The sequence below is a fragment of the Agelaius phoeniceus genome, chromosome 26 (genome assembly GCF_051311805.1).
Source record: "Agelaius phoeniceus isolate bAgePho1 chromosome 26, bAgePho1.hap1, whole genome shotgun sequence".
NCBI lineage: Eukaryota > Metazoa > Chordata > Aves > Passeriformes > Icteridae > Agelaius > Agelaius phoeniceus.
The window spans coordinates 1927734-2068744 of NC_135290.1; the positions used below are offsets into that span (position 1 = coordinate 1927734).

General features: G+C 44.2%; 6 protein-coding genes and 1 long non-coding RNA gene across 17 annotated transcripts; 3 read left to right on the forward strand and 4 right to left on the reverse strand.

Moving 5' to 3' along the window:
• The first annotated feature begins 5076 nt into the window (after positions 1-5076).
• MEOX1 (mesenchyme homeobox 1) lies at positions 5077-9747 on the forward strand. Its single transcript, XM_054649637.2, has 3 exons — positions 5077-5503; positions 8233-8411; positions 9625-9747. The coding sequence occupies exons 1-3, from the start codon at positions 5077-5079 to the stop codon at positions 9745-9747; spliced, it is 729 nt and encodes a 242-aa protein (XP_054505612.1).
• A 20739-nt stretch (positions 9748-30486) lies between these two features.
• On the forward strand, positions 30487-43820 carry ETV4 (ETS variant transcription factor 4). 4 transcript variants are annotated; one of them, XM_077190771.1, is made up of 12 exons: positions 30487-30957; positions 31038-31137; positions 31246-31293; positions 33030-33083; positions 33557-33671; positions 34489-34635; positions 36030-36244; positions 38551-38625; positions 38708-38776; positions 39149-39321; positions 40267-40368; positions 42136-43820. In XM_077190771.1, the coding sequence occupies exons 1-12, from the start codon at positions 30913-30915 to the stop codon at positions 42343-42345; spliced, it is 1353 nt and encodes a 450-aa protein (XP_077046886.1). In that variant the 5' UTR covers positions 30487-30912; the 3' UTR covers positions 42346-43820. The 4 variants fall into 4 exon arrangements, with proteins under 4 accessions (XP_077046886.1, XP_077046887.1, XP_054505632.2 ...); XM_077190772.1 differs by having other exon boundaries at positions 39152-39321; XM_054649657.2 differs by having other exon boundaries at positions 30541-30957; positions 31041-31137.
• A 1606-nt stretch (positions 43821-45426) lies between these two features.
• Positions 45427-64635, reverse strand: DHX8 (DEAH-box helicase 8). The gene is made up of 23 exons (XM_054649531.2): positions 64476-64635; positions 64043-64128; positions 63383-63455; positions 62939-63024; positions 62225-62334; positions 61721-62032; positions 60839-60983; positions 59007-59210; positions 58629-58716; positions 58240-58337; positions 57591-57738; positions 57096-57277; positions 56488-56682; positions 56103-56288; positions 54293-54503; positions 53812-53993; positions 53001-53141; positions 51076-51231; positions 50137-50274; positions 49528-49656; positions 48036-48232; positions 47060-47239; positions 45427-46510 (listed from the first exon to the last, which is right to left on the reverse strand). The coding sequence occupies exons 1-23, from the start codon at positions 64585-64587 to the stop codon at positions 46291-46293; spliced, it is 3579 nt and encodes a 1192-aa protein (XP_054505506.1). The 5' UTR covers positions 64588-64635; the 3' UTR covers positions 45427-46290.
• A 1017-nt stretch (positions 64636-65652) lies between these two features.
• On the reverse strand, positions 65653-88192 carry NBR1 (NBR1 autophagy cargo receptor). 4 transcript variants are annotated; one of them, XM_054649545.2, is made up of 21 exons: positions 88002-88191; positions 84521-84583; positions 82779-82797; positions 82356-82378; positions 81327-81524; positions 80763-80837; positions 79663-79883; positions 77669-77833; positions 77030-77236; positions 76221-76380; positions 74533-74820; positions 73967-74113; positions 73458-73533; positions 73052-73162; positions 72074-72265; positions 71819-71953; positions 70800-71160; positions 70049-70146; positions 69458-69527; positions 68292-68397; positions 65653-67901 (listed from the first exon to the last, which is right to left on the reverse strand). In XM_054649545.2, exons 1-21 carry the CDS (start codon positions 88158-88160, stop codon positions 67731-67733), a joined length of 3045 nt encoding a protein of 1014 aa, XP_054505520.2. In that variant the 5' UTR covers positions 88161-88191; the 3' UTR covers positions 65653-67730. The 4 variants fall into 4 exon arrangements, with proteins under 4 accessions (XP_054505520.2, XP_054505518.2, XP_054505521.2 ...); XM_054649543.2 differs by having other exon boundaries at positions 65653-67904; XM_054649546.2 differs by lacking the exon at positions 73052-73162 and having other exon boundaries at positions 65653-67904; positions 88002-88192.
• A 262-nt stretch (positions 88193-88454) lies between these two features.
• BRCA1 (BRCA1 DNA repair associated) lies at positions 88455-109167 on the forward strand. 3 transcript variants are annotated; one of them, XM_054649522.2, is made up of 22 exons: positions 88455-89030; positions 89490-89589; positions 90047-90100; positions 90457-90537; positions 91070-91158; positions 91519-91664; positions 92611-92713; positions 93586-93631; positions 94081-94208; positions 94665-97937; positions 98685-98770; positions 100481-100659; positions 100838-100992; positions 101417-101742; positions 101993-102080; positions 103067-103144; positions 103594-103634; positions 104585-104668; positions 105070-105124; positions 107455-107528; positions 107912-107972; positions 109029-109167. In XM_054649522.2, the coding sequence occupies exons 2-22, from the start codon at positions 89510-89512 to the stop codon at positions 109130-109132; spliced, it is 5331 nt and encodes a 1776-aa protein (XP_054505497.2). In that variant the 5' UTR covers positions 88455-89030; positions 89490-89509; the 3' UTR covers positions 109133-109167. The 3 variants fall into 3 exon arrangements, with proteins under 3 accessions (XP_054505497.2, XP_077046869.1, XP_077046870.1); XM_077190754.1 differs by lacking the exon at positions 88455-89030 and having other exon boundaries at positions 89501-89589; positions 92614-92713; XM_077190755.1 differs by lacking the exons at positions 88455-89030; positions 103594-103634; positions 104585-104668; ... (2 more) ...; positions 107912-107972; positions 109029-109167 and having other exon boundaries at positions 89501-89589; positions 92614-92713; positions 103067-103428.
• Positions 90621-113916, reverse strand: LOC143695735 (uncharacterized). 3 transcript variants are annotated; one of them, XR_013185265.1, is made up of 6 exons: positions 113403-113916; positions 108965-109128; positions 107551-108620; positions 100584-100625; positions 92238-92340; positions 90621-90859 (listed from the first exon to the last, which is right to left on the reverse strand). It is a non-coding gene; the product is annotated as an uncharacterized LOC143695735 (long non-coding RNA). The 3 variants fall into 3 exon arrangements; XR_013185264.1 differs by having other exon boundaries at positions 113397-113916; XR_013185266.1 differs by lacking the exon at positions 108965-109128.
• Positions 113917-120275: 6359 nt separating this feature from the next.
• RND2 (Rho family GTPase 2) lies at positions 120276-138155 on the reverse strand. The gene is made up of 5 exons (XM_054649638.2): positions 137910-138155; positions 137742-137829; positions 127004-127113; positions 122552-122686; positions 120276-121687 (listed from the first exon to the last, which is right to left on the reverse strand). Exons 1-5 carry the CDS (start codon positions 138009-138011, stop codon positions 121439-121441), a joined length of 684 nt encoding a protein of 227 aa, XP_054505613.1. The 5' UTR covers positions 138012-138155; the 3' UTR covers positions 120276-121438.
• Positions 138156-141011: the final 2856 nt, after the last annotated feature.

Below are 141011 nucleotides of genomic sequence, written 5' to 3' on the forward strand. Positions count from 1 at the left end.
ATTTATTTGGTAAAATTTTCCCATTTCAATGACAGCAACACCCTTTTTTTTTCTTTTTAATGGCTTCATGTAAATTTTTTAGGAACAAAACATGGTTTAACATTACAGCAGCTTCTAGCTGGTGATTTTTCCTTTTAGTATTTCTGCAAACTTAAAGCTGGCCCCCTCTTTTTTGCTTCTGCTGCTCTCTGTCCTAAGATAAATTATCATGTAAAGTGTATCTTACACTTCTTGATGTTTCCTCTACCTGAAGCAGGATTTCTTTTTTTTCTTTTTTTTCCCCTGCACTACTGTGCAGCCATCAAATTTAATGAATCCCGGAAATATTGACTTAGTGCTAAAGGAAACATTATCACTAAATTAGAAATGCTTGTGGTGGTGATGCCAGCTGCAGAGCAAGGCAGACACTCCTCTCAGCAAGTGCAGCATGTTTTAGGTAAAAGTCTTTGCAGCCATAAACTTTATTTACTCATTTAATTTCATATATTCATTTCACTACTGCAGATCCAGGATCTGGTTGTTTGGCATCTTCTCTTCAACACTATTTCCCTGACATCACATATCATTTTTGCTTCAAAATTCCCTACAAATTGACTGAAAACTTGTTCTTAGAAGTTTAGGGAGAAGAGAGATAAAGACATCAAACAACTGTGATGTCACTGTTACAAAATAGCTGCTTTTTCATTTATTTTTTTAAGAAGGAATGCAGACTTCCTCTCTAAATCTCCTCCTTCAAATTATCAAAAATCTAATACTGATTTTCTGCAAATACAGGCCTTTTAAACATGGCTAATATATCATATGGTATTACATCAAAATGCAAGTTAACACTTCATGAGATTTTGTCCAATATCTGATGTCTTTTAATAGCACTCCTTAACCACATGGCTCTTTAACTTTTGTTAGTAGCAGATAATTTTTCCTTTCTAGGCACTCTGCCTCTATTAAAGTCTGAGCTTTACACTGTTGAGTTTTAACTTCTTTTTGCAAGGGTTTTATTAAATGTGTGAGAAGGTATTTTTTGTTTGACTCAGATGTTTATTACTTCTTATCTATGTTACAGCCTAACATAGTACATACTACAGCCTGAGTTCTACAGCACTTCAACAAATTAAAAATGGAGCCCCATCTCTCTCTCTCTACAAGGCCTTTTAAGGATAAAATGTCCAATTAAGAAATGACACCTAAATTACTTTTAACCCAATAACCAACCACCCATGGCCCACAATGTGAATTTTTCTGTCGAATTACACAAAACCACCCAAACCCATGGAGAAGAAGGAGAAGAAGATGGTGAAGAAGGACCAGCCTCCACCCTAAAGCCTCCATCTTGCTCTATATTTATTAGTATATTCTAAAACCTTCAACTCTAAGTTTTCCACCCTTTGATGTTACACACTCCTATTCAAACTCCACACCCACAATCCCAGTTCCATCATTCCATTTTGGAAGCTCCTCCACAGCCTCAGGTCAATGCAGTGTTCTCCTGGGGGTCAGTGCCTGTCAGCACATTTTATTCAAATAAAGTTAAAGGACTCCTCTGCCTTCATTTTGGACATAAACCTCTGATGTTTCTGGATTAATTTTCCTGAGAAAAAAATCAAGGCTAAATCTCTGCCTCCTTACAGGAGCGCTCCTCACAAGAGCCCACCTCCACCATGCCACTCTCCCCATCCATTTCCCAGTGCTTGACCACAGAAATGTTGACTTTAAGAAGGTTAAAGGTGGCAGCCTCAGGCACCAAACGGGGCTGGGCAGGAGGGGCTGGTTGTTGTTTTTTCAGCAGAAAAGTGTCAGGAAGATGCAGCGGCCCCGGCCCCCGCTGAGGCGCCAAGTGACAGCGGCAGCTGCTGGGGTGAGGGAGCCCCGCGGGGCCCGGGCTTCCCGGGCCAGGAAAGGCCATGACAGCTCCTGTTCCCACATCTGGTGTTAAAAACGGGAGCAGAGTCCTGGTATTGGAGGGATTTCAGTAGCTCAGGGAACAGCTTCTCCTCCAGGCACCAGGGACACAGTCACTGGTGTTAAAAACAGGCCCAGACTCCTGGTACTGAAGGGATTTCAGTATTTCAGGGAACAGCCTCTCCTCCAGGCACCAGGAGAGCAGAACACAGACATTGGTGTTAAAAACGGGCCCAGACTCCTGGTACTGAAGGGATTTCAGTAGTGCAGGGAACAACTTCTCCTCCAGGCACCAGGAGAGCAGGACACAGACACTGGTGTTAAAAACGGGCCCAGAGTCCTGGTACTGAAGGGATTTCAGTAATTCAGGGAACAACCTCTCCTCCCAGGCACCAGGGACAGGAGAGCAGGACACAGTCACTGGTGTTAAAAACAGGCCCAGACTCCTGGTACTGAGGGGATTTCAGTAATTCAGGGAACAGCCTCTCCTCCCAGGCACCAGGGACACAGACATTGGTGTTAAAAACGGGCCCAGACTCCTGGTACTGAAGGGATTTCAGTAATTCAGGGAACAGCCTCTCCTCCCAGGCACCAGGAGAGCAGGACACAGCCTTAAGCTGCACCCAAGGAGGTCTAGGCTGGGCAGGAGGGAGGATTTCTTCCCAGAAAGAAGACATCTCCTGTTCCCACATCTGGTGTTAAAACTGGGACCAGACTCCTGCTACTAAAAGTGATTTCAGTATTTATTATAATAAAAAGAAAGGCCTAAAGCAAGGGGGCCCACGGGCCGAGCAGGAGTGATCCCATTGAGGATGCTGCAGGTCTTCCTCAGCAGTGATGTCCCCGATGTTCCAGGTGGAGCAGCTCAGTTTCCCTGGGTCAGATGTCCCTTTTTATCCTGTTTTTTGTCTCTTTGGATTGGTTTCTTTTTGGATCCTTTATGCAAGTCCAGTTTTAGGTCCTTGACTGGCCCATTACAGTTCTGTCCAGGCTGGCTCATTTCGCTCTGGGAGTGGTGCACTTTACCTAGGTGTAATTTCTTATAACAACCCTTTTAATCCCTTTTACGATATAACAACCAAACTAACAGTACATGTTTAACAATTATCAATTGTTTTACAACAGTTTCTAACCTATTTTTAACATCTGGGGCTACAGGAATAACAGCAAGAGCTCCGTGAGGAGATCAGGGCCTGAGGAGTTTAATGGGAAGGGAGATGATGTGGGGATCCTGTCAGACCTAAAGCTGATCCTGACCCCAGTGGCTTGAGACTAAGGGATAATTCTCCTTTCTTCTGTCCCTGCAAGGATGAATGTTTGCTAATTAGAGAGATCTTTTTGTAGACTGAAGGCAGGACTGAAAAACTGACTTAGTCTGAATTCATGCAAACCACGAGTAACCCATGTAAGTGAAGTGTAAGTAACCAATGTAAGTGAGGTGTAAGTAACCCATGTAAGTGCTAATTAGAGAGATATTTTTGTACACTGAAGGCAGGACTGAAAAAGAGTCTGAATTCATGCATGACCCATGTAAGTGAAGTGTAATTACTCTATCTAAGTGGTAATTAGATCTCTTTGTAGACTGGAGACAGAGCTGAAAAACTGACTTAGTCTGAATTCATGCAAACCCCCAGTAACACATGTAAGTGAACACATACACACACACACACACAGAATATTTAAATATTCTGCATTGGCACAACCTTCTGGACTCTGACTCAGATTCTGCCAATGCCTGAAACATTTGCAGCATTCACAAATTCATCCTAACTTGATCTTTCAAAAAAGAGCAGTCTGAGGGTCTTCCTCCTGCCTGTGAGAATGAAATGCTTTTAAATGTTTACTATTTAATGCAACAGAGCAACAGATTTAAGTATTTAGGTGAGTTCTTCCTAGAGAATTATTTAGCTATCAGATATTTAGTATTTTGCATGAAAATTTGGATTCCTGTGATAGAAAGGAATTTGATGTTCTTCTTCAGAAGGATTTAAACTAAAATAATTTTATTTCCTGGAAAAGACCAAAAGATATAAGAGGATAAACACATTGCCCACCTCACCCAGATTCCATGAAATGTCACAATTCTGAACTATACAAAAACCAAAATAACTTCAGTATCACTTCAGCTCTTGTGGAAAATGAAGACCTCATGTCTGTTAAATCTCTGTGCTCCTGAGACAACACAAAACCCAGCAGCAGTGTTGGGAGAAGAGAAAGGGTCTAAAAAAAATCTGCTTTCTGTTAGGAAAAACTATAAAATATTAAAACTTTTCAACAAAAGATGAACAACATGCCTTTCATTGGCATAAAATCAGGAGATTTCCTTGCAGGAGGGTGTATTGAAAATTCCCTAGAAAGTAGAATACAGAAAGAATAACTGCCACTGGCAGCAAACTCCAACCCTCAGCAAATACACGTGTTACAAATCTAACAAAACAAACACCACTCAAAGCCTTGCAAGCCAGGTTTAATAATTTTTTTAACCTTAGGATTGGGCCTTAAATTATATATAATTAGTGAAGTCCTTTCTTACTTCTATTTCCCACTTTAGTTCTTGAAATTTGGTGTCTATTGAATCCTGGTTTAGGGCTTTTTCTAAACCCAAGACGGAGAATTTTGTTAACAGTGCAATAAAAATAACTTCATAGTGTTACAAGGAAACATTAAAGACTTTTTCTTTTTTGTGTGTGCTGCTCTTTCCCTTAAAAAAAAAAATACAGACATTGTTTCTTTAAAAGGCTCCATCTGCAAATCCCATTAGATGTGCATATAAGGTTTCAGATGATTAATAGCTGCCTGCTTTGCTTTGGTTGGAGGGGCTGAGGGTATGTGTGTTAACCCCTCCCTCCCCTCACTCACATTTCACTTCACAAACTTGTCCCTGTCTCCCCAGCACAGTATTTAAAAAGTGTTTCACTCATGCCCAGCACTTCACAAGGAAGCAGCTCATGGCCATCCCTGCCTAAATCTGGTTGGCAATGAAGACCTTCAGAACCAGAGTTCCCAAAGCAGCAAACCCGCAGCAGCAGCAGCAGCATCATCACGAGCAAACTGCTGTTTAGGGAGGAGATCTGCTCTGTAACACCTGGAAGAGTTTCCCCTCTGCTTCTCTCGTGCTTTTGGAGGCTGAGCTGCCAGCAGGCAGGAGCCCTGAGGTGTGGGCAGGACTGGAGGCAGATGGATCCCAGCAGCAGCAGCTGCATGCGCAGCCCCCAGCCTCCCCCCCTGCTCTGGGGCTGTGTGAGGAGCTCCCACCCCGAGCTGAGCTCAGCTCCAGGGCTCAGCCACTACCCAGCAGCGCCGTTCTCCTTCCAGCAAAAAGCAGATTTTGCTGCTTACTCTGATTTCTCGCCCTCCTGCCTGGTGCCAGCTGCCCACAGCTTCCCTCAGGAGCAGCACCCCTCGTTCCAGCACCCTGAGTGGCACCTGGCAGCACCTGAGGCCACCAGAGGAGCAAACCCAGGGCTGGCCTTGGCTTCTGGAGAGTCAGAGGGCAGCAGCACCAGCCTAGTGAGCGTGGCTGTGGATGAAGATGATGAGGCACCAGCAAATCCTACAAGTGACTCTGAGAAAAAACCATCCAGGAGGAAAAAGGAAAGCTCAGGTAGGTGATGTGAAACCAGGGTTGTGGGAGAGTGCAGGAGATGGAGCGAGAACACCTGGTGAGACTGGGACTTAAGAAGGAAAGCTGCTGAGCAAAATATTCCATAATATGGACTGGGGAAACTTTAGACAGTAACAGGACTGTCTAAACCAGTCTAACAGGACTAAGTCACTATCTTATTCTTTTTCTGGTCCTTGTATTTCACTCCTGCACATCTTGGGTACTGAGTTGGGCATTTTGCTCACCGGCACAATTTGCTGGAGCTGAGCAGGAGTCACGTGGCATGCACACACAGAACTCCACCAGGACGTGGAGTTACAGGGTTTTGAGTTCACACCTGCCATTTGTCTGAGCAAAAGAGAATGGCAGGGAGCAAAGATCCCCCACCTGAGCTGCCTGTGGCCATAGGGAATGTCATACTAGGGATCTGGCATCTCAGCTGTGGTAAGGAGTACAGGAGGCAAAGCCTTCCTTTAAATATAAATTCTATTTGGGCTCACTCAGTGTTAAATATTTTTGCCCATCAGAACAGGAGGTTCTAAAAGTTTGCCCATCGGGACAATGTCCAACAGGGCAGAAAATGTTCATGGTTTTCATGGTGTCATCCTAGCTAGCAAAGCACATTCTTTCTACACTGTAAAAATCAATAATTTCATAGCATAATTTCATTTTTGAAATCAATAATTTCAAACTCTAAGTTGCTGATATCTCAGATCCAAATCAGTGAAATATGCATTAAATTGTTTTTTTTCTTGGGAAGTTGTTAAAATTTAAGATGCTTCTATGCATTAAAGTACCATAATATTCACTTACAAGCTGCAGTGTGCTTTTTCCCACAGCTCTGCTACCTAGTGGAGAACATTTTCCAGTAGCCTCATTTCACAGGCAGAGAATGCAGGGATAAAAATATTAATTGATTGATTTCTAGGTTTTGCAGACATTTGTAGAATTTGAGTTCATTCATATTGAAAAAGCATGTTTAGGCAAAATTTTCCCAAATACAAGGAAGTTTAAATAAAATAATAATTTAAAAGATGAACAACACTTTCATTTAAACGTCAGCTAGTCATAGGTAAACAGCAGATTTCAGCTTCCTCACATTACAGGGATATCCTTATCCTTAAAGAGACTGATTCCAAACCACATCTCCCTGTTTTAAACAGAAGAAAAAAGTTCCTTTATTCTCTCTTACTAGCACTCTTCTTTTCCTACTTGCTGCTGTCCCCTTCTCCCTTCCCTTCAGGGAGCTGTAAGCAATGACATCCCTGAGAGGTCTGGACTTCCACCTTCTGCTGACCACTGCAGCAAGGGGAAAGCTGCTAAATTCAACCCAGAATTGAAACTGCTTGGGATCCTGGAAGGAGACACACTCCTTACCAGAGGCACATATTTCCCTTTCCCCTTTCCTTTCCTGAATTTCCTTTCCCCTTTCCTGAATTTCCTTTCCCCCTTTTCCTTTCTTGAACTTCCTGAATGTCCTGAATTTCCTTTCCTTTCCTGAATGTCCTGAATTTCCTTTCCTGAATGTCCTGAATTTCCTTTCCTGAATTTCCTTGAACTTCCCTTCCTCTCCTTTCTTCTTTTCCAGCTGGCAGTACAGTAGGAAAAACCTGCCCAAGATGATTTGTCCTTTCACACATTTGTCATTTCACACATTCTGTTGTCAAAACTGAAGCAGCTGTGCCACATTTCCACCTCTGGAATCCCACAGAACCTCAAACCATGAATAAGGATTTTGTCTCTTGACAATACCCTGTGGCACACAGTGCGGATGAGAGATTCCAAGCTACACACCCTGCTGTCCAAATATCCATTTTAAATTATTCCCACTGTCAAAACTGCCCCTTGGAAAGGGAGTTCTTCCCCCAGGGCTGTGAGGAGCTCCCAGGCTGTAGTTTATTGTCTCTCTCTGCTCAGAGATGTGATCACCATAAGCTGTCCCACCTCTGTCCTCTCAAAATCAACCAGCACCACTCAGTCGTGCTGAGCTCAAGGGGAGGGGCATAAAGAAACTTCTTAAATCTTCCACTGAGCACTTCAAGGAGTCTTTTAGATGTCTGCCACTGCACATGTTCACCCAGACCAGCATAACCCCAAATCACAGCAGTGTGCTTCCCTCTTAGAGACCCAGAGCTGTGAAAACTGCCCCTTGCAAAGGGAGTTCTTCCCACAGGGCTGTGAGGAGCTCCCAGGTACTTTGCTTTTGCTGTAGTTTATTTTCTCTCTGCTCAGAGATGTGATCACCATAAGCTGTCCCACCTCTGTCCTCTCAAAATCAACCAGCACCACTCAGTCATGCTGAGCTCAAGGGGGGCATAAAGAAACTTCTTAAATCTTCCACTGAGCACTTCAAGGAGTCTTTTAGATCTCTGCCACTGCACCCAGATCAGCATAACCCCAAATCACAGCAGTGTGCTTGCCTCTTAGAGACCCAGGGCTGTGAAAACTGCCCCTTGCAAAGGGAGTTCTTCCCCCAGGGCTGTGAGGAGCTCCCAGGTACTTTGCTTTTGCTGTAGTTTATTTTTTCTCTCTGCTCAGAGATGTGATCACCATAAGCTGTCCCACCTCTGTCCTCTCAAAATCAACCAGCATCACTCAGTTATGCTGAGCTTGAGGGGGGCATAAAGAAACTTCTTAAATCTTCCACTGAGCACTTCAAGGAGTCTTTTAGATCTCTGCAACTGCACATCAGCATAACCTCAAATCACAGCAGTGTGCTTGCCTCTTAGAGACCCAGAACTCCAGCAATAAGGCAGAAAGCAGCAGCAGCAGCAGATCAAGGAAGGAAAGGACAGCTTTCACCAAGGAGCAGCTGAGGGAGCTGGAAGCTGAATTTGCCCACCACAACTACTTGACAAGGCTCAGGAGATACGAGATAGCTGTGAACCTGGATCTCACCGAAAGACAAGTACTTCCCAAACCCTCCCCAGCTCCTCCTTCCTCCCCCACAACTTCTCCTTAATGCTAAAAATCAGATTATGTTACTCAGGGGTCTGCTTTTGCAAAGGCACAGGGGTATTTTAAAACCAAGCCTCCACGTTCTTTCCAACGCCTTCTTGTGGTGGGGTTTGCAGGGGTCCCAGGACGAGGGAGGAGATGAGAATCTTGACTCCATGTTTCAGAAGGCTGATTTATTACCTTATGATATATATTATATTAAAATAAAATGATATATTAGAAGTATACTAAAGAATAGAAGAAAGGATTTCATCAGAAGGCTTGAAAATAATGGAATGATGATAAAATCTTGTGACTGCTCACAGCCTCAACACTGTCGAGGTGGCTGTCATTGGTCACCAAGTAAAAACAATTTCACATGCTGGGTAAATAATTCTCCAAATCACATTCCAAAGCAGCAAAACATGGAGAAGCTGAAGCTTCTCAGCTTCTCAGGAGAAAAGATCCTAATGAAAGGATTTTTCATAAAATATGTCCGTGACACCTTCATTACATATTTCTGTAAGTAGTTAATAATTTAATTATTTTTCTCTCAACTCAAGATAGACCTGGTAATAACTGGTCTCTGTTGAGCTCTTGTTTACCACCATTCATTGGTGCATATTGATATATCAAGGTTTACATATGGAAATCACCTTAGACTTTGACTAACAGGAAATTATTGGAATGAATGTTTGATAAGTGCATTCTTCCTGGGTCAGGTGGTAATTTTGAGGTGGAAATTTTTTTTCCTTTTTATAAGGAAAAACAATTTTACAGAGCTTTGTGGAGAGGGGTATTTCTGTTCTCTCATTGTCATCTCAGTCAAGGTTTTCTTATCAAGGCTCAGTGGACAGCAGAAGAATTGTGTAATTATGTGAGGAAAATTAAAATTCCTGAAGCATTTGATTGGATGGCCGAGGTGTTAAAAATACATGAGAGGCACTGTGCCCCTTATTTGTGCCAGATTTTAGGCAAAGCACTTGCACTCCCTTTGAGGGTTTCAGAGGAACATCTGTGTGGAGCATTTTAGAAATAATTGCTCCAGCCTGTGTTAGAGAGATGGGTTGGTCAAACTCTGTTCACCTTTTCTTCTGGAATTCCACAAATCACCTCTCTACACACATGTGCTTCATACAGCTCAGGCTGAGGCAACAAGTAATTATTTTCTCTTTATCACCCAGGTCAAAGTATGGTTTCAAAACAGAAGAATGAAGTGGAAACGTGTGAAAGGTGGGCAAGCAGTGCCCCCGCACGATCATGACACAGAGGATGTGGACTCTGCTGCCTCCCCCAGCTCTGAGTAGTCCCTGCAGCCATGGGAGAGGAGTTTGGAGAAAGTCATTGGTTGGAATGTGGGTGCAACTGCTTAAAATCAGCTACACAATGAGGTTACAGAGGCAATTAAAGAGCACAGGGGGGGAAAAAAAGCCAAAGGACAACATGGTTCTGATTTTTGTCTCTCAAACTGTCTTACTGCCACTGGTGTGTCTACAGAGAAAAAAACTACAGCAAACACTGAATATAAAACAGGAGTAATGTTGCAGAGACTCTCAAACATCCAGAAAATCCAGATTTTCAGTCAGCTCTGTCCTCACCCAGGCTTCCCCTGGTCACACCAATTCAGTCTGCATTTGGACTTGACCATGCACATTTTCCTTGTGACCTACTTGGAGAGAAATAAATACTTTGACAGTCACTGATTTTTCTTGCAAAATGAGTTGGACACCTGTATGAATAGACAATAAGATTACAAAATAAAATGTGAGACTAAAAATAGATTTACACAGAAATCTGCTCACCAGTTGCAGAAGAGAGCCCAGGAAGGTCAGAGCCTTGTTGATGGCAGCAATTTGCAGAGGGACATTTCTTCCAAGCTTTCTGTAAATCCTGAAATTAAATTGTTCGATCTCAGTTTCAAATATTCCTTCAATGCAGTCATTACCAAATGTCCCAGCAAGCACAGCAGAGACTGAACTCTCTATTAAATATCACTATTGTGGTTTCAAGTTTTCCAATAAACTGCTACAGCACCACCAGAAGTTTTAAGAACACTTCAGAACATTCCCACTTTAAATTATCCCCACTTTCAACCAAAACTTGTAGTGTTTCAAATTGTGATGATTTAGAAAAGCGTAGTGGCTGCTCCCATTTCTTATATTTTTTTGTTTCATCTACTAATGCCATATTTTAAGCACAATTTCACACTAGTGTGCCACACTATGACCACTGAGAATACTGCAAACTTGGTTTAAATATTTCAGAGGTAACCATTATGTGCAGCTCCAGCCTTTCCCCTTACTCTGATGCTGTTGTGGTTGCATGTGAACTGTAGATATGCTGGGTACAAATTTGTATATCTGGATTATATGTTTATAAAGCTGTTAGTGGTAATTCCACTTGTAAAACACCTCAGAATTGATAAATATCTTTTTTTTTTGAAAAAAAACAGGGATGCTGTATTCTTTTCAAAGAGCTGCCTACTGTATCTGCTAAGAAAAAACAAACATTACATTCCTTCTGAACATTTCCAAACTCTGACTGATGGATGAAAAAAATCAACAGTTTAGAGTTAATATTTGTGCAAAACCGATTTAAAATAATAATTATTTTTAAAAATAAATTATTTAAAGTGAAAGAAACTTGAGCAGTTTGAGCAGCACTGAGGAAGTGAATTAAGTTGGTGTCTGGTTTCCCATACTGCAGTTACTCTTATTATTCCCCATACTTGCTCTTATTCACTTTATCCAAAAACAACAGTTACATAAAACAAAATGCCAACACTCCTCTGCCCCTGAAAAAAAACCAACAAACTAAGAAAAGAGCATCAGGGATGTCTCACATAGGGCCTCATGTAAATTCTGTGAATATAACACCTACTATATAATCAGTCATAATATTTAGGGGTATGTATGTTCTCTCCCTGGGCTAGACCTGCCCCTGTCTCTTCAGATCTTTTTGATAAGGAAAATTACCCTCAAATTTCTACTTTGTGGTAGATATTTAAATGGGAGGCGGTTCAGACAGGGAGTTATGGTCAGATCCCAGTTTCTGCAGCACTGAGAAGGGTGGACAATGGCAGAACAGCATTCTTTTGATAACCAGACCCAATGTCAGAAACAGGTTAATAATCTCACTATTCAGCTGACATAAAACTAGTTAGCTAAAAAAATTGCCCATGCACAGATGGGAAGAGGCTACAGCTCACTGTATCTTTAAGAACAGAAAATGTCTTTGGCTTTCCTCCTTGAACCTTGCTGCTTTCTGATCACATTTCTGACCAAACTCTTGGCAGAGACTAAAGCAAGCTGTGCTTTGTGAAGAGCTCTGGTGCTCAGATCTCCTCCCCTCTCCTCCTGGGCCACAAACCACCACAGAGCAGGAGTTCTTCTTTACTTCTCTCCTTGTAACCTCTTCAGCCATTTATCACTGTGCATCACCTCCTCCCCACTGGGGTTGGAAAGTTTGCAACCTGCAGGAGCAGCAGCTTCTTTTGAGATGAAAACTTTTGGGCTCTTGGCTACTGACATAAACCAAAACCAGCTCCTCACCCAGAGGAGAAGCTAATAAATCTTCTCTTTCAAAGAAGCTGTCAATGGTAGCATAATGAATCCTAATTTACTTAAAAGCTAATCAATGGGATCTCAGTTTGTAGCCATAATCACAGTTCCTACATTGTTCTTGCTCTGAATTTTGAGAAATAAGCTATGAGTCACCTGTGAGATCTTCTTGTGCTTAGACAGTTTCTTCATGAAACCATCTGCTCACTCAAAGATTTTAGTGTTTTGAGAAGGAACATTTCACTGCTGACATCAAAGCATTTGACCTCTGAACCTCTGGTGCCAAGAATCTCCCAGGGAAGTCCTGTTGTCTGGGAGCAAAGTCTTTGACCTGCAATTATTTTTATTGTCAGAAGTACACATCAGGCTGTACTCTCCTCACAGAAGAGAGGGAAGCTACCTGGGGATGTTTGGCAATGTTTTCTGTGCCTTATTGTCAATAAATAATTTGAGCATACAGTCACCCCATGGCATCAGAGGAGTCTGGCAGGAATTCCCCAGGAAGCACAGGCAAGCAGGGCGCTGAGACTTTGCCAGTGCAAACAGCCCACAGGGAACAGGGATATCTGTAAAACCACAAAAATATGTGCTGGGTCCTTTATATCTGTGTGCCTCTTCTAAATGGAGCAAGAGAAGTGCTTTCCTTAGAGTCAGAGACTTCATGGACTCTTTATCTCTCCAGCCAGATGCCAATGGAGCAGAGGCCCTGATTTGTTTTACAGGTTCTGTATCCTCTGTTGTTAGTCCTCAGTTCCTCCAGGCCATTCCACAGCTTTAATCCAGGGATTTTTCCAGTCAGTGGAGCTCCTTAAGCTCCAAAGATAACCCAAAGCCAGGCCAGTGTTGCCTTGAATGTCTCCAGGAATGGGGCATCCACAGCTTCTTCTCTGGGAACCTGTGCCAGGGCCTCAGCACCCTCCCAGTAAAAAAACAAGGAACCAAACCCTCCAGTTCACAGTGTCTGGGAAACAGGAGAGCCCTTCAGCAAACATTTCACAGCCAGAGACTGTGACTGGGACATCTTCTACATTATTACAAATCCTGCTTCCTGCAGGGTTTCCTATGCATGGCAACAAGCACACACAACAAATCAGGGCATTTTCCAGAGCACACCATTTTTCAATTACCCCATTTTCTCCCCCCACCTCTAGCAGTGCTCATATGAGGTTTCATCAGCCACTATCTCATATTTTGGATAATTCCCTTCCCTTGAGGAAAATGCAGAGCCCCTCCAAGAAGTTTCTGTTGTGGTGTTGTGAGGGTCCCCAGGATGAGGTGAGAGATGAGAATTGACTCCAGGTTCTCAGAAGGCTGATTTATTATATTATATTATGATATTATATTAATTATAAGAAAATTATATACTAAAACTATACTAAAGAAGGAGAAAGGAGACATCAGAAAGCCAGAAAAAAATTATAATAGAAAGTGACAGACTCAGAGAGTCCAACACAGCTGGCTGTGATTGGCCATTAATTAAAAACAATTCACATGCTGGGTAAACAACTCTCCAAATCACATTCCAGAGGAGCAAAGCATGGGGAAGCTGAGGTTTCTCATCTTGCCAGGACAAGAAATCCTGGCAAAGGGATTTTTTCAGAAAACATCACAGTGACACATGTCTGCATTAGTTACTGGGCTCAGCCTGCTGGATCCACACAGCTCCTCCAGGCAGATGGACAGGAAATCCTCTTTCTTTCAGTGCTTAGAGCAGAAAGGCTTTGTCTGGATAAAACAACCTCAGGCTGTTGCCTTTCAGGCTGTATTTGTGAGTTATGGTGGGGCAGCTCCCCTCAGCCCTGGCTCCAGGTGTTGGCTCCCATCCCCACACACAATGGCGCATTGTTCTGGCTCCTGCGCGCACGGAGCGTTTCCATCCAGCACCAGACTCTTACACCACTGTTCCCTCCCTCTGGACCATAATTGTTATTTTATTCTCTTCAATAACTCTTAGACAGGGATCAGCTCCCAGGGCTGTCTGGGAGCTCCTCTGGGAGCAGATTGCAGCAGAGATAATGGCAGTGAGGAACAGAGAGCAGGGTGACTTCATCCCACGGAGCTCCCACTTCTGTTTCTCTTTCCTTATTAAAGAAGAAAACATTTTTTCGAGCCTCCCTCAGTCACACTTTGGAGCAGGCAATAGAGCTGTGAATTTACATGCTTTCTTGCACCCTTAGATTTTCAGTTCAGAGAAAGTTCATTACGGCCCACACTCATCCCCAAGGTTAATTTGTCACCCAAATGCCACGTGGGAAGTAATCCCCACAGCCAGGAATTTATCACCAGGTGAGTGTTAGCCCAGCAATGCTACAGTTAAGTTGATAATTGTAAAGACACACCAAAAAAAGGGTTTTTTGGGTTTTTACTGAAAGGTTGTCTCTTCCTTTCAGTACTCACCACAAACATCCTAACAGTTTTATACTTCCCTCTACTTTTATATTCTTTATTTCTATATTTCATATAAATATATTTTCTATATTTATATATAAAATATATTTTAATATATATTTATTATTATTTTAATATATCTTTTAATATATATTATATTTCTATTGATATACAAATCTATTATACATTATATGTATTATTTATATTATTTCTATATTTTTATATATTTTATATATATTTTTATATATTTATAAATTTTTATATATAAATATAAATATTATTTTGAATATTATAGACCATATAGTAGAAAATATTTTATCTAATATATATATAATATTTCATATTTTCTCATCTATATTTCTATGATTTCTGTATACCTACATTTCAACACTTTCCATTCTCTATTTCTTTCATGAGAGATGATCAAGGAAACTGATATAACTGTAGAGAACCTGTGCAGTTTCCAATTCAGCCAAAAAAAAAAAAATCAATCAGATCTAATTTAATTGTTCCATCCACTTTTGTTAGCTGAGGAGGACAGACCCCTAGTCCTAGTGTAAGAGTATCTTACAAATCAGGACTGGAAGTTATTTTCCAGTGAATAGAAGTATAACTCTCCATAATAATTATCCACAATTTCTATGTAATGTTAATTGAAAAGGACATTCTAGGGAAAAGTGTTGCTCAAGAAGCCAATCTTCATTCAGGTATACAAAAATCCAATATTCTCTGATTATACCTAGAAATACAAAGTATAAAATTCCTGGCAGCATGGACTTGTGTCAGGCTACTTGCTGTCTTCAAGTCACCTGTATTTAGCTGGATTGAGTTATAAACGTCTTTAAAATATCCCAATAAAACTAAATCCATTAAAAAGAGGATAAAATAATGAGGTGAGAAACTGTCTGTGTCAGGAAAACCTCTCAGGCACACCCCTCACTGGTTTATTTGCAGGAGAAAACACAGACACAACTGGAATATGTTTCACATTACAAGAATTAAGGGTTCTTGTCTGCACTGAGGACTTGTTTACACTGCTGGGTTCCAGTGAGAATCTGGTTTATATCCTCTGCATGCTCAGGATCCTTCACACAGCCCAGCCAGGAAGTCTTCAATGCACACACTCAGAAGATATTTTCAACTATTGGAACATTAAATAAATAAGCATGGAAAAAAAATTCTCCTGCAATAATGAAATTCTTCCTGTGTCTTTACAAGATTTCTGAAAAAAACCAAGCCTCCCAATCCTGACAGAGCTGTTTAAAAAGTCCAAGAAAGTCATAAGGGAAACAAACTCAGTGGAAACCCATCCATTTACCCCTTGGATTCTGTAGCACCATGAGAAATTATCTAAGGCCAGACTCTCACAGTGCTTGGCTCAGAGACATTTTGTCATTTGAAACAGCCAGGTATCAAGGAAATCATCAAAATGGTCAATGTGGATTTACCCTCCTTCCCAAAATGGTCAATGTGGATTTACCCTCCTTCCCAAAATGGTCAATGGGGATTTACCCTCCTTCCCAAACTGGAAAATGAGGGAAGAGGGAACTGAGGCACCTGGAGTCTGCTCAATATTGATCTTCTTCAAGAGATTAAATACCACTTTATCTCACTAATTAACACACCACAGCTCCTTTTCTTTGTGCACTGGGAGAATTTCTCAGGCAGTACCAAGGTGAGAGGGGAAGCTGTGCCTGGAACTTTCTAGAGCTTTCAGTGCACTTGATAACATTCTCAGTAATGTGCTCCAATTTTTGCTCAGCCCTGGAGTCAGGTGCTGGGACCCAGTGATTGTTCCAGGTGGCTTCCAAATGAAAAAAAATCTCTTCCAGTTGCAGTTACTTTGACAACTTTTACACACATGGATATGTAGGAAAAATATATCTCACCATGTGGAAAACAATGCAAGGGTGACGATGTTGGATTTGTCATCTGTGTATAACTTTAAATACAAAACTGGGCTCGAATTTTCACTTTCCTTCAGAGTTGCCAGGGCCAGCTTGACTATTTTTAAGAGAAAAATGATCTCTCTTTTTTTTTTACAGTCTTCTCTCTGCTGTAATTTCTTTGTGTGTCTGCCAGAATCAGGATGAGGTGATGCCAAGAAAAAGGGTGAGCTCATTGCATTTAATAGTATGAGGTTTCACAAATAAAAACTACATTACTCAATGGAGAAGTAGTCAGTGGTATAAAGCAGGGTTAAAGGCAGGTAGTTTTAATTGGAAACAAAAAGAGTTCATTAATTACTCATGCTGGTTGTCATTAGTGAACTGATCTGATAAGCCTTCCTTAGGGGTGGAATTTTAGATTGTTCACCATTATTGTATTGTTACTGCCCTTTTATGATAACATTAAAGAACAGGACACACATTATTGGTAAAACAACACAGCGAAAGCAGTGAATTATAGAAAAGAGTCATTTGGATTTTCCTGTTCCCATCCAAGGCACAAATCTCAGCTCAGCAACAGCAGGTTCAGCACTCTTTCCACAACTTTTTGATTTCTAGCATCACACTGAGCTCAAAAAGGGCTTATTCCAAAGGACACTGGATCCTTCCTAGTGGTGCTGAACCAGTTCAGAAGAATCCTCAAACCTGAGGAATCTGTTGACCATCAGCCCTAGGACAGAGCATTTTCCAAACAAAAAACCAGAGGCACAGTCTCTTTTGCAGGTGCCATGCAGTCTTTGCATGAAAATGGAAGAGCTTTCAAGAGGGAAGGGCAGTTCAGGTGCCTGAAATGCACATCTGAGCTCAAGATGTGCTTGGCTGGGTGCTGGATTTTTGCACAAGGTCCAACTGAATCATTTTGTGCAAGGCAGGCAGCCACAGGTGTCAGAGCTCGCCTCTTATGGGAGCAAAATTTCAATAAAACTCCCAGATCTGTGGTTTTCCTGTATCCTCATGAAAATCCTTTACCTATGCTGCCAGGAATGCCATGACTGCTATCTGGAAAGGAACAAAAAGATATGATCCTTTCTGTCTCCTGCAGCACAACTGGACCAGAATCCCTGTGGTGTTCCCAGAGGTGTCTGCTCCAGTGTCTCACTGACACAAAATGACCTCATTTGTTATGGCTGCTGGGAACTGAGAGGAATTAAATCCAGGCTCTGTAGTTAATTGGGGTCAGGTTGAGATGATTTATGACCTGAGGAATGCACTCACTCTTTATACTATCATCCAAACAGTATCAATTGGACTCAGCAAGCTTTGGAATCAAATTGGAATCGGGATTTTCCAGAAAATGAGCAGTAGCAGAGGCAGGAGGAGGGAAGCTGGCGGGCAGATGAGGCTGCACCTGAAAACAAAGCCAGGTTCTCTTCCCACACTCTTGATCACTTACCCTCCAAGCTGTGATTTATTGTGATTCAGAGGAGAGATGGAACAGGTCCATCTATGCCGAGGAAATTTCATCTGTCTGGAATCTGACAGGAAGAAGAAAAAAGAAAAAACCTTTGAACCTTTCAGAGGAAGCTGGGATTTGTCCCCGTTACGGGGTCCCTGTGCTCACTCAGCCAGCTCGTGTTAGCAAGGTAGGCTCACTGAAAAATACTGGATTTTAGATGCTTTCCATCAATCAAGAGCCTGAGTTTGGTCTCCAGATGCAGCATTCACATTTTCTGAAATAAATCCCTTCACCCAGGATTTTTCTCCTGGGAAGCTGAGAAGCCTCAGAGAAAAAGGAAAACAATTCTTATCTCATTTGCTTCTCCTGTGTTTGGCTCCTTTGGAGTGTGTTTGGAGATTGTTTACCCACAGGTGGTTGTTTCATTGGATTCTGCTGGGACTCATTTGTTATTTTGTTATTTATTATTTGTCACTCTCTTTTGCCTCTTTGGCCAACTGGGGCCAAGCTGTGTCGAGACTCTGGAAAGAGTCAGGAGTTTTCATTATTATCTTTTTTTAGCATTCAGTAAGTTTCCTTTCTGTATTCTTTAGTGTAGTATAGTATTTTTTTCTTTAATATAATATAGTATAATATAGTATAATATAGTATAATATAGTATAATATAGTATAATATAGAATAATATATAATAATAATAATAATAATAATAATGTATTATAATAATAATAATGTATTAAAATTAATACTACTACTAATAATAAAATAATAAAATAATAAAATAAAATAAAAATAAAATAAAAATTAATAATAATAATAATAATAATAATAATAATAATAATAATAATAATAATAATAATAATAATAATATAGTATCATAAAACAATAAATTAGCCTTCTGAGAACATGGAGTCAGATTCATCCTTCCTTCCTTCATCTGGGGTAACACAAACACAAAACCCAGGCAGTGGCTGTGCAGTGCAGCCCATGACCCCACACAGCAGGAGCCTTCAGCAGCTTCCCCGTGCCTTTGGCAGGATATCTTAAATAAATATCTTTCTTTTCTTTGTGGGCTTTAGCAAAGGATTACAGCAGAGTTACCCTGTTTTCAAGTTCAAAGTGTTTTAACACACTTCAGCAGTTAAGTTAAAGGTGAAAATAGAACTATTCAGTGCTGGTTTTCTTTGGAGAAAAAAAAGAAATCACAGTTTCTTGTTCTTCCCTAATTAGGGTTCTGCTTCTTCATTTTTCCTAACTTCATGTGCTGGTTTTGATTACACAAGATGCAGCCATTCTTGTGCCCAGTAAAACCAGTGACTGACTGGGGTTTTGTTTTGGTTTGTGTTTTTTGGTTTTGTTTGCTTGTTTGGGAGGTTTTTTGGGGTTCTTTTTTGTTTGTTTTAGTTTTGTTGTTTTTTTTTTTTATTTTTGGGGTTTTGGGGTTTTGGGAGGTTTTTTGTTTGGGTTTTTTTTTTGGTTTTTCCTTTTTAAGTAGAAAGATCATCTCAATTCTGCTAATGTCTATCAAAACAGGCAGAGAAAGTGAAGGAGAGACGGAAAAATTGCTGCAATGCCAGGAGTGGAGGTTATAAAAACCCTTCCCATGGATTTCTGTGCATTTATTGAAGCTCACACACACCTTAACCTGCCAGCTCAGTGAAAGTGCATCCACCCTTTACCCTCCTGTAATGTGAAAGTGTCTTTGCAGTCCACAGAAATATAATCTCAAAACAGGAGGAGATTTCCTTTTTCTTAGGAAAAAGAGTGGCCATTACAGAAGTGTTAGAGATATATATTATAATATTGGCTTTTCACAAATAATTAAAGGAATACTGTATGTATCATGTTAAAGTAACTTTGCTATAAAGATATAATTTTTATTTCTGTTGTTAACTAAACTTAAACATAGTAATAAAGTAGCTAATATAAGTATGCTTGTGTTAAAATACCTACCTAGTTAAGATAATGGATGTATTGTATTATATCATACATTTTACATACATATTATTGTTATTATAATATTATATGTTATTATATGTATAATTACAACATATTATATTTGTATTATAATATTGGATTATAATCCAATTGTATTATAATTATAATTATAATTATAATATTGGATATTATACTTTTATAATATTTTGTTTGATAGTATAATATTAGTTATTATATATTATATTGATTTTATAATATGATCATATAATTTTAATTATTATGATAATGTTAGATTTTTATATCCTATATATATATATTGGATTATCCTATACACACACACACACACACACACACACACACACACATATATATATATATATATATATATATATATATATATATATATATAAAATAATATTGGATTTTTGCAAATATTAAAATGGATTTTATGTGTGTGGTGTTAAAGTAATTTTGTTATAAAGATATAGTTTTTATTCCTGCTGTTAATTAAACTCAGACATAGTATTGAAAAGGCTGATATAAGTTAAAATGTGTTAAAATGCCTGCTGGGATGGGATAACACCCAATGCACACAGGATGAGGACACCTGCACACATCTGCCAACCATCAGCACTCACTGGCTGAAAACAGAGTGCACCAAGGCCAAAAACTGAAGGTGAATGTAAAATAATACTAAAACCACAACCCAGAAATCCACATGCTCCAAAAAGGTGGAACCAAGGAGCAGCCATGCCAAACAATTCTTGGGATATGTAAACCAGTGTGGGGAAAAGTTGAATATAGATAAATATTTATGAATATGGCACAGGCTGATGCCATGGAAATGGGACATGAAGGGTGTTCCCAAAAGAACAAGTGAGCTCCTGGCTGAGTGCAAAGCCACACCCAGCTGCAATCTTGGCTTTATTGTCTTTGTCCCTCTTGTCCTTTAATAAACTTTTTACATTTTCACAGGAGAGCGAAGGTGTTTTTCACACAGGAATGCGCCTTTGCCCTCATCAATCTTTCTGTGGGACTGGCAGTGGCTGCAGAGTGTGGCAATCTCTACATTTGGCAGGGATTTTGCTACCTGCAGTTCAGCTCCCAGGCGAGCAGACTGCAAAAACACCGAGTATTTATTCAGCTGTGCCTCTCTGCTGCATCCTGGGGAGAAAAGGGATGTTCTGCCTCTTCAATCACTTCATTCTTTGCTGGAGTAAACAAGAGGAGCCACGGGGGGTTCTCTTTGCTTGTGAGATTCTGCACGAGGCTCCTTCACTGCTAGAGCATGAAGTTCTTGCTCTGGAAGGAGGGAAAGATGAGCTGGGGTCACCACATTTGTTAAAGGGAATGCAAAAAAAGGACTGAATAATGGTCCAAACAACGGCTTTCCATCCCCACCCACAGCCCAAGCACCATCTGAGCACAGATGTGCTCAGAGACCCCTGGTCTGGGAAAAGATCCATGAGAGAGCAAAGAATGAGAACCAAAGTAACATTGAAGGTGAAGGGATCAGTAAAAAACCAAATACTACAAACTGTGGAACTTGGGAGCAATGAGCATCAAACCAATGAATTTCCCTGGGTTGGGACTGTAGAAATACAAGAAAACTCCAGTGAAAACCTCATGGGATGGAAGGATTTTCTCTGCACACCCAGAGGTTCATTCTCCTGTAAAAATATAAAGTTTAATAAAAGACAATAGGAGACAAGGCAATTTTGGAAACACCCTTTATATCCCATTTCTATGGCATCAGCCTGTTACATATTCATAAGGAAGCAATGCAAAAAAGATCTGAATAAATGATCCAAACAGCTCCTTTCCATCCCTACCCACAGCCCACCACAGTGGATGTGAAAAGTCTGAGGGAGGGTTAAGCCCTTGCTGTCCCCCAACAGTGGGAAAGCCAAAAAAACTCTTCAACAACATTTTTAATGTTAGAGAATCAAGGCATGACTTCATTCTGGCCAGGATGTGAAATCATTTCATCACAGAAATCATTTCATCACAGAAATCATTTCATCCACAGAAATCATTTCATCCACACATAGCCTGGGCTGTGCAAAGCAAATCCTTCCATGGCACATGAATTTTATTTGATTTTTCAGATACCTACACAATGGAAACCGGGAGAAATTAATTGGTACAAAATTCATTGGTCCTCAGTCAGGTAATTCCCAGTATCTGGGAATTGGTTTTGTTTTTGTTTTTGCTGGATAGCTTTTGGTGACATTGTGACATTGTGTGTCCCTGCAGGAGCCTCCTGTCAATCCTGCTCAAGCCATGGAATTTGGAGTCTGTGAGCTGGTGGGGTTGAAGTTGGTGTGACCTTCCATCCAGCCTGGCTTAGGCCAGAATCCTGATGAGGATTTTCCAAATCAGCATTCAGGCTGCTAAGAGTGAGTGAAGTTCTGGTGGTATTAACACCAGGCTGCAGAGGGGTGCTGGGCAGGGGCAGAAAATGTGAATTTTAACTGGGGAATGTGCAGGGGCTGCTCTGCAACCTCTTCCTCCCTGTCCATCCCTGAGCATTTGGAGCTGGAGCCGTTCTCCACAGCACTGGAGCACAGCCAGAAACTCCCCCCTAAGCTTTCTTCCCCCCTCAAAACTTAAAACATCCTCAGCCTTTCCTCATGTGGCAGCTTTCCAGGCTTTGGATCATCTTTGTGGCCTTTCTCTGGACCCTTTCCAACCTGTCTACGTCTCTTTTTTTGTGTAGCAGGAATCAAGGCTGAATTCCAGGCATGGCCTGCCAAGGGTTGAGAGGGGCAGTGCCTGCCCTGGCAGTGCTGGTGGTGCCCTGGCTGGTGCTGCTGCTCTGGGCACTCGTTCTGCTGCTCATCCCCCAGGAACCTTTGCACAGTTTGGAGGTTTCCCCATCCTAATTCATTTTCATTTAATTAATCGAATTGAATTAAGAAATGACACTTAAATTATTTTTAGTTTTCACTTAACTAACTGCTTGTGTTCTGTAATGTGGATTTTTTAAATATAATTATACAATACCATTTAAACTTGTGAAGAAGAAGGTGAGAAAGAGTAATTTCTGTTTTAAATCTTCTATTTTGTTTTATATATATATTACTATATTTTAAAATATATTACTATCTTTTTAGTAATTATATTATAAAATTATAAAATAAAATTATAAAATATATAAATTATTATAATTATAAAACATTTTTTATTATATTTTACTATATTTTAAAACTTCAAACACCAAGTTTTTTACTATGTGATATTACACACTTCTATTCAAACTACACACTCATAATCTTAATTTTATCACTAAATTTTGGAAACCTTCTCCACAGCCTCAGGTCAAATGCAGCATTCTCTTGTGGGTCAGAGCCTGGCAGCACAGAAAATCTAAAATTCTCAGTATCCAGGGTTCCAACACCTCTCCTGAGCAAAAAGCTCTCTATTTGCTCTCAGAGCTCTCCTGGTACATTATGGCCATGTGACAATCAATTAACTGCACACTCTATCAGAATAAAGAAGCCACCCAACCTTATATAACTCTTTTTAATTGTTTTCTTACATTATAGCATTTTGCTAAACTTATTCTGCCATAATTCACATAATTTAATTTCTCAAAGTGCTAATAAAATAATTGCTTCCTTCCTGTAGACAGAGTGCCTGAAATGTCTTCTCTCATTCAGAACATTATCAAAAGTGACTGCCATGAATGTTTAAAAGGACTGGTTTATTCACAAAATTGTTCTCCCTGGAGTCTGTGCTGTGTCTCAGACAGCCACAAAGGTGCAAGGAACCTACCCAGACATTTCCTGGGGCTCCCTGCCCTGGAGAAAACCACCTGGAGTAGAAAAACATAACAAGTCTCCTGAGTAAAGTTCTGTGGCGGGTGGAAATCTCCTGTCCTCATGGAACAGCTTGGAAATAAACCACAAAATTCAAATCACAAGTAAATAACTCATACTACCATAGGAACCGTAGTATGGAAACTCATATTTTCACTTCCCTGCACCATCCTGAAACTCAGAAACAAATCCAAAATCTCAGCTGGTCACAGGGAGCAGAGGAGACCAGGAGTGCAGCTCTCTGGAGCTGCCACAGGAGATGGGGCATTGTCACTGGCATTGTCACTGCCACATTTTCTGGAAAATCCTCTTAGCCCAGGATTTTCTCCTGGGAAGCTGAGAAGCCTCAGAGAAAAAGGAAAACAATAATTATCTCATTTGCTTCTCCTGCGTTTGCTGCTCTAGAACGTGCTGTGGAGATTGTTTGTCCAACATATGTGAATTGTTTTTAATGAATGGCCAATTCTGGCCAGCTGTGTCAAAGCCCTGAGGAGTCACAAGTTTTTTATTATTCATTCTTTTCCAGCCTTCTGTCTGTATCCTCGCTCTTTCTTTAGTATAGTTTAGTATAGCATTCTTTAATATAATAGAACAAAAAAAATAAATCAGCCTTCTGAGGACATGGAGACACCTCATCCTGAGGGCCTCACAAACACCACAGGGGCAGGCACTGAGCAGCAGCAATCCTGGATCCGGGTGAGCTGGCAACTTCTGTGCCTCAGTTTCCCCCCTTGCAGAGGGGCAAGGGAGTTTGGAGACTTCACAGGAGACACACGATGAATTAGAGCCTGCAGGGTGCACCACAGAGGGGAAAGTATGGGGTTAAATTCTGTTGCAGTGGAGGTTGTAGTAATTATAATCACAGTAATTGCTTTCTTAGGGTAGTTTGGCACTCTCAGTGCTCTAATGGCGGAAATCACAGCAATTTCTTCTTAAACTCTATCTGTTACCCCTTAAAGGCAGTGGAAGGTGTTCAGGCCATCACTCTGTGGAGTGTTTTGGATCAGGGAAGGCCTGGAAGGCTGGAAGAGAATCACAGCTAGAGCAGCACGAGGAAAACCATGCTGAGAAAACAGCTTGGAGTGTGCATTGCTGAGGAGCCAGGCCCTGGAAGGTGTGTGAACAAGGCTGGATGGGCACTGGCTGCCGGGGTTGAATTGAGGGGTTTGGGTTGGGTTGGACTCGATGGTCTTGGAGGCCTCTTCCAACCTTGTGGTATTTTCGGGGTCCCCAGGATGAAGGAGGAAATGATGACTCTGACTCCGTGTTCTTAGAAGGTTCATTTTTTATTTTATGATACTGTATTATATTAAAGAATGCTATAGTAAACTATTCTAAAGAATAGAGAAAGGATATTTACAGAAGGCTACAAAGAATGACAAGGAAAACTCATGACTGACTCCTCAGAGTCCGACACAGCCCGACCGTGATTCATCATTAATTAAAAACAATTCACATACTGGATCAACAATCTCCAAACCACATTCCAAAGCAGCAAAACACAGGAGAAGCAATCAGATAATATTGTTTTCCTTTTTCTCTGAGGCTTCGCAGCTTCCCAGGAGAAGAAATCCTGGTGAAGGGATTTTTCAGAAAATGTGACAGTGCCACAACCTGGTCATTCTGTTCTGTTCTTTGTGCTCACACCATTCCCACGAGGTCATTTCCTCTGCAGGGCTCAGCAGTGACACCAGGACAAGAGGACACAGCCTCCAGCTGTGCCAGGGGGAGTTTAGGCTGGGCATGAGGAAAAAATCCTTCACAGAAAGAGGGAGTGGGCACTGGAATGTGCTGCCAGGGAGGTGGGCACTGCCCTGAGGTGTTTAAACAAGGCTGGGTTGGCTCTGGGTGCCAGGGTTTGATTGAGGTGTTGGGGCTGGGTTGGACTCGATGCTCTTGAAGGTCTCTTCCAATCCTGTGATTCGTGATTTCCCCCAGCTCTGCTGGGGAAACACATCTGGGGAAATGCTCTGCTGGGTGCAGCCCTGGGGGTGTTTAACAAAGCCTGGATGGGGCTCTGGGTGCCAGGGTTTAGTGGAGAAGATGCTGGGGCTGGGTTGGACTCGATGATCTTTAAGGTCTCTCCCAATCCAGTGAATTCTGGAGCTCTGTGAGGAGTGTTCAGAGCCAGGGTACCAAAGCAAGACCCACAGCTGTCAGCAGGTACCAGCAACTTGGGCCATTATGGTTGAAGTAACCACCAATAAAATCCAATCAATGAAATCCCTTTTAAGTTGGTTGGATCAGTGACCCAGCAAATAGCTCCCCTGCAGAAAAGGAAATGATAGTCTATAAAGTGAGAACTCAATGGGAAAAATCTATTAAAGTGAGCCAGCTAGAAGGAGACCTTTGGTGTTAACTGAAACCTTTTGGAAAGAAGCCACAAAAAAAAAACTCAGAGCAGGCTTTTAACCCTTCAGCTGCCACTGTGCCACAAGGTGCTGAGGCTGGGCAGGGGCAGCCAGGCAGGGAGGATGAGATGGTGGTGCCCAAAAAGCCTCCAACAACACATTAATGTTAGAGAATGAAGGCATTGCTTTATTCTGGCCAGGATGTGCAACAGAAATCATTTCACCCACACAATGCCTGTGTTAGAGATACATCGTTTAATATCGGCTTTTTGCAAATATTGAAATGGATTTTATGTGTGTGGTGTTCAAGGAACTTTGTTATAAAGATATAGCTTTTATTTCTGTTGTTAAATAAACTTAGAAATAGCTGATATCAGTGTGCTGGTGTTAAAATGCCTGCTGGGATGGGATAACACCCAATGCACACAGGATGAGGACACCTGCACACATCTGCCAACCATCAGCACTCACTGGCTGAAAACAGAGTGCACCAAGGCCCAAAAACTGAAGGTGAATGTAAAATAATACTAAAACCACAACCCAGAAATCCACATGCTCCAAAAAGGTGGAACCAAGGAGCAGCCATGCCAAACAATTCTTGGAATATGTAAACCAGTGTGGGGAAAAGTTGAATGTAGATAAATATTTATGAATATGGCACAGGCTGATGCCATGGAAATGGGACATAAAGGGTGTTCCCAAAAGAACAAGTGAGCTCCTGGCTGAGTGCAAAGCCACACCCAGCTGCAATCTTGGCTTTCTTTGTCTCCTATTGTCCTTTAATAAACTTTTTACATTTTTACAGGAGAGTGAACCTCTTTTTGCCAGGCTATTATGTTTTTGTGCAGGGAAAATCCTTCCATCCCACGAGGTTTTCACTGGAGTTTTCTTGTATTTCTACAGTCCCAACCCAGGGAAATTCATTGGTTTGATGCTCATTGCTCCCAAGTTCCACAGTTTGTAGTATTTGGTTTTTTACTGATCCCTTCACCTTCAATGTTATTTTGGTTCTCAGTCTTGGTTTTCTCCTTTTTTCCCAGACTGGGGGTCTCTGACCATGCCAGGGTTGATGCTTGGAGCTGATGTTCATTAATGCTCATTTATCTTTTGTGCATCTTCTGTGCTGCTCCCAGTCTGCTGGAAGCTCATCACACCTTGAGTGATCCAATCCTTTGAAAAGAAACTTAAAATTCCTTTCTCCTGAGGCAAAGGTGAACAAAACTGACTAAATTTACCCCAAAAAATCCAGTTTTGTATCATTTTCCAGCAATGGGGCAGGTGTTCAGGAGTTCTCAGAGTGGATTTTGGAGCACCCAGCTCCAGGAACAGGCTCACCCTGCAGGGCTTTGAGCTGATTTCTGCCCCTGCCAAGCAGAGGATTCACAGCTTGCCCAGAATTTAAACCTCAGCTTTTTTGTACCATCTAAACCTCAGCTAGCAGTGCAGCCCGAGCCTGGGACAGTGCAGAAGAGAAACCTGATGGACCCAGGAGTGCATTATGAAGGAAAGGGTTTTCTGGCACTCAGAAAATTCAAAATATCCCACCCAACTAAATGGGAGAGAAAAGGAAGAAGAAGAAGGAAAAGAAGGAGAAGGAGAAGGAGAAGGAGAAGGAGAAGGAGAAGGAGAAGGAGAAGGAGAAGGAGAAGGAGAAGGAGAAGGAGAAGGGAAGAAGGAGAAGGAGAAGAAGGAGAAGGAGAAGGAGAAGGAGAAGGAGAAGGAGAAGGAGAAGGAGAAGGAGAAGGAGAAGGAGAAGGAGAAGGAGAAGGGAAGAAGGAGAAGGAGAAGAAGGAGAAGGAGAAGGAGAAGGGAAGAAGGAGAAGGAGGAGAAGGAGAAGGAGAAGGAGAAGGAGAAGGAGAAGGAGAAGGAGAAGGAGAAGGAGAAGGAGAAGGAGAAGGGAAGAAGGAGAAGGAGAAGAAGGAGAAGGAGAAGAAGGAGAAGGAGAAGGAGAAGGAGAAGAAGGAGAAGAAGGAGAAGAAGAAGGAGAAGAAGAAGGAGAAGGAGAAGGAGAAGGAGAAGGACCAGCCTCCACCCTAAAGCCTCCATCTTGCTCTACATTTATTACTATATTGTAAAACCCCAAACTCTGAGTTTCCCAGCCTGTGATATCACACCCTTCTATCCAAACCCCACAGTCCCAGTTCTCTCATTCCTTTTGGAAGCTCTCCACAGCCTCCTCAGGTCAATGTGGGGTTCTCTGGGGGTCAGTGCCTGGCAGCACAGAAAGCCTGAGACTCTCAGCACCCACAGCTCCAGGAGGGATCTGCACACACAATTCCCAGCCCTTCCCTGCACTCTGCCGGGAGCTGGGGCTGCTCTCAGTGCTTGGCAGGAGCTCCCAGTGCTGGGATTTCTGTGTTTCCTCAGGAATTGCATCACTCCCAGCAAGGCTGGCTGGGAACAATGGGCAGTTCTGGCCTCAGCTCCTCACTCAGATATTCCTGTCCGAGGAGCAGCAGGGTATTGAGGAGCAGCTGGGCTGATTTCATGCCTGATGTTAAGAAACCTGAGCTCTTCATCCAGCTGTTTATTATTATTTTTATAGAACTGCAGGTCTCTTCCTGCTCCATTCTACAGCACAGAGAGGTTTTTTTTCCAGCTTTCAGTGTGTCACTTTCTAAGACATTTGTAATTGGATCCTGTCTGTGTCAGCATCTCTGTCTGAGAGCTTTGCATTTCCCCAAGCACAGCTGCAGGGGATGCATCTGAAATCCAGGGTTGGCTTTTCTGAAGCCAGTACAGTTAAATCTTAGGAGGGAGAGGGGGATTAGGCACAAAATTCAGCTGGTGACTAAGAAAAATAAACTGTAAGTGCAGGGAAGAAACACCTTGGGCAGTGTGGGTTACAGTGATGGAATAAATCTGTTGCTAATACTTTATAAGAGTCAGCTCTCTGGTTTATGTGTCACATCTGAACCCTTCAAACACTCCACACCTCAAGAAAAAAAAATAATAGAAGGCAATTAATCACTCTGAACATTAATTGCTCACATTTGATTAGCCAGCCTTTGAAAATAAATGTGAAACAGAAATAGAAAAAGCCATTGATAGCATTGACAGAACATCTCTGTCAGAGGAAAAAAACAAAATAAAACAAAAAAAACCCCAATAAATTTTAAAAATGGCATTACTGCCTGGTCAGTACCAATGACAGTGAATCTGGGGCTGTGAATTTCCCGTTCACGCTGGTGGTTCTTAAAAATACTTAAAAATATTTAACAGCAATGATGTAAAAATATGCCTGGCATACGCTGCCCCAGGTGTGTCAGTCAGGCTCCCGACACAGTGGAGATTTATGGCCTATTTGAAATATCAAAATACACATTGATTCAATAATTAAACTTCACAGACACCCCTTTCACAGCCAGCAGAGCTGTACAGCAAACTGGGAGGGGTGAGATGTAGAGAAAACATGAAAAATGTAAAGTTCCATTTAGCCTAATGGATAACTTCCCCCTTTTTCTTCTTCTCTTGAGTACCTATTTCTCTTCCAGGGCATAACATTCCATGAATTATCATCTCATTATCACCAGGCCCTGCATGTCACTAATATTTTTGGGGGGATAAAGAGGATTAATAAATGTTAAGTAGCACCTTGAAATTTTAAAGGAGAAATTGGGGAAAAAAATAACTGGATGCATGCACGTGGCCCAGGAGACAGCCCCTGGAAAAGCAAATCCACTTCTTTTAGTGTGCAAGTCCCAAAACTAGATTTTTTTCTTAAAATATTCTAGTCCCTTAACATTTGCATGAGCCAAACTGATTTGGACAGGCAGTTAGTTTAGTTATTTTCACTCCTGTTGGATGGGTGAGATTTCTTCCAAGTCTTGTTGAAACTTGCTCAGAATGGAACTGAACAAGAAGAGTGTTTGAAAATGACCTCGGAGGGTTTGAAAATGACATTGAAGAGGTTTGAAAATGACCTCAGAGAGGGTTTGAAAATGACCTCGGAGGGTTTGAAAATGACATTGAAGAGGTTTGAAAATGACCTCAGAGAGGGTTTGAAAATGACCTCAGAGGGTTTGAAAATGACATCGAAGAGGTTTTGAAAATGACCTCAGAGAGGGTTTGGAAATGACCTCGAAGAAGGTTTGGAAATGACCTCGAAGAAGGTTTGAAAATTACCTCGAAGGGCTTGAAAATGACCTCAGAGAGGGTTTGGAAATGACCTCAGAGGGTTTGAAAATTACCTTAGAGGGTTTGAAAATGACCTCGAAGAAGGTTTGGAAATGACCTCAAAGAGTGTTTGAAAATGACCTCGAAGAAGGTTTGGAAATGACCTCGGAGGGTTTGAAAATGACCTCGAAGAGGGTTTGGAAATGACCTCAGAGAGGGTTTGGAAATGACCTCGGAGAAGGTTTGGAAATGACCTCGAAGAAGGTTCGGAAATTACCTCAGAGGGTTTGGAAATTACCTCGGAGAGGTTTTAAAAACGAGCGCGGTTCGCTGAGGAGGGGCAGGGCTGTGCCGCGCTGGGTGGGACACACGGACACGGCGGGGCCCGCCTGGAGCCGCTCATGAATGAACTCCGGCAGAATTCTATTTTTTTATGAATGGGCGCTCCGCCGTGAATGAACAGCGCGGCCCTGCCATGCGATTGGCCCGCCAGGGTGGGAGCCACGCCCACTCCTCAATGGCTGACGGCCGAGGCGAGCGGTGATTGGCGGGCGTGCCCCGACTCGGGGCTTCATTCACAAATTCGATCAAACAAAGGAGTGGGCGAGCCGGGGCCGTGAGCGAGGCCAATGGGGGGGAACCGGCCCCGGGCCCACGGCGGCCTCGGAGCGGCCACGGGGCGGCTCCGCCGGGCGCTCCGCGTGGGCCGGGCCCGCCGGTGCTGAGCGACGGCTCCGGACCGGACCCGACCCGACCCGACCCGAGCGGGGCTCCTGTCCCGGGGCTCCTGTCCCGGGGCTCCTGTCCCGGGGCTCGTCCCGGCCGGGCTCGGTCCCGCCTCGCATCCGAAGTTTCGGTGACGCGGTCGCCGCCTCTCCCGGGTCGCGGTCCCGCCGCTGCTGCGGATCCCGGCCCGGTTCCCCGCCCCCGGTACCCCCCAGATGCCCCAGGAGGATGAAGGGGTACCTGGACCAGCAGGTGCCGTTCACCTTCCCGCAGGTGAGTGGCGGCTCCGCCGGGGGGGCTCCGGGCCGGCCCCGCTCCGCCCGGGGCTCCGCTCTGAGCCGCTCCTCCCTCAGCAGCAGCCCCCGGGCCCCGCGCTGCCCGCGGGCCGAGCCGTGCTGGGCGCTGCCAGGACTCCCGGGGAAGCGGCGCTGCCGCCGGAGCAGGACTCGGAAGGTGAGGGGGACCCGGGGGTGGCCGGGCAGGAACCGGGAGCGGGGTCAGATCCTGCTCCGCTCCGCGGCCGGAGCGTCCCGCAATCAGCAGCGGCTCCTCTCCCCGCAGAGCTCTTCCAGGACCTGCGGCAGCTCCAGGAGACCTGGCTGACTGAAGGTAGGCTCCTTCCCTTCTTCTTAAACTTCTGGAATGCTCTGCTCGGGGAGGTGGTGGAGTCACCATCCCTGGATGGGTTTAAAGAAAGCCTGGATGTGCCAGGGTTGAGTTGAGGTGTCAGGGAATGGGTTGGACTCGATGCTCTTGAAGGTTTCTTCCAACCTTGTGATTCTGTGATTTCCCCCAGCTCTGCTGGGTGCCATCCCTGGGGGTGTTTAACAAAGCCTGGATGTGGCTCTGGGTGCCAGGGTTTATTGAGGGGCTGGGGCTGGGTTGGACTCGATGATCTTGGAGGTCTCTTCCAGCCTGGTCATTCTGTTCTGTTCTTTGTGCTCACACCATTCCCACGAGGTCATTTCCTCTGCAGGGCTCAGCAGTGACACCAGGACAAGAGGACACAGCCTCCAGCTGTGCCAGGGGGAGTTTAGGCTGGGCATGAGGAAAAAATCCTTCACAGAAAGAGGGAGTGGGCACTGGAATGTGCTGCCAGGGAGGTGGGCACTGCCCTGAGGTGTTTAAACAAGGCTGGGTTGGCACTGGGTGCCAGGGTTTGATTGAGGTGTCAGGGAACAGGGAACTCGATGCTCTTGAAGGTTTCTTCCAACCTTGTGATTCGTGATTCTCCCGGCTCTGCTCGGTTTTGAGTTGGTTTTGGGGTTTGTCCCGCTCCTGACTCCAAACAAAAGTGTTTTTTTCCAGACTTGCCAGCCCCTGGCTTGTGGAAATGAGGATTCTGAATGGCACCATTGTGCCGGGCATTTGCTCATGAATGGAGCTTGGCTGCTGGCCCGCTTCCCTGGGTACAATTTTCGCTCCAGGCTGTTTGTAACTGCTTCGATTTTATGCTAATTTGTCACTTAGATTTGTAGGTTGCTAGAACGTTGATATTTTCTTAAGCTACAAAGTAGTCTTTTAATTTGGGGAACAAAATGCTTCTATTCTTTCTCGTTTTCTTCTTTTTCTAATTTTTTAATGTAATACTTTGTGGGGACCTTCCAGGAATTTACATACTTTTCAGTTTAGTGTCTTAATTGTTTTGAACTTCAAGGAAAACTTCGAATGCCAGGAAATCACATTAATTCCAAGTGAAACTAGTTCTAAACGTGGTGATTTTGCTCTAATTCCAGTACTACAGATGATCCATTTTCTAGAAAATTCAAAACACATCCTCGAGTGCAGTCTTTTGATAAAGACAGGAGTACTTATTGTATCTAGGTATTTAAAAATCTTTAACAATAATGATGTAACAATATGCATGGCATTTTGAGCAGGGTTACTGCCTGAGTATTTATTTTTGGCTGACTGAGATTTGGCTGACTGGGCTTCCATCCTTTATGTCCCTTAATTTTGACTGCATCACCTGTGTTTTAGAGCAGAGGGAGTGCAATCTGTTCTCCACTCTGCAATAACGAAAAATGTAACTTTTGTTAGCAGCAGCAGTGACAGACTATGAAATAACAACAAGCTGCTGCCAGCTCTCCCTTCCCTGCAGTAAAAGGGATGTAAAAGTAATTGCTAGAAGTTAGAAAAGATGGGTAAGGTTTCTCCCAGGACTCACATGTATTCATTAATCCCAAAGGGAAACTCTCCTTAGGCACTAAAATCATCCCAGCAGAAAGCTCAGATCTTTCCTGCAGAGATTTATTTCTGCCTTAGTGTTAATTATGCTGAATAAAGTGCCAAAACTGACTCCTCCCTGCCTCTTTTTCTCCCTCCCTCCCTCTCTCTCCTGACAGCTCAGGTTCCAGACAATGATGAGCAATTTGTGCCTGATTTCCATTCAGAAAACTGTAAGTACCATGGGAATGCCCTCACCTCTTGGGGGAAAGGCAAATCCAAATTCTGGTGCCTTTCCCCCCTGCTCCAGGCAGTTTCCCCCACATAAACTGAAATTAAACACTTTTACTGGCTGCTCTTGTTTCCCTCCTTTCTCAGAGCTTGGTCTCTGAGCCATAAATTTAATTTCTTTCTCTTTTTGACCTAGAGCTGAGGAGAGGGATGGTCCCAGTTTCACTCTGAGTGGATCAGGGGGAGTCAGGTGTAATGTGAGATCCTGTTCCAGCTATTGGGGGCTGGAAAGAATTGGCTGCTGCCAACACATCCAACTTCTTGACAGTCCCGTGGAGTTCAGGGCACTGAACTGTTGGCACAGCAAAGATCAGCAAAGGAATTGCAGGATTTCCTGCATTTGGAAATGCCTGACAATCATGGCTCCCCACAAAGAAGAAAAGAGTCAGTTTGATCTTTCCTTTCTCTCCTGCAGTAGCTTTTCACAGCCCTCCTGCCAAGATCAAGAAGGAGCCCCAGAGCCCCTCGGAGCTGCCCTGCAGCCACGAGCAGCCGCTCCAGCACAACAGCAAGCAGTGCCTTTATGCCAGGTATGGCTCCCACAGGGAGGGGCAGCAGCTGCTCTGAAATCCAGGGCTCTGAAACTTGTGTCTGGGTTTGGAAAGCCAGGTGTGTGCTAAGGAAGGCAGGAACCTGCCCTGAAATGGAAAATGTAACCCCCCTCCCTCTGAACTGTTATAGTTTTGAAATTAAAAGGTTCTCAGGCAAAGATATGGGAGCAGGAATTACATTTCTTTATTAGGGAAGGAAATAAAAACGATATAAACAGTTCAGTAAAACAAACCAACACTGCCAGAGTCAGAACCCAGCCTGACACCCTGTGGATCAGGCTGTTGGCAGCAGAACCATTGGAATTGTGGCTCAGCCCTCCTGCAGTGCCAGGGGTGGCTCTGCTGGAGCAGGGATCCTGTAGAAAGGTGCAGTCTCTGCCTCTGAAGATCCAGGGGAGGAGGCAGCTGCTGCTCCTCTGGGGAATCCAGTGCAGAAGCTGTGCTGGTGTTCCCGAATCTCCAGATTATATCCAGGTAGGAATGCTTGGCTCCTCCCCCTGGGCGGAGCATCTCCCCATGGGATGATGGAATTGGATCAGCCATGCAGGGACCCTCACTGGAGATAATTAATAATTAATGGCTCATTAACAGCAGAGATCTCCCTGGAGGGTGGATTGGTTTGTGGGAGAGATAAAGAAAACTGCCCAAAGAACAGCAGAGGAGTGCCCCAGCTCTGAGAGATGGTGATAGAGCCCAGCCCCAGCCCCACCTTGCAGCCTGGGACAGATGTTCCAGGTGCTGCCACAACTCCTTCCTGGAGATCTGAGATGCTGCAATTTCTGTTGGGCTCTTCCAGTGCCTATGACCAGCCCAGACAGTGCCCCAGCCCTGGAGTCCTGATCCAGCCAGCACTGCAGCAGCTCCCCAGGCACGACAGGAGCTTCCCCTGCCCTGCAGGGCCCCCCAGCTCCACCTCCAGCTGTGGCTTCCTCAGGGAGAGCAGGTGAGGCACCTCAGAGCTGGGCAGGGGACACCACTGGCAAGGATCGTCCTCCTTGGTGGTGGCAGGGGGAAGGTGGGAGTGCTCTGTTTGCAGCCCCCTGTGGCACCCAGCTCTGCTGCCTGGGGCGTGAAATCCACACCCTTGACCCTGCCAGGTCCTGCAGTGATGGGCTGTGGGGCAGCTGCCCTTGGAAACATCCTCCCCTGGGATGTCACCCGTCCTTGTGCCAGCCACCGTGAGCCCTGCAGCTCCAGCAATGGGCTGAGAGGCTTCTGCCCCTCATCCAGCCCCGTGCCAGGGCTGAAACCGGGGGGGCAGAAAACAAAAACCAGGGCTGAAACCAGGGGGGGCAGAAAACAAAAACCAGGGCTGAAACCAGAGTGTTCTTGTCACCATTATGTTGGACGTGACAAACACACACATGATCAGAGCCCAAGAAGAAAGAAGTTTTTATTCTGCATGTTCTGCAGCTTATATACTTTCAATAGAGTGTGATTTTAAGTCATTAATTACATTGTCATACATTATATTATAAGACATTAATTACTAATTACATTAATTAATTACATATAATAACTTCTTATATTCATTGGTGCAAAGCAATTAGTGTCAATAGAATTGGCAAAAGTTTTACAGAAATTTAATAAGGTACATATACACATTTACTTATGCACATAGTGTAGCTTACAAAAATTTTCTATATAGATACAATAGGTATATATAATATATAGGTGTATATATATATAATATATAGGTATATATATAGGTATATATAATATATATATAATATATATACCTACATATTATATATATAGGTATATATAATATATATATTATATATAGGTATATTATATATATAAATATATATATTATATATATATAATATATAGGTATATATATATTATATATAGGTATATATATAGGTATATATAATATATATATTATATATATAATATATATACCTACATATTATATATATAGGTATATATAATATATATTTTATATATATTATATATATTTTTTTATATATAACATATATATAAAAATAGTTATTTTATATATCTTTATAGATATCTATCTAAAAGACATATTATTAATAATATAGATATATTATATTGTTATATTATTATAGTAATGATATATTAGTAATATCAATATATATTTATGTCTTTTTATGTATCTTTTTTAATCTGTTTCCATGCTGACAGCCTTGTTTTCTTCCTTGCTATGGATCCACTCGAAAATCCTCAATTTTTATTTTTTCTATTAACTCAGCTTTGCTTGCAGGCCAGCTCCCAAGCCCCTGCACAGATTCTCCACGGGGGAATCCCCCATTGCTTCTGGGGCTGCAGATTCTCAAGGCAGCAGCAGCCTCACACCTTCTCCCTTCTCAGCTCTGCCTATCAGCCACCTCTGGAGCTGGGCCATCCCTTCCCGCGGTCCCAGGAGGACCCCACTGCCTACCAGTGCCTGCAGTTCCCCCGGCAGGGCTTCAAGCAGGAGCAGCAGGAGCCGCAGTGCGAGGCAGCAGAGCAGGCAGGCAGCAGGCAGCAGCTCCCAGCAGCTGTGCTGGTCAAGCAGGAGCAGGGGGATTACCTGTACGAGCCAGGTGAGGCAGAACTGACCCTTCCTGAGGGCATGGACTGGGAGCACTGCGGGGTGGGAGGGCGGGGGTGAGAGATCACTGGAGCCAGGTGGTGGAATTTGGGGTTCATTGCAAAGGGTCCACAGCTCAGAGCAGGCCTGAGAAGGGAGAGGGGGAAAGAGGATGAGAGGGTCAGAGGGTGGGAGTGAGGTTCCTGTTACAATACCATCAATCTTCTTCTGTGCTGAATATTCTAATTCTCACTAACCAATCTAGTACAAGATACAAATCCTATAGCATTTACACACAGCCTATAAGAATCATTACATTACCATCCTGGGTTACATTTTAAACCCTAAAAACTCCTCTTTGGGCCCCTTCTGCCAAGCTTGGGCCCCTTCTGCTCTGCCCCTTGGGCCTGTCTGCAAGCAGAGGGTGTTGTTCCATCAAAAGGGGATCACCTTCAGCTGGCCACACCATTGTTTTCCAGCTGTTCAGTAACTGAGGGATCTCAAACCTTGCTTTCATTTCAATCTCACCTATAGTTTCCACATTCTCAAAATCTTTTGCCAGGCAATCCTATTGATAAGGCTTTCCTGTTCCATCTTCCCCAGCAATGGAGCAGCTCCTTGGGGAGCACCCAGCTGGGTGAGCTGCTGCTCCCTGAGCCTGGAGCAGCCCTGCCTCACTGGCTGCATTTGTGCTCCCTGGGCAGCTGCAGCTAAAACAGTTCTGGTGTTCACTGCATCCAAAACAAGGCTGGGACACTCACCTTGCTCTGAGAAAGAATTCCTGGTACAGAGCTGAAAGCCTGAGCAAGGTAGGAGGGGATGATAAATCCACTCAAAGCAGATAAAAGCATCCCCACCCCAAGGGAGTAAGGAGCCAAGCAGGAGACACTCAAAGTTCATTGTGATCCCACTCACACTATCAGGAATGAAGAAAAGGCTGTTTCCAGTTTCACAGGAAATTTTTGTTTTCAGGGGTATTTGTGAGCTTAGAAAGTAGGTGAGGTCAGTTTTGAAGAAATGATGCTGAAAACAACAGGAAACAGCAGCAGAAAGGAAGGAACCAAATATGTTGGAGCTTGGAAAGAAAATCTGTCCTGGGTCCTTGCAGCAGAAGCCCCTCTGAGCACAGAGGAAAGGGCTCTGGGTGGGCTCAGCTCAGTGCCAGGATGCTGCTGGGTGCTTCCCATGGAAACAAGGCTCAGAGAACAGAGATTTCAGGGGATGACAAGAGAAAAGGTTCAGTGATGCCCAAAACAGCTCTCTAGAGGCCAGCTCTCTCCTCCAGGTGATCCTCTTATTTTTCCACAAGGCATAAATCTTATTTTTCTGGCAGATCTGTCCAAGGACTCACAACCCTGAGATCACAATACCCTCTCCAGAGGGAAGGATCCTTCTGGTTTCCTGGTGTTTTAATGGACAGCTTGAATGGTTTCCTTTAGCAGAAATAAACAGAAAAATCAAAAGCTCCTATGAGGGAATCACTCGGGTGATATTGGTATTACAATTTCACTGGGTCTGTTCAGAAAATGTGCAAGCCCAGAGGATGGGAATGTGCTTTTTGTGAGAGTTTATGGCTGTAATAAGACCCAGGCTGTCAGCTCAGAGTTCTCTTCCCTCAGCATCAGCAAAACATCTGCTGGCAGCCATGGCCAGACACAGGTGTGAGAGGGAAATGGAACAGAAACCTTTGCAAGCTCCCAGTCACAGCTTCTGTTTCAGCTGTGCACTGTAAATAAATTTGATTCAGAAAACACAAATTGCACAGTGCACAGCCAGCACTTTACACTACACACAGAACCAGGAAAAGACTTCCTGCTTGTTTTTAACAAAGGCTGATTTTTCTCTTACATTTTCTAAACTGATTGTGAGAATGCCCCCTCATGATGTGAAGAAGCCAGGGAGGCTTGAGACATCTGAAATGTCCTTTGTGAGACTCTGTAAGAACATTTAGATGCTGCTGCTCTCCATTGACATCACCACAGTACCCCTGGGAAAGTGTAATGCCTTCTTAAAGCAGCAGCAAAGTGTGTAATCATCTGAAACGAAGAGGAGAGAGAGGTTCAAATTTGTTTTGAACGTTGATTTATGCATGATTTTGTGTAAAAGCGATGTGGAGGTGATGGGCTGGATATTCTGGCTCCTCTGAAGGATGGTGCCACCAAATCTTTCTGCTCTGATTCGTGATGGGAAGGGCAATGCACGTGAGGCTGCAGTTACCAGTCTGACACTCACCCTTCAGAGGACCTTGCTCAGACAGCTGCACTCCCCTGTCCACCTGTGCTTTTTGAACAAATTGTTAATTTGTTAATTGTTTTGTAGATGCTCCTGACTGCCCTTCCATGTACCTGAACGCTGAGAGTTACCCAAGGCACTCGTGTACAGAAGATCCATCAGGTGAGAGATGCAGGCTCTGGCTTTTCTCCCTGCAGCTCCTCCCCTGCCTGGCTCTGACTGCTGCTGCTGCTTTCTCTTCCAGGCTGCAGCTATGACAAGCAGATGAGGTCCTTTGCTGATGATGTCTGCGTTGTCCCAGAGAAATTTGAAGGTTGGAGAAGGAAAGGCTTGGGGTTTTGGTGTAGGATAGGGTTACCCATCACCTCAGCCAGCCCCTTGGCCAGTACCTACACAGCTCATTACCCTGCTTCTTGCAGGTGTGTTTGTACCCAGCTTTTTTTGGTATTTTGCTCGTTTTTTTGAGCGTTCTTAGCAGTAACCAGGCCTTCTAGCATAAGCAGCTTCATTGTGACTTATATCAGAATTGCTTGTGAATTTGCCACTGTTGTAAGTGAACTGAAACATTCCAGGTAAACATTTTGAAACTGCGAAATGTGCTGCTTTTTTTTTTTTCTTTTTTTCTTCTTTTTCCCAGTTGTTTTAGCACTGCTCTCCTTAGAGATGTCATGTTTGTCCTTGTCAGCAGGAGACATCAAGCAGGAAGGTGGAGGGTACAGGGAAGGCCCCCCCTACCAGAGACGGGGCTCGCTGCAGCTCTGGCAGTTCCTCGTGGCTCTCCTGGACAACCCCACCAATTCCCACTTCATTGCCTGGACTGGCAGAGGAATGGAGTTCAAGCTCATTGAGCCAGAGGAGGTGAAACCATTGGGGCTCTCTACAGGCTCAGGGAATCACTCTTTGTTTCTGGGGCTGTAAATTCTCAAGTGGCTTTTCCTCTGCCCTGGCAGTGGCACCTGCCAGACCTTGCAGCAAGTCAAGGTTTTTAGAAGAGGTCAAAACACTTGAGTGGCACCAATATCAGGTTTAAGAAAGGCTGCTTTTGTGTGAGTTCAAAACCCCAGCTATGCAGCATGTCAAATTACCCACAGCCTTCATTTCCCTGGATATTCACTCCCAAGCCTGCAGTGACCTGTGCTGCCTTGTCATGCTCCATACTTGAGGCTGACATTGAGGTCTGGACTTTTGAGCCCTACTGATTGCAGAAGTTTTCATAATATATGTCCTAGTCTACCTTTATTTCAAAATTACTTCCAATGAAGTGTAATTTCAAATGCTGCCATGTTCCAAAAAAAAATCCAGTGCTGCTTGACAGTGTCTGGGAGAAGTGTCCATAATACCTGTTCCTCTCTTTTTCCAGTTAGAGCTGCATTTAGCACTGTTCTTGCTACAAATCAAAATTTATGGGCTCTTTCAGTGCAGATGAGTTGACATTGGCTTACAACAGACTTCTGAGTCTCGTGGATAAAGCTGAAAATTGTGTAGGAGTAGAAAGGCACAGGTCCCTTCCAGTGTGCTCCCTCATGCTTGGTCTCCTGATAAACATGGAACCTTGAAAATGAAGTGTAACATAGGAAAAAGCAGCCCTAGAAGAGGCCTCCTGGAGGAAAAGATCTCCTGGAGGGAGGATTGGTTGTGGAAGAGATAAAGAAAACTGCCCGATGAACAGCAGAGAACTGCCCCACCTCTGACAGCTGGTGATAGAATAAATCTGTTTATTTCGATTTAATAAATCTTTCAGCTAAACCCTGCAAGCTGAGGCTGCTGTGCTCACAGGCACTGCCTCCTTGGTGCTGTTTGCAGGTGGCCAGGCTCTGGGGGATCCAGAAGAACCGTCCAGCCATGAACTACGACAAGCTGAGCCGGTCCCTGCGCTACTACTACGAGAAAGGCATCATGCAGAAGGTCAGTTGGAAAAGCAGGAAAAAACTCTTTGTACTTTGTGTGATGCTTCTCTTGCTTGAGACAAGAAGCCCTAGACAGAATGTCCTTGAACCAGCTGTGGGAAATAGGAAATGTAAGATTTTTAGAGAGCTGGGCAAGGAGGCCTTGGAAAGAACAGAAAATTCAGAGCTAGCTGCAGCTGCAAAGTCAGAAAATAGAAAAAGTTGCTATGGTGTAAGCAAGCAAGGACATGAAACAATAGCCTGGGTTTTAGGCTTGGCTGAGGTTGACCTTAAGACTGCAGGAAAATATGATTAGCAAGATAGTAGAAGGTTTTATGATTAATAATGGTGTATTGTGGATTGTTAATAGAGAGCACTGTGTGAAGCAGGTGTACATGTGCTTTTAGTGATGGGCTAGGATTGTCTGTGAGCTTTAGCAATATGCTCTTGGCTAGAAATGTTTTCAAGTGCTCTCTAACAAAGAAATCCTTGGCTGCTGCAAGCAGGATGTGAGCTTTGCCATCCTCCTGCAGTCTCAGCCATGTACGAAGGCTGATGGTGCAATAAAGCTCCAGGAATGTTCTCCAGCAGTCCCTCCTGATTGTGAAAACAAGAAAACAAGCTCCAAACACACACACATCCAGGCATCCCAGCCTTGCTCTCCTTTCTTTGCTGTAGCTCAGTGAAGGAGCTGAATGTAGGCAAAGCCTGAGAAATAAAACCAAGGGGGAATTAGGGTTTATTTCTCTTTTTTTGGTATATATCTGCAGTCAGGAGAGTTGGAATTTATGCAGCTTCAAGGGGGTACAATCAGTCCTTCCTCTGGTGAGGAAAAGGCTGCCTGGAACTTGGTCCTGTGTGGTAGGGATGGTGTGTGGCACACGCAGGGCCCTGGGGAGTTAATTGGGAGTGTGATGGTCTGGGAGCAGGGGCTGCTGTTCAGGGGCTGCTGCTGCTGCTGCTGCCTGGACAGAGAGTGGCAGCTGGCAGCCCCCAGGTCCCAGCAGTGCCACATTTTCTCCAGGTCTTATGAGCTCTCAGAGAAATACATCACACCTGAGATAGCCCAGCTGCCTCAAATGACATAAAATCAGCACGATGGCTCCTGAGGTAGTGTTAGAAACAGAAATGTTTTAATAACAGGCAAAATAACAAAATTCTTTACAGAGAGAAAACCCAAGCTAAGGGCAAGAGGCTCTTGCTCCTGGTAAAAAATACCCACAAAAGCAATTAGATCCTTTGTTCTCTTCTTTTTCTAGTGAATTGCTTAGGCAGGACCTTTTGGCCTCTGTCCAATCCTTAGGTCTGAGGTGAAGTCCCCAAGGTCCTATTTGGGGACAAAGACACCTGTGAGGTGTCTTCTTACCAAATTGAGGAGAGAAACTTGTGGATTTTCCTTTTGAAGGAGACAAAGGACAATTTGGTCACTCCATCAAGAGGGGACACAATTCCTACACAGGAGCTGCTCCAGGGGAGGTCAGAGCAGCACGAGGGCAGCAGGGAAACCTCCCCCAAACTCCTATGGCTGCTTGAATGCCACGAGCCTGAGCTTGCTGGCTTTCTCAGGTGCATTGTGGAGGGAGAGGAGAAAAGGGAGTGGGGCAGGGACAAAGCAGGTGAAAGATAAATTCAGGTGAAAGATAATTTCTGCCTTCTAGGCAGTCTTTGGTCCAAGGAGAAAGGTACAGCTCTGACACACCTCAGGGCAGGCAGATGTTTGTGCAAAGCTTCCCTGGTGCTGCCCCTGGGCCTGCAGCCCTCACCTGGCCTCCTCTCCTCCCTGCAGGTGGCTGGGGAGCGTTATGTGTACAAGTTTGTGTGTGAGCCTGAGGCTCTGTTCTCCATGGCCTTCCCCGAGCAGCCGCGGCTGAAGGCGGAGCTGGAGCTCAGCGAGGAGGACACGGTGCCCCTGTCGCACCTGGGGGACAGCGGCTCCTACCTGCCAGAGCTGGGCAGCTTCCCTGCACAGCTCTACAGCAAAGGCTACACCTACTAGCACTGCTGGGAGCACCGTGAGCAGGGAGGGATGGCTGGGGGCCAGCCCTGAACTCTGCAGCCCTGCTGTGCTCAGAAATCACCTGGCAGCACACAGGGCTCTCGTGTGCTTGTGATAAAAACTCCTGCTGGGTGAGGGTGGGGCAGGTTCTCAGCTGTGCAGAGATCTCGGGTGATTGGTGCCTCCAAAGGTATCAAACCTGTCACAATCCCCTCGTTGCAGAGGGAGGGGATGCTGTCCCACCAGGGCTTTTTTCGTTCAGAAAAATGAGAGAAATTATGAGAATGTTCCCATGCTGCTGCTGACTCTGTTCCTCCTGTACACGTCCAGACCCTCTGCTTCCAGAGGAACTCACTCTGAAAGGCCACTTAAGCCTTCCCAGGATGGCTGCAGGACAATGGTCCCGGACCTTGTGCCTTCCTTGAGGAATACTCATTAATTATCTTGTACCTGCATGCTCCTGCCCTATCAGCTCCTGCCCATGCCAGCAGTTTCTGGTATTCAGGCCCTCTGAGCAGGGCAGGTGGAGGCCTTGGCCAGGGTCCTGCAGTCCATGGCCCAAAGGCATTTAGGGGAACCAGAGAGGAGCTGGATTGCCCTGCTCTGGGGCACAGCTCAGTGTAGGGGTGTGGCTTTTCCAAACTGAAAAAGTTCCCCAACAAACATTCTCAGGATATTTGAAGAGCTGCCAGGCTCTGGAGTGTGCCCAGCCTGAGCTCGGCTAGAGAATTGGCTGAGGCAAGAAAAGAACCTGGTGGAGGTGTGATTAAAAAATGCTGTACAAGGTAACCTGAACCATACATAGATCTTAATATAGAATTCAGACTTAAACTCCACAGATATTTGCATGTTTGAGGGGAATTCAGATGTGTTGAAAAGGCAGCTCTCTCTGCAGTCCAGTGCAGCACATGCAACTTAACTAAACTGGCAGGTTTTCCACAACAGTAAATGTTCATAATAGGTACCACATCCTGATTAAGAGGTGCTTAATTTTTTAACTAGCAGCTCCACCACGTTCCCAGTTGGACAAGGAGCAGTACAGTGTACCATACAGAAAAAGTCTCTTTCCACTGCTTCAGACTGAGGTTTCATTTCAGCTGCTGAACACAGAGCATTGCCAATCCTGCCAGCATGGTAGCCTGTAGAAAAAATTCTGTATATTGCCTGAAAGCCTGATTTCCCCTGCTGGCTGTCCCCTGCATGGCTCATGCCAACCCTCCCAGCCTCAGCCCTGAGTGCAAGAGCCATGGAAGGCAGCACTCCCTGCCTGAGGAGAGGCACCCAGAGCTCTCTGCTCTGCTGCTGCTGCCTTTGGTGCTCTGACAGTCCCTGACCCTCCTGCCTGGCCCTGGCCCTCCCTGGGCAGCTCCTGTGCTGTCCCAGCAGTGAGGCTGAAGGGGAACCTTTCCTTTGGTATAAGCTGCCTTTACTATTTATGAGTGTAAAAATATTATCATGAATAAACTGCTGTCTCTGGCCAGTGCAACCTCACTGAGTGCTCCTGCTTTGCCTTCTGAGCTTGCTTTGCTCCTGCCCTTGGGCCCAGCTCACAGCTTTGATCCCTCCACCTGCAGCATTCCCCAGGATCTGACATTGATCCTGCACCCTCTGGGCCACCCCTCTGCCCTTCATGCTTTGACTCTCTGAGTCCAAAGTTACAAACTTTGTAATTGCCTTTAATTTTATGATGATATAACATGAGGGGGAGGCTCAGGACGTTGAACAACATCCCTGCTCACCTTTGTACAGAGAGGTATTTCCAACATAGTTACTTTTCAATGTGAAACATTCTTCCAGTTCGCTGTGTAAAACAACCAGTCAAGCTACTTCTCTTCATTTCAATAATAATTTTAGCAAATATCCCAGTTTTGGAAAAAAAAAATAAGGTTTCTACAGCTATGGAGTCAAATAAATTTCATCTGTTAGCAACAAAAAAAAATATTTTACAGATAGTTTGGGCTGACACAGCACACACTGGGCAGTCAAGTTCTTTTTAAAACAAGGAACTGTTACACAATTTTTACAGATATTTTACCTGTAAGAGCTCATTCTATTACAAAAACCCAACAGCTGTGATGCCACCAAACATTGTAAGTGAAAATAAAGCCCATGGCACATTGTATAAAAGACCCAAACATTTGTAACCACTTACATTCCCAGATGGAACTGTGTGCAGAGGGGATTTCTGGGTGATAAAGCCTGATGGGGATGAAGGGTAAGTCTTGCAGCCTGACCTGTGCCATTGTCCAAATACATTCTAGCTGGGTTTCAAGAATTTTTCCTGCCTTATCCCAAAGCCAGAGATACTAAATATCTCACCACTGATGGCTTAAATAAAATACAAGTAGTTACACTGCATGGCAAAATGCATAAACTTGGTAAAATAAAGAACAGGCTGCTCCCAAAAAGCAGTCACTGACCAAGAACCTTAAGCAGAAATAAATCCCTTTTAGCAGGGTAAAAACACAAACTATTCCACCTTCTATTTGTCTGGTCACTCAGAACCCAGTCAGGCTGGTGAACAACCAGTTTTAAATCACCATTTTTTGGTGTTGTTCAGCTCAGTACCCAGACTCCTGAATCTTAGATTTTGCTCTTGAAAGGTGAACAACCAGTTTTAAATCACCATTTTTTTGTGTTGTTCAGCTCAGTACCCAGACTCTGAGTCTTAGATTTTGTGTCTTAAAAGGGGAATCTCTAAAAGGGGAAGCTGAAAGTTTCAGCTCAGTACCCAGACTCCTGAGTCTTAGATTTTGCCTCTTGAAAGGTGAAGAACCAGTTTTAAATCACCATTTTTTTGTGTTGTTCAGCTCAGTTCACCCAGACTCTGAGTCTTAGATTTTGTGTCCTAAAAGGGGAAGCTGAAAGTTTCAGCTCAGTACCCAGACTCCTGAGTCTTAGATTTTGCCTCTTGAAAGGTGAAGAACCAGTTTTAAATCACCATTTTTTGGTGTTGTTCAGCTCAGTTCACCCAGACTCTGAGTCTTAGATTTTGTGTCTTAAAAGGGGAATCTCTAAAAGGGGAAGCTGAAAGTTTCAGCTCAGTACCCAGGCTCCTGAGTCTTAGATTTTGCCTCTTGAAAGGTGAACAACCAGTTTTAAATCACCATTTTTTTGTGCTGTTCAGCTCAGTACCCAAACTCTGAGTCTTAGATTTTGTGTCCTAAAAGGGGAAGCTGAAAATTTCAGCTCAGTACCCAGACTCCTGAGTCTTAGATTTTGCCTCCTGAAAGGTGAACAACCTTAAAATCACCATTTAAACCTTTAAATCACCATTTTTTGTGTTGTTCAGCTCAGTACCCAGACTCCTGAATCTTAGATTTTGCCTCTTGAAAGGTGAACAACCAGTTTTAAATCACCATTTTTTTGTGCTGTTCAGCTCAATACCCAGACTCTGAGTCTTAGATTTTGTCTCTCAAAAGGGGAATCTCTAAAAAGGGAAGCTGAAAATTTCAGCTCAGTACCCAGGCTCCTGAGTCTTAGATTTTGCCTCTTGAAAGGTGAACAACCAGTTTTAAATCACCATTTTTTTGTGCTGTTCAGCTCAGTACCCAAACTCCTGAGTCTTAGATTTTGCTCTTGAAAGGTGAAGAACCAGTTTTAAATCACCATTTTTTTGTGTTGTTCAGCTCAGTACCCAGACTCCTGAATCTTAGATTTTGCCTCTTGAAAGGTGAAGAACCAGTTTTAAATCACCATTTTTTTGTGTTGCTCAGCTCAGTACCCAGACTCTGAGTCTTAGATTTTGTCTCTCAAAAGGGGAATCACTGAAGTGCTCCAACAGCCACTCGTGAGAGGCTGCAGCAGCCCCTGGGGCTGCCCCTGAGCTCCTGCTGTGCCACAGCTGAGCTGCATGGGGCTGTCAGTCTCCCAGGCCAGTGGCAGCAGTGCAGAAGAGCCCCAGGGCCACAGGATGAAAGCAGCAGGTCCAGGAGGGCCCTGAGCTCAGCGCCGGCGGAAGGCGCGCGAGATCCTCCAGGCATTGGGCTCCTCGTAGCGGTTGTAGAGAGGCTCCAGCCTCTGCTGCTTCTTCTGCTTGCTCAGCTTGGTTGGGTCAGAGACCTTGAAGAAAGCTGGGGCAAACTCCACCAGCCAGCGAGGATCGATGGTGGTCACCTCCCTCATGTACTCCTTGGTGGTCAGCACCAGCTCGTGATACACCACCCTGGCAACAGGGACACAACGCTGCACATCGGTTTTTGCAAACAAGAGGCAACAAGGCAAGGGCTGGAGGAGATAAGCTTGCTCCTTTTAAGCTCCAGAAGAACCACCCAGAAGAGTTATCCCTCTGGATAAGGGACTGAGCAAGCCCAGTGCTTGAGAATTGCTTTTGTTGAAGTCTCCCTTCCAAACCATCTCTGTTCACTAGGAGGATCTGAAATTATTTATTTCCCCCTCCTACCTCACAGCTACTCTTCAGCACAGAACTCCTCCACCCCATTTAAAACAATGCTCTCTTCCCTCTTCAACACCCAGTGTTTTAAACCCCCTTCCACAATAAAGAAACATCCAATTACAACTTCAGGCCTGGCCTTGGCTCCAAAAGTCAGTCTCATCTCTGCACAGGCACTAAGCTCAGCAGCAGAAAGAGACAAAAGTGAACTTGAAACTTTGCTCTGCTCAGATCTCTACTCCCCAAACAGCACACACCACAACTTTCTCTGTTGTAAAGTCTGAGGAGAAACAGGAAATGCCATGCTCTTGCCTTCCTTACCATTCAGGCTGCCTGTTGAAGAGAGCACTGGATGGGTGGATGTAGACAACCTGCTGGTCAATGAGTGTCCTGTACCCTTCCTGGGGATCCTTCTTGGCTGCATTCCTGAAGAAGCCACTGCAAATGGCCTTCTGGACCCGAACTGTGGCCTTCCCACAGGACACCACATCCAGCTTATGCCTGCCAGACAAGAGGTAGAGAGAAAAAGATCAGAGCTCTCCAGATTTGAATGCAGCTACCAAGATGAGTTCAGCAAATTTTCTTTAGCTATTACAATGTAAGAACAGCAAGACACAGTGTAAGATGTGGGACTCCAGGTGGCTCTTCCAAATGCAGTTTATTACATCTAAGAAGTTACAGAAATCCAGAGGTGTGGATAACAGAGCCTGTGCCCACAGCTGTCAGCTCCAGCTGCAGGCAGCCCAGGACACCCTTTGGTTTTGGTTACATTGCATTATAAACTTTTCTTTGCTGAGCATCTTCATACAGTAGAACCAATCTATACCTTAACTTTTATCTACAGCCTATCATAACTGCTGTAATGACCATATTCATGTCACTGATCTCCAATCACTAACAGTCAATACATTACAGTTTAAGCTAGAAGTTGTTTTTCAGTTTTCTTGCAGTGGAAAATTCTGAGACCTTTTTTCTACTTGCAGCTTTGCTGACTTGTTTGCCTGTGCTCTCTTTCTCTTGGTAAAAACATCTTCTTGTTTGAGGTGGGTTTATCCTTTGTTTTAAGTCATAAAAACCCCTCTAACTAACACATCCTTTGCCTCCTTGGTTATCCAGTCAGACTGGCTCAGCAATTCTTTTCTCTTATATCAAAACTTGCTTCCATCTCTATTCTTCCATCAAACTCTACATTCAAAAATCTTTCTGCCAAGCACACATATCTGTGAGACTTTCCTGTCAAACTTTCATCCTTCCCAACACCACAGAGTCAGAACTTGTCCCTCCTTGATGTGCTCACCTGTCCATGATGCCCAACATCTGCTTGCGAATGTCCTGAGCCCGGCGTAAGGAACGGGCCTGGATGAAATTTTCATAGCACCAAGGATTTGAAAACTTATTGTTCTTCCAGGAATTGTACACAGCCAGCAGAGTGAGGTGGTCACCTTCTGTTTGATGGAACTTGGCTTTCTTTTGATCAGCAAGTGCTTGTTTATCCTAACATAAAATACACATCAGTCAGGTATCTCCATCCTAGAGAAAATCCCTGCACAACAAGGATGGCACAGGCTCCTTGTCATTCATTCATATCAGGACATTTTAAACCTATCAAGGTAATGATACAGGATTCTTGTGGTTAATTAATTAATTGATTAATTAATGATATGGGATTCATGTGGTTAGTTAATTAATTAATTAATTAATGATACAGGATTCATGTGGGATTTTTGGGGTCCCCCGTGGCAGGAAGGAAAGATGAATTTGACTTCATGTTTTTAAAAGGCTAAGTTATTATTATATCATAGAATATGGTATTATATAGTATTATATCATATTCTATCATATCATATTCTATTCTAGAATGCTATACTAAAACTATACTGAAGAACAGAGAAAGGATAGAGACAGAAAGTTTAACAAGATACTAATCAAAAACTCAAGACTCTCCAGAGTCCTGACATAGCCAGACTGTGATTGGTCATTAAGTAAAAACAATTCACATGTTGGATAAACAATTTCTAAACTACATTTCCAAGAAGAAACAAGTATTTTTTTCTTTTTTTCTGAAGCTTCTCAGCTTCCCAGGAAAAAAAAATCCTGGCAAAAGGATTTTTCAGAAAATGTAACAGTAACAGGTTAGGACAATACAGAATGATTTTTCAATTTCAGTCCCTATTTTTGAAAGAACACATCAAGGTAAATGGCTCATTTATACTGCAGGGAGCATATGCACACACTGCACTAGCTGGTTTTCTTACTGCTCTACAAATTACTTCAGTAATTCATCAGGAAATGGGCTGAAGCAATAGGTTTGAGCCTGGTGATCCACACACCTCTCCCATCTGCACATGAAACATTAATCAAATACTGCAGTCACATCAAACCTGAAGTTAACTACCCTGAAAAAGTAGTGGACCCAAGACAAACCTGGTACCACCACAGCAGAGCCTGTTTTACCTACTGACTTTAAAGAAAGCAGCACAGGATGGAGGTGCCATGAAGAAATACTTTCTGTGTGTCTGCAAATGCAAAGGCAATCTGAACTGCAGAGCTGGGACTGACTTGCTTTAGGGTACATGTGTTTGCTGGGAAATGCAAGAGCAATTTTAAGACTTTTCACTTCCCATCTGCAAAGAAACCACCACCAGCACAGCTACAGGGTCTCACATGAAAAGGAAATTCTGACCAAATTACGAGTTTCTTTTGGGAAATGTGCTCACTCCTAAGCCCTGAAGCTTTCACCCCAAACCCACCCAGGGTGTAACCCTGCTGCCTCTGGTCCAGCTGCTCACCTTTGGCCTGTAGAACACATTCTGCACAGACAGCATGGACACAATTGTCAGCATCTCCTCACTGCATCCCAGGTGCACTGACATGATCAACATCTTACACAGCATAGGCTCCAGGGGGAATTCTGCCATCTGCAAGAAACATGTTCCAAGGCATTCAGTGACAAATCTTCAGTCTTCCCAGTGCAGAACAAAGCAATGTCTGTTCTCACATCTTTACTTTGCAAAGAGGTGGGCTTGATCCACAATAACTTCACTCAGCATGAAGCAAATTATTTGTCTGTATTCACTATCACAAGAATATCCCAATACTTACAGGAAGTTTTTAGACATGAATAAATGTAAATTTATGAATAAGAAGAAACACTAGCTGCTCTTTAAAAAGTAGAAGGTACTTTGAAAAAGCAGAAGGCAATTTTAAAAAGCATAAGGCACTTTGAAAAAGCAGAAGGCAATTTTAAAAAGCAAAGCAATTTTAAAGGTACCTTTTTAAGGTCCCTTAAAAACCAGAAGGTACAGCAGAACTGTGCTAAATGAAAAGCTACCAAAAACTACAAGAGAGTGACAGCAAAAGCAAACCAACAATGCCAGGAGGGATTTTATTCTGCCTACCCTACGCCCGAGTCGAGTGAGCAGCCCCTCATCATCCAGAGCCCCCAGGGTGTAGAGCTGCTCCATGGCTGTAATCAGAGTTTCCATGGGGGGAGCATCCATGAAGTCAAAGGACAGCAAATCATTGATGCCCATAGCCTGGGAGGGATGGGAGAAAAGCCAGGTTAAAACACTCAGAAGGAAGGCAACAAAGTCCAGCCAGAGCCAGAACACCAAACACTGAGGCACTGCAGAGCTTGAGGCAAGGCAAGGCTCATGTGCTCATCCTGACTGCAGCTATGAATGCACAGCTGCCCTCCTGCACCTGACATAAGGAGCACTGGCCATGGCATTCCTGCACTACTCAGCTTTCTGCTCTGCTCTTCAGGTACTGCTCCACACATCCCTCAAGTAACACGACTCAGCTGAGGAGAAACAGAAGCTGAATGCTGCTTTTGGGACTTGTGTCTGGTAAAGCAGAGGAGTCTGACAGCTCCACAGGACTCCAAGTGTGCTCCCAGAAAGGGGAATGGCAGCAGCTTTCCCAGCTGTGATGGGTTAATGCAGCTCACAGACTTCCAGAGGGATGGCACACACTTAGACAGGCCCAGGTTTGCAGCTCTAAACCCACTCTAAAACAATTTATCTCATCTGTTAACAGTATCAATGTCCCCTACATAGGAAATGCTACTGCTGGAGATTTCTTTTTCTCCTACCTCTTGCAACTGTTCTGTGCAGCTGAAACTCATCATTTAGCTGGCTACCCAACAGAATAACCCTCAATAAAACACACAGGAGCAAGCCCAGTGCTCGAGAATTGCTTTTGTTGAAATCTCCCTTCCAAACTCCCTCTGTTCATTAAATCTGAAATTACACTATTGCTTCCTGAGACTCAAAGGCAGAGACTCATTCATTGACACACTTACAGGCTGGCTTGCTGCAAGCTGGTGAAATACCCACCTTCAGGGAGAGCACTGTACTGGCCAAATTTGTTCTCTGGATTTCAGGCACGTTGGTGGTCAGCATCTCATCCCTGTATGCACGTTCTGTGTACAGCCTGTAGCACTTTCCTGGGCCTGTCCTGCCAGCCCTGCCTGCACGCTGCTTGGCTTGAGCCTGAAGAGAACAAGTGGACAGGTAGAAAAAAACAGGTGGAAACAATTAAAATAAAATGGTTATTCACAATTTTATTTGTATGGATAGAAAGGCTTTCAATAGAACATGAAGAATGTGTTCTGTAGGCACAGAGTCAAGGAGCTGTCAGAAATGTGGGTTTATCATTGCCTCATTTTGCTCACTTGTGCTTGAAAAAAGTGAAATAAAATGGTTATTCACAATTTTACTTGACTTTCAATAGAACACAGGGCAGTATGGATTCTGTAGGCACAGACTCAAGGAGCTGTCAGAAATGTGGGTTTATCATTGCCTCATTTTGCTCCCCTGTGCTTGAAAACAAGCGAAATAAAATCAGGTGAAAACAAGTAAAATAAAATGGTTATTCACAATTTTACTTGTATGGATAGAAAGGCTTTCAATAGAACATGAAGTATGTGTTCTGTAGGCACAGACTCAAGGAGCTGTCAGAAATGTGGGTTTATCATTGCCTCATTTTGCTCACTTGTGCTTGAGAACAAGTGAAATAAAATCAGGTGAAAACAAGTGAAATAAAATGGTTATTCACAATTTTACTTGACTTTCAATACAACACAGGTCAGTATGGATTCTGTAGGCACAGACTCAAGGAGCTGTCAGAAATGTGGGTTTATCATTGCCTCACTTTGCTCACTTGCACGCTGCTTGGCTTGAGCCTAAAGAGAACAAGTGAACAGGTACAAAAAACCAGGTGGAAACAATTAAAATAAAATGCTTATTCACAATTTTATTTGTATGGATAGAAGGGCTTCCAATAGAACATGAAGTATGTGTTCTGTAGGCACAGACTCAAGGAGCTGTCAGAAATGTGGGTTTATCATTGCCTCATTTTGCTCACTTGTGCTTGAAAACAAGTGAAAAAAAATCAGGTGAAAAGTAAAATAAAATGGTTATTCACAATTTTACTTGACTTTAAATACAAAACAGGGAAGTAAGGATTGTGTAGGCACAGAGTCAAGGAGCTGTCAGAAATGTGGGTTTATCATTGCCTCATTTTGCTCACTTGTGCTTGAAAACAAGTGAAATAAGATCAGGTGAAAACGAGTAAAATAAAATGGTTATTCACAATTTTACTTGTATGGATAGAAAGGCTTTCACTACAACATGAAGTATGTGTTCTGTAGGCACAGACTCAAGGAGCTGTCAGAAATGTGGGTTTATCATTGCCTCATTTTGCTCACTTGTGCTTCAAAACAAGTGAAAAAAATCAGGTGAAAAGTAAAATAAAATGGTTATTCACAGTTTTACTTGACTTTCAATAGAACACAGGTCAGTATGGATTCTGTAGGCACAGAGTCAAGGAGCTGTCAGAAATGTGGGTTTATCATTGCCTCATTTTGCTCACCTGTGCTTGAAAACAAGCGAAATAAAACCAGGTGAAAACAAGTGAAATAAAATGGCTATTCACAGTTTTACTTGTATGGATAGAAAGGCTTTCAATACAACATGAAGTATGTGTTCTGTAGGCACAGAGTCAAGGAGCTGTCAGAAATGTGGGTTTATCATTGCCTCATTTTGCTCCCCTGTGCTTGAAAAAAGTGAAATAAAATGGTTATTCACAATTTTACTTGACTTTCAATAGAATACAGGTCAGTATGGATTCTGTAGGCACAGAGTCAAGGAGCTGTCAGAAATGTGGGTTTATCATTGCCTCATTTTGCTCCCCTGTGCTTGGATGCCACACTGGCAAGACACACAACACCCACGGGGAAAGCCAAACACAGAATTTCTACCTGGGAAATTGGTGTCACCACCAGCTGGTCAATCCCAGTCTTGGAGTTATAAACCTTCTGCTTCACAAAGCCAGGATCAACCACATAATATATTCCATCAATAGTCAAAGATGTCTCTGCAATGTTGGTGGCAATGACAACCTGCAAATCACAGTTTGAGTCAGCACCAGCTCTGGGTCAGGCTGCCAAGCCCACCCCACCACCCAACTGCACCCACTGGTGTGACATGAGCAGTTTGTTACAAATGCAACCACTGTCACTCAATGTTGAAAGGAGAAATGTGTTCACAGGGAACAGAAGGAGATGTTATCCACAAAGATGGACAGGTTTTAAGTATCTACCTTTGTTTAAAGTTTGGGCAAAAGGGAAAAGAGCATGATAAAATCCACAATTCAAAGCAGGAGAAGGCTTGTAAGCAGACTGCACTGACTTCAGGGAGACTTTTTAGCTATCACTCAGACACAGTCTGTATTCAGAGAAAAATCTTCCTGAGAATGTATCTCTAGATAGTCACCAGCTGCTTGGTAGGAAATTTACCTCCATCCAACAGGAACTGCATTTAGATTTGAGATTTTTAGATTAACTGAAGTTAGTATCCTTTAAACACAGCATTAAATAACACAGAGGTTTGCTACACCAGATGTTTTTACATGTGTTCAAAGGCTTAGATAACTTGAGATGTATACAATCAAAAATATGCTCTAAGCTGTGAATCATCTTTTCCCCAAGAAGTTTATCCTTTAAGCACTGTAACACACCCCACTATTAAAATGTATCAGCAGAAGATGACAGGGCACAAAGATGGAATTACCTTTCTGCTCCCTGGTGGGGCTGGGTCAAAGATCCTGGTCTGCATTTCACTGGGTAAAGCTGAATACACTGGTAGGATAATTAACTCTGGAACATCAGGGCCCAGAGATTTCATCCTCTCATAGAGGATTTCACAGGCAGTGTCAATCTCTTCCTGGCCAGTTAGAAAGACCAAAATGTCACCTACACAGGAAGTAAATGAAAACATCCACAGAATCAATTCTGTTCATTACAACTCCTGCATTACCATATTTTCATTCCTCATGTTTTCCATTGATGAGGATCCTCAACTTTTTCTAGCAACTCTTAGCCAAAGGCAACAAACTTCAGTCTTTCACCCACATTTTTCAGCATTTTAGTTACTGTATTTACAAACAAGAGAGAGCATTTTGCTCACATTACTAACATGATCCATGAATTACACAAAAACCTTGCTCAGAGATCTTTAAATCACCAAGAACTCAAGACCATTTTCCACTCACCTGGTGGCTCTGTTAAATGGATCTGCATTACTGTAATCAGGCTGGCATCCAAATAATCTGTCTCTGGCTCTTTTGTGTAGAGAATTTCTACTGGGTATGTTCTGCCAGGAATTGTGAAGATTGGTGCTTCATAGAAATACTGAGAGAATTTCACAGCATCCAGAGTTGCTGATGTCACAATCAGCTTCATGTCCTGCCGTTTCTGCACTGTCTGCAGGAGCACAAAGTTCTCAAGTCATTTATTGCCTTTGGAACTAGCAAAATATGGCACTTGACTGAAATCAGATAAATCCAACCAGTAATAAAAGGTGTTTTAATATCTGAGTAGAGGGGCAGCTCAACCCAGTACCAGAATTTCAGAAAATTGACCCCTGAAGTGCCATTTGAAGCCTCCCTCAGCACCATTATCACAAGAAAGCTTTTGGCAGAGCAGGATGAGCAAATCAAGAACATTCCCCTGTTGATCCAGCATTATGAACAGCCAGGATGGCCAATTCTCACTGGTCCTGCTGCATTTTGCTTGCTCTGCCTTCACACAGAGGCTCATTTCACCAAGATTCAGACCATAAACCCTTAAGAGCATTTGCTCTTGGAGCACATGGATGAACCTAACTTGTGTGACCTCACCTTTGCCTGTGCTCTCCTGTCTCTGTCATGTTTTCTGAAAAAATCCCCTTCCCCACAATTTTCTCCTGGGAAGCTGAGAAGCCTCAGCTTCTCCTGTGTTTTGCTGGTTTGGAATATGGCTGGAGATTGTTCATCCAACATGGGAATTGTTGTAACTTAATGGCCAACCAGGGTCAGGCTGTGTCAAGGCTCTGAGGAGTCAGGAGTTTTCATGATCATTTTTTGTAGCCTTCTGTGTGTATCCTTTCTCTATTCTTTAGTAGAGTTTAATATAGCATTGATATGATATGATATATGATAATAAATTAGCATTCTAAGAACATCTGGAGTCAGATTCTCAATTCCTCCTTCATCCTCCTTCCAAGAGCATTTGCTCTTGGAGCACATGGATGAACCTAACTTGTGTGACCTCACCTTTGCCTGTGCTCTCCTGTCTCTGTCATGTTTTCTGGAAAAATCCCCTTCCCCACAATTTTCTCCTGGGAAGCTGAGAAGGAATATGGTTGGAGACTGTTTATCCAACATGGGAATTGTAACTTAATGGCCAACCAGGCTCAGGCTGTGTCGATGAGGAGTCAGGAGTTTTCATTATCATTTTTTGTAGCCTTCTGTCTGTATCCTTTCTCTATTCTTTAGTAGAGTTTAATATAGCATTGATGTGATATATGATAATAAATTAGCATTCTAAGAACATGGGAGTCAGATTCTCAATTCCTCCTTCATCCTCCTTCCAAGAGCATTTGCTCTTGGAGCACATGGATGAACCTAACTTGTGTGACCTCACCTTTGCCTGTGCTCTCCTGTCTCTGTCATGTTTTCTGGAAAAATCCCCTTCCCCACAATTTTCTCCTGGGAAGCTGAGAAGCCTCAGCTTCTCCTGTGTTTTGCTGTTTTGGAATATGGTTGGAGACTGTTTATCCAACATGGGAATTGTTGTAACTTAATGGCCAACCAGGCTCAGGCTGTGTCGATGAGGAGTCAGGAGTTTTCATGATCATTTTTTGTAGCCTTCTGTCTGTATCCTTTCTCTATTCTTTAGTAGAGTTTAATATAGCATTGATGTGATATATGATAATAAATTAGCATTCTAAGAACATCTGGAGTCAGATTCTCAATTCCTCCTTCATCCTGGGGACCCTGAAAACAGCACACTGAAAGGAGTAAAAATCCAGTGCTCCAGTACCTTCTTCAGGAGCCCAAAGAGCACATCAGTATGGATGGTCCTCTCGTGGGCCTCATCCAGCATGATGATGGCATACTGGGTGAGATCTGGGTCTATCAGGCACTCCCTCAGTAACATCCCATCTGTCATGTATTTGATGACAGTCTCAGGGCTGGTGCAGTCTTCAAATCTAATGGTGTAGCCAACCTGGAGGGAAGAGTTGCACAGAACCAGAAGTTACACAATTAATTATCAGCCTCATTAATCCCCAGGTTGATTATTCCACAAACTCACTTTGCAGCCTACAAGGGAACAGACAAATGGACACACAACATAACTAGCTCCAACACTGATTTCTCCTACTTTTCATTATTATTTTGGCATGTTCTTCAACATGGAAATTCACCTCTTGTCCCAAGCAGCAACCAAACTCCTCTGACACCCTCTTTGCAACAGACATGGCAGCCACTCTGCGAGGCTGAGTGCATCCAATCTTCCCTCTTGAGGTATATCCTGCCTCAGCCAGGTACTGGGTAATCTGGGTTGTTTTCCCAGATCCTGTCTCTCCAATAACAATCAGAATCTGGTTGTCATGCACAGCCTAGAAAAGATCAAAAAAAACCACACACTTGTTAAAATTTTTTAAGAATTAAAACAAACCAAACAAAATCAGCATGGGCTATCTGGGACTAGATTGAGCAGCTCTTGCTTTTGCTTCAATTCTCAGAATAAAAATCATGTCAGTATTCCTATTGAGCAAGTCAGCAACCTGTTTAAGTGCTCAGCTGACTTACTCACATGACCTTAGTATCAATTTTGACTTACATTAATAAATGTCTGGAACCCCATTAAATATAGAGATATATATATAAAATACTTTAAAATACATATTGTGAGTTAAAGTTCTGCACCTAAAGTTGTCAGCTGCCTATTCACCTATCAAAAAGTTAAACCAAGAGTATTTATTTTAAATTACTGCTTGCTCCAACCAGAATGCCTTTTCATGAGTCTTACTTGTATCAGCTGCTCCTTCAGTCTGAAGATTGGGAGGCTCTCTCTCTGTTCAATGATGGAAAGCTGGGTCTTCTTACCATAAGAAGCTTTGTTGCCACCAAATGCATGTTTCTTCCACTCTGGGATATCATTTGGCATCATCCCAATACCTCTCATGTTGGCAGCTATTTGTCTTCCATCCACTAGAAAAGAAACAAATTTCATCCTTTACACATCCAGATTCACACAGCACAGACCTGATCCTGCTCCAACAGCTCCATCACCCAGGCCTTCTATTCTGTGTGTTTAAATGTTTTCAAGTTTCCAAGTGGATACCCCCACTATTACAGGAGATACCTGTACACCTCCCCTGACATTCCTATTTCCATTTCAGTGGAAAAGCATTTCTGCTTTGACTCACTTTTGAAGTGTGGCAGACAAACACAGCACCAAGACATCTGTCCTGGGTCACTGGAGTAGCACAAAAAGGCAGAGTTCACCTGTGCTCAGACCTACCATCAGGGAGAGGGTCCACCCAGTGTGTGTTGAGGCCCATGGGGATGGAATCCATCTCTGCTTCTCTCTGGGCTTGTTTCAGTTCTCTCCTCTCTTTAGCTAAAGCACTTTGCATCATGGCAGCCTGGGACAGGGAACCATCTGGGTTCTGGAGAGCAAGAAGAAAAGGTTTCAAGCACCACCATTCCTTCACCTTCAATGTATCTTTTCTTCAGAAACATCTTCTAAAAATGCTTTAAAAATGTTAAATTTTGTTTATTACATTTCCAGGGTAATTCCATCAGGCTAGCCTCATAAACTTTTATAGTCATAACTAATATGGAGCATCCTTACACTGCCCAGTCAGAAGGATGACAGGCACAACCAATGGAAAGTATTTATTTACTACCTTCTACTTTCAGAAGGTAAGAAAAAGCAGATCAGAGAAATTTCATTTTAACACATCTATGTAAAATGGCATTTCAGTTCCATTCTTCCACTTCACAGTCACCAGTGAAGTTAGAACCCAGGTTTATTTGGAAGGAGTTCAGTGGTTATGCTTTTCAGGGCTCTCAGTAATGAGCAGGTGGGAAATTCCCTGGTTATAAAATTCCCAAATATTCCTATCATTTAATCAAGTACATTGATTTTAGCCCTGGAAATCTCTTACCTTTACTATTTTAATGGGACTCATATCCATACTCTGTTTAGTGTGCCCTCGAAGAAATGGTGGCTCTTCTTCAACCAGCTCAATCTCAAGATCCTCATCTAAAATTCACAAGTGACAGCTGTTACAGAAAAATTAAACATCTTTTGGGGACATAAAAGTGCCTCTTCAAATAATGCTTCCCATGCAGTCTTAAATATGAGGTACTTAGAAGTTTTAAAACATTGCAAATAAAAATGCACAGACAGGGCACATCCAAACGTGAAGAGGAACCCTATTGACAGCAAATTGTGAGATGCTTTATAGTTCCTTCTATCATCAATATATTTTGAATCAAAATACATCCAGAAAGACAAGGAATTTACAACAATAAGACTGCTGGGGAATATTACCTTCTTCATCATCCACTTTAGGAAGAATCCCAGTCTCCTCATCAAAGTCAGGAAACTCTTCCTTGGAAAGCACATTAGCTGCAATCATCTGGGAACAGAATGAATACAGTGTGAGTCTGTCCCCATGAATGAACATAACTCATGCCTGAGTCAGTTCTAAAACAGGAACAAAGGGATGGTCCTGCATCCTGTATCCTCACCCAGCCTCTGACCAAGGAGTCCTCCTGTTACTCAAACACCAACTAAACAATCCCAGACCAGAAACCAGCAACTCCAAGTTAACGAGCAAGTTACCCAATCCAGGAGCTGTATTCTAGTTCACCAAACCCCCTGGCAACTTCACCAGCTTTACCCCATTGCCCTGAGTGCAGCACAGACCTGTTTTATCTCCCACTTCTCCGGGTCCGAGATGCGGGTGAGGCGCTTGCGCTCCAGGCTGTCGTCCTCCACCTCGGGGGCGTTCACCAGGGACAGGTGACTGGGCCTGTCTGGGTTCCTCATGGAGCTCTCCTCGTTGCTTTCTCCAACCAGGTTCCTCCTACGGTTTGGGTTCAGGTCTTCTCCAGTGTCTTGATCAACGTCCTGCATCAGATGGGTTGGGTAATCAATCAGCTCTACACTGTCAGTCAGCTCTACACTGTCAGTCAGATCTACATTATCAATCAGATCTACACTATCAGTCAGATCTACACTGTCAATCAGCTCTACACTATCAGTCAGATCTACACTGTCAGTCAGATCTACACTATCAGTCAGATCTACACTGTCAGTCAGATCTACACTGTCAGTCAGATCTACATTATCAATCAGATCTACACTGTCAGTCAGCTCTACACTATCAGTCAGATCTACACTGTCAGTCAGCCCTACACTGTCAGTCAGCTCTACACTGTCAGTCAGCTCTACACTGTCAATCAGCTCTATCAATCAGCTCTACACTGTCAGTCAGCTCTACACTGTCAGTCAGCTCTACACTGTCAGTCAGCTCCACACTGTCAGTCAGCTCTACACTGTCAGTCAGCTCTACACTGTCAGTCAGCTCTACACTGTCAGTCAGCTCTACACTGTCAGTCAGCTCTACACTGTCAGTCAGATCTACACTGTCAGTCAGCTCTACACTGTCAGTCAGCTCTACACTGTCAGTCAGCTCTACACTGTCAGTCAGCTCTACACTGTCAGTCAGCTCTACACTATCAGTCAGCTCTACACTATCAATCAGCTCTACACTGTCAGTCAGATCTACACTGTCAGTCAGCTCTACAATGTCAGTCAGATCTACACTGTCAGTCAGATCTACACTGTCAGTCAGCTCTACACTGTCAATCAGCTCTACACTGTCAATCAGCTCTACACTGTCAATCAGCTCTACACTATCAGTCAGATCTACACTGTCAGTCAGCTCTACACTGTCAATCAGCTCTACACTGTCAGCTCTAGACTGTCAGTCAGATCTACACTGTCAGTCAGATCTACACTGTCAGTCAGCTCTACACTGTCAGTCAGCTCTACACTGTCAGTCAGCTCTACACTGTCAGTCAGCTCTACACTGTCAGTCAGATCTACACTGTCAGTCAGCTCTACACTGTCAGTCAGCTCTACACTGTCAGTCAGCTCTACACTGTCAGTCAGCTCTACACTGTCAGTCAGCTCTACACTATCAGTCAGCTCTACACTGTCAATCAGATCTACACTATCAATCAGCTCTACACTATCAATCAGATCTACACTATCAATCAGATCTACACTATCAATCAGCTCTACACTGTCAGTCAGATCTACACTATCAGTCAGCTCTACACTTCTTCTCATCTATTAACTCTGCCATTAAGAGCCCATTCACAAAAAATGCTGGTTTGTAGGCTTTTTGGTTTTTTTCAGCTGGTACTGCCAAGTAAGAACATCCTCAGGCATGGAACACTCAATAGTAGTGATTAAGTTTAAAATTAAAAGCTTCTCTCCTACTGGAAGAGGAAGACAAACAGCAACAGCTTGAGGTTTGCCTTGCCTCTTTGATATCATGTCAAGCCAAGGAATTGTTAGGAACACTACATCAGAACTAGAGAAAACGTGTAAAAAGTAATAGGTCACTTAAATACAGAATGGTAACTTTGCTTTTAACTCTCAACTGAACAGTTATTATTAGTTTCCACCAAAAAGAGTGAAAAATAGCTAGAAGAGGCAACATTTTAAGAATTTTAGCACCTCTGTACCTTCATGCTCAGGCTGGTTTTGGATCCAGTAAAAGATAACACTTTGACTTTCACTCTTTGTCCTTTGCTCACAACATCAGCAACATTGGCAACCCGTCCTTCTCTTCGCAGCTCTGAGATGTGGACCAGGCCTTCCCAACGTTTCCTGGGAGTCAAAGAGAGGGGCATGAGAGGGGCACATTGTTACTCTGACTGCAACATATTTAAATATAGATTCTGAGTGATCTGAAGGGCTGGCAACAGACTGTGTATGTCCACAGTCTGGTTTTTGTAATGAGAATTTTGTAATTCTCCGCTGTCAAATTTATCTTTCTGAAACATCCCTTCAAAGCCCAGGATTCCTGCTGGTAGCTTCATCACATCTTTAGGGTACCAGCAGAAAAGAACTGAGCTGAAACAGTACCAGATCAATGAACTGAGCTGAAACAGTACCAGATCAATGTCACTGCCATATTTTCTGAAAAATCCCTTTGCCAGGATTTCTTCTCCTGGGAAGCTGAGAAGCCTCAGAGAAAAATGAAAACAGTAATTATCTGATTGCTTCTCCTGTGTTTTGCTGCTTTGGAATGTGGTTTGGACATTGTTTACCAACTGGTCACTGTTTTATTGGTTTCATGTGAATTGTTTTGACTTAATAACCAATCACAGCCCATTGTCCAGGCTCTGGAAGCAATCACAAGTTTTTCATTAGTATCTTGTTAAGCCTTCTGTCTGTATCCTCTCTCTATTCTTTAGTATAGTTTATTACAGCATTCTTTAATATAATATAGATCATAAAATAATAAATTAGCCCTCTAAGAACACGGAGTCAGATTCTCAATTCCTCCTCCATCTGGGGAACCCAGAAAATACCACAGATCCATAGGAAACATCAAAGGGTACCTCAGTCCTTCCAGCTGCACAAAGCACCCAAACTGCATGATGCTGGTGACTTTGCCATTGTAGATGTCCCCAATGGAAGGTTCCTCAGCTGGGGGTCGGTCTATGTGCTTGTCTCTCCACCTCTCATGGCTCTTCTCAAGGTATTTCTCTCGATCCCTGCGCTCCTTGCTGGGACTCCAACTCCTGCTCCTTGATCTGTATCTGGATTTTCCCCTGTTCCTGTCCCGAGTCCTGGAACGGGACCTGGAGCGAGATCGGTGCCTCCGCTTCCTGTCCCTGCTGCGGCTTCGGCTCCTCTTCCTTTTCTTCACCCTAACAAACCAAAATTCCATCTCTGCAGTGCATTCCCACCTCAGGCAATGAGAGCAGCCAAAATTCCATCTCTGCAGTGCATTCCCACCTCAGGCAATAAGAGCAGCCAAGATTCCATCTCTGCAGTGCATTCCCACCTCAGGCACTGAGAGCAGCCAAGACATCCTCCCCCCAAACACACCAGGCACCTACCGATGGTCGCTGCCCCTCTGCTTGCCCTGCTTGTCTGCACTGGGCATCAGAGCTTCCAGCTCCTTTAGGGCATCAGCTGCCACCTTCACATCATCTTCATCCAGCATGGTCTGCAAGGACAGAAAACTGATGCCTCTTTCTGCAAAAGGGCTGATAAAAAGCTTGTCACAAAGAATTAATCTACAGAGTTGTCATCGTATGTACCTCATCATACGTGTATCTATTTAGAAAGAATACAAGATTTTAAAAATCAGGCTCAATATGAGAGAAAGAAGAAAAGGACTCTCCCTATTTGGCCACAATATTGAGACAATTCTGCTTTTTTACAGTAGGAAATTCCATCTCAGTGCCCCAAATTGTAACAGAAATACAAAATTAGAGTCCCTCAGAGTATCTGAATGTACAACACTTTTCATTAGTTTGTAACACATCATTACTTTGAACATTATGTAAGGAAGGCCAGGCTACAAATTTCATGTCCCAAGAGTCTCATCTTCCACATATTCTGCAGAACAGTATCAACATGGCAACTGCTAACAGCTATTCTTTGCAACAAAGTGCAGTAACACCAGTCTTCTACCTCTTCCACGTTTCATTTCTCAAAGTTCACATTTATCCATGCATCAGACAGAGAAAAAAGGTTGAAACTAACAGGGAAAAAGAAAATAAAAGTTTTCCCACAGTAACAAAGGAAATCTGAAATGACCACCTTACCCTGATGTTGGGATTGTCTGGCCTGCAAAGGGCTGGATACAATTCCCTCAACTTTTCTTTCTCTGATTTGGGTTTGACAACTGCCTCTGATTTTGAGATTAAAAAAAGAAAGAAAGAAAGAAAGAAAAAAAAAAGCAAAATGAAACACAAAACTTAGAACTACTACAACAATTCACTCTCGATTTTTCTATAATTAAATATAAAATTTAACTTCCATCTGAATGCAAAGGCTGCTACAGCTTTAACAGAGATTCAATTCAAGGAACAATGTGTTGCCTCCCTTCAAAGAAAACTCTGATTATTAGTGAGTATTTGAAAGACAGAACACCCTGAGCAGCACACACAGAATAACAGCAGCAGGATGCAGGGTGCAATAGGATTTGCTGTAGAAAACTAAAACAGAAAACAGAAGCTCAGCCAAGACTGAGCCCTGGCCCCAGATACCTTTGCTCGTGGATGGTTTTGGTGGAGGCCGCATTGTCTGGATGAGACGGAGCAAGTTACTGATGAGGGAATCCTGGAAAATAAAAAAATCAATAAAATACTTCAGGAAATGCCAGAAATACTTTCGTTGTTAGAAGGCACAAGTGAGGGTTTATTAGCAGGACAAAAAAATGCTCAATTCTGAAGGTGCAGGTTGATTTTTAGCAACTGTCACTGGGCTTTGTGTATGCCCTAAAAAGAACCCAAAAATAATTACGATAATTTCATCTAAGTGACTTTTCTGTTCATCATTTTAATCACCTATTTAATCCAATTATTGCTGAGGAATCAATAAACACAGCATAAAAGCATCAAAAGAAGACTTATGGCAACATCTGCCTTCATGAAAAGTGATTTCTTCCATATTTTATATGCTCAACACAACAATAAGCAGTTTGAGTCCTCAGGAAGATGCTTTTTCAAAGACGACAAAAGTTTTAAAAAATATGAGGGAAGGGAAGGCAGGGGAGACAGGAATGTCAAAAGCTAATTAGTATGTAGTTTCCCAATTGAAAAAACCCAATAATAACTCCTCACAACTTTTCTATTTTTAAAATAGAAAGCTCTATAAAATATAGCACGACAAGAATAATACATAAACAACGTTCAGGTGTCACTTACAGTGAACTCAGCACCATTCTTCAAAAGAATTGCTTTAAACGTGTCAAACGTGGTATTCTTCTCGGCAAGACTTATCACAAACTCGGCTGTGAGGGAAAAGCATGAAGTAAATTGAAATAATGAAGTAAAAAGCGGGGCAAGGAGTGCACGAGGGGACAGAAGCAGCTCAGCCGGGCCCCTGCGGGTGGAAAAGCCCGGGGAGCTTCCCCTCGGTTCTCCCCGGGCCGAAGCGTTGCCTCAGGCTCACAAATTGTACTTTTTAAAGAAAAGTAACGGGTTTTAATGCCTATATTCGAAAAGCACCTTCACAAAACGCATCCGGCCCCACGGAAAGGGCTACTCCGGCCCTCGGCCACAGCTGGCCTCTGTCCGGGAACGCGCTGCTCACCGGAGCGCCCCGGAGGTGCCCGAAGGCCGCGCCCGCCCCGCTTACCCAGGTCCTTGTCGTTGATGCCCAGGTGGTTGTCGAGCTCGGTGCACACCTTGGACACCAGCGAGAGGTACTCGAGCTTGGCGAGTTCCTCCGCCGCCGCCAGCTCCGCCATGGCCGCCACGGCCGCGTCCGGGGCGCGCCGGAAACGGCGCCGTGATGGGAGAGGGGCGGGGCCGGGGCACGGCGGGGCGGGGCCCGGGACGAGACGGGGCGGGGCCCGAGGCACAGCGAGACGGGGCGGGGCCAAGTCACAGAGGGGCGGGGCCCAGGGACGAGAGCGGGACGAGAGCGGGACGAGAGCGGGACGAGAGCGGGACGAGAGCGGGACGAGAGCGGGACGAGAGCGGGACGAGAGCGGGACGAGAGCGGGACGAGAGCGGGACGAGAGCGGGACGAGAGCGGGACGAGAGCGGGACGAGAGCGGGACGAGAGCGGGACGAGAGCGGGACGAGAGCGGGACGAGAGCGGGACGAGAGCGGGACGAGGCCGGGACAGCGGGCGGGGAGTGCTGGGCACCGAGCCTTTACCAAGGCTATCATCACGACAATGCGAAGAAAGAGGAAAAAAGTGTAAGCAAAAAGATGTGGGCTTCGGTTGGCTTACACGGGGGCGTGGCTCCTTTCATTTCTTGAAAGGTTTGTTTCTTCTTTATGACAAATGGGCAGTGTGTGTGTTTGTAGGAAAGAGATTTTTGTGCTGTTCTTGTGAGCCAGCGAAGGCTTCCTGAAGATAAGGAAAGCCCCGTATCTCTCTCAAGGAAGGTACCAGGGCTGTCACCATGACAATGTGAGGAAAGAGAGAGAAAGGTACAAGATATGACTTTAGTTGGCTCACAGAATGACGTGGCTCCTTTTCACCTATTGAGAGTTTTGTTTCTTTTTTATGATCAATGGGCAGTGTATGTGTTTGTTAAGCAAATGTAAAGATCCTGTAAAACTGTAAAGGCACCATGGTGCTTTAATAAAAGCCCCCTTGTACAGCCTTCTGATCTGAGTCTTGGTGCTTGCACCGTTAAGTAAATGTAAAGATCTTGTAAAACCATAAAAGCAATATGTTGCTTCAATAAATTAGTGTAAACAGCCCTCTGAGTGAGTCCTGGTGCTCTGTGCCATGTGGGGGTCTATAGTGACACCATCCCAACCCCCCAGTTCACCCAAAATAAGATACAGAGATCACATCTGCTCTATAGAATATATTATAAATTATGTCATGCATCCATTAACAAAATATACAAAGCCAACAGAAATATATCTATCTTAAGCCTGAGCATACAGCATCTAAACTCTAGTAAAAAGGAAACCTAAAGAGAACAGCATCTCACACTTGCCACTTCAATCCTCAATTAGGTGTTCCTCCTCAAATGCTTCAGTTTTGTAGTTTACAGAACACATGAACATTCCAAGTACAAAGGTACACATGGTGAACATGGGTCCTGCTGGGCCTGACAGACCCCAGCAAATAAAACCACACTGTGCTTCAAAGTGTCAGCAGCTTCTGCATTTCACCCCTGTCCTTCCTCCTCCTTGTCCCAGAGCTGGCATCAGTCAGAAGATACTCAAAAAAACCACATCCAAGTGAAGGTGGAAAGTCACAGAAGGATCTTTACCTGGTCCACAGCACACAGTTGTACTGGTGTACAGAGAGATGGGAAACGTTGCAAAATACTTCTACTGTATTTCAAAATAAACATTTAAGAGTATATCTTCCACAATCTATAAAAATAGGTTTAAAAGGAAAGTGGTATGATACATTTGTTTTCTTGGACTATTTTAATGGTTATTTTATCTCTATGGGTACTAAAGTCTTTTAAAAAATTACTGATAACCTGGCCAGCACAATACTGACACTGCTTCAGCTATGCTGTGACAAAACAAAGGTACTACTTTGAAGCAGGAGCAATCTAAAATATTTTAGAATCAATGGTCTCTTACTGCAGCAAGGAAAAAAATGTTTATTTGAAAGTAAGAATGTGGGCAACACTGTCAGCTGCTGAGGGACTGAGCTCTGAGGAGTTCTCTGCATAACCCACTGCACAGCAGTGTCTGGTGCTCATTTATTTGTCATTCTTCAGCATCCAATCTCTCAGCATATTTAGAAAGGAATTCTTAGATTGCCAAATTAAAGATGGGCATCTAAAAATCTTACCAGAAAAATGAATTCTACAAATGTGGCTATGGGAACACAGGACCAGCTAAAGCCATCAGAGGAGACTGTACATTTGAAAGTGCTTAAGTTAATGCATTTTTCAAACTCTCATGTAAAGTTATGTGATCCCTGCTTCAAGCATTCTTTCCATTCCTAAACATTACAAAAATTTATTCTCCAGTTCAGGTCTGGGTCCCTACACATTCTTGCATTTTTTTATGTGGTATTAACAGAGTAAAATGTTTGCACTGTAGTGAAAAAAGGTAACGGTCAAATTTTTTATATTTTTACAAAGAGCCTGTAAAGATTCCTAGAAAAGCCTTTCCTAGCCTTACACTCCATTTTTAACAAAATATTTTATGTAGGTTATACTTCTACAGTTAGAGATCTGGTGTGCACTATCATTACTGATTCGATTGCTGGTGGTAATTTTCCTGCTTCATTCTGCTACAACAAACAACAACTTTACTGGTATTCATCAGTTGAACAGTTCCACTTTTAGACTTCTCAAAAGTCTGAATTCAAGATGGCTTTCTTTTATGAGCAACTTCTTTTTCTTAGAATAATTTGTAAGATTGAAATTTGTCACTTTACTATCACACATTGGAAAACCAATTACTAAGTCTTCAGAAGAAACAAAGAAACTCCTAGTTTCAGGCATCTCTTGTAAATTAAGCAGGACTACATTTTATAGCAGCATTTTACACTGGTTTCTATTCCAGAGCTAATTAAGCCAACAAAACAATTCCAGCTGCCTAAAAAAAAGTATATACACAATAAAATGGGAAGTTCTCACCTGGGTACAAAGTTGAGTTCTACATGATTCCCTGGTAAAAGGATTTGATCTGAAATTAGAGATTTAAAGACCACTCATTTAACTATGAGGTCTAAATAATAACTGAAATCCTGGTATCCATTTCAAGAGATGCCACAAGAGTTGTTTGACATTTCCACGAGGGTAAAAAGAAAAAGAAGTCAAATGCTCAAAGAAAAGCTGAAGTTTTAAGCCAAACCTCCAAACAGAGAGCAGCTGAGGAGCAGCCTGCTCATCTTGCAAGCTTTAATTGGAGTTTACTCAATGAGGATTATTCCTCTCCCCAGCAGGCAGGTTTAGCACCTACTGCACCAGTCTCTGTTGCTGATCTGAAGCAATTCAGTCACCACCTCAATCATGTTATTGTTGTGTTTCTTCAGCAGCCTCAAGTTTAACTGCCTGTCACAGAAGCCCATCTCACACAGACTGGACAGCAGAGTGGCAGTCTGCTCTTCTGGAGCTGCAGGCTGCTGAAAACAAAAGACAGTAAGATAAATTTAAAAGCTCATTTATTTTTTGCCATTTGAACTGGGGGCCCTGCATTATGCTAGAATCAAACTGAGGCACAGAGGCTCTTCTGGCCCCATTTAAGCCATTTATAATCCTTATTTATAATCCACTTCTCACTTACAAAGGTGAGCTACTACTCTTACACAAGGCTACAAGAGAAATGTTTTTATCCATATGGCATGGATTTCCCATTCTGCTGAGAGCAGCAAACCTTAAAGGGACACCATCAAACTTAACATTTTACTCTTACATTAACTCCAATACAGAACATTGGTACACTTTTAAAACCACACACCTGGAAATGTGTCATTCTATGAAACTCAGCCAGCACACAGAGAGACACTCACCTGTTCAATAATGGGAGGCCCAGCAAATAATGCTTTGTAGGCAGAAGCAGCAACTGACAAAGCTCCTTTCACGAGCTCTCCTGCAATGCTGCTGCCCTGAGGGTACCTGGGAAGAGACCAGTGCTGCTTTAGGGGCAGTAAAGCCAAGGGTTTGCTTCAGTAAAATGCAGGTTTTTTTTCAGTAAAATGCAAGGACTGCTGGACACAACATCCTGTGATCCAAAGGAATCAGCAGTGTTTGGAAGTGAGCTGTACAAGAAGCTCATTCCTTCTCCTTGACACCTTCTAATTCAATTGTGGGTGTCTGCTTTCCATGAAGTGACCTTTTGTAAAGAGTTTTGTGTTCTCATCCAAAAGAGAACAGAGCTACATGAAAGCTGTGCACTGACACATCCATTCAGGGTAGGATGAGATGCTATTTGTTTTCTATGAATACTTAAGTTACTTAATAGTCTATTACATATATATATTCTATACTCTAATATATAATATATTCTAAGATATACTAGATATATTGTTTTCTATGAATACTTAAGTTACTTGATAGTCTATTATATATATATATTCTATAATAGATATAATATATTCTAATACATCCTAGATATATCTAATATATATTAGATATATATATACACTCTAATATATTCTATATTAGATATAGAATCTATAGATTCTATAGAATATATTATATAGAATATATATATTATATATCTATATATTAGATATATATATCTAATATATAAATATATTAGATATATATATACACTCTAATATATTCTATATTCTAATATATATATATATATATTCTTACTCAACATTTTGACTGCTCCAGTCTCAGTATTTCAGGACTACTTTATAGCTAGCTTGTAAAATCCCCATGCTAAGAATCCTGAGATTTTCCAGAAAAAAAACCCCACAGAATTTTAGAAGCATTCAACTTGAGCTCTTCATTAACTTTGGTTTGCCAGTTCTGCATCCTTTTGATTTGTGCCCAAGTAGAAACCAAGATCTTATGAAAACACAGCATGTTTGCTTTAAGAGGGGAGGCCTCTCTCCAAATTACTGACAACATGAAATCCATAGGCCAGAGCTTTTTCCTGGGTGTCTAATTAAGGTGTTCTCAGTCTAAAATAATGTTTGTGAAGTCAGAGCTTCAGCTTCATTACCTTGGGTATTCTGAGAACTTAGTGAGAAATGCAGAAGATCCTGGCTCATGATTATCTTCACCACTGGGTTCTGGAAGGGGAAGACAAAAATGTCAACATTTCCAGTTAATGACAATTAAGCTGGAGAAATGCAACACATACATTAACAGAAAAAAGTGTCTCTCAATACAACAGTAACACTCTAATTTCAGTCATGCAGAGAATCCAGGATTCTCACTGCAGTGAAAGCATCAGAAGATTTTCAGAATCATATGACTGATTAAAGAGGAACTGCTGTCTCAGTGACTGGAACAGCAAATTAAATACACAGCTCAACAATTCCAGAGCAAGGTAATTTCCCAGATGCCTGTAAGTACTTTTGAGTATCCTCTGACCATTTCCCATAACAGATGCTCTTAACTGATCCACAAAACCAATTATTTCTTTATTTGCAACATCCATATAGCAAAAGTTCAACACCCAGAGAAAAATTGAAATCTTTACTTGGTAGATTTCTGCTCTCCTCAAGAGAAAGGAGACATCAAATTCAATACTAGGCATAAGGAACAGGTGACAGCAATAGTCTGCACCCTACATTAAATATGTCAATACCTTCTCTTTGTATCTGATCATGAGGAGCAGAAGAGACAGGCTCTGAAGCTGCTGTGTTTGGTTCTTGGAAGGTAGAATTCTGAAGAGATGAAAGGCTCCTGAGAACAGAAGTCAAAAACATCACCATCACTACTTTTATTCTACACATACACACATAAACAAGTCATGGTCAACAGAAGAAAGAAAAAACTTCACATGCTCCCTTTCTCTCCCTCTCTTGCACTCATTTAAATCAGTGAGTTAGAAACATACACAGGGCCCCAAAACACAGGCCCCCCAGACAAACACAGGGCCCCCCAAACACACACAGGGCCCCCAAACACACACAGGGCCCCCCAAACACACACAGGGCCCCCCAAACACACACAGGGCCCCCCAAACACACACAGGGCCCCCCAAACCACACACAGGGCCCCCCAAACCACACACAGGGCCCCCCAAACCACACACAGGGCCCCCCAAACCACACACAGGGCCCCCCAAACCACACACAGGGCCCCCCAAACCACACACAGGGCCCCCCAAACCACACACAGGGCCCCCCAAACCACACACAGGGCCCCCCAAACCACACACAGGGCCCCCCAAACCACAGAGCCCAAGACAGGCTCTATAAAGTTGCAGGATCTAAGAACATCTACCTCAGCATTTGATAAGAATTTTGTTACATTTCCTGCTTGGGAAGTACTAGCCCTTGCAGAGTCTAGAGCAATACCAGCATCACCATTTTGTTGCTGTCCCCAGATCATACCTTTGTGCCTGGGGTGGGCTGTCCACAGTTGCTGGGGTTAGGGGTACTGCAGCCAGTGTTTGGGAAGCTGTCAGTGTCTCACTGACCTCCTGCACCTGTGGCTGCCTTCCCCCTCCTGCCTTCTCTGCCGCTGTTTCAGGCTCTCCTGTCTTTTCTAAGCCAGGCTGAGAAAGAGCTGAACTGTACATGGAGTCACCCAAGGGCCGGCTGGTGTCGAAGCACTCGGGGAGGATGATGATGTAGTCCTCTGAGGAAGCAGAGGAGCACTGACTCTGAACATCATCTTTATCATCTTCCTCTTCATCACCATTGCCAGCAGCACTACGGGGGCTTGTGCTCTCATCAGACAGTGGAAGGTCCCCTAGGAGGAAAAAAAGTGAGGTATTAATTGTCCATTTGTAGGGACAACAGCAGAGACAGAACTGTGCCAGCTGTAAGAAAAAAGTATTTAGAAATAACTGTAAACCTCAGCTGCTGCCATCCATGGTGTAATTTTCCCTGTTGTGGGGAGGGTGCAGTGTGAAAGAGTAACAGATCTTAATGTTAAGCCTTTGCAAATGCCCTGCTGGTATTAATGCCTACAGTGAAAACTGGAGTAAGAGCTAAATAGAGAAATTAAACTGTAGTTTTCAGCTCCTAAGTTACACACATTAGAAACAGGTCAGAAACATTGCAAGCTATGTGTACAAAATATGGAGGCACCAGTCATGCAAAATGTATGAGCACTTATTTGAATACCCAACTGGAACCTTTTGGTCTCAATTTCACTTTAAAAGGCAGCTGTTGAACTAGCTGCTCATTAAAGCTAGTTTATTAAACTAGCTGCTTATTAAAGCTAGTTTATTAAACTAGCTGCTTATTAAAGCACTGACACCAATTTTCTGATGTAATGATTCTCACAACTGGGACAATCTACCAATTCTCCTCATCTAATGAAGATCCATTTCCTAGAACAGTGTCAGGTCTTCTTACACATGACTTTTTTACAGCTTTATCTTATTCAAGCCCATTTTACTCACCACATGAATTTTCTGTCACTGGTTCTGACTGATGAATCTTGGCTTCCTTTTTGGAAGTGGAATTTCTATTTATCACAGGAGATTCTTCAGTTATTGTATTGCAGCTGAAGGTGTCTTGCAGTGTGTGTAAAGAGTCTAATAAAAGCAATCAGGAAAAACAATTAAATGGTATCAACCAGCTGAGATGAGCAATCTGTGCTCATGTCTGACTGCAAACAAGTCAAACCAGAGAAGGCAGCTAATGACAGAACTTACTCTGGAGGATTTTGGGGTTTTTTTGTGGGGGCTTGTGGTCAGGTGCAGCATCCAGGGTCAGAGATCTAATTACAGTTTCACAGACAAACTGAGTCCCACTCATATCTTCTTCCCCTTCCTCCTGGTTCAATGCATGTTCAGCTTTCACCTTCAGCACAGAAGAGTCCACAGAAAGGCAGGCTTCTGCCATTCCTTGGAAAGGGAAACAGAACAGATTTTACCACCACAGCAAAGAAATGTAACTATGAGAAGAATTTTTTAGACTAGCCACAGCTAATATTGATTCTGTGTGTTATTTCTAAAACTTGAAGGACTTCTGAATTCAGCTCAAGTTGAACACAAAAGTGACTGAGAAGTATGGGGAGCACACCTGGAGGGTTTGGAGTATAACCTAGTCTATCAAGGGTAGATTGTTAATTCTCCCAACAGTTCTAGTGGTCAGACAAATCAAAAGAAGCACTTGAAAGGATTTTATACAAGGGCATGCAGCAATAGGACAGCAGGGAATGACTTTAACATGGAGGAGGGTACATTTACATTAGATATTAGGCAGAAATTCTTCCTTTTGAGGGTGGTGAGGCCCTGGCACAGGTTACCCAGAGAAGCTGGGGCTGCCCCTGGATCCCTGCAAGTGTCCAAGGCCAGGCTGGCCAGGGCTTGGACCAGCCTGGGAGAGGGGAATCTGTCCCAGCTCATGGCAGGGGGGTGGAACTGAACAATCTTTAAGGTCCCTTCCAACCCAACCCATTCTGTGATTCTATGAGTTCTATGATTTCTATTTCCAATCTATGTATACATTATGCTCCAACCTCTATAATCACTAATGCAGTGTCAGACTCCAAACAACTTGTAATTTTATTTTTTTCCAAAGAAGAGGAAGACAGTAATTAGAATTCCTTTCAGACACCAGCTTTGCTGACTACAGAGAAGTGACAATAACCTCCCTTCACCCCCAAGCTCCTCAGGACTGCTGCTTACCAGGCACTAGTTTAAATCCACTCCCCTCGTTCTCCTCCTCTATCTGACCTAAGCCAGGTTTCTCCAGCAAGGGGCTGTCACGTGGCAAAGGGGACATGCATGGAGTCATGTCTGGAAAACACAGGGAGCAAAGAGAATTGGCACTAAAGGAGAAGGAGCCTCCATCAGGTAACATTTTTAAAAGTGATTCTTTTTAAGGGACTTTTAAGTTCTTCTTTTTAAGAAATTTAGTTATTTTGAAAGATAATCTGGTGGAATAAACAACTAGCTTTGCTTAACTCTGCCACTGGCTGTGCAAAGAAAATGGCAGCATTCCTCAACATCTGGAATGTTATGTTCTTGGGGATATGAAGGTGAAAAGAAGCCAAGCTACACACAAAGGAGAGCCAGAGCACAGGAGCCTTACCAACAGGAGTATTGTGTGGCACTCGCTCCAATTCCTGCACAATATTAATGTCCAACAGCTCAAAGGACAGCAAATCCTACAGGAAAAACACAGAGAGTTTCCATGAGCAAAGTCTGAAAGTGAATCACATCTGTACTTGGCAGCACAGATACCACAGAGGTACAAATAACACTTTGTTCCTCAAGACAATCTCAGGGGGCAGTTTTCCCACAACATATATTTACATCACTATGTAAAATGCTCAGAACTCCCTTATTAGGGCCAGAGAAAGACTCAATGCTGATTCTCTTTTGAGGGTCTTAATCTGTCCTACACACACCTTCCACATAATGACAGTGCCTAGTACCAGTTTGAGAAAACAGCTCTGCTATATAAAATGCAATATACTCGTTCTGAAAATAGAGAGGCCATTTTTAGAGCTCAGAAGTTTTCTTCTTGCAGATGTCTACCTCCCTGGACATCAAACCCAAGGTGTTTGCTTTATATCCACCTGAATTTCAGCACTTTACCTGTGCAGTGAGGAGATCGACAGATGGGATATAAAATTCTCTCTCACTTGGCAGATTTTTGATCTTTAAAGGAACAGTTGGCAGAGATATTTCAGCCTGCTCTGCAATTTCCCCTATCAGTTGAGCACCTGTCTCTAAGGAAGCATCCTGCAAAAACAAAACAAAAAAACAGGAGCCCCTTAGCCACAGTAAATAAAACATCACATGAAATCTAAAGTCTGAGTTTTGTGTAAACACACAAGTAATTTGAAAGAAATTTAAATCAACTCATTACAGAGCCAAAAGGCCAAGACCTAACAGAGAGAAATGCTGCAGTGTTTCAGTTCCATCAAAGAAGCAGACAAATAGCTGCCACAGACTGATAGCTGATGTCTTGCCTGTCAAAAAGAACAACTACTTTACAACTTATAAATGCAATGTATGTTGTATTTCTTTCCTATTAAAAAAGCAAAAAAACTAAAAGAATCCCCTTGAATAGTCAGTTAGGAATACTATGCCAAATAATACACAGTGCTCCTTCTCCTAGGCAATTCTGAGCTGCCCCAAATACCAGGTGAGTGACTTGCCTGTTTGCTTCTGGAAGCTTTACTCTTGTGACAGGAGTCAGAATCCTTCCAATCACCTTCTACACAGTCAGCAGCTGGGGAGGGATCCACAACAATACTGCACCAGATCCTTGGGCCAAACTGCTCCCCTCTGTGTGACAGTCTCCAGTGAGAAGTGTAAGTTCCTTCGATGTTGGGAGCTACAAACTCAACTGAAACAGTTCCTACTTGTCCAGATGGGAGGGATGGCACTATCACATCTTTTTTCTCAGCAGATGCCAAGGTCAGGTTACCCCACATAAGTTTCAACTGAAACATACAACAGAAAAAGCCAAAAGTCAACTTCTCTGCAAAGTGTGGGCAGTTCCTCTGCATAGCTCCTCTGCTGAAAGGCCTTGTGGGTGCAGGCATGGAGCAGGCAGGCTGCTAGTGCACATCCCCACACTAATCACTATCAACACAAAGATGATATCAACACAAAGATAGATATCAACACAAAGATGATACCAACACAAAGATGATACCAACACAAAGATGGTATCAACACAAAGATAGATATCAACACAAAGATGGTGTCAACACAAAGATGGTGTCAACACAAAGATGGTGTCAACACAAAGATGGTGTCAACACAAAGATGGTGTCAACACAAAGATGGTGTCAACACAAAGATGGTATCAACACAAAGATGGTATCAACACAAAGATGGTATCAACACAAAGATGGTATCAACACAAAGATGGTATCAACACAAAGATGGTATCAACACAAAGATGGTATCAACACAAAGATGGTATCAACACAAAGATGGTATCAACACAAAGATGGTATCAACACAAAGATGGTATCAACACAAAGATGGTATCAACACAAAGATGGTATCAACACAAAGATGGTATCAACACAAAGATGGTATCAACACAAAGATGGTATCAACACAAAGATGGTATCAACACAAAGATGGTATCAACACAAAGATGGTATCAACACAAAGATGGTATCAACACAAAGATGGTATCAACACAAAGATGGTATCAACACAAAGATGGTATCAACACAAAGATGGTATCAACACAAAGATGGTGTCAACACAAAGATGGTGTCAACACAAAGATGGTGTCAACACAAAGATGGTGTCAACACAAAGATGGTGTCAACACAAAGATAGATATCAACACAAAGATAGATATCAACACAAAGATAGATACCAACACAAAGATGATACCAACACAAAGATAGATACCAACACAAAGATAGATATCAACACAAAGATAGATATCAACACAAAGATAGATACCAACACAAAGATGATACCAACACAAAGATAGATACCAACACAAAGATATCAACACAAAGATAGATACCAACACAAAGATGATACCAACACAAAGATGATACCAACACAAAGATGATACCAACACAAAGATATCAAGACAGCTGTAAATGGGTCAAACTGCACCACTATAACATGGGGGATATACTATTAATGGGAAACTAAAAAATTAATATTCAGTGATGGTGCTCAATCCCTTCCTTCCCATAGCCTACACTTTTGTAAAGAGTACCTACACAGCTTATTGCCCCAAAATTCCCAGCTGAATTCAACAGGCCAAAGGAAATCTTCAACAGGTCCTAACAGAGAATGCACCTGCAAATGTCATCTCCCAGAGTGATTTCAGTGTGTAGAAGGAAGAGCAAAGGCAAGATACCTTGGTGTCTGAGCTCCACTCCACATTGCCAGTATTTTTCATTCTCCAGTGTTTGATAAACTTTGTTCCTGGTTTCAAGTGAGTCCCATCAGGCAAATTCTCATCCACAAATACTGCACTAAGTGTTGGGACAATTGCTTGGAAGGGTTGATTAGGATTCCTGGGATTGGAGAGAGGAAACAGAAAAAAAAAAATACACCAAAACTGAAGTTCAGCTGCTGATTGATGTTAATTTGCCTTTTCAATGCCCTAAATGGAAGGGATGAATGAAAGAAACAAACTGTACAAGTTTTACACTGCACAGTCATAAACTCAAAGGGAGTGGGAAATGCAGAGCAGCTGCCTGCAAAGGCTGCTGTCTAATGAACCTCAGCTTAAGAGCACATTAAAAAAAAAAGAAATAGCAGTGAACATAAATATACAGAATGTACTTGACTTTCTGCAGACAAACTTAATAGAGCAGGAAGATACAGACTGTTTCTAAACTGGCAGTAAATATTAATTTAATGTATGAGCATGTATATGTATGTATAACCCTAGGCACTCCCCTTCCTCCTAAATCTACATAAATCACTACATTTCTGGTAATAACCATCAGCCACTTTTTTTTTCCCTTTCTCCTACTCTCCTCTCAATTAAAAACACTCTACCTTGCAAATGGCATTTGGACTAAATTCTCACCCAGTCAAATGACAAATCACCCTTCAAATGAGCAATTCCCTAACCTTCCTCCAGTTACTTTAACTCAGTCTCATAACAAAAGCTCAGACAGCACAACTGCCAGATGCTCAGTTAACAACAAGCCTTACAGGAAGGTATTAGGCTGGACACTCTCAGATTTCAGAGCAGGTGAGCCATTTGTTTCCAACACATGGATAGAGTTCCACAGATGAATTTTCCTGTGCAATTTTAGCTGCTTTTTGAGCTCTCGGACCTCTGCTTTTCGCTGTTTCTTCTCTGCTCGCAATCTTTGCTTCTCTGCCTTCAGAAATCTTTTGTCCATCTGTTTCTGGAGCCTGCAAAGCAATTAACACACCTTATTACATTAAACTGATCACAATTTATCTTTATCCACCACAGTCTTAGTCTCAAGGGAACCCTTCAGGAAATATCCCATGCTTCTAGACTGGATACAAAATGATTTTAGAAGAACATCCTCAGAATGCTTGTGGAACTCTTTTGAATGATCTCTGAAAGAACAAAAAAAGGCAGGCACAGAATGCTCAAAGAAAAAGCAAGCTCCCAAAGTTTACAACCCCAAAAGTCTGTCTTTTCTACTCTGTTGTTAAAAACACTGTAAGATTTATGACTTATGCCCTTTAAGAAAATCTGAGTACCATTTCCATTTTTTGTTATCTCTACAATAAAAGCTGAACCCCAACTCCACCACAGGTGTTTCCTTGCCATCAAAACAACCTTGCCAGGCACTGCCAGGGGCCAGCATTTACCTGACTTGCTCCAGAGTGGCAGGCAGGCGTGGGGACAGCTCTGCCAGGCTGGAACTGTCAGCCCCACAGGGGATGGGCCTGCGCAGCTTTAACAAGACGTGGTTTGGATCGTGTGCATACGCTCCTGCCTCACACTCCTCACAGATATTGTAGCCTGGACAAAGGCTGCAAAGCAGAAAACACAAAGTTATCAAGAGGCAAGGAATTTCTGCAGAGAGACTTTCACTGTAAGCAGTTTCCAAGTGACAGCAGCTGGATGTTTCACTTTTAGATCAATATTTGGAGCCATGACACCTGCATGATTACCTCTCCTTTTGGCAAAACTGCACCACAGTTCCCACTTCTCTGAACACACACTGAAAAAATGTGATGCTTCCTTTAGCACAAGTGATTAAAATTTTTGCTATGATGGGCAGAACATTTTATCAAAATCCAGTGCCAGAAACAGCACCATACTTATGAAAATACAGTGGGTAAGTCAGCAAGCATTCAGGGATGCAAAGCAGATTGCTCCTCCAGGAACAGGGCTGATAAAAACCAGACTGTCACCTCCTGCCAGCAAGGGAAAAAAAAATCCAAATAAGAACTCCTGTTGGCATTTCATCCACTGCTTCTGCCTAGTCCCAAAATGCTGATCTTCACAGCAGTCGCCTCATTCAAATAAAACTCTCACTTTCAACACCTTCCTTCAGACATTTATCAAAATCTATTTCATATTATCAGACAGACAAGAGTGCAGTCATTAAGAAAAAGTATGACCTGCCTTAGTCTCACTGACTCAGAACCAAACAAAAAACTGACTTACAGACTAGTGGTTCTAAGTTTGGCTTTTTTGTTTAGTTAAACAAACAAAACCTTTTCTGTTACAATTATTGCATCTTATTACTGCAGATAAGGTAAAGAGCCATTGAGAAGACAGCTCTGAAGTTCTCTGAACTGTGTTCATTGAGAACACAGCGTTACAGAGTTCTCTCACTTTAACAATCACCTTTTCTCAAAATACCATTAATCTTGCTTTTATGTAGATAAAGTCTAGTGACCACAGGAGAGAACATCAGCAGTCCACATAGTGGATATTCTGAAATGTCCAGCAGGCTGTGGATTGGGAACCTAGAAGTATTTAACCCCAAGACAGTTTCTCTCTCACTCACAGGCTGTGCCTGGCACGTTCCCCACACTCCCAGCTCACTGAAATGTCCAGCAGGCTGTGGATTGGGAAGCCAGCAGTATTTAACCCCAAGACAGTTTCTGACTTACAGGCTGTGCCTGGCACGTTCCCCACACTCCCAGCACTGAAATGTCCAGCAGGCTGCAGATTGGGAACCTAGAAGTATCTAACCCCAAGACAGTTTCTCTCTCCCTCACAGGCTGTGCCTGGCAGGTTCCCATCCTCCCAGCACTGAAATGTCCAGCAGGCTGCAGGCAGCAGTATCTAACCCCAAGAGAGTTTCTCTCTCTCACAGGCTGTGCCTGGCAGGTTCCCCACACTCCCAGCATTGAAATGTCCAGCAGGCTGCAGACTGGGAATCTAGAAGTATTTAACCCCAAGACAGTTTCACTTACAGGCTGTGCCTGGCAGGTTCCCCACACTCCCAGCATTGAAATGTCCAGCAGGCTGCAGACTGGGAATCTAGAAGTATTTAACCCCAAGACAGTTTCACTTACAGGCTGTGCCTGGCAGGTTCCCCACACTCCCAGCTCACTGAAATGTCCAGCAGGCTGCAGACTGGGAATCTAGAAGTATTTAACCCCAACACAGTTTCTCTCTCACTCACAGGCTGTGCCTGGCACGTTCCCCACACTCCCATCTCACTGAAATGTCCAGCAGGCTGGGAACCCAGCAGTATCCAAGCCCAGAGAGTTTCTCTCACTCACAGGCTGTGCCTGGCACATTCCCCACACTCCCAGCTCACTGTACCAGCACTGAAATGCCCAGCAGGCTGCAGCCAGCAGTATCCACCCCAGAGAGTTTCTCTCTCTCTCAGCCCCTGTACCTGCACTGGTAGCGGACCCCGACGATGCGAGCCTGGCAGCTGCAGCAGGACATGAGCCAGTCCCAGTGGCTGCTGCTGCTCCCCACGGGGCTCTCTGAAGGTGCAGGTGCTGCTGGAAATGAGCTCTCACAAAAATCTGCAGGCTGGCTGCAAGGAACAAGCTTCTCATACAGCTTCTGCTCCAGCCTCTCAACAGTCTCCTTAACTACTTGTTCCCTGAACTGGAAAGAAATGAAAGCAGTGGTGAATGAGAGCCACCTCTGAAGTTTGAAATGCTGAGTTACATTGTCCCAAGCCTCCCAATCTGTCAGTAGCCACAGACTACTTCAGAATCATTTCCCCTACCCCCAGCACACTCTGCATAAAATTATGATAATATATAATACATACAACATATATCATAACATTATTATAATTTTATATTATTATAATGTTACCATATTATATATATCACACAATATTATATTATATTATCATATATATGATATATAACATCTATAATATGATAATATATAAAATATATAAACAAATACCACATTCCTGAGAGAGGACTTTTATTTTAGTAAATACCAAGGCAAATTAAAAATCACGTATTTTTAAACTGTGATTTTTTTATTGTGCTTACAATATTGTTTTATTTTTTATTTATTAATAATGTTTTTTTTTAATTTATTAATATTGTGCTTACAATATTGTTTTTCTTCCATAAGCCTGCATGAAGGGAAGGAAACTCATCTCCAAAACTGGGCAATTGAGAGCCTACAACAGCAACACTCCCTAAGCCCTCCCCACAATGAGTGGTCTGGAATTCCCATGTGCCACAAGGATTCTGTTTGTTATGGGAGCTACTTGAAACTACTCTCAAACTAAATCAAATGCACAAACTAAACATTCCACTCTGCACAAGTGGCATGGATCAAGTTTATGGTTTTGGGCTTTTTTAAGGTGTCCCTTGTACACATAGTTAAAGATCCAGTTCTCATTAAAATCCTGGTCACAAGTGCTGATGGCAAGAGTGTTCAGATGTCAGGCATCACAAAGATCTCTTCCAACAACAATAAAACTGAAGTATATAAAAAATTGCAAGACAATTCACTTACTGTTTCCAAGTAGCTAGTAAACCATTCTGGAGGATTTTCATTTGTGCTTTCTGCTCTGGTCTGATTTAACTTTTGCTGGGGAACAAAATAAACCAAAACAAAAGCAAAAAAAAAGTATGCAAAGTTAAAAACAAAAACAAAACTCAACACAGCAAGGTAACTGCTGAAATAGCTTTTAAGTGTCTTTATAGAAAAATATTTATGTAGCCACTGACATTTTCCTGAACCATTTCTGCCTCATTAGCATTTGAGTGTAATTACACACCAAAGAAATCAAGTCGGGCAGAAGTTCCCAGATGGCAATGAGGGCTTCAGGAGCTGAACTGCTCTGTTTATCAGAATACTTGAGAATGGTCAACATGAAAGCACTGGCATTTCTAAAGACAGCATCAAATTATCCTCTTGAAAACACTCAAACTATTTGGTGAGCTTCAGCAGGTGCAGGGAACTGAAACAGAGACCAACTTCTGGACTCAGTTTTTATATAAGGCTAAAGAGGACAACCAGTCTACAAAGTGATTTACATTTATTAATTCTTTGCTTTAATGCAGCTCAGCTTCTTACCTGCATGGTCAGCTCCTTGTCATTTTTCAGTTCTTCCTCTAACCCCTGAGCTAGCATGGAATGATGCAAAAGTGGTTTCTTCTCATCTTTAAGAAGCACCAGCTTTTCTGTCACATCTTTTTCATGTAGTTGCAAAGCATGAGAAGAGTTCTTTTCATAGGCATTCATCTGAAGCTGATTTCCCTGTTTTACTGCAATCTAAATAAACACAACACACACACACCATGGTTTCCACTTACAATCAGCATAGAGAATCTGTAAAAACAGATTACACTACATTGTAGTGTAATCTACAGTATTACACTACATTGGAGAGTTTGGCAAAAGGGTGGGGAAAGACTAACAGACAAAAAGAAAAACTGAGAGAGATGCCAAGGTAGAGTCAAGCTGATATTCTACTTCTGAAAGGTTATTAATATACTTATTAAAAAGTTCATAAAAAGCCAAAGGATAAGCATGCAAATATTCTGCTGGAATTTCTCAGCCTACAATAAAGTGCTCCTAGGAGGCAGTAATCAATAAATTCTGTCCAGAAATTTATTTTGAAATTATCAGATTTGAAATTCAAACCAGGAGTAAAAAGTTGTGAAAGACTTAATAATGTAAAACAGGAATGCAAACAAATGCAATTCTTATTTTGTCCATGTGCTTATAAAGTAACTAAGCATTGACTCTACCAAGTTTTAATGATCTGCTCTGCAGCAGAGTCTCTGTGGCAAGATTGCTGAAGGGTTTCACTAAAGCCCAATATTTCCAAATATGGAATTACTGTTGAAGGCTTTGCCAAAGCCAATCCCTTAACCCACTGCTGCTCAGGGTCCTGAATCCAACTCCTATTCAACTAATCTATAAAAACAAAGACCAACCAGGATAGAAAAAAAAAAATGTATTAAGACATTCAAGCTAGAAAACAGCTTTGAAGAACTATTCTGATTTCCTGGGCCAGGAAATGCCACCTTTTTTCTCAGCTGCACCAGTTTTAATTACAGAAGGATGAATACATTGAAAAAAGTCAAAGAGCACATTTACCTTCAGAGCTTCTTCATACTCCTCTAAAGAAAAATAGAAAGAAGAGTGAATGGCCCCTATCTCACACAACAGATGTAAGTTTATCACACAGTATTTAGAAACCTTTACATGACATTGGGGGCCTCCCCTACCTTCTGTAAATTCTCTTAAATTAAAAGCCTAATTAAATTAGTGCAAGGATTTGTACATACAGCAACAAGCACACATTTCCACAGCCAAGAACCACAACATTCCACTCATTTAGTCACTTCCAATTTGTTCCTATGGATCAAGAATTCTTTCCTTCAGCAAGAATCTGATGCCAAATCATATATAAAACACAAAAATCCAAAAGCAATCATTCTTGATGGTGCATCTTCAAAAAACACAAGCAACAGTTGGGGTCTCTAATCTTGATTCCACCTCAGTAAAGCAGCAGCTCACCTTTGCTGTTCACAGAGACCTGCAAAGAGAAGCACCAGTGAGCAAGGGGCACAGACACATCTTTGCAGTCCTCTTCAAATGAACCCCTTCAGAATAACCATGCTTTCACTGCCAGCTGCTAAAGCAGCAGCCCTTTAGCTGTGTGTTGTGGCCATGTTTAATCATCCCCAAAGCTGTGGTGCTGCCCATGTTTGTTCCTGCTTGGCACAGGGGGCAGCTCTGGCACTGCTGATGGCCAGGACAAGCTGCTCTCCTCAAAAGGCACTGCCTGTACCCCTGGGCTCACTGCACAGCTCCAGAGCTCAGCCCCACTTGCTCTAAATGCCCAGTTAAGTGCTTCAAAAGATCAATTAAGTGTTTCATAAGCCCATTCTTCTACAGAAAATTAATTCTCAATGGTGCACATAGAAGTCACTGACAGGAAGCTATTTAACCCCCACAGCATCACAGGATTCTAAACAATGTTTGCTCAGTATTTCAGAAAAAAGCTTTCATAGATTTATCTGTGAAATAATATTTATAAATATTATTGTGTAAATATAAATAGAAATATTATCTGTGTAAATAAATATTTATATTTACATATTATACAGGCTGGAAAATAAGGGAAGAATCATTCTCTGAAAGGTTATTGGAAGCTTCTTGACATTTCCCATTAGGGAAAAATAGTAAGAACAAGAACCCATATCTCATTTAGGAGAGCCATAATCCAAGCAGTGGAACACTGTGTTTGCAAAAGGTCATTCTGTGTGAGAGTTACATTCCCCTCTGAATCTCTAGATAAACAAAAACAATATCAGAGGGTGAGACTGTGCCAAGCAGGAAGTTACTCAACAAGGACAACTAGAAGTAACCAATTTGTTTTCTGAGTCAGTAATCTGCTTGGAGATTACAGCAATTGCATAAAGCAAGCAGAGGATTTGAGAACAGCAGATCACTGAAGCCAACCTGTGCTAATGACAGGGGACTGCATTTTCCAGAGGAAGGAGTGTGGAGACAGGGCCTTACCACAGCTGCAAACAAAAATAGTTACAACTACCTGGCACAGACATCTTTTCTGAAAAATCCTTTCATTAGGGTCTTTTCTTCTGGGAAGCTTCAGCTTCTCCATGTTTGTGAGTTGGAGAATTGTTTACCCAGCATGTGAAATTGTTTTTACTTGGTGACCAATGACAGCCACCTGTGTCAAGGCTGTGAGCAGTCACAAGATTTTATTATCATTCCTTTCAAGCCTTCTGATGAAATCCTTTCTTCTATTCTTTAGTATACTTCTAATATATAATTTTCTTTTAAAATAATATATATCATAAGATAATTAATCAGCCTTCTGAAACATGGAGTCAAGATTCTCATCTCTTCCCTTGTCCTGGGACCCCTGTGAACACCACCACAACTACCTCATAAAAAATAGAAAAATAAAAAAGATTAAAAATAATAAGTTCCTCAATGGAAACATTCCTCCCTCAGAGCACACAAAACCACTGGGTGTTTCAACAGGGTGAGAAAAAGAAAGGCAGGAGCTTCTAAAAAAAAGCAGTTTAAAATATGAATGCTGCATTAAGAGTAAAAGCACAGGACTATCAGCTGTTTTCTTATGAAAGGGGCAAACATTCCCCCACCCTGATCTGCATAAAAGACTCTCCTGAAGGACCCAGTGCCAACCATCAGGAGGCACAAAGTCATTCCTGCAGCAGCCATTCTCCAGCTGATTTACTGGGAGTGTGGGGTGGCAGGGATTTTACCTCATCATTGTCCTCATCAATGTACTTGATCTGAATGTTGTCCAGGTCAAATGAAACTTTAACCTGTAAGAAAAAGAACGAACACAAAACCATAGTGAGGCAGGACCTCAGTTAATCATGATTATTAAAATGACTATTAATTAGGAATAACATTAAAACCCTTCTGTCCCTCCCTTCAGTGTCTCAGTGGAAGCAAACACTGTTTTACCAAATCCATTCCTCTGGAGCTGAACTCTTCCCAGTGCCTTCCCTCCAAGCTTTATTCTTTTCAGTAGGGAAAGTTAGTAAACACATCTTTTTCCTCTTGCACCTTGCCAGGTTAATGTTTACTCCAAAATAAATAATCAAAACCTCCCCATTCTAAGAGGACAAGCTCAGGGTTAGCAAACTCAGTCATGGTAAACACTGCAAAACATGAAGATAAAAGACAAACAATCCCTAAAACTCTTTTTAGAAAGCACCTGGGACACAGCTCACCAAGGTGTTCAGCCTTTTCTCAGCCTATGAAGACTCACAGAATAAAGCTGAGCAGATATTTTGCATTTTACATTAGGAAGGCAGCATGAGCAGCACCAAATGAACCATAAAATGAAAGCAGCTGTTTCCATATGCTGAGTCTTTGAGGCTCCTCTATGTTTTTGTACCAGGTTCCTACAAAAATCGCATTTTTCTGTCTTGGTTTGGACAGACAGGTGTGTGCTAAGGAAGGTAGAAGCCTCCCTTGAAATGGAAAATGGAAACTCCCTTCTCCTGAATTATCACAATTCTTAAATTAAGGGGCTCTCAGGCAAAGATATGGGAATAGGAACAAGAGTTCATGTTTGGACCAGGTTCCTACAAAAACCGGAGCTTTCCCAACAGAAACTCTCTGAAACAACTGACACACGTCCTGCGAGGCCAGAGCTAACAGAGCAACAACAGCCTCGGGCAAGAGGGGCTGCCTGGGGAGTGACGGGGACACACGGACACAGGGACACGAGGACACACGGACACAGCCCCCCTGGAGCACAGGGACACACGGACACACAGACACTGAAGCACAGGGACACACAGACGCAGCCCCATTGGAGCACAGGGACACAGCCCCACTGGAGCACAGGGACACATGGACAGAGGGACACACGGACACACAGACACTGAAGCACAGGGACACACGGACACAGGGACACAGCCCCACTGGAGCACAGGGACACACAGACACAGGGACACACGGACACAGCCCCACTGGAGCACAGGGACACACGGACACAGGGAGACACGGACACAGCCCCACTGGAGCACAGGGACACATGGACAGAGGGACACACGGACACAGCCCCCCTGGAGCACAGGGACACGCGGACACACAGACACTGAAGCACAGGGACACACGGACACAGGGACACAGCCCTACTGGAGCACGGGGACACACGGACACAGCCCCACTGGAGCACAGGGACACACAGACACAGGGACATACGGACACAGCCTCACTGGAGCACAGGAACACCTGGACACAGGGACACACGGACACAGCCCCCCTGGAGCACAGGGACACCTGGACACAGGGACACAGCCCCACACAGACACTGGAGCACAGGGACACACGGACACAGCCCCACTGAGCACAGGGACACACGGACACTGGGACACAGCCCCACTGGAGCACAGGGACACAGCCCCACTGGAGCACAGGGACACAGCCCCACACGGACACTGGAGCACAGGGACACACGGACACAGTCCCACTGGAGCACAGGGACACACGGACACATTCTGAACATGCTCCAGGCAGGCTGTTCCAGCAGCACATCCCAAATTCTGGGAGTGCAGTGGCAGACCCAACTTGTTTTGTCAGGAAGACGCTGTGCTCTGTACTTCCATGGTCTGGAACCACAGATTGCTCTCTGAACGCAGGGCAGAACAAGAGCTCACAAGTTTGTAAATTCCTAAGTTTATCCCTTATAAACATCAACCACATTGAATAAAAGACCAAAACATAACAAAGACACAAGTTTAACTCCCTTGGAACAATAATTCCCACAACAGAGACAACCCCTGGCTGTACCTCAGGGAAACACTGTAATAGAACACCACACCTTGAACAAACACACCCTGGCTCTCAGAATACCTGAGATTAAGGGCAGCACAGTGCTTACACTGTAATCTGCTTCCAGCTTTGATGCAAGCAGGGCTCTGAGCAGCTCAGACATTCCTGCAGCTCTACTTGCATTAAGTATTTTAAGATTGAATCAGTGCCTCTTTCAGAGGACTGAAATACAGCAAGGGAAGGGGATGCAGCTCAAACTTTGAACTTGAGCAATTCATAAAATAAAACCAGTCCTGCGTGTGTACTGGAATATACTGGTCAGAAAAAGAGATGAAAAAGAGAAAATAACACAGCAACAAGATCTCTTCATATGGATCTTTGAAAGCAAGCTAAAAAAACCAATACAGTTGTGTGGAAGAGGTTTTACAGCAACTTCTGTGAGCCAGTGAGAAGTTCGAGAAGAGGATCCATGTTTACCCCTGAAAGAATTTTCTACCAAGGTCATTGACACAGAAACCAAGAAAGAAAGAAGGATAAATAAGAGAAACCTGAACTGTCTATTCCAATGAGCACTTTGTTTGTCTCTGGTAACCAATGAGTAAAGTGTAAATTAATGAGCTTTATAAGAATGTATAAAAAGCATGCAGGCCATAAAAAAAACAGTTTGAAGCCTTCTAAAAATGGAGTGTGTTGTCTCAGTCTTAACTACGACACAGCTGCTACAGAATTCATTAATAACAATAATAATAGTAATAATAATAATAATGTTAGTTTCATCATAGCCAAGGGAGTCCTCACAACAATTTCACACTAAGCCAATACGAGAATTGTCACTGAATTGCCTTGAAAACAAGCAGCCAAACAAACTCTGAGCCGTACCAAGAGCAGGATACACAGAGCTGCCCACGCAGGTACGGCCCAGTCAGAGCCGGTTCTACCCAAACCACCTCACACAAAGCTCCGGGAACCAAGGGACCAAACTAAATCTATTCGTGACTCAGGATCCCAGAGAGCACAGACAAATCGTTAGAAAAGCACAGACGGGTGTTGCTTCACTATAAATACTTGAATAAGGATAGGAAATAATAGAATGTGCTTTACAGAAGGATTGAGCCAAACCTCTGGAAAAGGGCAAAGAGCACAGCTAATACCAGCTGCTCACACAGAAAAAAAAAAGAGCCCTTGAAAATCTTTTTCCAAACCAGGCCGTGCATGCCAATCTAAGCACACAGCAGGAGCGAACTACGCTATTTAGGCAAAAATAAAAATCAAGACCGCAGTCCTATGAACCAGCACTTCTAACAGCGTGTGAAATGAAGGACACCGCTTCGGAAAGCGCGGTCAGAGTCGCTGGGCCCTCAAAGCCTCGCCGGTCCGGTCAGCGCCTCGCCGGGCCGGCTCCCGGCGGCTGCGGCCCCCCCGCCCCGCCTCCCGCGGCCAGCCCGCGCTCACCATGGCCTCCACATCGGCCCACGTCGTGTGCGCCGGGTCGGACACGAGGAAGGAGCGGGTGTCGCCGCGGCAGGTGACGCGCAGGGTGACCCGCGGCTCCATGGCGCGCTCCCGCGGGGCCGGGGCTGGCGGCGCCAGCCCTCCCGATAGGCACAACATGGCGGCCCGAGGGCGGCCCGCCCCGCACCCGCTGCGCGCGGATATTGGCGGAGCCGCCTGTCACTCATTCATTCCTCCGCCGTGATTGGTCGGGAGGCGGAGTCAGAAGGGTCGCGGAACAACAACAATAAACACAACCGGGCGCGCGCGCGCGCACCGCGGCCACGCACGTCCGGCAACTGCGCCGCGGCGGCGCCTGCGCAAGACAGAATCACGTGGAGGCGGCGGCCAATCAGCTACTAACCAGAGCCAATTACAGCCAATCAGAGCTAAGCAGGCCGGCCCGGCCCCGCCCCGCGGAAGGGAAGGAGCCCGTCAGGGAGCCCCGCGGCTTCGGATTGGCTGCGCGTGGCGGGGCGGGAAGGGCGCGAAACGCGGTGCGGGGAGCGCGGGGAGCGCTGAGGGGAGACGGGAACGGCACCGGAGAGCGCCGAGGGGCGACGGGCACGGCACCGCCATGGCCTGGCCCTGACCTCACTGTGCCAGCCCTGCCCTGTCCTGGCGCTGACCGCACCGACACCGGTGCTGCCCCGATACTGACCACGCCAGCCCTGCCCTGACCGCCCTGGCACCGGCACCGGCCTGGCTCGGACCGCACCGGCTCGGACCCCACCGACACCGGTGCTGCCCTGGCCCTGACCGCCCTGGCACCGGTACCCGTCTGGCACTGACCGCACCGGCCCGGACCGCACCGGCCTGGCTCTGACCTCCCTGGCACCGGTACCCGCCTGGCACTGACCGCACCGGCCCGGACCGCACCGGCCTGGCTCTGACCTCCCTGGCACCGGTACCCGCCTGGCACTGACCGCACCGGCCCGGACCGCCCCGGCGCTGCCCCGGCCCTTCCCGCGCTCCCTCGGCCCGTGCCCGGTACGCTTCTCCTCATCCTGCGGTCAGGCCTCGCTGCAGGGCCGGTCCCGAGCGGTTTCTCTTTGTTTTCAGTGTTCGCTGTGGGCTCGCAGGCTCGGGTGGGGCCGCCCTTGCTCCTCGGCATGACCCCTCTGCCCTCGGCTCTGCTGCTTTCCCAGCCAGCAAACCCCTCGCCCTCGCTGCTCTGTGTGGTTTTTTATGAATTTCACCTGAATAAACTCTTTCTGGGCGCTCCTTTGTGTCCAAGACTCGAGGGGTTTTAATTGCAAACGTTCAGAGTAAGAACCCCTCTGTACCTCTGTACCCCTCTGTAAAGCATTAGGTAAAAACACTTTTTTTAATTTGATACCATTCTGCAGTTCGAGCAGAGCCATGGGGGAGAGAGCATGGTCGTGGGAAACAACAGAATTTTTTGCAGAAACAAAGCTGATAATGTTGTTGGTTTTTTTTTTCCTGTAGACTATTTTTGGATGTGAAGGATGGACTTCTCAGTGATTACTATTGGACAAGTACAAAATGTGCTTTCTGCTATGCAGAAGAACTTGGAGTGCCCAATATGGTACGTCTGAGAATAATATCAGTATGGTTAATTTTTGGAGATGTGTTTTTTATTCTCATTTCTTTGAAAATGCTTTGTCAATTCCATGGCTTACCAGAAGGCAAAGAGATTTGTACTTAGAACTAAACATATTGATGTTCTGTAAGGCTCAAATGAGAAAGTGCAAGAAAAAACTTACATTTTGCTCTTATATCCTATATTTTGCTTTTCTGTTAAAACCTGAATGTGTCAGTCCTATACTCAATGAGGGGAAAAATTTATCTGATTGTATTAGAGGATTGTTTGTAAAGCTGTGTGGCTTTTGTCCCTTGTCTCTGAAAGGTGAATGAGGTCTGTAGTTCTTCAATGTTGCATTTAATATCTTGCATTTCTTTAATGTGAGCAGATGCTGAAATAGCAAAGGTTCTGGTTGAAGTCTATAACCTCTGTGCTCCTGGTTTTGTTTCCCTCTCTGTAGCCTGGACGTGGTGCAAGAGCCTGTTTCAACAAAATGTGATCACATTTTCTGCAGGTAGGTTTGAAAACTTGCAAGTGCAATGCAGTTTTTAATTTCCCCATATAAAGGTTTGGGGTCTATCATTTTTTTATTCCATATATACCAGTTTTAATTCTGTTTCTTCAGTGCTAATCATGTATGTATGCTATGTTTTGATAAGTTCATGTGTAGCTACTTGAGGGGGAAAAGCCAATTCTGCAGAAGAGAGAAATGCAACTTGAAAATGCATCAAAGGGGATCAATTAACTCACTGTAAGCCCAGAACAAGAATGCATCCTTGATTCACTAAGGGGTGAATGTGTGCAGTCACTTTTAGGGACAATAATCTCCTTCCCTTGCAACCATCACAAGTGTTCTTTCTTCCTTTCCAGATTCTGCATGTTCAAACTTATCAACAAAAAGAAAAAAGGTGTGGTGGAGTGTCCTCTGTGTAAGACTGAAGTTACCAAGAGGTGAGGAAATCACCTTTGTGAGGGGCTGGAGGATGAGGTGTTTGAGCTCTGAAGAAAGACTAACAATAGGCTTAAAATATATTAGCATAATATATTTATTTATTTAATTATTACCGTAATAGATTTTTATTTTATATTTATTAATTTATATTTATTTTTCTTCTGAAATACAGAAGGGGTTTTTTAATAAGCTGCCTATTCCTAAAGGAATAAACGTGGTGTCTTTCCTCAGTGTGAGCTTTTTCCAGGTGAACACACCTCTCTCAACAAGTGTCTGTGCTGGATTGGTGTTTATCCTGCAACTGATTTCTCTCTGCTAAACCTGTATGAAAAAATGATATTTTGTGATCATTTCAATTCCCAGAGTAAAGGTTCTTTGGGGGGATTTGTTATTCCATGGCAACATTTTCTTCTTGTCTCATCTTCCACTTGGAAGTTTTACTCCTTTTCTGGTTCAGCCAAAATTCTAGAAATATTTATAGTTAGCCTGTTCATTTGTCTTAAAATAACTGAAGTGCTGATGTTATTTCAGAAGTCTGAAAGAAAATTCCAGATTTAAGCAGCTCATTGAGGGACTGTTGGAAACCATCCATGCTTTTGAGCTTGACACTGGAGTGAAGTGTAAGTGTTGTGAATTTATGTCCCCAGTTTGGTTTTTTTTAATAAGGTTTTGACATATCATGATTATTAAAAGGTATCCCATTCCAAAATAACTAGAATTAGATCTTGCTAGATTATCTATATAACCAAAATTGGTTGAGAAAATTAGTTGGAAGGACCAAGATCTTAATTGTTACTTGAAGAGTGCTCAGAAAGAATAATCAGACCAGTAATTCAACAAATTTCCTTTCTTGGATAAATATTTTTCAGCTGTATATGCACTAAGTGCACAGAGTCTACAAAAATCCATTTCATTAACATATCATGAGTCATACTCAGTGTAAAAATGTGTAATTTTTTTAACCTAATACCATGATTTAGTTTTAAAGAGTCATCACTTTCCCAAAACATCCACGGACGCCGCTGCTGCTGAGTCCCTGTGTAAAGAAAGTTCTGTCATCCAAAGTAAGGGCTTCAGAAACAGGAGGAAAAGTGCTAAAGGAAATGGGCAAGAAAACTTCACCTTGGTAACTGCTTTTTCCTGTTTTATTTCTGTGGATTGGTTAAAAATGTCTTTGGAATGTGTATAAGTACATAAAAGTGGATAAAAGAATGAAGTAGGAGATTTTGGGCTGATCTCAGATTGCTGTTTGATCTGGGTAATCTGGACAAGGACATCTGTATATTTTTGTTTTCCTAACCTACTGGAGAAAGATGTTTGCATAAAAATGACCTGAACTTATACATAATATTGCCATAATACATAATATTTTTATTATCTATTAATAATAATATTAATACATAATACTGGTACCAAATAATACTGGTACCATAATACTGGTACCAAAGCCAGGATTGAAAACTTCCCCCTGCTTGTTTCATGAGGCTTTCTAGGGTTTTTACCTTTTTGGGAAAAGAGTTTTTACCATTTTAGGGGCAAGGGGTTTGTAGGGTTTTTACCTTTTTATAGGGGCAAGGGGTTTTTAGTGTTTTTACCTTTTTAGGGGCAAGGGGTTTGTGGGGTTTTTACCTTTTTATAGGGGCAAGGGGTTTGTAGCGTTTTTACCTTTTTAGGGGCAAGGGGTGTGTAGGGTTTTTACCATTTTAGGGGCAAGATCACAGCTATGTCTCAGGATTCCCAAGGCATTACCCAGCTTGGGGTATTTGCTGACTGTCCATGTTTCTGTTTCCATCTGCTTCATGCTAAATAGAATATTAAACAATACAGAATGTAAGGTCAAGCTGCTCTGATTTGATCTGTTAAATGCATGGTGCATTGTTTCTATTGTTTCTATTTCTATTCTATTTTATTGCTGCTGTCAATATTATAAATTCCTTCTCTTGTGCATAGAAGCTACCAATGCATATGAACCAAGTGTTTCTATCAGCCCCTGTTCAAGTTGAAATAGCTATGGATTTTTTTTTTCATACCCCACTGTTGTAAATAATGATTCCTTTCTGTTTTCCTGGCAGCAGGAAGCTGGTGTGAATATTCAGCTGGCAGATGCCAAAATGTGTCACCCAAGAAACCAACCCCAGAAATCTGGTTCTCAAAAGGGCACTTATGTGGAGTTTGGTAAGATCTGTTCTAAATCCACACAAATTTTTGATCCTGTGTACAATGCTTGCAAAGTAATGAAAGGGGATTATGTTCAAAGTCTTTATCAACACTAATTTCTACTTAACACCCAAAATTACAACAAAGGGACAAATTATGGAAAGTTCCAAGTTGGCAAATCCAAAGAGTTTTTTAACAGAATTATATCATGGCAAATAATGCTGCTGTAGAGAGCCCTTAAGCCTTGGTGTCCACAGTCCAGAGAAGGAATTTACAGATGTGCAAAAAATTACAGCTACAGGTAACCCCTGTTTTCTGAAGGATACTAAGCCTTGTCACAGTGCTTGAGATGAGGATGAAATCTATTTGAGATATTGATATTTTTTTGCTATCTATCCTAGCTTTTCAGAATTTTACTTTATCTGGTGTTGACTGCTATGAAAAAAAAAAAGACAAATGCCTTGCATAGTTTATTTTTTATGCTGTTCCTTCAAGGAAGGAATTGAGTTTGTTTCTTCACTTTTCCCCTTATTGTCTCTGCCTGGAGGCATTTATTTGAATATATTTCTCTAACTTCCAGCTCAAAATTTGAAATACTTGTAGCTGTTTTGTGTATAAATTTAGAAATGAGAAAGTAACTTTTAGGTGATTAACTCTTAGTTACCAGTCACTGTATTTAAACACAGCTTGATGCTGGAGCCATGTAGGTAGTTTTACATGGAAATCATTAAAATTAGGTAAAATACTTCACAATTAAACTTGGTTTCATCTGCTAAAAGCTGAAAGCATCTAGAAGGGAGTAGGCATGTATGAGATATTCAGAAAACCACTGAATCTGGTTATCTTCTCCTGAATCATTCCAGCCAGAGTAACAGATTATTTGTTTTCAGGCTCTGAATCATCTGAAGAGTTTTTTAAACAGGCAACCAAAACTGGGTGAGTAAAGGTGATAAAGGAATTCATATTTTCTACAGACAGCAGTTCAATATTCTCATTTCCTGTGTTCTAGTTTCTTGGCATAGGACTGATATAATTCTTAAGCAGACAAATGATTTTCAACTTTGAGGCCATCAGGGTAGCATGGGGAGTTTGCCATGTTACATGCTTTAAAAATTATTTCTAAATGTTTTGTTGTGGACATAGATCTTCCATAGAAAAACAGGCACTGTGCTTTTTTAGAAAGTAAATAATAAATTCAGGATTGCATAAGAAAATCTTTCAAAGAAATGGCCTGCAGCTCTGGAGAGATCTGCTTGTGGTGTCAGTTGTGCAGCTTGACTTCTCCAGAAATTATTTCAGAGAGCAAAAAGGGAAAAACAATATCATCTTCTATTCTGTCTGCTATGGTTTTATCTGTAATGGAAGTAGATTCCCTTTCCTAACAGGTTTGAAGACAAAGGAGCTGTTCAGATTTCTCCTCAAGTCAGACTGGAAGAACTTGAGAAGAAAGGCAATGAAAATTCTTGTCATGCACAGCCTGACAAGCTGGGTGACAAGGAAATAACACTGCCAGGTATCTTGGGTGTGTTGTTATTTTGGTGACAGAGGTGATTAAGCCTGAAAGAGATCACAAGTTAACATCTTTATTTCACATGATTTTTTTGTACAAAATTGCTCCCAATCTTGTTTAATGTAGTTCTGTTGATGCCTACAGCTAATACAAGAATGTTCCTGATACAAAATGTGGATGTTGTATCCACAGGAACAGAAAGGAAGGAAAAATACAAGACTTAATCTATTCTATGTGAGTTGTATTACACATGAAAAAGCACTGGCTGGTAATTCATGTAAAAATTTAGTAATATGATCTTTCTGCCTTTCTCTAGGGGAAGATTGGTGCAGTGTAATATTCTGGTTAGTGGAGAAATGAGAGTAGGTTTTTTTAAAACAGAGTAGCCATTAAGCTTGTTCTTGTGCTTGTGTGTGTAAAATAGAGGTTAATAATTTATTATACCAATAAATCTAACAGGTGAAGGTGATTTCTCAGAGGAATGTTTGAGCAAGAAAAGCTCTCAGAGCATCACTGAATGTGCCAAATCTGACCAGGTGAATGTGGCTGGGTGCCAGAGTTCTCCTTGGGATGCTCTTGCTGTGGAGCTGCTCCCAGAGCAGTGTGACAGAGCAGGGGGTGCCAGTCCCACCCTGAATGGGGACACATCACTCTCTAAGAGCACAGAAGAAATGGAGCAACAGCAAAGGCAGCACAGCAGTGAAAACCAAGAGTCTGGTTTAGAAGATGGCTCAGGGAACAGGCTGGATAAAAGCAGGGAAATGGATACTGATGTACAAAGTGTGGAAGCTGTAGAGGGGTATGAGCCTGAGAATGACTCCTCCCAGGACAAAGAACTTTTACCTCAGGCAGAGCCACTTGACTCTGCCCCCCTGAATAAAGTCTCCACAAAGAGACTGAAGCAGAGCATTCAGAAAGTCAACGAATGGTTTTCCAAAAGCAATGAGATCCTGTCTGCCAGTTCTTCAGGGGATGAGTCTGCTGCATCAGCTGATGTTTCAGGTGAAGGAGATCTGGGTTTGTCAGATAAAGAGTCCTGTGTTTCAGGAAGGACTGACCCTATGGCAGAGTCCATGGGAATTGCAGCAGTGGAAGGAAAAAAAAGGTGGTCAAAACAAACAGCAGAAAACATCAAAGACAAAATATTTGGCAGGACATACAAGAGAGGGAGGAAATCAAATCCCCCTTCTACCTTGAGAGACGTTTTGCCTGCTAGACAAAAGGAAGATGTGGCTGCTGCTCAGTGCCTGAAGGATTTCAGCAAGGACAGACTCAAACGAAAGAGGAAGACTGCCCGTGTCCTGCAACCTGAGGATTTCATCAAGAAAAAAGATACAGGAAAGGCAGATGGGGGCCCTCAAAGTGGCATTGGGGGCCTTGGAGATGCTGAAAAGAAAAGCTGTGATGAAAGTGTGGCTGCTAATGAGAGTCACCTCTCTCAGAACAGAGCAAATAATCCATTGACAGAACCTGAGCAAGGAGGAGAGCCCACATGGAAAAAAGCTGCTGAGAAGGTCCCTACCCAGCACTGTGATGGGGAAGCAGAAATGTATAACTGTGATCAGAAAAGCACCAAAAGGAGAAGTTCTGCAGCAAAAAGATGCAGGCATTCTAGCAGAACCATGTGTGCCCTGCAGTTGGTGGTGGACAGAGGCTCTGGTTTTCCTGATGCAGCTGAGCCACAGATTGACAGCTACCCAAGCAGTGGAGAGCCCAGGAAAGCTGATCCTGAGCAAAAGCCAGGCAGACACAGCAGAAGGCTTCAGTTACTCTCTGAGGAAATGGCAAAAGAAACAAGGGAAGGAGTAAAGGGAGGCAGAAATAACAGTGATCATGGAAGGTCTGTCTCTGGAGACCAGGGGAATGTGGCAGCTCGCTCTGCTGAGGGCACAGACCTGGGTGAGCCTCAGGAGGAGCTGAGTTACAGGCCAGTCACTAATTTGGAGGGAGGGGATCTGCAGGCAAATGAAGTGCAGGTTAATCTAAGGAATTTATCTGGCACTGCAGGAACTGCAAAGAGTCTGTTCAGTCCTTCATGTCTGCCTTCAAACTGTGCTTCCACTGTGCCTGATACAGGTTCTCAAGACAGTAAAATACTTGGTAGCCCCCTCCTCCTGCAGCTTCCTTCAGTGTCTGCTGGGCAAACTGCATCTCCCCAGACTGAGGAGGTGACTGGATCAGCCACTGCTTCTCCCCCACAATGTGGGCATGATTCACAACGTGTTCCAGGGGATTTCAAAGCTGACGAGTTGCCAGTGGCTAAAACTGTTTTGGAATTGTCTAAGGAAGCTGAAGACAGTGACTTGGACACACAATATCTGAGGAACATATTCAGGCATTCCAAGCGCTCCTCCTTCAGCCTTTTTCACACTCGTGCCATGGCAGATCCTCCTTCTGAAACCTTCAATCTGTCATGTGCTGCTCAGGTAGAAAATAAAGCTAGGAAACAATTACAACCAGAAAGCTTGCAAGAGGAGAAAACAGCTGCTCAAAACCTGAGCAGGGCTTCTGAGAAAGATGAAGAGGAAGAGAAGCTTAAGACCTGTGAGTCTGCACGTGTTGATCCTGTGCCTTGCTTTGCTGTCAGCACAGGGGAGCACAGGGGTGACATTTCACAGGCTGCAGAGGAAGGGACTCTGACACCAGCAAGGGCAGGGACTGCTCAGGCTGAGCACAAAGAGGGATTGCTGCAAGAAGAGCAGGGCAATGAAAAGCCAGTGTCAAATGAGACAGGGATAGAAAGTGAGCTGAGACAGAATCCCACTGAAAGTGATGGAAGCCAGAGTGATCAGAGTAACACAGAGGAGCATGAATCCAGACAAAATGATTTAAACACAGGCCAGGAAAACAGCTTTAGTTCAGATAGCAATCAGGGAGGAAAGACTGAAGTTGTTGATTGCACAGAACCAATTCTGCATTTTCAATCCACATCCATGATTTGTTCTGCAACTTGTCAGCAAAGCCCTGCTGAACTCACTAGGACAAAAAGTAGCAAAAGAGAAAGAAAATGTGCAAAGGGGGATGAAGAAGAAGCAGCCCAAACTGTTAGCACAGCTGCAGAGGCTCTGGAAGAACCTCTTGGAGAAAATGGTGGCCTTACAGGTTTGTCTGAAAGCCCCAATGCCTTGCTGTGCTCTGATAGTGACACTGAGGAGAGCTCCAGCTTCTGTGACATTGACAGGAAGGAGCAATCTGCAGTGTTTGTAAAAAGTGCCAGTGCAGAGCTGCAGAGTAGGAATGCACATTCTAAACCAAGAGCTCGCAGGCGGGTGCAGAAGCTGCCATCTTCAGATGAAGAGTCCTGTGAGGATGAGGAGTTACCCTGCTTTGGGACGTTCATCTTCAGCAAATCAGCCAGCACACCTGTGCAGGGTGAGAAACAAGGGGCACCTGTGGGGGCAGAGTGCCCAGGGAGCCCCGGGGTGCAGCCTCTCAGGGTCAGGAATGGTGGCACTGTTGTGCAGAAGGTGCCAGAAGCTGCCCTGAGCCATGCCTGTGCTTCACCAAGCCAGGAGTCAGAATGCTCTGTCAACTTGTTTTCTTCCCAGTCCAACATGTCAGAAGAGTCACTTAATGGAGCACAAGAACTGAACAAACATTTACCACAAGCTCAGGTGTCCAAACCAATGAGCAATGCAAGTGAGAGGAAAGAAACTTCTCAGAATTCTAGTGGAGGGCTGAAGGAAACCAAAGATGAAAGCCAAGAGGACCCAGACATGGGAGCAAACCTAGGTACAAACAGGATTTTTCTCTCTGCAGCTGTGTTTGTAATGTCCTTACAACCAGGGTTGTGGTGTGGGCATGGAAGGTTTGTTCTGTATTTAAGAACAGAACTCTTCTAGAAGAATCTATCAGTCTTAATCAAACAAAAAACCCCCTCAGTGGTTTATTTCCTGAAAATTATGTTCTCCCAGTGCTCTTTGTTCAGAGCACAAATAAACAGACTGACTGTCTGATGGGAGTTCATTTGTGAGGGCAATGCTGGTTCTCTTACTGCAATGGGATGCTTCCATTGTCAGCAAAATTTCCCAGCCTATCCAAGCTTTTTCCCCAGATGAAAAAGCTGTAGAATTTTGTAGTGAATATTTTGCCTTTTTTATGGCAAAATATTCACTACAAAACCTGTTGAAATTTGCTGTAGAATTTTGTAGTGAATATTTTGCCTTTTTTATGGCCTTTGTAAATATTTAGGGCTCTTTCCTCCCTGTTGAAAGCGAATTCTGTTGAAACACTGAATTCTGTTTACTTTGCCATGTGTGTGACATGGTGCTCTTTGAAATATTCACTTAAAGGAAATCTGTCCTTCTAACTTCTACATTTTAAAAACTTGTCACTTCAGTGTTATAATGTTTTAGTGCTCTAAAACTTCCACATGCTAAGTAATTCTGGATAATGTTGGTTGGTTGTTTTGTTGTTTGGTGGAGTTTTTTTTCTTTAACCAAGGAGGTTTTTTGGTTTTTTTTTTCTACCTTCTTCAAGGTGAAGCATCTGGATCTGACAGTGAAATAAGTATTGTGGAAGATTCCTGTGGGGCATTCTCTCAGGGTGAGATCCTCACTACACAGGTGAGTGAGTTATGCACTGAGGGCAGGAGCAGCCTGCATTCCAGGAGATAAGCAAGCTGTGAAGTCAACACAGTGGAAAATTCCTTTCATCAGAATTCTTTATCACTGAATGACTTCCAAAAGCATAATTAATGAAGAGCTGCAGAGCTGCTTCTATGCCATTATTTGTCCAACTTTTCCTCCCCTGGTGACACTGCAATGGCCACAGCTTATTATGTGCTATTGGTTACAGGGCTTAATTATGGGAGCTGCTAATTAATGCATCTCCACCCTTGGCCAGTGCTGGAAATGTCAGCTCCCTATATTTAAAAACTTTAATGATAAGAATATATAAGGATTTGGTGATAAGAAGTAGATTTATTACAATATGATATTTAGAAGCAGACACTTGTCTTCCTTGTGTAAAGATTAAATCAAATCATTCCATATTAGAGTATTATAGGTACCAGTCCCAGCAGGCAGTGTCTGATGAAAGGTGTGTCTAGCAGGGCATTTTTTGTCTGCTGTTAAAATCCTGAATGCTCTCAGTGGCCTGACTTTATGTATTGGGTGATGGAGGATTTGGGCTGGGGGTTCTGACAAAGAGAAGTAGAGAAATCAAACTGAGGCTTGGGTTTCTTTTGTTTTGCTTTGGGGTTTTTCTTTGTCCTGTGTGACTTTAAGATAAATCTTATGGCAACTCTGTCTTCAGCATTTTCAGCCCTCTGGGCTTTATGGATGTCCAAAAAGAGTGAATTGAATTTTTGTGCTTTAGGGATTGGGTGATTTGTGCTCTGGGAGTTCAGCTGAGGGTTAGGGGCTTGGGAGTTTTGTTTTTCTGTTGGGTTTCTCTTTGTCCTGTGTGACTTTAAGATAAATCTTATGCCAACTCTCTCTTCAGCATTTTCAGCCCTCTGGGCTTTATGTACATCCAAAAAAAAAAGGTGAATTTAATTTTTGTGCTTTGTGGGTGCTTCTCCTGTTTACAGCACCAGTGGAATGTGTGGACACCCCAGCTCCTCCTGTAGCTTCATGGATGGATTAATGGCTCTGGGGGTGTGGGATTTGGGGTTGTGGTGTGGGGATGGTTTTTCCTGTTGGCTTGGGAGTTTTTATGGCTTCAGTAACAAAGAGGCTCCACACGGTGCCAGTGCTGGAGCTACAAATGGAATATTCAGTTCTCTGGAAACTGCTTCATCATGTGAAGGGTTTGGGCTTTTAAAAAGGTCTTTTGAAAGCCTTTGAGCTATTCTTATGCTGCCTATGGCATGGTTTTGATCATGTAATTTTTGAGGAGGAGCATAAGGAAGAATATTATGAAATGTTTTAGTCCTTTAAATGATCTTTGGAGCTTTTAGTAACTGTGGAAAATGAAGACTCAATTTAAAATTTAATAATGAACATCATGGATTGAGCTGCTAATGGAGTTTGGACAAAATTACTTTCAAATAAATTAGTGCAGGAATTGTGTTGTTTTCTGCTTGATTAAACTCTTGAGGCATCTAACCTGAAATAACATGACTGGCAAAATGAGTGTGTGGTTGTTTGGGTGCTTTTGCTTCTTACATGGGATGTGTGAATTATTTATTCCAGCAAAAGCACCACAATCACCTTTTCAACATGTGGCAAAAGTTGAATTCAAAACCGTTTTGCTATTTCTAATTTTCAAGAGTTTGTTAAAGAGGTGAATGCTGAGTTTGCTTGTGTTGGCATCCTTGTGCTCCTTTGCAGCAAAAGAATGCTATGCAAAATAGCCTGAAAAAGCTTCAGCAAGAAATGGCTGCACTTGAAGCAGTGCTGAAGCAGAATGGGAGCCAGAACTGTGGAGTTTTACCTGTCCAGAGGGAGCTGCCACATTCCAGTACTGAAGAAGGATCTGAAATGGATCAAACAAGAGAAGAAAAAGACAAGTCAGTGGTTTTGTTTGGAGTTTTGGGCTTTTTTATGTTTCTTTCTAAATTTTTATTAAAAAAAAAAAATCCTAAGTATCCCTGAGCTTCTGGGAAATTACAATAATTTCACTCTTGCTACATTTTTCTGATGCTTAAAAGAGTGAAAAGGTATTAAAATCAACTTCCCTCTCTCAAGGTCCCCAGAATTGCTGCTTTCAGCTTCTAAATCCTCTTTAAGGAAGAGATCAGATCTGGAGAAAGGCCCTGAGTGTGCCAGGGCTCCACAGAACAAAACTCCCTCTGAAAAGACAAAACCTGAGCAGGAGCACAGGCAGTGTCAGCTTGGAGCAGGTAACACTGGAGAGAAACCCAGTGCATTTTGATTTCTGCTGGTTTTCTCCTCTCCTTTGCATGTTTTTATATCTTGGCAAGACACAACTTTTTCCTGTATTTTAATTTATATATTCCTGGTCATTTTATGGTGATTTTAGAAAGGTGTTGCTACTTTGGTAGCCCAGCTGTGTGGCTGCTCATCAAATGGGGTGTGAGAGCTTTTTGACAGTAATAAGAGTTTTTCTGTCTCACTTCTAAATTCAGACACAAAGTTCACCAGGTATTTCAGTGTCTTGGCTATAGATCAGGAAAAAGTAATGTTGGAGGCAAAGATGGGGTAAGAAACACAAAAGGAGAGGAAGTAACTGCAGAATTTAAACCTTCTGCCATGGCTACAAGGAAAATGCAGTTTTCTCAAGGAATAATTTCTTGTTTCCTTCAGAAAATGCAGAGGAGCAGAACTCTGGGACCAGGCAAAGCAGTGCATCTGTCTCATCAGATCTTTTTGGAAATGGGACCCAGAGTCCAGAGAATTCTTCCTCCTCTGTAAGGCCTTTAACCCCTCACACTGCAGAAGCCACAGCTGGGCCTGCTGTGGCTCACAGCACTGGGAAAAGCTCTGGCCCAGGACACAAATTGAAAAAAAGTGAATTTTCTCCTGGACCTGTTCTGCACAATGCAACTGGGAAAGAAAATGCTGCAAATCCAGTGGGGACCAAGAGGAAAGAAATGTCAATTGTGGTCTCAGGTCTAAACCACAGTGAGCACGTAAGTAGATTGCAGAATTTGGAGATTATTTAGTTAATAATTCCTGATTACCACTGTAATCCTCAATAGAGAGATCTCTAAGTGTAATAAAAGTAATCTTGCAGGAATTGCAGAAAACTGTTACTTTAAAGTAACTATCCTATTAAATTATGCTCCTAAAAACTGGGGCTGTTTGGGGGGGTTAAAACTGTTCCTAACTATTATTTTCTATTATTTTCTTAACTCTATTATTTTCTGAACTCCTTTTCAGTTGGTGGTCCAGAAGTTTGTGAAAAAAACTCAGAGCACTTTATCCAATCACATAACTGAAGGAACAACCCATGTCATCATGAAAACAGGTTTGTGGGGAGCTGGGGGACCAAACCCTCCACTGACAGACCTGATAGAATTTGACCTTCAGTGTAAACACCAAGCAGACAGGTCAGCAATAAATTTAATAAATTGAAGGAAAAGGTATTGATTGTTTTCTCTACTGCAAGTTTTTTGTTCAAGCTTGTGAGTTTTCTCATTCTATTGCAGACAATCAGTGTGAGGGCACATTTTCCCTTGTGTAATTCAAAGTTAATGTTGTTTGCTATTTGTTTCTTCAGCTGTTTGCTCCTGATGTTCAGGTGTTGACAGCACACTAGTGTGAAGTAGCTCAGAACCAAGCAAAAAGAAACAAAGATAGTTCCCAAAGAAGTCATGGTTTTTTATTGAATCATTTTTCAAAGGGCTCACAATTGGTCCATGTGATGAATTTCTGCTCATTTCCTTCAGTTTAATAACATCATCATAGTGGATTTTTGAACCTTTGTATAGTTGTGAGATTTTACTGCTGCACTTCTCTGCATGTAGAAGCAAACATTCTTTGCTACCCTGAGCTGTGTTTTTTTGCTAATGGCAAAATTGAAAGGGGTTTTACTGTTGTTTGGCAAAATTGAAAGGGGTTTTACTGTTGTTTGGCAAAATTGAAAGGGGTTTTACTGTTGTTTGGCAAAATTGAAAGGGGTTTTACTGTTGTTTGGCAAAATTGAAAGGGGTTTTACTGTTGTTGGGCAAAACTAGAAGGGGTTTTACTGTTGTTGGGCAAAACTAGAAGGGGTTTTACTGTTGTTGGGCAAAACTAGAAGAGGTTTTGCTGTTGTTGGGCAAAACTAGAAGAGGTTTTGCTGTTGTTGGGCAAAACTAGAAGAGGTTTTGCTGTTGTTGGGCAAAACTAGAAGGGGTTTTACTGTTGTTTGGCCAAACTAGAAGGGGTTTTACTGTTGTTTGGCCAAACTAGAAGGGGTTTTACTGTTGTTTGGCAAAACTAAAAGGGGTTTTACTGTTGTTTGGCCTGCAGATGAGGAGCTGGTGTGTGAACGGACCCTGAAGTATTTCCTGGGCATTGCAGGAGGAAAATGGGTGCTTGGTTATCAGTGTAGGTATCACTGCTTCTGGAGCTCTTTGCCTCCCTTCTGCCAGGAATGCAGTCCTCACTTGTTGCAGTAAAGATAAAGGATCTCTTCATGCCTTGCCATCTGATGTTTTGCAGTGTTTCTTCTAAATACTTCAAAAGAAATTGAAATTAAGAAACACAAGCAGCAATATCAAGCTTCTTACTCTTGTGAATGACTTACTCTTACTGTTTCTGCTCCCCACTGTGGCAAAAGCCTTTTGTCCCTCTTAATTTAAATCTTTGTGATTCATGGCATCAATTAGTGTAAAATTAATATTATTTCTAAATGGTAAATTTTTTTTTTTAATATTTTGTGTTATACTGTATTCCTTTAGTACAAATACCTTCAGTTTAATGTAGCAATGAAGTCAGAATACTGGAAGAACCATTTTCCTGGATAGAATGACTTTTCTTCTGATCTCTTTATTTAGGGATAATTCAGTCTTTTAAAGCAGGAAGAATACTGGATGAGGTAGGTCTTTTATCTTGAGTGAAATGTCAGATGGTTAAGAAATGCTGTTACATGCTGGACTTAGGAATTTATTTGTGTTGTATGGACAGATACTGTCTAAACATTTAATATGGAATTTAGGTCTAAAACCTTGGGTTCTGGACTTAGGAGTTTATTTGTATTGCACAGACAGATACTGTCCTAACATTTAATAGGAAATTTTAGCTCTGAAACCTGGGGTTCTGGACTTATGAGTTTATTTGTATTGTACAGACAGATACTGTCTGAACATTTAATATGGAATTTTAGCTCTGAAATCTGAGGTTCTGGACTTAGGAGTTTATTTGTATTGCACAGACAGATACTGTCCTAACATTTAATATGGAATTTTAGCTCTGAAACCTGGGGTTCTGGACTTAGGAGTTTATTTGTATTGTACAGACAGATACTGTCCTAACATTTAATATGGAATTTTAGCTCTGAAACCTGGGGTTCTGGTTTTATCAAATCCATCTTTAGGCCCTGTGCATTCACTGTGTTGAAGACATAATGAGTCCCTATTGCTTTTTAACAGGTTATAGACATTATTTTTTATAAGTGTTCCTACTGATATTAATAGGTTATAGCATGGAGCAAAAGATCTAATCTTTCCTTAAGGAAATAATGTTATCTACAGATAATTTCTAGCAAATGAGACTTTACTGATAGACCCAGTCTTGGAGTGTGCTGCTTCTTTTATTTAGTTTGCTAGATTACCATACAGTTTGAGTAAAATTTATTTAAAAATTGCCTGATGCTGCAGGGGTTTCATACTCCAGAATTTCTCTTGCAAAGCCTTTTAATTCATCTTCTGAATACATTCATAGATTTTCAGTTCTGAAACCTGACACCTTCCTGCTTTGAAGCAGAACTCTGACAGGAAATGTTCTCAGTCTCTTCACTTGTGGTTCCCTGCTTTGGTTGTGTTCCAGGAGCACTTTGAAGTCAGAGGAGATGTAATCAATGGGAGAAACCATCAGGGGCCCAGGAGGGCCAGACAGGCCCTGACTGAAAAGGTACAAAGCACATCAGGGATGCAAATTCTGTCCTGTTCTGTGCAGGCTGAGCTTCTGGAGCCTCTCCCAGTCTCTCTGTACACAGAGTTGTACAAATTTTAAAATCATTTTTATCCATGAAGGGTGAGCTCTGTCAGCAGCAGAGCAGATATTCTGTAAGCTTGGAGTGAATGCTGTCTTGTTATAACAGAAGGTTAGTGGTCTTTTAATATTCTTTTAGTTTTATTCTTAAATTCTTTTGGTTTGTAGGTTACAAAAAGCTCTGGATATGCTTTGTGAAATAGTCCTAGCTTGATAGTGCAATGATATTTGCAATGAAAACAGCAAATAAAAAAACCCAGCATATAAAGCATTGTTCTTTAAAAACCCCCCATAACTCTGACCTGTTCTTTGCTTTTCAGATCTTTAAAGGCTTTGAGATCTGTTGCTGTGGGCCCTTCACTGACATGACTACAGGTGTGTCATTGCATGGATGCTTAACATAAAAATATTTGGAGGGACACTGTGCATGCATTCCCCAGAATTGTGCATTTGACCTCTTCTTGGATAATTTTTTACCTCTTTTCCTATGTGGGGTAAGGTGTAGGTAAATCATTTCATCCAGTTCTAGCTCCAAATGGAGTGGAAATGTTCTCTTCTATTTGGATGTCCTCAGACAACCCCCTGGCAATTCTGCTACATTTCAAACTGGGCCTTTTATCTCGTTCATCTCTGGATAAATTATCTAGGAAAGGCATTCATGTCATGCTGTCTGCTAATTGTTACTGATGCTCTTGATCTCTCATATTGGAGCATTTTTTCTTCTGTCTTAGTAAACAATTCCTAAGTATCCTTTTCCTAGTAGTTCACTCATCCTTATTGCAGCCTCCTGTCTATAGGAGCAAGTGTTAGAAATTAAATTTAACAAAGCTAGAAGTTAATATATAAAGAAAAAGCTGTTCAGCATAGCTTCATTTTTTTATTTTTAAAATTTAATCAACTACGTTACAAGTTTTTGAAAAATTAATTATTTTTCTACTTCAAATATTTGTACTTGACTTCCCATTTTTTATGGCTTATTCAGCAGATACTTTCTGATTTGGCTACTTTTGTTAATGAGAGATAATCACAGTTCAGACTTGTCATTTTTAATTTCCATTTCACCTCTTGCATCCTTATGAGAAGAGGAAATAAATTGTGACTTTTTCAGGGTTTGGTTTTGTGCAGAGCTGTCTGGCGTTGATGTTCCCTAGCAGGTTTGGAAGTGAAAAGATTTTGGTTTTTTTCTACTCACATCTTCTTCAAATGATGGTGGTTTGTGAATTGGAACAAACACTTAGGGAGTAGTGTCAGCTTCAATGTGACAGAAAACACTGAAGTGACTTGGCACTGTCACATTTTCTGAAAAATCCCTTCACCAGGGTTTCTTCTCCTGTGTTTTGCTGCTTTGGAATGTGGAGATTGTTTGATTGGTTTCATGTGAATTGTTTTTATTTAATGACCAATCACTGTCAGGCTGTGTTGGGACTCTGGAAGGAGTCAGGAGTTTTCATAATCATTCTTTGTAGCCTCCTGTCTGTATCCTTTCTCTGTTCTTTAGTATAGTATAATATAATATAGTATAGTATAATATAGTATAGTATAATATAGTATAGTATAATATAATATAGTATAGTATAGTATAATATAGTATAGTATAATATAGTATAGTATAGTATAGTATAGTATAGTATAATATAGTATAGTATAATATAGTATAGTATAATATAGTATAGTATAATATAGTATAGTATAATATAGTATAGTATAGTATAATATAGTATAGTATAATATAGTATAGTATAGTATAATATAATATAGTATAGTATAATATAGTATAGTATAATATAATATAGTATAGTATAATATAGTATAGTATAATATAGTATAGTATAGTATAGTATAATATAGTATAGTATAATATAGTATAGTATAATATAGTATAGTATAGTATAATATAGTATAGTATAATATAGTATAGTATAGTATAATATAATATAGTATAGTATAATATAGTATAGTATAATATAGTATAGTATAGTATAATATAATATAGTATAATATAATATAGTATAGTATAATATAGTATAGTATAATATAGTATAGTATAGTATAATATAGTATAGTATAATATAGTATAGTATAGTATAGTATAATATAGTATAGTATAATATAGTATAGTATAATATAGTATAGTATAGTATAATATAGTATAGTATAGTATAGTATAGTATAGTATAATATAGTATAGTATAGTATAATATAGTATAGTATAGTATAATATAGTATAGTATAGTATAATATAGTATAGTATAATATAGTATAGTATAATATAGTATAGTATAATATAGTATAGTATAGTATAATATAGTATAGTATAGTATAATATAGTATAGTATAGTATAGTATAGTATAGTATAGTATAATATAATATAGTATAGTATAATATAGTATAGTATAATATAGTATAGTATAATATAGTATAGTATAATATAGTATAGTATAATATAGTATAGTATAATATAGTATAGTATAGTATAATATAGTATAGTATAGTGTAATATAGTATAGTATAGTGTAATCTAGTATAGTATAATGTAGTATAATATGGTATATAATATATGATTTAATATAGAATATAATATGATATAGAATATAATAGAATAATCAGCCTTCTAAGAACATGGAGTCAGATTCTCATCTCTCCCCTCGTCGGGGTTGTCTGCAAACTCCACAGTGACTGAACTGATTTCATCTGATTTCTTCAGAGCATCTGGAGTGGATGGTGGAGCTGTGTGGTGCCTCTGTGGTGAAGCAGCCTGACCTGTTGACAGCCACAGCTGTAAGTGCTGAGCAGTTCTTACCTCCCACAGCTGCCAGAGCTGCCAGCACAGCCTGGCAGTGCCCCCTGGCTCCAGGCCTGGCCAGCCCTCACTGGGAGACTCCCTTGGAGTGGAGACATGATTGCTGTTGGCCACATCACTAATTTGTCTTGGAATTAGCACTGAGCCTTCCCTTCTCAGCTCCAAAAGCCTTTTAGTGACTGAATGTAGTCACAGAATTCCTGGAGAGAAATCACAGAAGGATCTTAGGAACTAATGTCTTTCTCCCTCTACTTAAATTCCTCTCTGAAATTAGCCCAGTTATTGCTCTCTGTAAATAGATATGAGAATTATATAAGAACAGACAACAACAGCATTTTTATTCTTGATCTTAAAATCCTAGAATTCTACTGCAGTTGTGGTTGTGCAGCCAGATGCTTGGAAGGAAAACACGGATTATGGAGGTAAAGCAACATTTTTCTGAGCTGCTTTCTGGTACACATCAAGTGTCTTTATCACACCTGTCCTTTTAGTAGCTAAATATCAGAGGGTTGTAGAAAAATCAAAATTCTGCTGCATGGAGATGGAAGTATGTCTTCTAAGAAAATCTAGAAGGACAAAGTCTATTGTTTCAAGAAAAAATCTAGAAGGACAAAGTCCTTCTATCTAGAAGGACTTGTACTTCTATCTTTGTCCTTCTATCTAGAAGGACAAAGTCTATTGTTTCAAGAACCAGCAATAGTTTGAAGAGCTGCTCTGGCAGATGAAATCTCTTGCCTCAGTTGTCCTCTGTATCATCAGCTTTACAGAAACTTTTCTGATTTAATAGATTTGAAAAGGTGGGAAAGGGTGTCCTTAGAGGACCAGTAAGATCTAGGAGACAGCCTCAGATGGAACAAGATTCCCTTGGTCTGAAAAGGTCATGTTAAAAAGCATTAACAGATGTAGTTTTGCATTTTTTTTCTTTTAAGCAAAATGCTCAGGAGAAGCCATGAGGCTTTGAAAGTGCAAGGGGGGTTCTGGAAGGAGTGGGAGCTAGCTGGGCTACACTGAAGTCCAACAAAACAGTGGAGCAGGATGATGGTGTAAAAAACCCAGCTGTTTCCATGGCACTGGAAAAAAGAGAAAATAAAAATGAGGAATGAGGAAGAACGGTCTGAAAACACTTCAGTAATTTTCTGTTGCTTCTCTTGATGAGACTCATTGCTTGTCACACACTCAGTGTGTCTGGGCAGACAGGAGCCAAAGCTCTGTCACTGAGATCCCAAATGAAAAGATAACAAGTGCATTCTTTAATTTTAGTGTTTATGCTGTGCTGTTCACTGCTTCCTGCTTGGCCAGCTCTGCTCTTGGAGCCCAGCATTACCTGCCTTGAAAGGCACTGCCACATCTCTGCTTTTTTAGCAAGCCTTTTGAAAAGCAAACAGCTTGTTCTGAAAGACATCAGTGGCCTCACCTTCAGCTTGTTTGGAGCTCTGGATAACAGCTGCATCATTTATTTCTGTGTCTTTGTCTTGCAGCAATCCAGCAGCAGAGCAGCGTTGCCCTGGTAACTCGGGAGTGGGTCCTGGACAGCGTGGCTTGCTACCAGTGCCAGGAGCTCAGTGCTTACCTCGTGTCCTGAGGGTGAACAGCAGCTCTCAATAATCATAAAACTACTGAAATGTTACCCTCCAGAAGGTGGAATTACCCACTGTTCTTTAAAGTGTAGATTAGCTGAAAGGACTGTGAGATTATAAATGTTAAATAAATTTTAAAAGTTAGAGAATGTAGTGTATGGCCTCCTCAGAGAAATGGTGATGTGTTGTTTGCCACTGCAGCCAGTTCCTGTTTAAATACTTGGGGACAGTCATTTCCCTGGGGACATTCCTCAAAAGAGGAATATTGGGCTTGGGGTTTGAATTGAAACATAGCTGCACTCTGGAATAACCTCTGTATTTTCATTCTGCTTAATTACAAACCCTGGATGCTATTTTGTGATTAATAATGCACCAGCCTTGGCCACTGATTGATTATGGTTGTGTTGAAAACTCTACAAACAGCTTTCCTGTGTGCATCACAGTGCCAGAAACCTAACCAGAAACACAGGTATGGTCCCCAGAAATGCAATGGTTGAATCCAAACAGAAAGGAAGGCTTAAAACCAGGTTTAAAAGGCTTAAAATTTAGTACCAGTGCTGTCAGGCTGATTTCTAAGTGTGTGTGGCACTGTGAAAGGATAATGAATAGATGCATTTTAGTATCCTGGTGACCCATGATAAGCCCAAAAATATCTGCTTCTAATAGTCCCTGCTTGCAAAATGAGGCTGCAAAGAAATTGGCTTTTTATGAAAGAAAATATCTTGCTTGTTTCTGTTGCCAAGCAATTCAATTTCATATCTAATTTTGTACTTTGGGAGCAGAACTGCTTGTTTAAAAAGCAAAAAAAAAATGTAGCTAAGTTCATAAAATTGTTTTGTGATAAGATGCTGCTGTCTTGGAAAGTTACAGAAAGTATGTTTATAAATATTTGAATGCACAGAATAAAATTATTTTGGCAAATATTTACCTACTTGTTTAGCTTTTATGTGAACCAGTCCCTCAGTCTGCATTGAGGCATGTGTGAAAAACCACCTTAGTCCAACCTCCAGAAATGGGGAAGGTAAAATTGTAAATGAGAATTTCAGAACTGCAGTTGCTATCAACCTGAGGAGTGGAAGTGTTATCAAGTCTCCTGCAGCTGCCAGGTGCAGGTAGGCTGATCAAGCATTGCTGCTGGCATTGTGAGAGCTGAAAGCATTTGCTGAGCTGCTGTTGCCTCCTGTGTGACAATTGCAGAGCCCCCAGGCTGCTCAGCACAGCCTCACCTCCAGCCTGCTGCTGCTCTTATCTCTGCAGCCCATGCTGGCAGTGGCTATTTGATAATCTACATTTCAAAGGACAGCTGGAGGCAAGGACTGAACACTCACTGCCTGGTGGATGCGAGGAAAAGGCCAAGCACAACTGCTTTGCTTTGTGAAATTGTGCCCAGATATTGATGCAAAGATTCTCTCTATCAGGTCAGGATGGCTGTCTACAGGAATGACACCCACGGTGCTGCTGTTCCTCCTTGGAGGTGATTAAATCTGTGGAGACTCTTTCTATAAAGCATTATCTGTGAACTTTCCTAGTGATCTCCACCTGGTCTAAGATTTGAATGAAGTGAAATGATTTCCAAGCAGCTGAAGCCAAGGAATGCTTCCAGAGGCCAGGGAAGCTGCTGAGGCCTGTCCTGGAGCCCATGTGCACCTCTCCAGTCACAAAGTTCTGAGTTCTCTGTGGGTCTGAGAAGCCTCAGAGGAGACACTGGGGCACCTGGCACTGGCCCTGCTTTGGTTTTCAGTGGCCTCTGCCACAAAATTCCTTCCTCTGTCATATCAGTGCCCTGTTCCAAGCAGGTGCTCAAACCCTCAATGTAAGAAGTGACAAAGAGCCCCTGATGTAAGGTGAAAACAAACTGAGAGTGAACCACCTGACTTTTCCATATGTTTACTCTGACCCTGGCTGATTTCTGCAGCTGTCAATAAATCACCTCATTGCATTGAATCAATCAACCCATTGTAATCAATTAAAATGAATGTATGTATGCAAAATGGCAAATGCTTCCCTCAGCAAAGGCCTCAGGGGAACGGGGTGTCAGCAGCCATGCTCTGCAAAGCTTCTTTCATTTCTCTGAGCCAATAAATACAAATGGTGAGCACTTCAGGACCTGAATATTAATGCAGTTAATTAAACATGGGGTTTTTTTCTAGCAGATGACTTTGTGCCAGGCCCTGGCCTGGAGAGGTTCCATGAGCAGAGCCTCCTCCCTGCTCTTGCCTGTGTTGCATGAACAGAGCCTTGGCCCTTGATTTATCCCCACAGAAAGGTGGGAAGGGGGGCACAGAGGACATCCTTAGGAAAGACATCCATGTGCAAGCCCCAGATAAAATTTCCTCCTCCTTTTTGACTGTGCTGGTTGATATCAAGGTCGTGAACGAGCCCAGGGTGGTGGAGTGAAATTGTGACTGAGCCTGGCCTGTGGTTCCTGCTGCCTGTGCTTGTGTTCCTGAGAGCAGCAGAGCAGCCCCAGCCCTCTGCAGCTCAGCCTGGGCTCCTTCCCAAGGAAATCTCACCCAGGGCACTCAGCAGGGCTGGGCCTGGAGCTCCTTGGCCACCTGAGTCCTGCTGGGCTCTGGGGTGACACCAGTGCAGATCTGGGGTGACACCAGTGAGGCTCTGGGGTGACACCAGTGCAGATCTGGGGTGACACCAGTGAGGCTCTGGGGTGACACCAGTGAGGCTCTGGGGTGACACCAGTGCAGATCTGGGGTGACACCAGTGCGGCTCTAGGGTGACACCAGTGCAGATCTGGGGTGACACCAGTGAGGCTCTGGGGTGACACCAGTGCAGATCTGGGGTGACACCAGTGAGGCTCTAGGGTGACACCAGTGCAGATCTGGGGTGACACCAGTGCAGCTCTGGGGTGACACCAGTGAGGCTCTGGGGTGACACCAGTGAGGCTCTGGGGTGACCCCTCCCCTGCAGCAGTGATCCCTGGCTGAGAGCAGAAACACAGCAATCATTATTATAACAAATAATTATTTGTTGTGATCCTCTAAAATTGTGGAGAGGTAAAGGAATGCCCTGTCTGTACCCAGGTCTGTCTGTACCCAGGTCTGTCTGTACCCAGGTCTGCTTTCCCCACCCTCAGCTCCTCCTTTCCATCATTTCAGCTGCTGTGGGAGCAGGGAAAGGACAGTTCTGCACTCTGGGTGCTGCAGTCAAAGCAGGACGCAGAAAGGGTCAGGGCTTTGCAGAGAGCTGCAGGGTGATCAGCAAATTAATGAGCTGCTCCCCCAGCCCTGTGCAGCTCTGCCAGCAGGGCTGGCATTGGTATGGGCAGCACACACTGGCACAGATGCACTGCTGGTGGCTTGGCAGGAAATTCACTCTCCTTTCCCCTTTCTCTGCAACTCTCAAGAGAAATGTTAGCTGCAAGGCTCACTACTCAGATCTCTCTTAAATTCACTGACCACAGAAAAACTTTAATTTATCATTTAAAAGTTTAAAAAAACCCCAATAAATTAATAAATATTAATTATAAAAATAAAACTTTAAAATTAATTATAAAATAAAAATAAATAAAATTAATATTTCTGTGCTTGGCTCTTCTCAAATTCACTGACCACACAGAAATTTTAATTTAGAATTTAAAAGTAAAACAAAATTAAAATAAATAAAAATAATAAATTATTAAATAGTAATTATAAAAACAAAAAATTAAAATTAATTGTAAAATAAAAATAAATTAATTTATAAATAAAATTAATATTTCTGTGCTTGGCTGTTCTGAAATTCATTGACCACATAGAAATGTTAATTTATAATTTAAAAGTAAAAAAAAATAACATAAATAAAAGTAATAAATTAATAAATAAAATATTAATTATAAAAATAAAATTTTGAAAGTACTTATATAATAAAAATATAAATTGATAAATGAAATTAATAGTTCTGTGCTTGGCTGTTCTCAAGGAATGGGTACAGGATGCACTGAACAGCCTGCACCCCTTATGGGGAATGGCACTGAGTTTTCTCCCTGGGACAAGGGAAAATAGGTTTTCTTCATTTGCTAATCTAGAGAGAAAGTCTGGCAAGAAAAAAGGGCATCCTAATGGCCAATGGGATCAGGTGCTATAAAAACTATATATTTATATCAGCTATAAAAACTCAGCTCCCCAAGGAATGAACGCAGCTTTTCCACCATCAGCCTCTGAAATTCTGTCACAGTCCCCAGCCCAAGGAAAGGCTCTGGTTCCCTGCCTTGACAAATAACCACAACCGCAGGTGAGACACAGATTATAGAGAATTATTTGATGTTTTCCTCACCCACACCTGGTTCCAGCCATGATCACAGCCTGTCAGCACTTGGCTCCTGGGGAGGCTTCCTCCTCTTCCTCTAAAGTATAAATCTTGATCTGTGTTTGTCTGATCCTGAGCTGGTTTGAGGTGTTTCTCTCACCAGCACCGATGATTTTGCTGCAAGGGATTTCTTAAGCTGAAATAGAAGCTCAGTAAATCAAAGCCTTTCAAGCCAGGAATGAGAAAGATGTGAGAGGGCAAGCAGGGAGGGAAACCCTCCACACACCTCCCAGGAAAGTTCCTGATGAATAGGGCAGGATGGAGAAAGGAATGGAGAGCTCATGGGAAAGGGCTGACCCAGCAGCCCTGCAGGGTATAAATATCTGCCCTGAATCACTGCATTCCCCTTGGAGCAGCTGCCCCTGGGCAAACCCTGCCTGGGAAGGGCTTGAAAAGGATCTTGGCAGCAGCTCTGCCCTCAGGATTTCTGCTGCTCACAGGGACCCCCAGATGTGTTAGAAAGTCTCTTTTTTCCCAGCCCGGCAGTCAAAGAAGGAGTCAGAATCTTCTATTCTCATTCTCAAGATTGTTTATTGTTTCTTATCTATAAAATTCTTTCTCTGGCCTGCTGAGGTCTGTTCAGCAGGTCAGACAGAGGCACACTGGTGTTATCTTTTTATACTAAAAACTCCATGTACATTATTTACCATAACTTCCCAATACCTATCACCTATGTTAGACAGTGAGCTTCTACCTTAAACCAATCCAAAAGTGCCAACATCACAGCAGAAGATGGAGGCCAAGAAGAAGGAGAAAGACTGGCCATGCCCAGATTCCTCCATCTTGCCCCCTGAACCCCCATTCTAAAAACCCCCAAAAAATCTATTTTTCACCCCATGACAAGCTAATTATTATTATAATCCCTCCTTCTTGCCTCCTGAACCCCCATTCTAAAAACCCCCAAAAAATCAATTTTTCACCCCGTGACAAGCTAATTATTATTCTATTTAGACTTTCGTGGCCTGCAGATCCTCATATAAGGTTGGTAATTTTTTCCACGGGTCATAATCAAAGTCACAGGCATCACTCTGAGAGGGGGGAGACCCTGGGGTCCTGGTGATGGATTTGGGGGCTGCTGGAAAGACTTTTCACCACTAAGAACTCACCACAGTGGCTGCAGTGGAGTCCAGACCAGCAGCATTTGGTTTTCCAAGGCTCACAGACTCAGTGATGCCACCCAACCCTGAGATTCTGTGATTTAATGCATGAATCCAGAGGTACGAGGCACCTGCCATTATTAAAAAAAGAATTATATAGTAATTAAATAATAGAGTTTGAAAACTGCAAGGTCAAATCAGAGCAAAAATTGTGAGGCTGATGGTTTTGCAGCAAGTGATCTCATTTCATTCCTGGAAGGGTAGAAGTCTAAACAGTCTGGAAGTGGATATAAACATTACAAAATACACTGAGGAAAGATGCAAGAGGGGTAGCATGCCAAAAATTTTCAGATCTGCAATAAAGAACTACATGGGTGAAGTCAGGGGGATGACTTAGATCTGGTTATATAACTATCAGTGTGTATTTATATTTATATTTATATTTATATTTATATTTATATTTATATTTATATTTATATTTATATTTATATTTATGTTATTTACATTTATCAAACATTCAGTTCTAACTCCTGTTGCTGCAGTTGCAGAAGACATTAACTCTTAGCTGCTTTTAATTTCTTTCCATTTGATCACCCATTCTCCTTCCTTTTCCCTTGGGTCCCCTGCTTGTTAATCTTACAGGTCATGGAGCTTTATTAAAATAACACACCAGGAAGACATTGTTAATTATTAATAAAGGCTTTATAGATTTCTTTTCAATAATTTAAACTCATTATGGTCAAAGCTATTACATTAAACACCAGATCAGTTAGTACAGATGGGATTGCTGACAGGGAATTGTCACTGTAATGTTATCCTGACTTGGAAGGTGTCCATTAATTAACACTTAAAGCCCAAGTTGGAGTCATAAGGGGTTTTTTTCCTTACCATCTCACATATAGTGATTTGTGGGAATCAGAAAAACAGAAACCTCCACAGACACTGAGGGATTTGATCTGCAGCCTTGGAAGAAGCTCAGATCCATTGATTGTAAAAATACAATACACAGATATTAAGCAGAAAAATCCTAAACTTATTTTTCTATAGTTGTAGGTGAGGATATGCCTTAAGTAAGTGAGAAACTGGACTGAGAGGATGGTGAAGGGTTATATAAAATAAAAAGGGTGTGGTTGTATAAAATAAGCTGAGTTTAGAAGTTCTAATAGAAGCCAACGTGTGCAGGTGAGTTAGAGGTTGATTGGATAAAAGGATCTGCAGTGCAGCAGAAGTCAGTAAAGGTGATAGGTTAGAAAAGCAAAATAAATCCTGTTGTAACTGTCTGTTGGGTTAGAAAGTTCTGTATTGCCTTGGCACAGAGAACTCGTGACTGCTTTGAGGTGAGGCTGAATTCTTGCTCCTCGGAAATCTCACACCCCTGAGTTTGTCTGAGCAATAAATCATTCTGAAAATGGTCCCAGCCCTTCCTTTCCAGCCGTGGCAATGGCAGCGATCATCTCTCATTAGCAACCTGCAGAAAGGGCCAGTGAGGGGTTGGTGACCCAGTGCTGCAGCCTTGGAGCCCTTCCCTGAGCCCTGCTGGGGGCTGGCATCACCCAGCCCTGCCTTTCCCAGGGCATTCCCTCCCTCCCTCCCTCCCTGCTGCTGCTGCTGCTCAGGCTGCTGCCCTCACCCTCTGCCCCTGCTGCCCTGCCAGGTGGGAAAAATGTGCATTTTATGATTGGCTTTTCGCAAATATTCAAGTGAATATTATACGTGCTATGTCAGAAAGTGGTGCTGTACTAATTTTCTTCTTTCTTCTTGAATATAGTTTTAGGTTATTACATAATGTTAAAATAGAAACTGTGCTATGGAAGATACTTTTTAAAGAAAGGACTCGCACTGAGAAAGCAGCCACAGGACACCTGAATCTTTCAGAGAAATAGAATTTATTGCTCCATTATCAGAAATGAACTTCTTCCTGCCTTGCTCAGCCCTGAAGATGCCTCAGGATTCAGAGGAAGAAGCTGACACTGCCCAGACAGAATCCTGTGTTTGAATGGAATTTATGCATCATGTATGAGGTGTATGAATATGCAACAGGCTGTTGCTTTTAAGGGTTAATCCTCTGTTAATGTGGGTCCTTTTTTGGGCTTATTTTGCCCAGAAAAGGTACCTGAACTGTCTGTAACTCTTTGTTTTTATTGTTTCATATTGTCCTAATCCAAATTGTCCAAAATTTTTATTACTCTAATTATATTACTATTTTTATAACCATTCTATTACTATTAAACGTTAAAAATTTTAAAAACAAGTGACTGGCGTTTTTCACACAGGGCTGCACAGAGTTCTGCAAGGGGACTCACAGGTCACCACCCTTGGGAGCAGAACAATTTCTGCTGTGACCCAGACCAAAGGGGCTGCCTGAAACAGGGATCTCTTTGAGCCACGTCCCCCATAAGCTCTTGGAGATCTATTTCCCACCCAAGATAGCTCAGCTACCTTAGAAGGCATAAAATCAGCAGGATGGCTTCTGTGGCAGTGTTGGAAACAAAAAAAATTTAATAAAAGGCAAAATAACAAACTCTTTACAGAGAAAAACCTAAGCAAGTGCAAGAGGTCCTTGCTCCTGGTAAAACACCTCACAAAAGCCATTGGTTCCTTTGTTCTCTTCTTTTTCTAGTGAATTGCTCAGGTGGGACTTTTTGGCTTCTGTCTAATTAGCCGTCCTTAAATTTGAGGTGAAGTCCCCCAGGTCCTGTGAGGTGAAGCCCCCAAGGTCCCATGAGGTGTCTTTTTACCCAATTAAGGAGAGAAACTTCTGGGCTTTTTTCCTTTTGAAGGAGACAAAGGATAATTTTGTCCCTCCATCAACAGGGGACACATTCCTACAGCTGCCTGTCCCTGGCTGTCCCTGCTCTGCTCCCCACGGCTGGGGAATGCTTTTTTGGCAGGACACCTGCACTGGCAGTGCTGCTCATTAATTTTCCTGCAGGCACTAATTAGGGGCCTCAAGTCCTCCTCAGTTGTTGTGTTTCATGTGTCAGTTCCATTTCTTCCATCTGCTTGTTTTTGTTTCTCTCTTTCCTGTGCTGACTCATCTGCCCGAGCCAGGCAGCTCCTTGTGCCTCTGGGGAGCTCTGCAGCAGCACAGAATTCACAGAATTCACAAAATCCACAGAATTACAGAATCACCAGGTTGGAAAAGATCATCAAATCCAACCCAGCCCCAACAGCTCAACTCAACCCTGGCACCCAGTGCCACATCCAGGCTTTGTTGAACACCTCCAGGGATGGGGACTCCACCACTTCCCCAGGCAGTCATCCTGGAGCTTTATCACCTTTCTGTAAAAAGCTTCTTCCTGATATCCAACCTAAATTTCCCTTGCTGCAGCTTGAGCCTGTGTGGCTCCTGCATCCCCTGTTTGTGGGTCCAAGGCTTGCCCCATTTTTGGGTTACCTGGTGCTTTTGGACAGACCTGTGATGCTGGGGAGTGAGGGCCATGGCCACATTCCCCACACATCTACTGCTGCTTTTTTTATCCTGAATTATCTGCCATTGGCTTCAGCAGGTGCTTTGGAGCTGTTCCCATGCTGACAATCCCAAAACTTCCATTTACTACTTTTCTATCTACTCCTATTTATATATTTTTCATGTATATAGACATATACAGTGCATATATATATCCTATATATGTGTATATACATGTATATATACAATATATATACAGACATTATATATGATGTATATATATAATCTTTATATATATCTATATCTATATCTATCTATACATCTATATCTTTATATATATATATAATATATGTATACACACACATAAAAGACTCCCAAACTTCTCCCAGCAGGCTCTGTTTTGGTTTGGGGGAGAGGGGACCCAACAATGGGTTCACCTGGTCTGTGGCTCTCCTTTTCTCCTTCAGACTTTATTCTTTTGGTTTTTTTGCCTTTTCTATTCTTCTTTTGATTTTGCTTCCTGTTTTGTCTTGTTTATTCCTCTGCAGAGAAGGAGAATGAGGGAGAGGAGCTCCTTTGAAAAGTCTGGTTAAATGAGCTACTGTGAGAGCCCAAACACTCTTTATCAGACAAGAAAGCTGGTGGAGAAGCAAGTGCCTGAATATTAAGCTGCTTGCTGAATTGTGGCTGCAGAGAGCAGCCTTGGAGTCCCCTGGGGAGGGGCAGAGAAGGGGACAGGGACTCATTTGCCCAGAATTCAATCCCACTCTGAAGCCACAAGCCCAAGCCTCCAAAAAAGGCTCCCAGCAGTTCATGTCTGGGTTGTATTCAAGGCTGACAGATGAATGCTTTGGGTTCAGCTCAGCTGTGGCAGCATTTGCATTTTGGCTTTCATTAGCTCCTCATGATCTGCACATTTCTGTGTCCAAACCTCCTCTGGACATGTCTGCATCTCAGTCTGGTCCTGCTCACTCTGGCAGAATGCACATTATTTTGGCTGATATAAATTTATTTTTGTAATTTTTTTTGGCTGTTCTAGAAGCAGCTGGGCACAAATTCCTTTCACTCCAATATCATTATTTTCATACCACAGGCCAGTTAAAGCTGTTTCTGTCATCAGAAATGACCCTTGCCTTCAGCACAGAAAATAAATTAATGAAACCAGAACAAGAAGTTTTCAAGGAAGATCCCATCCTTTTTGTGCACTGGAACTGGGGCTCCCACAGCTCCCTGAGCTGGGCCTTGGGAAGCTGAGCCTGATGTGCTGGGCCAGTTCTGCAGTGGTGGTGACCTTCAGGGAGGGGGTGCTGCCCTGCACAGCCCCTCAGGATGGATCCTGGAATTAAAATTTGCTTACAGGATGAGCTAGCAAGTCAAGATAGAGCCAGCACAAGTTTAAACTGATCAGTGACCCAGGAACTGCTTCTGTAGGGACTGGCACATTAAATTCAAACTGCTTCTGTAGGGACTGGCACATTAAATTCAAACTGCTTCTGTAGGGACTGGCACATTAAATTCCAACTGCTTCTGTAGGGACTGGCACATTAAATTCCAACTGCTTCTGTAGGGACTGGCACATTAAATTCAGAAGCCTGAAAGCTGCTAGAGCTCAGTGAAAGGGACTGCACTTGCTGTGGGATGGGGAAGGAAGGAAGCCCCAGTGGCTGTGGGACATGGGGATGGTGAGAACACCTGCAAGCAGGTTCTGAGGAGTGGGCAGTGACTCCTGTGTGCCTCTACAATGCAAGATTTGGGATCTGGTTCTGTCCAACAAGGTTTGCAGAGGCTCTGAGGAGCCCAGAGAGTGCAAGAAAAGCATCAAGATGCTGAGGGCTGCTCTCCACACACTGCATTGCTCAGTTCTTTCTCCTCCCAGACTGCAGGTGGGGTTTTCATGCTCTCTTTCATCCTGCTCACAGCACCAGTGTCCAGTCACTGCTGGAGCTTTTCTGGTGCTGGTAAATCAGCAGCTCCAAAATTCCCCAAAAACGCCTTCACTGTGCAGCTGGGTGTGAGAGCAGACATAAAATATTGAGTCAAGAGCTAAAAGGACAGAGACAGCTCCTGGCAGCTCAGGCTGCTGAATCAGGCACAGACAACCTGCAAATGCTGCACAGCATTGCAGGAGTCAGGACACAGGGAGAGGCTGTTCAAGGCAGGTGTTTCAGCTCCAAAATGAATGCATGCAGATAAATCCTCTGGGTTTTTCACTGAAGAGGGTGCATGAGTGTATTTCAAGAGCTGGAGAGAGACATCAGGATACAAAGGTAAGTTGAGCAGTAAGAGATTTTGAGAGGATGTGTGGTTTGAGTTAAAAATGAACACAGCCAAGCACCAACAGATTTTCCAATCATGTTTATTTTTCCTGTAGCCCATAGACACAGTTGGATCTGGCAACAGAGCAGATTCTATTTCTCCATAAAGTGTCCATGTGACATGAAGCCCAGGCTAATACTGTCATCAAAGGCATTCAGAGGGGGCAGCAGCAGAAGCAATGGGAGATGCTGGGAGGAGGCCAGACAGCAAGGCACAAGGGCAGGGAGCACCTCCTCTCCCACTGCCACAGCAGAGACAGGGTGCAGATATGCATAAAGGCATTTTCCTCATCAATACCAGACAAACACAGCACCATGCAACACAACCTGCAGCTGGAAGTGGGTGGGGAGCAGGATATGGATTGTTATTGCAGCTCTTGGTGGGAGCCGTGTGTGCAGGGCAGGGGCAGAGCCCAGGGAGTGCCCAGGTGTCAGCAAAGCTCCCCAGGGGCATTTGCTTGCTGGAGGGAACCACGATTCTCAGGATGCATCCAGCGGGACACACCTCTCCCTTGGAGCCAGATCCACTTGGCTGCATTGCAGATGCAGCTTGAGTATCTGAAATGCTGTGGGAAGAGACATCTTCTGTTCTCTTTACAGGAGGTGGGCTGCTGTGGTGTCTCATCAGATTGAGGTTCCTTCCCAGCCCTCCCTCCCAGCTCTGGCCCAGACCTGCACCTTCCATGGCACTTGCTGTCCAACAGCATCACCTCAAACATCATTTCCCTTCTGAAGGAAGATTGGAGGAATGCCTCCTCCTGGTCACACTCTGCTGCTCCCAATCCCCCTCCTGCTCCAGCCCAGGCCCCACAGAGCCCCCAGCCCACGCTGTGTGTGCTGTACAGCTGCACAGGGGCAGGGCCTGGGCTGTGGGTACGGGAGGGTGGCACACACACATGGCATTGCTCCCTTGGAGTTTGTCTCACCCAGCCACGAACCTTCCAGCACCCGAATCCTCCTCTGCCAAGTGGTTCCTTCATCCCAAGCAATCTGCACAGCAGCAGAAAGTCTCCAAAGTGCAGGGCGACTCGTGCAGCCCTGCTTGCAGCTGGCACCTTTGCTCAGCCCTAGAGACTGAGGAAAAGGCTTTGGAAAGGCAGGCCAGCTCCTGCAGCCAGCACCACGCCCTTGCCTCAGCCACTCACTGTACAAATGGACAACACACACGCGTTATTTACAGCCCGTTCCTCACATGATGGAGCAGCTCTTGGCTCGGTCTTTCCTGATCTCTGTGTCACTCAGGAAGTCTGTCCTGCCAGGCATCTGTGACGCCCGCTTCAGTCCCCGTTTGGAGTTGCTGCGTTTCAGGTTCTTGTGCACCCTGTTGACCGAGGCCAGCGTGGTCAGGTGGAACACGTCCCTCACGCTGTTCTCTGACACCTTGGAGGAGCACTCTGCATAGGCCACTGCCCCAATCTGCCGAGCCAGCGCGCTGCCCTGCAGCCGGAGAGAGCAGCAGGGAGGGCAACGGGGTTAGGGCACCAAGGAGCAAGTGTGAAACATGGGTATTTTAGTGGCTTTTCGCATGAAAATGTCCGTGAAAATGAAGGTCGTTAGGAAAATCAATCCACAAAATGTGTGCGGGTTTTATGATTAGCTTTTCACATTAAAATGGTCATTCAAATGAATATCGTTAGGAAATTAATCCACAAACATCAGAGGTTTGTGTCCAAAAAGGAGGCAAGGCAGAGGAGTCCTTTTGCTTTATTTGAATAAAGGGAGAGGCCATGGGGCATTGCCTTGGGATCTCTCCAATTTTTGGAGGACTCAGCCTCCTTTTTATCCCAATTTCCCACTTTTTCCTCTCTCTTTCCCCAATGGCGGAGGTACTTGAGAGGTACAGACTTCCCAACGTGCCTGATACCAAAGATTTCCCTCTAATGTCTAACCCTCCCTTTTAATTTTTAATTCTTATGGAATTTAGGGGTTTTCTTCCCCATTGTTTCTTTCATCTTTCAATGTCTAATTTCATTTATCAGCAAACCTGAAGTCACTGGGAGTCACTGGGAGCAGAAAGAGCTGCACTGAACGGGAGATGCAGAAGAACAACACTCCCCTTTAGCCAGCCCAGCTTGTCAAATCAGGCACTCCCACCTGCTTGGAGGAATGACTTTCTTGGCTACTAACTGGGTGGTTGCTCAGCAGAGCATCAGGAATAAGTCAGGGTCTTCCAGAGCTGGGCACAAGAGTGGTGGAAACAGGAGCAGCTCTGAGCCATGACCAAAGCAGCTGCAGACCAAGGCCTGGGTGCAGTGGGTGACAGGGCACAGCTGTCCTGCCCTGGGCACTGCCCAAACCCACCTGCTCGTGTGTCACAGGGATGAGGCGCTGCTTGGAGAGCTCCCTCAGGGTGTTGAGGTCTGTTCTCATGTCCAGCTTGCAGCCCACCAGCACGATCTTGGCGTTGGGGCAGAACTCCTGTGTCTCCCCTTGCCACTGTGGAGGAAAGAACAGGTTCTGGTGGGTGTGGTTTTTCCACACAACTGGTCAAACGCTGATTAGCACATCAGGGCTCTTTAATGACTGCCAAGGGCAAGGATGGGAATGGCCAGAGTACCTTTCATGCCTGCCTGTTCCAGATTATTGCTCAAATCTGGGACCCCAAGGGTCAACAGGGCCAGTGGAGAGCTCTTTGCACACTCACACACTATTCATTAATGGGAGCCACCTGTTAAAGACATTATGATGTTCAGAGCATAGCTATAGCCAGGGAAATTAAGAATTGAAGCAATGGAAAGAGAAGGCCAGGGCAAACATCCACGTCCTTCATATAAATGATTCTTTTCAGAGCTCCCAGAGTGAATGGCTGATGTCAGCTGTGTCTGCAGCAGTAAATAAATCCATCACCTGTGACCTCCCCCTGGGGGAGACCTGCACAGCTCCATCAGCATGTCAATGCCCCAGTTACTTATCTAGTGGTGCTGAAGTAGAAAGCAGATAATAAATAGAGATTACCCCCAGCAAAAGTGTCACTTGGAATTAGCAATTTCCTGCTACAATAACTCAGGGTTAAGGTACACCCTGGGCAATTAGAAGCAGAAAGAAAACCAAGCCAACAAGCCCAGTGTCCAACCCTCATCAGGAAGGGAGGGCTAAAAACCACCCAAATGTCATTCAACCAGTATCAGACCAAAGCAACTGCGAAATATGAAAAATCTCATTTCCTATCAGGAGATTGTCTCAGGTATATCCAGGTATCTGCTTGCCCCAGGACTCAGGCACCCCCAGCCCCTGGGCAGGGTGCTGGAGGTCGTGGTGCTGCAGCCACAGACCTACACAACCTCACAATGAACAGACAGACCCACTTCTTCTAGAGCTTTATTTCACTCTAATTTATGTGAAGGATTTGAGCTACAAGGTCTGTTCACACCTGGCAGAGGTCTCTGCAGTGACACAGGGCTCCCTGTTCCACGGAGAGAACTGTGACCTCTTCCTGCATGACTGACACCTCTGGGAGCCCAAACCCTGCTGTGCTGTCAAGACTTGTCAGAACCAAAGCACCACTCCATGAAATCTTGTTCTGCATGAAAGGCAGAGCTGCTTGCTTGCACTCCCTCAGATGCCTCTGCCCCTTCAACTGTACACGCTGTACAGCAGCCCAGGCATCAGAGGGGAAGCATTAATAAAGATTTCCTCTGCTGGATTTTTGCCTGAGGCTTGAACAGGAAATCTTATTTTCCTTATTTGCCTGATATCACAAGCTAAAACCCATTTCAGCTTCATGGTGTCTTAGGAATTTTCCTCACTGCCATAAGGCTGTGAGCCTGCACCAAAGGAAACAAGGCATCTACTCGGAGGCACTTAAGAAATCCCCTGGGATTTAGGGTTTATTTTAAGTTACCATATCAAAAAAACATTGCCTAGCAGCACTCAAAACATCTGTGAGGCTGTACAGGGAAAGCCATGCACTGAGCAGGGTGGACTCACATGAAGAGTGTGCAGAGAGACAAATAACTCCCAGCCCCACCTAATTATTGAGGGGTTTGTATTTCATTAAGGTACAAGTGATTCACTTGCATTATTATTCTGCTGACTCCCCAGCTGAGCAGTGAAATTCTTTGAGTCCACATGAAACACCCTCCCTCCACCCAGCCTGCTTGGTACCCAGGACCTGCTCTGGAAGCCAACACTGAGCCATTGACCAATTTATCTGAAGGGTCTTTGTCCCCTCAGCAGGACACTCCTGAGACAAAGATCCACTTCTCAGCCCTCCCAGCAGCTGAGTAAGAGGCACTTGCTTCAGCACAACGTTTGGCAAAATGTGGAGAGGCCAAGAGGCCAGGCAGCACAATGGGACATGGCCAGGCTGTGGCCATCCCAGCCCTGGGGCTCTCTGAGCAGAACAGCCATGGGAGCTGCTGCTCTGTGGTGCTTTTCATGCCTTGGTGTCTCAGAGAGTGTCACAAAGGAGACGCCAGCCCCTCAGGACAGGATGCAGCTGCCAGATGCTGTCCTGCCCAGCAGAACCACGGCTCCCTGAACGCATGGGAGGGAGCAGGGCACAGCCAGGAGCAAGGGATGCAGTCAGAAAACCACTTACCCTCCTTCCTCTGAGCAGCATTTGGGGCTGCTGCACTCCACTCCACTTCAGAGGAAAGCCTGTGTGGGACCCTCTCCCAGAAGTGACCCACAGGAGACCAGCCAGGGGTGCTCCAGAGCAGATCCCCAGTCCTGTGAGGCTCTCTGGGACCTGCCAGCTGGAATATCAGCTCTGCTGAAAGGAGCAGGTAGGAAACTCTCAGCTGCCCCCAGTGCCAGGGCAGGCTTAGGGCCCTGCCTGCTCTCCAGGCCAGTGGCATTGTGCCATCTCATCTCAATAATTCACTTCAAATTCAGCACCACAGCTCATCATCTCTGTTGACGAGCTCTAGAGAACTGATTGCTGTCTCTTTCACCATGCAGATGCTGAACTGAGGGGAGAGCCAAAAAGCTGAGCACTCTGCTTGCTTGGAAACAGGCACCAGAGGCTCCTTCCCAGCTGCTGCAGGCCATCCACAGCCACTGCTGGTTCTGCTGACAGAGATCTTCCAAGGTCTTGATGGAAAAGAGAACAAATACCAGCATTTCCCTCTGCCCCCACATTTGTAGCTGTGAACACAGACCCCACACACGTGCTGCAAGCTGCCACCACCCCCTAGGTTCCTCCCAAATGGAAATATCTTGCATTCTGCACGGACCAAGCAGAGCACCTGATCTTCCTCCTCTGAGCACAGGAACTCCAGGCAAGGCCATGGGGCCAGACATTTTCATAAATCTATTTAAAGAAGAAATCTCTGGCAAGGTTCTACCATTTGAGGCCAAACCCTTGCAAAATAGATAGCACGATTTTAATTTTACAGCCTAGGCTTACAGTTTAGAAGTCCACTTGCATAACAGAAATTGGTTTTTTTGCAGGATCAGGTCCCAGCTGTGAAACACAAATCCTAAAAAGATGTTGTCAAGTGTTTAATTTTAAAGTCTACAATTTCTTTCACAGTATTATTTATACATTTTTCTATTTTTTATGGCCAAAACCTACTAAGAAATTATATTATTATTGTCACGGACATATTTTATGAAAAATCCTTTTGTTAGGATTCTTTCTCCTGAGAAGCTGAGAGGCCTCAGAAACAAAATGCAAACAATAATTATCTGCTGCTGTGGAATGCAACAGGTGGATCTGTGATTGGTCTCATGTGGTTGTTTTTCATTAATGGCCAATCACAGTCCAGCTGTCTCAGACTCTCTGGTCCGTCACAAGATTTTATTATCATTCCATTCCTTTAAGCCTTCTGATGAAATCCTTTCTTCTATTCTTTTAGTATAGTTTTAGTATATCATTTTCTTTTAATATAATATATATCAAAATAATAAATCAGCCTTCTGAAACATAGATTCAAGATTCTCATCTCTTCCCTCGTCCTGGGACCCCTGTGAACACCACCACATATTATTGTTATTATTGTTGTCTGAAAATGCAGTTTTTAGAAGAACAACATTACTGTTAACTTTTAAAAACCCAGTATTTCAAAGGACAGGATTAGACCTTTTCATATCTTTATGACTACAGAGGTGTCAGAACTCAGTGCATCCCTCTGGGTGTCCAGAGTTGCCAGGACCCTGCCGGGGGGCTCAGAGACCCTGGCACACAGCCCAGAACACCTGGGGATTTGATTTTGACCCCTGGAGCGGGTTACCAACTTTGTATGAGGACCTGAAAGTCACAGAGGTTTGAATAGTATAATAACAAGATGATCACAGGGTGAAGATGTAGATTTTGAGATTTTTGGTATGGAGGTTAGGGGGACAAGATGGAGAAACTTGGGCGTGTCCAGCCTTTCTTCTTCTTCTTCTTCTTGTTCTCCATTTTCTGCAGTGATGTTGGCACTTTGGGACTGGTTTAGAGTAGAAGTGCACTGTCTGGCATGGGTGATAGGTATTGGGAATTAAGTGTAGATATGTTGTACATGGTTTGTGGTGCAGAGGGACAACACCACCTCAGGGGCGGTCAGAGTGCCTGTGGCTGCCCTGCTGAGCAGATCTCAGCTGGGCAGAAAGAAAATTTTATAGATAAGAATTGATAAACAACCTCAAGACAGAAAAGTGAAGAGTCCAGACTCGTTCTTCAGCCGAAGCAGAGACACCCTGCACATCCTGGGGCAGCAATTAACGACAGCAATTGAGACAGGGGCCAGAGCTCTGACCCTGATGAGAGCCTCAGGGCACAGGGACACCATGGTGGGGCAGAGCAGCCCTCTGGCTGCTGGCACTCACCTTTTTGAGCACGCTGTCCAGGGTTTCAGGGCGGCTGATGTCAAAGCAGATCAGCACGGCGTCCGAGTCGGGGTAGGCCAAGGGCCGCACGTTGTCGTAGTAGGCCGAGCCTGCGGAGAGGAGTGGCGTCAGTGTCAAAATAAAGTTCTGGTTTGAAAGAGACCACATGCCATAAGGCTCACCAGAGCTGGATTGGCAGAGGATGTTAGTTCCTTTGTTTAGGCATGGAAGTCAGATGTTTTGTCCTTGCTTTCTTATATTTACCCCCTGACAGAGTGAAAGGGCAAGTTTTGCATCCCTCTCCCTGCCCAGTGAGTTTGGCGAGTGCTGCTGATGCAGGAGGGCTCAGCCTGGCTCACACCTGGATTCCATCACTTGTCCTGCCAGGGCTGCACCCCTCACAGCAGAAAGGTGGGGCTGAGAGAAGACAGCGAATGCTGCTGCTGGTTTGTATCCTCCCTTGCTATCTTTATACAGGAGAGCTCGCTCACAAAGGCTGTGAGAATTTGTGGCAGGTAAAAATGAATTGCCTTCTTTCTGGATTTGTGCTGGGAAAAGTCAGGCAGATTCTTTTTGGTGTACAAAAGAAGTGACAGGATTTGGTGAATGAGCTATAAATGGAAGGGGATGATTCTGCATTCCACAGGAACTCTGTGAGCAGGCAAAGAGCCCAGCCTGAATCATGCACAGCTTCTACCACACACATGTGCACACACACACACCCCTTCAATGCAAATTTCAGGCAGTAAGGTCACTGTGCCACAGCATTTTTATTTGCCCTGCATTTTGCTGGTGAGTGCAGACACCTCAGCAAACACTCATGGAGCAATCAGCCCTACCGTTACTTAAAAACACTGCTTTGGTTTTATATTGCAAAAACAACTTAAACTTCCTGGAGGGATGAGAAGCAGATTTTATTTGTGGGAAGAGGAAACAGAGACAGCAGAGTCCTTGTTGAATCTGCCTCCTCCAAAAGCAGCAATTGCCATCCTAGGCTGAGGAAGCCAGACCCGCTTCCTGCTGCAGCTCCTTGGGATGTCAGGACCTGGCACTTTCCCACCCCAGGAGAAAAGTGCAGCCCTGGTGTCAGGTGGCTCCTCAGTGAAATTCAGCACCTGATGAATTATGGATGCTGGTGGCTTATGTTTCTGGAAGGATGGAAACCTGCCTGGGCTGGGCACCAGAGGAGAATGGGCCGATTCTCTGCAGGCCCTGTGTGCACAGGGGCTCAGTCCCCAGCACAGCTGGAGCTCTGCAAACACCTGGGGAGCAGAGCCTGACACTCCTCTCTCTGCCCAGAGCCCACATGGGGCAGGCTGAGGGCTTTGTGGGGCCTTCCCAAACCCTGCCCAGTGCCAGGGACTGCCCATCCTGCTCAGACCATGGCACCAACAACAGCAGAGCTCCAGGGCTGTGACCAGCCAGCCCCTGCCACTCCACACAGCCAGGGCAAGGTGCTCTGGATTTGATGTGCAATTGGATTTCCAAAAAATCGGCTCCAGATGTCTCCAGCTCTGACAGCCAGCCCAGAGGAGCAAAGGCACCTGCAGCCCCTGCTCCTCCTGAGGAGAGATGGGGTTCTGTCCCTGCAAAGTCATTGGGAAGGGAAGGGGTGGGGAAAAGCACAGAAGAGACACACCCTGATCTCTGCAGAGCCCAGCCCTCTTCCTGGAGGGAAAATCAAGCTCCCTAATGGAAAGGAGCCAGTCCCTGTGGCATCTTGGGCAGCTCTGGGGACAGGGATGCCAGGCAGGCAGGCAGGGTGAGCCAGGGTGCAGAGGTTTCTGAGCTCACCTCAGGCTCACACTGCTGCAGCTCACACCTGGCAGGGTCACACCTGGCAGGGTCACACCTGGCAGGGTCACACCTGGCAGGGTCACAGCACCCCCCATGGCACAGCCACATGACCCAGCCCAGGGCTGCTTTCACAGGCAGCACCAAGCACAGCAGTGCTGAGCTCCCCTTTGAACAGGCTCTTCTGTTTGCCATGAGCTGAGAGCACAGGACAGCAGAGCCAGGGCTGATCTGCATGCCTGAATGAGCCCAGCCCTTTATCTGAGCCCTGCCCTCTCCCCCATGCACACAGAGCTCTCTGCCTCCAGACAGGGGCCCTGCTGCTGGAGGAAACGTTCCCACGCACATCCTCTCCCTGCAGCTTCTCAGTTTTACATAAACACTTGAGATAAATCTACCCCCTCCCAGCCAAGGAATGCTCCTTTTGTAGGGGCAGCTTTGGCTCATTCAGCACAGACATTGCCACAGCAAACTGTATCATAGCAACCTGCTGCTCCTCAGCAGCCAGCCAGCTCCTCAGGGCTGCTGCAGCCCCCCACCACCCCCCAGGACCCCCATGGGCTCACCCCAGTGCCAGGAATCCTGCCAGGAATCCTGCTCTCATCACCTGGGACCACAGGAGAGACTCCCGTGCTCAGGGAAGGGAAGCAGCAGGTAAAGAACCTGATTTTTTTCACGAGATCAGAATTTGCTTTCACATTCGTTACCTCCAAAGAGCAGGAGCCACCCCTGGCACCTCAGCTGGCATTTAGCTCCCAGGCAGCAGCAGCTCCTGCCCACCTCAGTGCTGCCCTGTGGGGCAGAGGAGCTGCATTGCTCCCAGCCAAGGTAATCCCCAGTTTGCTCTGGACACATCTCTACTGAACCAGGAAATTCTGTTTTGCATCTGACAATTAGAAAAAAATAAAACCAAACTAACAAACCACCCCCCCCCCCTCAAAAAAAACCCCCATCTAAACAACCCAAAAAAGCCCCAGAGCCTTCAACTCTAGCTCTCCAGTTTTATGGATTATGAGCACTTGACACCTTACAGAACCTCCAGCAAGACACTCCAGAGATCAGAGTCTGGCAATTCCACACACACAAGAGCCCAAGGCTGGTGTGTCTGCAGATTCAGCCTTCCTTCACTGCATGAGTCATTCTCCCACTTGGCACCCAGGTCTGCAAGAAACAGGACCTAAGTGCATCTGTTCATGATTAAAGAGAAAACTGGAGCAAGCCTACAACCAGCTTAAAAATAAAATTCACATTGTTGTCTACACAACAAGCATGAGTGGCTCCTCTTTGCCCTTGCCTGGTAGATGCTGGAGTGCCTGGCACTGCAGCTCAGAGATGCCCCTCTTGGGCAGGGGACTGCAATGTGCTGTTTGATCTCTACCATCGTGGTGCTAATCTCCATTTGTTCCTCATTAGCTGTTCTAGAGACCATGAGCCTCTCACACAGGCACCCTCCATGCAACAATAGGGAAAGCCAGAGTGCTTGCAGAGCCGTGATCTGCTCTGCAAGGGGCTCCCACAGCCCAGCTCTGGCTAAAACAGAGATGAGCACTGCCAAGACCTCAATTTCTCAGCAGCACACTTGGGGGGCTCACTGAAAGCTCTCCCCAAAGAGGCAGCAGTGCTGCATGAGGCACACGCTGCTTTCTGCAGGCACTGCCAAGAGCAGCCTTCATGGAATGAAGCACAAATCCATCCCAGCTTTCTACAGGGTGGCTACACTGACAAAACAAAGAGTTTTGGGTCATCTCCCCACACAGAGGTGCCAGATGAGCAGCAGCCTTTAGAGATGAGAGAGGATGTGCACTCTGCCAGACAGATCCCACCCAAGCTCTGGGTAAGAGGACAAAGCTGCCAAAGCAGGAGCAAGTCAAGAGCCCCAGGACTTACAGAACCTTCTGTCCTGGCTGAACTTTGGCATTTGTCCTGCTTGTGCAACATCACTGCAAACCCCTGAAGTGTAGGAAAGGAGGAAACTGCTCTGTGACATAGAATAAACACTCTTCTGGGAAGTGCACAACTGAAAAAAACCCCAGCTCATCAGCTTGGACAATTCACTTCTGCTCCTAATTCTTACAATGCAGGTACCTAAATGAGTGAATTACTAAAGAGCCCAGCTGGCACACCTTCAGGATGAAGGCAATGGTATTTGCATAGGCTGAGGTGGCATTTCTGGGCCCTTCTCCAGATCTTATACTGGAAGCCTGCCCCTCAGGAGGAGGCTGTTCTGCTGGATTTACCAGTGCAGGAATCCCCAGCTCAGGCAGGCACTGAGCTCCTCTGCCTCATCCCAGTCCTGTGTCCTGCCTCACCTGTGCTCAGAGAAGCTTGCTCAGCTGCAAAGCTCCCTCCAGCAACTGTGAGGAGCCCCTGAAAGCTCCTGGGGGAGCATCACTGTGGTAGTGGTGGAGGGAAGAGATGAGAATCCTGACTCCATGTTTCAGAAGGCTGATTATTATTATTATTATTATTATTATTATTATTATTATTATTATTATTATTATTATTATTATTATTATTATTATTATTATTATTATTATTATTATTATTATATTTTTTATTTATTATTTTATTTTTAAGGCTGATATATATTATTTTAAAAGAAAATCATATCGTAAAACTACACTAAAGGAAGAGAAAGGAGACATCAGAAGGCCAGAAAAAAATGATGATAAAATCTTGTGACTGCTCACAGCCTCAACACAGCTGGACCTGTGATTGGTCATCAAGTAAAAACAATTCATGAGACCAAGCAGAGATGCACCTGTTGGTAAACTATCTCCAGACCACATTCTAAGCCATCAGATAGCTATTGTTTATATTTTCTCCTGAGGCTTCTCAGGAGAAAAATACTAGTAAAAGGATTTTCATAAAATATGTCAGTGACACATCAGAGGGTGTCTGGCATGGCAGGAGTGGCAGGACTGTCCTCCCAGCCTTTCCATGCCTGCAGCAGCTGAGCAGGGAGAAATATGGGGGTCACAGGTCCCTTCCTGGCACTCCTGCCATGTCACAAGGGCAGCTGGCATTGCCACAACCTGCCTGGCATCCTTTCTGCAGGGTACAACAGGGACCCAGAGGGGCAACAGCTTCCTGCAGCACAGGCAGCACACACAGGGAGCAGGGCTGAGGGCTGGATTGACACAATTCTCATGCTGCACATTTCAGGGTTACTCAGGTATTAGATCCTTCCCCAAGCATGTGGCTGCCAGATAAGGTTTCTTCCCACAGGGAAGGCTGGGCCTGTGCACTTGCAAAGTTTAATGGAGTGGAGATTTTTATCTACAGAATCTGGGGCAAGAGGAGCAGGGAGAGCAGAGCATGGCAGAGAGCAGAGCAGAGCACGGCAGAGAGCAGAGCATGGCACGGCAGAGAGCAGAGCAAAGCATGGCAGAGAGCAGAGCAAAGCATGGCAGAGAGCAGAGCAAAGCATGGCAGAGAGCAGAGCATGGCACAGAGCAGAGCAGAGCACGGCACAGAGCAGAGCACGGCACAGAGCAGAGCACGGCACAGAGCAGAGCATGGCATGGCACAGAGCAGAGCATGGCAGAGAGCAGAGCAGAGCATGGCAGAGAGCAGAGCATGGCATGGCACAGAGCAGAGCATGGCAGAGAGCAGAGCACGGCACAGAGCAGAGCATGGCACAGAGCAGAGCACCTCTGGGCTGTGGGAATGGGGTCTGAGCTGGGAACAAACCCACCCCACAGAACATCCCTCCCTGTCCACCAGGTCACAGCAGCCAGCAGGACCAGCCAGATGTCACTAACTAAAGGCAATGTTCCTCAGCACCCCCAGAACATCTCATGGCCCCACAGAGGTTTGAGCCTCTCAGATGTGGAGGGGACAAAGGATGGGTGATGCCACAGGCACCATGAGAGCAGAGCCAGCCTCCATCCCTGAGGCACAGAGCATTGCAGCATGGCCACACCGTGCCCAGCCCAGAGAGCTGATCCTCCTGGCACTGCCCTGCCCTGTCATGCCCTGTCATGTCTTCTCAAGGTCCATCCTCCACCCACTTCAGTATCAGCATTTCTGCTGCAACCCTTTAAAGTTCTGTCTGACTGGTTGCTGACCTGCATGGGAATGTGACCCAGCTGTATTTTTAGGATTAACTACATATTTGTGCTGAGGCACAACACAAGCATGCTGCTTTTAGGTTCTCAGTCTGAACAGGAAGCATGGGAGGAGCTCTTTTGGTATGGAAAGGGCAGCTCCACATTTTCTGTCTGCCTCAGAGTGAAGCCTTTCTGAGACAGAACTTGTTCTTACACTTGGGAAGAGGCAGCCATGGCAATCCTGGAGCTGCACACTGGGAATCCAGGCACGGACAGCCCCAGCATCCATGGAGATGCCATTGCTAAACTCAGCCCCTTTCAGCTCTCTAATCTCATCAACATTCCTCAGTAGTTCCCTTAGAAGAAGGATCTGTTATCACAGCCTGTGGGTTCCCACACAGGCCATTCCAAGGCAGACTGTTTGCTGAGCACAGGCAAAGAGGAAGGCGGAGGGGGATTTGCAATTCACAGTGTTATTCTTGTCTTGAAAGCACATCTGCTGAAGAGACAGTGGCTGTGGAGAGCTGGCAGGCACACGGCTCTGCTCTGAGCTGAGCAGGGCACTGCTGAACCTGCGAGCACTGACCTTTGCAACGCTGCAGGCTGCAGCAGGCACTGCCACCCTCGTGGTCCACCAAGGACAGTCCCCTCCAGCAGCTTCCCAAGGCAGCAGTGACCTTGAGCAAGGCACAGCGCCAGGCTGGCTCTCCACTGAGCACTGGCAAAGATGTCCCTACCAGAAGCAGGCAGCTTTGCTCTGCAGCTGAGTCTGCATCAGCTAAAGATGCACCAAGATGCACTCAATGGCCTCAGATCACTCCCTGCTCTGCCTGCCTGCACTGTGAGGCCACAGGCACAGGAGGCAGAGCCTCCCAGCATGGGGGGGGTGAGCCAAAAGCAAAGATCTCAGCACAGTGTAGGTTCCTCACCATTATTATTGAAAACAGAACAAAAAAAATCCACCTAGATACAGGGTAAAAGCTCAGAGCTGCCAGCAGCAGTGCTGCCAACCCGGGCAGCAGCATGGCTTGAGCTCCTCTCTGCCTTTGCTTGCTCCCAGTGCCAGGGAAGCTCTGCAGAACAGGGCATTGGGCCAGGCTGTTGGGCACTGGTCATTCCCACCATGACCTGGCATTGCCACTGGTGCACTGGCAAGGCCAGGTCATGGTGGGAAACACTCCAAGCACAGGTCCCTGGGCAGCAGGGCAGCCTTGCTCACTGAAGGCTCTCCCTGCTCTCCCTACCTGCTGAGTACCTCAATGGTTCCACTTCCAGACCCGGGGACACTCCCTGATCCCACGGGGAAAGTGTTCCCTTGCTGAGGAGAAGCTCCCTGCCCCTGCACGCCCTGGGGGTAACAATGCTCCCTCCCAGACCTGACGCACTCAAACGAAACTCGAAACTCGCCCACTCCTTGCGGAGCATCGCTAATGATCACCAGCCCAGCAGCCTCCTCCACCTGCCCCAGGAACAAAGCTCTTCCTGACGGGTCCGGGGCACCCAGCCCTTTGGGAACAGCACTCCCAAGCCAGCAGACATCCCACTGAACAGGAGTTTCCCCCTCCACCAGATCCCAGCCCTGTGCAGAGGAGTTGTTTCTGTGCTGAGCGTGTTCAGCCAACAAAAGAATTTGCCAGAACGGGAACAAGAAGAGCAGCAAAGCACCGTGCCCTCCATGAGGCTCAGGAGCAGAGGTGCCAGGGCATGGCCACTCCCTGGAGCTGCAGCCATTCCTGCCCCATGCAGGCTCTGCCATTCCCTGGAGCTGCAGCCATTCCTGCCCCATGCAGGCTCTGCCATTCCCTGGAGCTGCAGCCATTCCTGCCCCATCCAAGCTCTGCCATTCCCTGGAGCTGCAGCCATTCCTGCCCCATCCAAGCTCTGCCATTCCCTGGAGCTGCAGCCATTCCTGCCCCATCCAGGCTCTGCCATTCCTGCCCCATCCAGGCTCTGCCATTCCTGCCCCATCCAGGCTCTGCAGCCTTTCCCTCACAGCCAAGGATGCCAAACTGTTTTTCAGTGGAGGCTTTAGCAAACAGCTCGTAGCACTTGGGGACAGCAGGCATGGGACATTCCTGACGTGCTGTGACACGGCACCTGAAGCAATTTTGCTCCCATGGTGTGTCCTGAGCTGGGACACAAATTGAAACAAACATGAAACTCAACCAGCAGCAGCAGATGTTGGGCAAGGGGATTTTCTCCCTGGTGCATTCCCAGATCTCAGTCCCATTTGAGTCCCAGCAGAGCACCACAGGTTTCACCCTTCTGAAGGATTCTCAGTGCTGGAACCTCTCCAGAGTCACCCTCCAGCCCCAGAAAACAACAGACAAAGAGTTAAAAGCCATCTAAAGAAAATCAGAGCTTCCAATACAATTTGGGAGCCATTCAGCTCTCCATCACTCCCATCCACGCTGTGTCAATACTCCTCTAATGGGAGCTCCTGCCTGCCAGCTGCCAGTGTCACAGCCTGTGTTTGCCACTTAGGAGGGGTCACTTCAGCTCAAAGGGCTGCATTTTCCAGCAGGAGGACAGGACACAGGGAGCAGGCAGCAGCCTGGGCTGTACAGGGCTCACCAGGGGATGGCTGAGTAGCCAGGCAGACTGCAGCCACCCTCAGCCATCACAAAGGGAGTTTTCCAGGCCAGACTGCACCTTCCCCATCACCCACTGCTGAGAGATGCTCAGCTCACCTTGTGCAGCTTCCAGAGTCTCCAGCTGCTTCCTCGACTAAATATGGGGCAAGGGAAATTAAGTAAAAAGTAAAAAAAAACAATATCCACCTCCTCTCTCCAGGTGTCAGCTGATTTCTCAGGGAGTTTCAGTTCCAATCACTTATCTAAGAGAAGGAGAGCATTTAAAATAGAAAGTGTTCCCCTCCTCATGTCAGGATCACCCTTTTTCACTCTTGCTGGGATGGAATTTATCATGAATAATATGAAAAGCAGCTTAAAAGAAAGAATAGGTAGCCCAGAGAGAAGGGAAAGTGCCCACCAATGCCTGTAATTCTCCATGGGGTGGGCAATGAGCTGCTCCTGATCCCTCAGCTCAGCTGGTTCAAATCACTCTTGTGCAAAACTTCTTTTGCCAAAGCTCCCATTTATAAGGGCCTCTGAAGGCTAGTGGAAACTCAACAGCAGTTTGCAGTCTACAGCTAAAAATTTCAGTTTGATTACCAGGGAAAACTGCTGTCTAGTGCTTTGCAGGATTGTTTATTAAGAACTAGCTCCTGTGTATTTCAAATCAAAGGGAATCTAGCTGGAAAACTACCTGATGAACTCTATCTACAGCAAAGCTGTTAAAAAGGTCTGACATTTTTCAGAGGAGAAAAGAGAAAGAATCAAAGTCCATTTGTTTTTGGCTGCAGAGACAAATATTGGAAAAACATCTTTTGTCACAAGGGGAAAAATGAACGTGTGACAGCATCAGATGCAGGTGCCAGATACATCCTTTAAGGACTTTTCATCATGTCCTTTTCTTTAAACATTTGTAAGACCAAAGCACATCATTCTGGAGGATTCCTAAAAAGCAAACAACACTTCAAACGTGCTTCTACACCCTGCAAAGATGAAGTTTTTTTTTTATATCAAACACAGATACTCAAGAGCAAAGCCATTCAGTGCCTGGTAAAGATAACCCACCACATCCCCCTCCAAGGCTGCAGAAGTCCAAGTTTTGAACTCCCCCAGCCACGGGGGTGAACGAGCTGGGGGTGAACACTCATGTGCACCCCAGGGACCCCCCCTGAGTCCTGGAGCACCTGAGCAGCTCCAAGGAGCCCTCTGCAGCCAGGACCAGCCAGGATGGTTCCACTGTGGCCACATCTGAGAGTCTCCAAACCAGCCCAGCAGCAGCCACCCTGCAAGGGCTTCCAGGTAACCACTGCTCTGTGCTTCAAGCACAGCTCCTGGTCAAACACCAGGAGCCAGCATCCTCGTGGCTCACATCACAGCACACGGCTTGCCAGCAAAGCTGAATCGAATTCCCTTTTTGTCTCAGGGAATAAAAATCAGCAAAGCAAGGTGTCCTGGGTCAGGAAGCTCCAGAAGAAGATTTGAATATATTTGACATGTTTGGGCTAGTCCAAGGCTCAGTAAAGCCACTACTCTAGGTAGAGCTATGCTAATCCTATAGCTGTCATTTAATGAATGTGAAATTACAGCAAGGAATCTGAATGAGCAACAGGAAAAGAAAGTCCTGGGTCATGTTTTCATTTACTACTGCTCTTGGACACTGAGAGCACTTCATTTATCACCAGGATTCCAAAAATTAAGAGACCATGGGGAAAGAGCACCAGCAAGCACACGATGTATATTCATCAGCAGAGCACAGCATTCAGCTGCACTGCTCGTACAAAAGGATCCAAAGATAAATTAGAAAGTGCATGAGAACTTTGCGGGATGCCAATATTTCTCCCAGCTCTGCATCACGCACTCCTCCTGCAACTCGTGCCTCCCCTGGGGCACGAGCAGGCGCAAAGTTTGGGACGGGTCTCGGTGGGCTGGGACAGCCGTGCCCGGCGCTTTGAGCAGAGCCACAACCGAGAACACAAAGAGGCAAAACCAAACCAAGCCAAAAAGACGCCAGAGAGCCCCCGAGGCTCTGTGGCAGCACCAGGGCATCCCTCCCGAGCTGCGGGCTCGCTCCTCCAGCAGCACTCTCCATCCTCCCCGCTCTCTCCGGCCCCAGGGCTGCAGCCGCAGCCGCTTCTCCCGCTGCAGGGACGAGGGAGCGCCCGCCCGCCCGGCGCTACCGGCGCTGCCCGGTGCCCCCGGGAGGCTCGCAGGGCTCGGAGCCGCTGCCCCAGCCCCAGCCCCGGCCCGGCAGCTCCGGGAACGGGGAGCCCATCGGTGACAAGGACCAGCACCACCAGCCCCGCGCATCCCCCGGCCCACCTGAGGTGTCCCACATGTTGAGCTCGGTGCGCTGCTTGTCGATCTCGAAGCTGGCCGTGTAGTTCTCGAAGACGGTGGGCACGTAGCTCTGGGGGATGAGGGGAGAGCACAGGTGAGCCCAGGGGAGCTGAGGGGAGCCCGGCCCGCCCTCCCGCAGCCCTCCCGCACCTCGGGGTAGCAATCCTTGGCGAAGACGTGCAGCAGCGCGGTCTTGCCGCACTGCGTGTCCCCCACCACCACGATCTTGCAGCGCGCCAGGTGCCCCTCCATGGTGCGGGGCCACCGCGCCCGCTCCGCCGCCGCTTTACCGGGCCGGGCCCGGCCTGGCCGCGCCCCCGGCCCCGACGGCACCAACCAGGCGCGGAGCGGAGCCGGCGCTGGGCAGGGCCGAGCCGCCACGGCCGCGGCCCCGGGAGCCGCCCCCCGCCGGCCCCGCCGCCCCTCGGGGCGTCCCCTCGGTGCTGCTGCCGCTTGTGGCCAGCGCCAGGACACGGCGGGTGGAGGATCCGGGGTGCCTGGGATGGGCTCACAGCCCCGGGATGGGCTCACACCCCTGGGATGGACCCACAGCCCCGGGATGGGCTCGCACCCCCGGGATGGACCCACACCCCCGGCTCCGCACTGCTCGGGATGGGCTCACAATCCCCGGGATGGGCCCACAACCCCCGGCCCCACAGCCCCGGGATGGGCCCTCACCCCCGGGATGGGCCCACAGCCCCGGGATGGGCTCACAGCCCCCGGGATGGGCTCACAGCCCCCGGGATGGACCCACAGCCCCCGGGATGGGCTCACAGCCCCCGGGATGGCCTCACAGCCCCAGGATGGCCTCACAGCCCCGGGATGGACCCATACCCCCGGCCCCGCACTGCCCGGGATGGGCTCAAACCCCCGGGATGGGCTCACACCCCCCGGGATGGGCTCACAGCCCCGGGATGGGCTCACACCCCCCGGGATGGGCTCACAACCCCGGGATGGACCCATACTCCCGGTTCCTCACTGCTCGGGATGGGTTCACAATCCCCGGGATGGGTTCACAATCCCCGGGATGGGCCCACAACCCCCAGGATGGACCCACAGCCCCAGGATGGATGCACACCCCCGGCCCCATATCCCCAAGATGGACCCACACCCCCCGGGATGGGCTCACACCCCCGGGATGAGCTCACAACCCCCGGGATGGACCCACAGCCCCCGGGATGGGCTCACAGCCCCCGGGATGGGCTCACAGCCCCCGGGATGGGCTCACAGCCCCCGGGATGGGCTCACAACCCCCGGGATGGGCTCACAGCCCCAGCCCCTCGTTGCTTTCCCTGCCCGGGAGCTGCCCCTTTCACCGGGGCTGCCCGGGGAACAGGAGCTGCTCCCTGAGGAATTCGGCAGAAGCGGGTGTAGCCCCGCATTTCTCTTCACAGAGAAAAGCAAGGCACAAAATTCTTCCCAAGAATATTTCTGGGATTCGCATTCACTGAACCTCAGAGAAAGGAAAAACAATTCTTACAATTCCCTGTGCCTGTGTTTGTGCAAAAGTAGAATGCAACATGGAAATTGTTTACCCACAGTGATGGTGATTTGTTTCCTTGGCCTGTCAGGGCCAGGTGTGTGTGTGTGTGTGTGTTGGGACTGTCACGAGATTTGGTGCAGTGTGTGCAGAGTTGAGTGCTTGGCAGGTTCAGTTTTAGATGTATAGAATAATATAGTATAATAAAGTTATTAATTAGCCTTTTGATATCAATGGAGTCCTCCTCACCATTCTCTCCCCTCGTCGGGAGCAAAAATATCCACTATAAATGGGGACAGCTGGAATTCTGTGCTCAAAGAACCCCTGTCCCCGATGTGGCCAAGTGACATCAGCAGGGACAGGGAACTGCAGCAGCTGCATGACCCCAGGCTGGCCTCACAGCCCTCTGCAGAGGGGGCAGAGATTTCTGCTCTCCATCCCTCCCCGAGCACAGACAGCACATCTATAAATTACAGGCAGTGATTTTAATTAGCAGCCTTCTCTGCTGCTCGTATTTTGCTGGCCACGCTGCAGGAAGATTCACCTAAATGGCAAACTGACAGGCTGCCTGTCAGAAAATGCAGTGAAAATAGACACAAGGAAGACAAAGAAGGCCTGGAGAAAAGGAAATGAAAATGTTTTGGCAGCGAAACAAGATTATTAATGGACTGAGGAGGCAGATTGTTTTTTGCTGAAATCACAGTCATGTTTTGTATATAAATATTGGTGCTGTGCATGATGCTGGGACAAGTGAAGAGCAAAGACAGGGAGCAAGGCACAGGGGGTTGCCATGTAGGAACCCAGTGGTTTCAGGTGCTTCTTGGCCTTCTGACAGCCCTGCCAGCCTTGCCCCCGGGGACACACCAGCCTCAGTCAGCACTTTGGAGCTGATGCCTTCATGTGGTCACAAACCACGCAGGTGCCACTCTCAGGGTGCAGCCCTGGGACAGGAGCCAGGTGCAAGCAGGGCTAAAGGTGTGTCTGAGGCACATTCAGCTGGCCAGGTGGGAATTCAGGTCCCACCTCATCATCACTAACCAGAGATGACCCAAAAGCTGGAGGGATGAGGTGGTCCAAGGAGACAAGGTAGTCCTGGAATCCCTGCAGCTCCTGTCCTCAGCTGCTCTTATTCCTGCTTTTTGTGGGCCAGGAGCTGGCGCAGTCTGTTCTTTGTGCTGTGGGTTTTGCTGCAGCATCCCTGGGCCTCCCAGCCTTGTCTTCAGCAGAATGCTGAGTGTCTGTCTCATGCTTGTTTCCTCCAGCTCTCCCTGGGGAAAGGAGCCTGTGCAGCACTGACAGGTTTTATAAGGCCTGTAGTGATTTTTTGCCTTGTATGTGCGCATGTCACTCCATTTTTATGCAGAGGAATGGAAAGGAAAGTTCATTGTCTTGTGACTGCAGGTAAAGGAGTGCAGGGTGTTCATCAGTGTCACCTGGAGCAGGGTTTTCCCCTTTCTGACAGCACTTCCCCATGTTTCTCAGTAGGAATTTGGTTTTTGCTCCCCACCATCAGGCTGTGGAAAGCCTGCTCCAGTGGAGGCAGGACGCTCTCTGCAGGGAGCACCCAGAGCTCTGCAAACCCCACAGCCACATTTTCCTTCAGGAGAGGGAGAGGCAGCCAGCTGCCCCTCCTGTTCAGAGCTCCAGGGCACCACCATGGCTGAGCCTCACCTCCCCTTCAGTGCAGAGCAGAATTCAGCCCTGGTGAATATATTCTGTTGCAGAATGCATTCAACGAGCCTTCATCATGGTGTGAATTTTCTGAGTAGGCT

Excerpts from the sequence above, each read along its gene's own strand:
- NBR1 (XM_054649543.2), bottom strand. The coding sequence starts at position 88,160 with ATGTTGTGCCTATCGGGAGGGCTGGCGCCGCCAGCCCCGGCCCCGCGG. Across the intron at positions 77,237-77,668 it reads GCCACTCTGGAGCAAGTCAG|GCTCCAGAAACAGATGGACA; the intron begins GTAAATGCTGGC and ends ATTGCTTTGCAG. Across the intron at positions 73,534-73,966 it reads TCGATCTCCTCACTGCACAG|GATTTGCTGTCCTTTGAGCT; the intron begins GTAAAGTGCTGA and ends TTTTTCCTGTAG.
- BRCA1 (XM_054649522.2), top strand. The coding sequence starts at position 89,510 with ATGGACTTCTCAGTGATTACTATTGGACAAGTACAAAATGTGCTTTCT. Across the intron at positions 89,590-90,046 it reads AACTTGGAGTGCCCAATATG|CCTGGACGTGGTGCAAGAGC; the intron begins GTACGTCTGAGA and ends CCCTCTCTGTAG. Across the intron at positions 97,938-98,684 it reads AGACATGGGAGCAAACCTAG|GTGAAGCATCTGGATCTGAC; the intron begins GTACAAACAGGA and ends ACCTTCTTCAAG.
- DHX8 (XM_054649531.2), bottom strand. The coding sequence starts at position 64,587 with ATGGCGGAGCTGGCGGCGGCGGAGGAACTCGCCAAGCTCGAGTACCTC. Across the intron at positions 63,456-64,042 it reads AGAATGGTGCTGAGTTCACT|GATTCCCTCATCAGTAACTT; the intron begins GTAAGTGACACC and ends TTTATTTTCCAG. Across the intron at positions 51,232-53,000 it reads TGGTGACACCAATTTCCCAG|GCTCAAGCCAAGCAGCGTGC; the intron begins GTAGAAATTCTG and ends TGTTCTCTTCAG.
- MEOX1 (XM_054649637.2), top strand. The coding sequence starts at position 5,077 with ATGGATCCCAGCAGCAGCAGCTGCATGCGCAGCCCCCAGCCTCCCCCC. Across the intron at positions 5,504-8,232 it reads GAGGAAAAAGGAAAGCTCAG|AGACCCAGAACTCCAGCAAT; the intron begins GTAGGTGATGTG and ends CTTGCCTCTTAG. Across the intron at positions 8,412-9,624 it reads TGGATCTCACCGAAAGACAA|GTCAAAGTATGGTTTCAAAA; the intron begins GTACTTCCCAAA and ends TTTATCACCCAG.
- RND2 (XM_054649638.2), bottom strand. The coding sequence starts at position 138,011 with ATGGAGGGGCACCTGGCGCGCTGCAAGATCGTGGTGGTGGGGGACACG. Across the intron at positions 127,114-137,741 it reads CAACATGTGGGACACCTCAG|GCTCGGCCTACTACGACAAC; the intron begins GTGGGCCGGGGG and ends TCCTCTCCGCAG. Across the intron at positions 121,688-122,551 it reads TCCCTGTGACACACGAGCAG|GGCAGCGCGCTGGCTCGGCA; the intron begins GTGGGTTTGGGC and ends CTCCGGCTGCAG.
- ETV4 (XM_077190771.1), top strand. The coding sequence starts at position 30,913 with ATGAAGGGGTACCTGGACCAGCAGGTGCCGTTCACCTTCCCGCAG. Across the intron at positions 33,672-34,488 it reads AAGCAGTGCCTTTATGCCAG|TGCCTATGACCAGCCCAGAC; the intron begins GTATGGCTCCCA and ends GGGCTCTTCCAG. Across the intron at positions 34,636-36,029 it reads GGCTTCCTCAGGGAGAGCAG|CTCTGCCTATCAGCCACCTC; the intron begins GTGAGGCACCTC and ends CTCCCTTCTCAG.